This window comes from Tinamus guttatus, unplaced genomic scaffold (genome assembly GCF_059628265.1).
Source record: "Tinamus guttatus ecotype Peru unplaced genomic scaffold, ASM5962826v1 Tinamus_guttatus_pri_ptg000372l, whole genome shotgun sequence".
Classification (NCBI taxonomy): Eukaryota; Metazoa; Chordata; class Aves; order Tinamiformes; family Tinamidae; genus Tinamus; species Tinamus guttatus.
In genome coordinates this window covers 810684-954862 of record NW_028288906.1, presented here as the reverse complement: position 1 = coordinate 954862, position 144179 = coordinate 810684, and the positions used below count along the sequence as shown (strand labels likewise).

Sequence of the window (144179 nt, the reverse complement as noted above, 5' to 3'; positions counted from 1 at the left end):
CTCTTTTTCAGGCGGAGATCTGCAGCATTGAAGGACTAAAGAATTTAATGTGGCACGCAGACAGGTGTAGCAAGGAGCTCATTGGGGTGATGGGCTCGCATGTAACATCCTAAGAAACACCCTTGCTGGAGCGCGAAGGCAGCTTGGCCTGCAGCAGGACGAGGTGCATGCACCATCATGCTTCAAGCGAGCGGCTGCTCGCGCTCTCTGCTATGACAGCGTCTTCCTGCAACACTCCTTTCAGCAGGACTTGGGCAACGGCAAATCCGCCCATGCCGAGTGGGGTCATAGCTGGATCTCATCTGGCACAGCAGCCAGTGCTGAAACAGGGAAAGTGTGTGGTTCTCTAGAGGCTCTTGTTTCAGCCTGCCCGGTTGTAGGCCCAGAAGTTCCACACTTTCAATTTAGACAGTCCTGTTGTCTTCTTTGCAATGAGAAAAGGACAGCAACTTCCCTCCTAACTTTTTCCTCATTGGAGAATAAGTATATAAATCCATATAGTTCAACCCTACTCTAATATTTTCCAATCTCTTTCCTTTTTTCTTTTATGTCCTTCCCGTGGAACTTAATATCAGACTTACCATTGTTGCTGATGTCCTCTCCCAGGCACTGCTCTGGTGACAGAGCCTGCAGTAGTCAACAGCACATCCAGTTCAACTCCAACAAATGCCATGATACATACAGTAATATGCTTGTGTCCTCTCTGAGCTCTATCTCCTTTTTCTGCCCACTTTTCATGACTCAAATGGCACCATGAAGTGGAAAAAGGCCATGCAGCCCACCATGCATCCATCCAGCAGTGCCAGGGAATGGCAGGAACGGGGCCATGCTTACAGGGAGGATCTGCTAAACACCGTCTAATGGGGCCTCTCACTTAATGAGAGTTTTGGATGGGAGATGCTCTCCTAATAGCACTTCTTCCTTCTCTTGGGTTTCGTTAAGCATCTCTATCATGAGTTTTAGCTCCACTGCTTAACCTAGCCCAGCTCTTTTTAAGTCTGGATACTTGAGCTTTGTCATTGGCCTCCTCCAGTTTTGCTTTCCCATGCAAACTATTGCCACTGCACAGGTCTCCCTCCTCTCTTATATTGCAATCATTTGATTACCTGCTACTGAGTTACTAAAAGGGAAATAATGGTATATTCAGGCTTAAGTATAGATAAAGTTCATTCTTTGACCTCAAGGGAGACATATTACATGCGTCACTGTGTTAGTCGAAGAACTGCTGCACTCTGAAGGCCACGGTTCTTCATTTTATTTCTGACCGCATCACTATTGATTAATCAATAAAGTAACATAGCCTGGATGGTCCTTAAACCAAGAACAGAGCCTCGTTATGCTAGGTCCTGTACGAAATGCTCCCCTTAGGAAGTTCTTCCCTTTGAAACAGAGAGGTGGATGAGAGCAATTCACAGTCACATGGAAGATCAGGTCTATATCCTTGGATGCATATGTCCTGGTGCAGAGCTTATGGCTTCAAGCCTCTGTTTGGAAGACAGAGAAAATATATTAGTCTAGATGAAATAGAAAATTGAGAACAAGATTTTTCCAACATCTTTCTATAAGTTTCTCCATGAACAAGCCTCTTAACAGAATAAATCTGCCAAGGGCGAACCCTCACCTCTCTCACCCTGATGCAGGTTGGGAATGCTACAACGCTGTTGGGCACCATGGATTAATACTGGGTGATTAAAGGTTTCTTGCACATGAAGGGTTTTGAGACATCAGTTCATACACCTAGGAGGATGCTAAGTGACATGAAATTGCTGTCCTCATCCAGACTTGGCAAAGACATCAAAGAGCAGGGGCGGAGTGAAGAATTCCTCTTGATTCTGCAGAAGTTCCTTGCTCTAGTGGGGTGAGAAATGGCTATGGAGAGGTCTGTGGATTCTTACATGGCAATGGTGCTCACATTTCAAGGCGAGGGACGTTGTGCAGACTGAATGCTCGTATTTTGCTTTTGCATGATTTTGCTTAGTCAATCTGTTCAAGCTGGGAGAGCTCCTCTGACCCAACCCATCCCTGAAAATGCAGGACCCATTCAATCAAAACTGTTAAGAAACTCATACCTATAGTTTATCTATATAGTTATATCAGTTTAGCTAAAAAGTAGCTTAAGATATAAAGGGATAAATGAACATTTCAATTTCTCGCTTCAAAAGGTGTCTGTCATCATAACTCTTTCTGCTCATTTATTTGTTTTCAAAAGTCAAGTCCCAGCCAAAGTGGGGGAAAAAGGCTTTGTCTCAGCTAAACCTATATTTTTGCTTGACTCTGAATGAACTTTTTTTAACCACTTTTTGGTTTATAATGGAATACTCAGGAAAAAAAAAATAAAAAAGGACTGTTGTTAGTAAAATCAGGTAAGTAGGAAGATCTATTTGCACGAAGTTCCAGGCCTTCCAAACTCAATCTCTAATATAAGGAAGATACTACATGTCTGCTTGGCTCCTCTCAACCATGCTTATCAGCTCATGCTAAAATGCACATACAAGACCTGGGAATTTAAACAGTCTGACTTCAGTCAACCTGATTGACTTAGGAGGAAAGCTTTTTTTAAAACTTCACTTAAATTTGCATCTAGCTGACTAAATGTTATTTGTAAACTTTATATGGCCCTCTACATTTCAAAAGTTTCTTTATAATAAACTCCTCCCCCCAAAACCCTTTACTTGGTATCTGTCTTGCAGTATATCTCTTATATACGCTGATAGCGTGTGTCAAATAATATCATTGTGAGGTTGATGGGATCAGAAATATCTCCATCTGTATCTCCAATATTCAGATCAGGCTCCTGAGAATCATTCAGTTTTCCAAGTTCTTCAGAAATGTTATAAAGAAATAAGCAAAGGGATTACCAAAATCCTCTCAGGAAACACTCCTTTTGAAGTCTGTTGGCTGATAAAAGTTTACGAAACCCTCTAGTGTTAATAAGCTATTGAATTCCACATTGGTGCCGCAACAATAATTAAAATAACACCAGTGGGAATCTGGCGCTGTGTGAATGAATGCTTATATGACAATTAATACAGTAGTGAGGTTTCCTCATAGAAACAATTAAGATATAATTGGATGAGTTGATCCAGAAAGCATATGATTTATTTATAAGGAGGCGGAGGGGGAAGAAGGCAGCTACTTTCAACATGGCACAAATTAGAGCATAGGAACAGACTACATTATTACACTCTAATTAATTGAACAGTTTAACATCTATTTTTAATTTACTTGTTATCACAGGGAGAAAAATCACCTAATCATATGATTTCACAGCTTCATTTTCACCTCCAGCTCCTGGTGTAACCAGATGATGCCACTCAATCCAGCAACAAAGCTGCCTCCCTTTGTTACACAAAATGCTGCCACCACCACCACTACCTTCCTTCTCCGTGTAGTTTTGTCCATTCTAGGTTGACCTCTCCTCCCACTGAAATGAACTACTGGGTTACTCACCGAATCTTTAACTCTGTTAGGAGTTGTACCCAGAAAAACTGAAATGAAGAGTAGCCTGGGGCTTAACTTGCTTTCCTGGAAGAAACCCAGGAAAACCCACTATGCTACCCACATGACAAGGATGAGTCTTCCTGGCTCCCTAAGGCACTGTGGAGAATTCATCTGCCTGCTGATGGAGTGTATGAGGAGGTGACCGTGTTAGGCTGTTAGATGTCTAAAGTTAGGTTAGGATATGTTTTATCTAAGTTCACCATGTGTTTTTCTTAAACACAAAATATAAAGAAGCATACTTTCCGCCTTTCCAACAATTTATGAGATTTAAAAAGGAAAAAATGCAGGAAAGCTCATAGCATACACAGTCCCTGCAACAGCAGGGGCTATAAAAAGACAAGCAACTAGACAAGTGACATCTCCGAGTAAAATATCTTAATCAATTTGCTGGAAAACAGACTATATGCTGAAAGGATGAGCAGGTGCCTTTCGAAACCTTTTTCAGTTTCAGTGTTAGTAGGTGGAGCTGTGCAGAGACAGGCCTAAAACTCATCCATAACACGCCAGGTGCTGGACGACACAACCTGCCAAACTTCCACCCACTCTGTTTCCTTTGCTTCTACTGTGCCCTATTTAAGGGATCTGTAACATTCTTGCTAGGTTTTTTTGCATGGAAGCATTAAGTATGCTCAGCAAAGGTCTTAGCTTTGTCCTTTTGAAGTCAAGGATACTCTTTTCCTTTAGGATTGGTGGGTGAAGAAGATTAAGCAAGCGCCATTAGCATGGTAAGAACATTTCTACTCCAGAAAGAAAACAAAAAATTAAAATAAAATAAACAAGACTCCCAAACACTCCCACAATAAATAAGGGTCTGAGATATAAGGATAACATTCACAAGGAAGGACAAGATGAACTTCTAATACCTGGACAAATATTTAAGATCATGCTATGCAGAAAATAACATTCAAAGAAGTCTTCTTTCCTGCTTGCTCTCCTCTTTCAAGGCGGAGAAGTTCTTAGAAAATGAATTAGATAGGTCTGGACCACTGCTATGGAATAGGTCAGCTGAAGACCGATGGCCTCCACTTCGGGGAATATGGTTTGTGTCAACAGTGCACAAAGTTGGAAACTACTGGCAGGACAAGCCACATTTATACTGCAGAGGTCCTGGCTTGAGTCTCTTCTGAACTCCTGTTTCAAGGAGCAGCATTATCTTGAGACAAGAATAATCTTTTTCATGCTTTTACAGTTCAGAATGCACCAAGTAATTATATACCGCTTATCAAGGTGGCATTTTTATAGTGTGACATCAGGAGTATTCATTACCTTATGCAATGAAAGACCTGGAGACACTGTGGGTACAGTTCATTCCCAAAGTGCTTGTCTGGAGTGGGCAGTCCTCCAAGAGGACCCAGAAACAGTTACTGTGCATGCATGTGCAAGGGCCAGGAAGGGGCAGTAACTGACAGTCAAATACCAAATCTGCCAAGGAAACATGGACATATTCCTAAGGCTGAGGAAAATAACTGAAGATGAGGGTTGATGCTAAGGTAGAAGCTGGCTTTTTCACCCATAAGCTCAGTCTGAATTGTACAACCAGCTTATTTTTGCTGAAGAGGGGTGAAAAGTGGAGAGGGAAGAAGCTTTTCGCTGCTTTCTTCAGCCCAGTATCAGCAGAGCAACCAGAGGCTTGAACAGAAGTGCATTTTGCCATCAGGCACTTGGTCCACTGCCCTTTGAATCTACAGCAACTTTCCTATTGAATGTAGCACTTACTGACTCAGCCTATAAAGCAGCCTAAAGAAAACTCTGGGTTATCGTAAACAAAAGACTACATAGAGCCCTATTTGTCCTGCATGTATTTTTAACTGCTTCTTCCTGCTGCACTGGCTAGGATGGAAAGAGGTTATAAAGAGTTAGCTATGCTGGCACCAGGAGTCTTACCCAAGGGACAGACCCGGCTCCAGCTTCCGTGCAGTTTTCCAGCCTCGGTTGTTTTGAAGGATGGAAAAATTGTGTGCATGCTTTCAAAGGCTTAGAGGAGCATGGACAAGACAAATTCCAGCCTGCAATGAAAATGGGATTCTTCAAGCTGACATTCAGCTGAACAATTGAATGTCTGCAAGTTGTACTTCATTGAGACAGTATCCCATAGGAAAACAGTGTTTAAATACTGCCATCTTCTTGTATATTAAAATACATACGTCACAGGCAAACTGACAACACAAACAATTTCACATTGTCAGGACAACCTAGATCATACTCTACGAATTTTGGCACATTCTGCTGTAAGAGTGAGGTAAAATATAGACAGCACTTCATAAGAAGTTTCAAACTTCAACAAACTAGTTTAAGTCCTAAAAAAGTTAAAGGCTTCTTATATAATAGAGCATCAGCTAAATGAATCAGTAATATAATAAATAGGTGTCTCCATCCGTATCTTTGGCTGGTAGAACATGCAGACACATCCATTATCACCTTTTCTCTTTTTATATGCACCCTTCCACCTCTGACTGTTGCAGTAAGAATTGATTCAAGAATCAAAGGAATTCATAAGAGCAGTGGGGAGCAGAAAGCCCTGTATTATGCAGATGAAATACTCATGCTAAGGGATAATCTTGGGCACTCTGTGTTATTATTGGTGAATATTAGAAGAAATTTTGGACCACTATCTGGTAGAAAAAGAAAATGAAGGGCTGATGCTTTTATAGTTTTGTCCCTTTAGAGTGCTGAGTGAGTCACCATACTTTGGCTGTCAGTGAGAGTTACATTCTTGGTTATATTGCTCAGTGAGGAAGAGATTCCTAAATGTCTTTAGTGAGTTTGGTGAGACCCAAACCAGCTTGAAACACCAGCTATAAACCTGGTCTAAGGCTAAACTCTGCCTTCTTTCCTTGCATAAATCTCTGTTCCTATGAACCATGTCAGAAATTGGCACTACACTGCATGAGGCAAAACTGAGGCATCTTTGCTTGCTTCCTTTTAGGGAGAAGTTATTCAGTGGAACAGATGTTATCTTTCATAATAAAATATCTATTTGCAACAATATTCCGATAAGGATTTTGTTCAATATTTTACTATTTTTTTATTAATAGCTCAAAAGAGGGACTGGAAAGTACATTAATCTATATGTAGATGGTAATGGATCTCCAAAATGGAAAAATATTCTGAAAGAAGAATAACAAAAAGTAACTTGATTGTCTTAAAGTTAATAAAGAAAATGAGGCAAGAATGAGGTAGAAGTACAAGACAAAAATTTCTGAGAATTATGCTGGTCATAAACTAAATGCAATGCAGAAACAACATACTTTTTAAGAAGTGGGCAATATATGCTGTGATGCAGGAAGACAACTGTTAGGTTTAAGACACCTGAACCCTTCCTTCCACTTCTTCACCCTGGCAAGGCTTTATCTGGATTTACTCTGAGAAATTTCAGGGCACCAAAGTTCAATAAGAAGTGCAGAGCAGAGCGGCAACGTGATTGGGAGCCTATAAATCATTGCCTACAAAGAAAGACTGAAAGTATTAGAGGTTTTTCAGGTCAGAGGAGAGAGAAGGGGGTATGAGAACAGTCTTCAGCTAGGTCCAAGGCTGCTGTCAAGAGGAATGGAATGATTTACTTTCCATTTCCATTTTGGATGGGACACAAAATCTTGCTGCAAATTGAAGCAAAGTGCCCGCAGATCAGACATCAGGAAATAAACATTAAACTGGCAGGAATAACTAAGCTCTAGAGGCTGAGCTGTCAGGGCAGGCACAGCACGTCCATCTCTGGAGAGGCCTGAGGAGAGGTCATGGATAACTTGGGCAACGTTGAACCATCCTGGAAGCTGTCAGGAAGCAGCTATGTCTTCCAGACCGAGTCTATGGTTTTGTTTTTACAAGTTAACTTTTTAAACAAACCACCTACCTTGGAAGACGATTTTATTCCTCACGGTAGGAATGGGTTACTGACTCTCGGAGTCACTTCCTGCACTTTTTTTAGGTGCATTGGTCAATTTCATGTTGTGGACAACTTAAAGGCAAAGCTTCATAGAAAGCTAGCCATTGCAGAAGTGTTCCGCACTCCTTCTGCTCCAAGCCTGTCACACCACACACGACTGGTCTGAAAAAAGGGGAATCCTCACGGTCCCCGAGATGGAATTGCCCTAGCACCTCTTGGGTCAGTCACTCACTTATGTCATTTCTGCTTAATGAATTACTGAGGGACACTTAACCCAAGGCAAAACTGAAAGTAAAATGTGTGAGAGCGCGCGCCTGTCCTGAGGAGTCTGAGCTGACCATGGCACCCTTTGCACAAGCACAAGATAGGAGCTCTCAGCCATATGTGACCACTGCTCTGAGGACAGTGGTAGCTCCTAAAGCTATGGCTCATCCCTGATGTTACCCCCTCCCAACTCTGCTTGCCCACAGACAGCATGGAAAGCCTGGGCCAGCTAGCTTCAGTAAAGTAGCATCTCTCTCAGACCTTCCCTGCTGGAGGTCTAGGTGGGGCCAGAGCTCAATATTTCCCTTATCTTTGGTGTTGCTGAGGTTTTAATTGATGAACCTTTATTCCACTTCCTAGATATCCCCAAACACTTCACCTCCTACACTCAGGCCTTGTGCAGCTGGTAATTTGGAGTGGCCAACCCACCGATTGTGGGTTTGTCTGCTAGCTGTGGGGCAGTATCTATGTGGGGGAGTGGCAACCAGTGTGAAATTAGTAGTTTGAAGCCCAGTAGATTATATTCCTGCAGTGGATCATTTCTTCTGTGCATCGAGTTCAAAAACATGATCACATGAGCTAATTTAGATAAGAAGAAACTTTACAGCTGGGCAGTGTGATAAGAGTGATCCAGAAACCAGTGCCGAAGGAAGAAGACTGAGTCAGAAGAAGGAAGGGGTAGGATGAATTTAAGTCATCTTGAATGTGGACCCTTGATCACTGTGAAAAGAAAATCAAAACAGCAGCCAGAAAAGCACAAAAGATATGGTTCCCACCAAAGCTGATACTCATTTTTATAATTCCTTAAGAGACAGGAAAGAGGGATGAATACTTTGTGTGGAAGGATGGAAAAGCACCACCTGAACCAAAGCCGTTGCTAACGGAAGGACACCTACCAATATCAATAGTCTTAGTGTTTTTTAAGAGTTCTATCTGATCTGCAGCAGTTTTATGTTTGGAAAACTTCTGTTCCATCCATCAGTCTAAGTGAATAAGAGCCCACATCCTTCTAGTGCTGTCCAAAAACGGTGTAGTTCATGATTGTCTGTGCAGATACGCTTTCTCCAGCACAAAGCTTAGCTGCCTGCCAACAAAGTTCCCTCACTCTAATCTTGGCCTAGAGATAGGAGAAACATTCCCAGTGGTGTTGCTATGGCACTTGGATCAAAACGAGGTTTATCAGGGAAGGTGGCAGGGGGGAGGGAGAATCAAATAGCTTTGCAAAATAGTTTGTAGGAAAATACATTTTTCACTATAGACAACAACCCGCTTCATTACACCAAAATATATCACTTCTCATAGTAAATAATTGTCACACCTCCGTCAACTTACTCAGTGTTGCAATTAGCAAGAACTCCCCCAAAAGCCATATTTCCTATTAGGAGTTTCAAAGCTTTAATTTCCTACACTGCATAAAATATTATCAATAGTTCTTTATTTCTTTGGCACCTAGTAACCTCACTCATTTTGGCAGATATCGTGCAAACATACGGATTCATTCACACTTTTCTGCAGGTTCAAATGATAAGATCTTTAATTGCTGGAACTTATTTGCATAGTTGGCTGGTGTCACCATTACCTACCTTTCAGACAGAAAGGTCTCAGCCAGATCTTTCAGCAAGCCTGTTGAAGTACACACAAGCCAAGACTTGGTTAAATCCTTCTTCAAACTGTCTTACTCCCAAAACACCCCAAGGTGATTTTTACTTGCCTTTGGGATGCTCCCTTTTCAAAACTGGAAATACCAAAGCGGCTCAGAAGATCCCAAGGCTTTCTAAGCCCTTTCCAGACAGTATGTCATTTATATTCTCCTCACTTTTAGAAATCCTTCTCAGGGCTTTGTTTGCTTTTCCACTGCTGCCAAACATTGTCCAGATGGTCTTAATGTCACATCACTGTGGGTCTTTTATTTTCTAGTCCTGTGCTCTGTGCTCTGTTTTGTCCTTCCTTCTAAGTTAATGTCTTTAGGATTATTTCTGGCCCCTTACTTCATTTCCTCTCCCTTCTGTATACCAAGCAGGGTGAGTCACACTCATCCGTCCAGGAAACCTCCTCTATTACCCAAATCCTTCTGAAATGAAAGGAGGAGAAGATCATTCATCTTCAGGTGACACCTTATGCATCACCCCAAAGTGGCTCATGAGGGGTTTAGATACTTAACACCATTACTCCACAAACACAGCAGTCTGCCGTAGGGTGTTTAAGAGCACGGACTGCACCTGTGTGAATATGGTTTGGAGAGGAAGCATCTTGCCAGGACCCTGCTGTTATCACCTGGTGCTGTGGTTTCTAGCAGGACCAGGAGAGCCAATTCTCACCTACGCACTCGTGCAAGTGGTCCTCAGGTATGTCAACGAGAGATAAAATACAAATGGGCAAGTGCAGAAAATTCAGCTGAGGTTGCTTCATGAGCAGAGTAGGTGAAGAGAAATGAACAAAATCTTTGGATCTTGTTGAGACAAGTAGACACTTTTCTGTAGCATGTTTCTTATCTGTGCGAACTTTTAAAAACACCCTTTATTTCCCTCCTTCCTAATGTCTCTCTTGTATTACAAAGAGACATTCTCTATGAATATATCTCCTTTACAGTTCTGCCTCTTCCAAACTTCTGTACCAAACTCCATTTTCAAGTACCTCCTTCAGGAAAGAAAACATTCAAGTATTTTATTACTTCCTTCCAAATTCTGAGATATCATTTTTCCAAGTCTAGTGCTTTCATCGTTGTCTGTAACTTTGATGCTGCTTTATCTGCTCAGATTAAAAAGCAAACCCATCTCAGTCTCACATACATCCCCAAAAAGACATACATCCCCCAAAAATTATCTAGAACGCTACCATCAATATCTGCAAACATGAAAGCGAAGAAACAACTTAATTCTCAAAGAACAGCCACCTTTCCATTCTCATTCTTCATAGGAAGAAACTCAAAGTCTGGTGGATTTTAAAAACAAGGATATCTGTAGTGGCAACCTAAGTTTTCACATTAATTTTCTGTCCTTAGTGAAACCACCCTGAGCTGTGAATGAAAAGATTCCTGATTAAGACCAAAAAAATAAAACTCTCATACTGCCGAGCTGTTAGTGAAGTAGATCTCTTAACAATTTGCTAACAGATTTTGAGTAACCTCCAATCTCTTGTAACCAGTAGGTTTGCCCTGGCATCATAACAGCCACCTAAGTGTCATATCCAGCCTAACAGAATTTGGGAAACCGAAAAAATGTGGTATATAGAACAGCTGAATGGCATTTGCCCAGGAATCTCTGCTGTCAAACTCAATTGCCATCAGATATTGTAAATCACTGAGCCAAACACTTACTTTGCTTACCCTGCAATATAGATAAAATCTCATCTAATTCCAGAGAAATTACTTAGGCTGTTCCCAAGAAGAAAACCTGTTTTTTGCCCCCTCGGCCTGTTTCAGAGTCAGAAAACTAATCTGCATCTCTGCAAAACTTCTAGTGAAGGAACAGGTTGTGTGCTTGCTGGCTGGAAGCATAGAGCCAAGAGTTTTGCAGCCAGCATGTTGACACGATACCTAGGTGCTAAAGATCTCAAGTCCTGAATATAGATTACTTCTTGTAGAAAGGAAATGTTTTTCCCTTCAATCAATCAATCGATCAATCAAAAAAAACAAAACAAAACAAAAAACTTCCCAGAAGCCACAGCCTGACCTGATTTTTTTTTGAAAGCACCCAATTCCCCGAACTCAAAGGTATCTGCAATAATTCAGCAGCCCTGAAAATCAGGACAATTTCAAGCTTTTCTTATTTCTCAGTATAATGTAACACAGCAAATGCAAACCATAAGACCCCTCTCGGCTTGCCTAGTAATCTCCTGAGAGTCATCCCATATGTTTAACACAATACTGTCAATCAGGTGACGGGATTAAATACTATCCAGGTTAAAAAACAAACAATGGGAAAAACAATGATTTCAGGTTTGCCATTCTGGGAAGCAGAAAGTCAGGTTGTACCTTGTTTTCATAGATACACAATGTTGTTCATGTGTTAGCTGTGTTGTTCATGCTGCACTTCGCCCATGTGAATCACCCAGGGAAATTGCCATAAGGGCCTATCAGATCTGTACTAAAATGGAGATTTATTATTAGGAAATTTAAATTAAAAGTAGCATACAAAAATATTGAAAGACATTTGGAATGTCTTTCCAATCTCACCTTGAACATATTTTGAGTTGTGTAGAAGCACAATATCGTAGACTTGGGATTCTGGAAACCAAAATCTTGAGTTTATCTGGATGCAACCAATGTACTTGGACTACTCACACCCTGTCTCCATAACACAGTTTTTCCTTCTAGAAAACGGAGACAGGGAATATGACATCCTTGGTAAAACCCTCGTTATCCAGAAATTGCACTATGTTGTAATTGGTACCTGGGAGGCTGGCCTGGACCTCATTATTGCAGATGCTGTGCTAAACTGAAAAATGGCCCCAGCTGCAGAAAGCAACACTTATAACACAAGTGCTTAAGAATACAAAGGTACAGATAGATGGGAAAGAGCACAGAAACAGCCAATCACTGGTCTTCAGAGGAATCAAAGGTCTCAGCAAACCCAACTACTGTTGACCTGAATGCATGTTTGATGAGTATCCCAAACCAGACACACTTATGAACACTCCCACATCCTTCTTTATTTTATTTTATTTTATTTTATTTTATTTTATTTTATTTTATTTTATTTTATTTTATTTTATTTTATTTTATTTTATTAAATCTCTAATTCTCACCTGTCAGGAAGTTGTAGCAGAACAAGGTTCCTCTGTGTGTATTTTGGTGACCCAAGGAACTACAAAAGTATTTCACTGCTCCTTTCCCCCCTGGGCACCACAGAGGTGGCATCCCTGAGACCTCGTGAACTGGGTGTCGTCAGTGCCTGTGGATCATCACACAGTTGTTTCCTGAGCTTCCATGACTGCCTTGTAAAGCCATCACTTCTGTAGCTTGCGGAGGAGGATGAGCACATCCCATGCAGCCTCCATGCTTGAGGTAGAGCGTGCAAGCCTGACAGATGAGATCGGAGGGGCATTTGTTGCCCATTCAGACACAGAGGATGGGAAGGTCACCTGTGAACTGAGCACTTAGCTCAATGGTGCTCTTCTGCAGGCTCTTCACAGTACAGAGCCCTGTACTTCACAACGGCAGGGTTGAGCCTCAGTCAGGCACATCTCTTTGTCAAAAAGTGTGTGTTTCTTGTTTCCACATGAGCTACAAGGCAGAACACAATGCAAGTGCTACCTCTATCCTACCACGTGTTGAACACTGTGTCAAGTAACACTCAACCTCAGAAGGCAACACTCAGACACAGTCAAGGCCATGCTACTATATCCCTTGTACTTCACATACAAATGTTCATCTCTGTTACCTGAGACCCAATGGTTTAGTGCAAATCCAGTGATACTTTTTGCTTTTGAGATGATGTGTGCAGCTAGGTCTTAAAACAGCCTTGATTTTTACATTCCAAACACTGGGAGCAACAATTCATAGAACATCACAGATTTGTGGGCCACAATTCACGTCACTGCCATCACTGCTAGAAACATTAGAGAGCAGGATCTAACCAGTATTTATAGAGCAACATCTGAGCACCTTCCAAGTCACTGCAAAAGCTCAGGGATGACTCGTTTTGTCACTGGAACCAAAGGATGGAATTTCAAAGTACCTGACCATGCAAATCTGCACCGCTGCATACTCCGCAGAGCAACAAAGGGGAGCTTGTGCCTCTGGCCTGAGTCTAGCGGGGGCACAAAGCAAAGTAAATCCATCAGACTCAATGGAGATATGCTGATTTATGCCAACACAAGAGCCAATCCCTTGGGGAACTTCACAAAAGATTTAGTCACACATTCCAGTTCCTCAGGAAGTTTCTTTTACGGAGACACTACAAAGTGTGTGCATACGCAAAGGTCTTGTCAGCATTTTACAGAAAAATCTTTTTCTTTTTCTTTTTTTTTTTCCCTTCCTCTGCCATTGGGTGAGAGTCAGTAACCTCTTCCAGGCTTCTTACAGTCTTTAATAGGGCTGTCTCACAGGTGTGTAAAAGCTAACTCTCCCTGTACCCCTCTAATTCCATGCTCCAGTGTTCCTGACTTTCTCCCCTCATGCCTCCTGCTAAACTGACTCTTTTCTGCTTCAAGACACCATTTGGAAAAGTGAGTCCATTCAGAGTGGAATACTCTGTTTAACGCCCTCTCTTCAATGCTGCATTGAGTTTGCTGGAGCTCTGCGGGTAATAGCAGGGCACAGAGAGAAGAAACATTTCAGTTTCCTGGCAAGAGCTGGTAGAGGGAGACCTAGAGAAAGGACACAACTGCTGGGGGATGTTTGCATTTTCTAAGTCATGCTCCAGCATGCCTTAATTCCAATGCATGCTGGTCTTTCCAGCAGGACAGTGTAAAGTGCATGCGTTTCATCAGTATCCACTGTTCATGCGACTTCCTTGCATCCCTAATGGGCTTCAGGAGGGAAGAAAGCGAGTCTAGTGAGGTCATGGAAAAACACCAAGGAAACGTTGCCTGACATGCTCTGCCTTTCCTCAGTCTGTGCTGTTTCTGTAATCCTGATCTCATCTTTTTCTCTGGTGTCCAACCTGGATCCAGAGGTGGTAACAGAAGCTTGTCATCTCAGTTGCCTGCCGCTTTGCCAAGCCTCAGAGAAGCTGTCAGCATGAAGGCAATGACTCTCAGCCTCCCCTGCAATTGTAACAGAGCTGCAAACTACCTTTAAAGTCCCCTCCTCCCTGCCCTCCACTCCATTTCCACAGAAGTGAAAGAATATAATTTTAATCCATCCCATTCTCTCTGCTTCCACCAATCACCCCCACCCCCTGCTTTAGCTTTGGCAGAAATTGGAGAACATGGGTTCCTACCACAACATATCCATTTCGCTTTAATTACGTCTCCAACTCTGGAAGGGTGTCGGGTATCCCCTGCAAAGAGACAAGCAGATTTGTAGGACGTGGTGGAATAGGAATGTGCCGAAACAAGAAGGGTGGCTCCATCTGGAGTGGGAGAAAACATTGTCCCCACCACACGGGCTGGGAGAGGAGCTGCTGGTGCTCTTGGTGCCCAGGCAGGCTGACTTCAAAGTGCAAACAATAGCACCAGGAGGGAGGATTTCTGGTCGTGTTTCCAACAACGTTGGCACAGGGATGCAGGAGGCACAGAGATGCAAGAGGACTCATTGCCTTGTGCCTCAGGATGGACCTGTGGCCCCTGACTCACCCCGGTACACAGGTCAGGAGAGCCAAGCCCCTGGAAGTAACCCATGTCATTCCCAAGAAGGAGAGAGGAAACACCGTGTTTCAATCAAAATTAAAATCTTCCCTTTCAGGATTGAACTTTTAGCAGTACATTATCTCTAAGCAGCAATAAAAGCCCATCCCCTTCAGGACTTCAAAGGATTGTTTTGATTCACAAGGAGATTCCAGCCGGAGCAATGCGCTTGCATGGCAGGTTTTGCATTTGTTGAATCAGCACCTCCCCGATAGGAAATCTTGCCTTTGGAAAGTTTCCAACCATCTCGGCTTTGGAGATAGTGCTCAGGGCAAATCACGCTGCCACATCAACACTGAATCATAGCTCAGACGGAGATGGAAACCCAGATGATTTCCAAACAAGTTGCCTCACCACACCCTTAATGCAAGATCTTTTTTCCACTTCCAGTTCTTGCGAAGGGCAATGAGCTTTGTTATGGCTGTTTACATTGCTGTCTCCTGCCAAATTAACCTGAGTATGTTCTTCACTGCCACTCAGACTTCTGGGTAATGTGAATTACTTGGAGGAAGCAATTTTAGATACATTAACAGCAACCAGGATAAATGATTGCATTTAACCATAGAGATAACTCCAGTGAAAACTTCCTCCTCCTCTAAATGATCTCATATTGTAAACTTTGCTCAGACACCAGAATTTCAAATACTTCTAATTTTTGTAGAGGTGACTAGTTCTGAGTGCATATCTCGTTTTCCTTGGATGATTCTTTTCAACATGATTTTACTGTAGCTGCTGTATCAGAAGGTGTCCCACAAAATGAGATTCCAGCAAAAGACTACTGAAAAATACCAGACCACATTAATGCCCATATTTACACCGGTCCCTTGTTAATCACCTCCTGGCCTTCCTTGAGCTGGCTAAGGAATATAAGTATATTCTTATAGGAGCAAGACCTTACACTAGATTACAAGACTTTTTTTTTATTGGTTATTATTATTACTATTTTGTGGTAAAGGTCTTAAAAGTTGCATTTTACCTAGTCTGTCATCATCAATGACTTCTTCTAGGAAGGCAAGAAAAGCTGAGGAGTCACTCCTAAAACCTCTGAAGGCTGTTTTATGAAAATACTCTTTCAAAAACAATAAGTCTGTGATGGTGATAGAGGGAATAACACGAGCACAGCCCCTTAACCTGCCATAACCTCTTAAAGATTAACTTTAGAAAACTTTCTACTAGTTTTCAATAGTAACAACAACTGAACATTGTAAGCAAAATATTTTTAAGGGAGGAAGGAAGACGAAGGAGAGGGAAGAAGGAAGGAAAAGAAGGAAGGAAGGAAGGAAGGAAGGAAGGAAGGAAGGAAGGAAGGAAGGAAGGAAGGAAGGAAGGAAGGAAGGAAGGAAGGAAGGAAGGAAGGAAGGAAGGAAGGAAGGAAGGAAGGAAGGAAGGAAGGAAGGAGGGAAGGGAAGGAAGGAGGGAAGGGAAGGGAAGGGAAGGGAAGGGAAGGGAAGGGAAGGGAAGGGAAGGGAAGGGAAGGGAAGGGAAGGGAAGGGAAGGGAAGGGAAGGGAAGAGAAGGGAAGGGAAGGGAAGGGAAGGGAAGGGAAGGGAAGGGAAGGGAAGGGAAGGGAAGGGAAGGGAAGGGAAGGGAAGGGAAGGGAAGGGAAGGGAAGGGAAGGGAAGGGAAGGGAAAGGAGGCAGAGTGAGGAAAGCATGGAAGGGCTTTTGGATCTGCCAGGGGAGCTCCTAACACTTGTCCAAATGTCTCATGGCTCCAAGAAAACTTCAGCTCAAGCCCTGAACTTCATGGAACAGATTCCTAGCTGGTGTCAGCCACTGCTGGTTCATTAATTCTTCAGGATCCCATAAGCAGAAAGCACTTTCCCTGTTACTTTGATTGCACCGAGTGACTTCCTGCGGATTCATGCAAGCTGGACTAGCATAGCCCCAAGCTTCTGCTGAAATATACAGTGCTGCCTTAGGGATAGAGATTACCAAGTCTTGTTAAAATCAATGCCTCAATATCCCCTAGGTTGCCTGGAAAGTTTTGGCCATGCTTCACGAGGCTTTTTTAGGATGCAATATACCATCTTGCAGTGGGAAGATTAATTAGTTACTCCTTCTAAACTGTCTTGAACATGAAAATTGTACTTCTATCTTCCCTTTTTGCCAGTAAGAGATTTCCAGCCACCTCAGCTTCCCTGGCTAATATTTTATGTAACCCTGGAGTGCAAATGCAATGCTGACATCTTAGAGGATGTGTCAGGTGACTGTGATTCAAATATTTATTTAGTATGAAATTTTATAGAACATTTTGCACTTTTTTCCACAACTCTCTGAAAAGTGGTTAATTTCTTCTTGCTGGAATAGAGCCCATCGTTCATCTGAGGCTAAAGATAGGGCTTTACTCTTTTAAGTTGGCAACTGGAGGGTGGGGAGCAGAGAGGGAGTTAAGCTTTATTATTCTGCCTTGTCAGAAGGATACAACATTATGCAAAAGGGCGTGATGTTAAACAAAAATTGCTTTTTCTTTGATGCACTTTCCCTCACTGGCAAGCAGATTTGAAGCCGTACCCTTCCTCCACTTTCCCTGGCAGACGGGGTTTCGGATAGCTGTGTCGGTTAAGTGGCAGGCACATGGTTTTACCTTGCTGCTCCAGTCACTGAGGAAGCAGCAATCGGCTTTCCGCTGCTCCCAAAACATCCAGATTAATGGCACAGAGGGGTGGTACTGTTTGTCTGTTTTTAAGTCTATCTTAGGCATACTTTTCATCTCTTTGCTCCTGGAGGAGTCTGTAGCCTGGAATAAACAGTATTCCCTGGGAGCAAAGTCAGGCAGAGTGTTATATCCACAGATGGGGAAGCAAGGCGCAGAGGCACTAAGTGATTTGCCTGGGGTCACGCCGAGACGGGGAGGCTCAGACTTACAACTCCCATGTCTTAAACGAGAGACAAACACAGAGGGAGTGCGTGATCCACCAGGAGGAAAGAGGACAGCCGGTTGCTTTTCTCCATGGCTTCACAGAGCAAAACAGAAAACACAGAATTATCCCCCTCCTGACTTGTTTTTCTAGCAGCACGTCCCTACCTCCCAGCTGCTCGCCTCGCTACAGCAATCTACACAGCGGCGTGTTTTCATAGCCAATAAAGTGTATCTGCTTGTGTGTTTATCAGCTCCGAATGGGGAGTCCCCAACGGCCACATGTTCCTTGCACGGCCCGCGGTGGGAAGCGCGCGGCAGACTCCGGGAGAATTCCAGTGTTGAACATGATTAGCTTCCCTACACCTCTGAGGAATACTACCAGGAAATTGCTAACACTGTAAATTGTCTCAAATATGCACTCGCTAAAGCCTTTAAAGAGCAATTACTGTATGTTAACTGAACACCAATCAACTGTAAAAACAGCAGTTATGTGGGTTTAATAGGTATATAAAGGAGGAAATCTCACCACCCTGCAATTAATTCTAAATCACATAAAAAGTGTAACTTGTACACTTATTGCTTATTAATACATAAAACATGTACAGCATGTTAAAACATTTAATTAGCACTTATATAACAGGCTAAAAGTTAAGTATCAAATTATTGCTAAAATACTGTTGAGCTCTTCATTAACTATATGAACCAGCCCCCTCAACAGGCAGTACTCAAGCCATCCTAGCAATTAGGAACTTTCAACTAACATTCCGAGCTTTTATGTGATCCTGGTCCCATCCTCTGTCAGAAACAACAGTGTATTGCCCGACTTGACTATCTCCAAAATCACAGCAATGCTCCAAGTTCTCAAGAGGCCCAGGAGACCAAGAAGGGACATCGTGAAGAGGTGCTCCTGAGAAAGACCTTCAGCACTGAACCCTCTGAAGCTCATGCTGACTGCTAAATCTGGCCAATAAAAGATGTGGTAATGGCAAATCCTAGTGTGGAGAAATTCATTAACAGCTCTAAGTGCACTAGAAGAGAGTGGAATAAATCTGTGGGGAAAGTCAGCGGAAGATGGGAAAGTTGGTGGTAAACAGCATTTCCAGTGGAAGCAGGAGATGAGTGTGTGGCAGAGGCCAAGGAAGAGGGGAGCTGAAATGTGGGAGTTGGAGGCCTCCAGCATTGTCACCCTCTGGAGCAAAAGCAGACTCACAACAGGACTTTGAAAAGGTAGGACCAGGTGGGGGCTTAGACTTGCCTTAGAGTCAGGGCTGTTACTTGCTGGAGACCCCAGAGGTTAGGAAAATAATAGCAGATATGTGCTGCTGGGAACTTTTCAACCAATCACACAGCCTGATGACAGAAGGAAACCACAATGTAGAATTACCCTTTGTTTAGTCTAAATCAGCTGCCAGTGTGCACATACACCACATGAAAGATGAAACCTGAACACGTTCCCAGAATGTCTTCCTGAAAAAGCCATCTGCTGCCCAAGCTAATGTTACCATCCTCCCCATCGCAGTCAGTTACGAAAAGATAAATCCCATTTTCCAGTCAAGATAACACGCTCACCTCAGCAGCACGGCCCAAAGGCTGGCAGGCACAGTCAGGAGATGAGTTCCTTCATGGAAGCTCACAGCTCTTTTGGGGGAAGTCTTGGGAAAGGCAGAGGAGCAGAAGGAGTCTGTGACCAGACAGCCTCTCTCCTCACCCTGCATCCACCAACTTTGTCTACCTCCTTGGAGTGTGTCAGGGAGCTTTCTTCTCATCTCAGTAGGGAAACTGAATTCAAGCCACCTCACCAATTTTTTAGAAATATCATATGAAAAAAGAATACTAGAGCTACAAAGATTTAACTTAAAGTATTTCTGTTCTTGTTACGTATGTACACTGACCAAGCTGAGGGATTTAAATACAGGCAGCTGTGAGACCAAGAGATGGATAGCCCATATTTCTTGGCAAACTGACTCAGATTTTCAATAACCATCAGCAAAAGTAGTAGGAGTCCTGGCATCATCTCATCTGTAACATAACCGAGTTGGGTCCTCAGCAACAATTTGGACAGTAAAACATTATGCAAAGAAAAAAAAATCACCATACAAGAGAAACATATTTCTCCTCTCCCTTGTATATGAATAGGTTTTCTAAGTCTTCAGAAAGAAAGAAGGACAGAAAAAAATCTCTCTATTATGACATAGCTTCTTCAGGGCCTTGGTTTTCTTATTTTTTGCAAGGTTCTGTAATGCCCTTTAGATCCTTCCAAGCATGGGAGCAGATGCTCAGAGCATTTTTTCTAAACTAAATGTGACCCAAGAAGTCCATTCTGATCTTATTTTCTTATTCTGGCAGAAGAGGTAGGTCTTCAGACTAAAATCCTAGAGAAGAAGCCAACTTACCAGAATACATCTCCCAGTTATAACAGACTTCCCCAAGACAGCAGCATTTCGTCATAAATGGAAACAGTGAATTTTCTGTCTTCTTCAGTAATAAGTCACGACTTTTTTGTCCCTTAGATTGTAAGAATTTTTAGTGGAGGGGTTTTGCTTTGTTCATACTCCATCAAGCACAATAAAAACACTTCTGTGGCATAATTTCTTTATCTTGTTGTCACGCACAAAAATATTACTCTCTGGTTCCTGTAACTGTGAATTATTTTTTCTGAACGAGCACTACTGACAAAAGATACCAACATGAAATACTTACTAGATTTGCTGAAATTATAACTGCCACTGATGAAAAGAAAAGTGAGAATCCAGTACTATATATCTTTCACAAACAGGACCTTGAAATGGTGACTGGAGACATTTATAAATAGTTGTAAGTCCTTGTCTGTCGCTGGAGTATAAACAGGAATTCAAGTTTAGGAATTCTGAATGCAAGTTTGCACAGCTCTTCCTGCTCAAATTTTTGAGAGGACTCAAAGTCTAAATATTATACATCTAATGAATTTTGTTCACAGAAAACAATATCTCTACCTTTTAAAAAAATGGAAACCTGCTGTTGAAGAAGCAAACAAGATTCCTCGCTGTTCACAGACAGCTAAAGATGTCTGGAAAACTTTGTGGAGGACAAAGCAGTTAACAACAGAACAGCTGCACAAAGAGGATATTTAGGAACGATGAGTTTAGATGTTCGGATTAGGGATGGAGTCAAGCCACAGAGTTTTGATCAGAGTTCAGATATGCTGTAAGTCAGTTTTCATTTTGACCTACCACAGGGACTGGGCAGTGTTCAGCTTGCGGCTTCTCCAAGGCTTACAGAGAATTTAGATGTGAGAAGAGAGCTGAGATCCAGCTCCAATCCAGAGAGACGGGGCTGCCTATGGGAACTGTGGAGGAGACCCATTTGATGGTCACACAGGGATTGCCAGGCAGAGTTGGAGCCCATGGCCCCCTCAAATGACTGCAGGACTTTCCTGTCATGTAAGGTGCAACATAAATAGCTTATTTACTGCCTGTTCTTATCAAGTAGCTCTTGAAGAAGCACTGCGGTCATAAGCGCAGGAGCTGGAACAGATGGGGAGAGGAGAAATTGATTTATTACGTCTCGGTGCTGAAAAGAAGTATTTGTGTCTCAACTCCCTTTATCCACTGCTTTGAGGCCTGCAAGGAAAAGCGATATCTAAACCTGGCTGCTAGTTACAGGTAACCACATGGTCAGGAATTAAAAAGCAAGCTTGCTCCATGGCTGTCCAAGTTTGTATTTTTTTCTCTTCCATCATTAGTTTTCAGAAGTAACCAAATGTACATACACTAGCGATGACCTCAGACATCTGGAAGATGTAAACATAATGGCCAGGTCCCAGATACTTAGGTTATCATGCTAAAAAGACAAACAACTTACATATGAAGTTCTCATTATTTGCAGACAGCACTACTAAAATACAAAATCAATCAGCCAGCTCTTGTAAAGCAGAAACTCACCTATGTGTGGGAGAACAGCCTGTTGGTATTGCACCCTTGCCAGCTCACTCGCAATCTTTGGTGGTGTTTGTTTGTATCAGGTTGGAGTGCCCTGAAATCAAGTTAGATCACTTTAACTGAGATATTTTTGCAGCTAATTTCATTCAGGATTCCCCTTTTGTATTAAAATTAAAGCGATCACCGTTTCCCTGAAAAGATTAACCACTTGTAAGCCAAGTATTTTCCATTGCTGACTGACAGCTGTGTCTAATCATGCTTTTGCCTGAGCACAGAGCACATAATCATGCAGTTCATGCTCCAGAGTGACACTGAGGAGTAAGTGTCCTTCTTTTCCCAGGCAAAGACAAGCAGATCTGGCCGGAATGCCCTCCACCAGAATAACAGAGATGGCATGTGGGAAGCACCCCCTTCTCTGCCTCAAAGAAGTGCCAAATGCATCTATGCAGTGTGTCCCCTTCTTCAGGGAAAAGGAGATTTTCAAAAGTTCAAAAGTGTTCAAGTGCCAAAGGATTGTCGATAGCCCACCCCAAACTTCTAAAAGACCCATTCTACTATTTCAGCCCTTTACAAGTAAGGAGGCTAACAAAAAGTAATGCATTCACTTCTTTTACCACCATGTGTGTAACCAGCATATTGGTTTGGTGACCTTTATCTACCATTCCTCCTTTCTGCCTTGCTCCAAAGCTCTCCTGGACTGCACAGCATCTCAGTGCACAGCCCACTTACTCAGAGACAGCACCCATTTGATATAAACTAATGGGAAAAGAGCTTTTCCTTGTCAGCTTTCCAATTAAATTACATGGAAAGAAATCTAAGTTACAGCATGAATCCCTGCAGAATGAGGTCCTAATTGCTAAACACGTATGTTAAATGGATTAAATAACAATGTACGTTTAATCCATTGGTAAGAATATAATTATTCTTTTGTTGCGGCTGTCAGTTGAGTTAATTACATAGGACATGATATCTACATCAGATCACCTCATGCTTTTGGTGGAGACGACAGAAGATGAGCCAGTTTCTCAGAGCAGGATCAGACATGTTTAAATTGATTCACCTCCTAAAGTTATTTTCTGTGGTGGAGCCAAAACAGCACACATCCTCTTTGTGCTTCCCCTCCAGAAGATCCTGGAAGGGCTGATGAGGGCAGACACAAAGACACTCTTTCAGGTCCCAATCAGAGCCTAGTGGACAGCTCTGTTTTGTTGTCCTGCTGTTTGTCTTCCCTTCCATAGGGATGCTAGTTGTGCAGTCTCAATCTTGCAAATGTGTCACACTGGTGTCCATAGCACCAGGAACTGATGGGATTTCTTGCTGTCCTCAAAGCAAACCACAACTCCTGCCAGCTTCACAGTGGACAGAACTTGTTCTCTGGTTATGGAAGCAATCTGTCAAAAGAGATGGGAAAGGTGATTCCAGGAGTAGCTGGGGCATGTAGGGAATGAACCTCCTTTCTTGTCTGTCCTCCAGGAGATGCCTACAGCAACAGATAGATAGAAATACTTCACAGCTATAGCAAATAGCTCAAAGGCTTTACTTCCTAGTGCAGGCAATGTCTTTTTCATGCTGTATATTTATTTACCTAGGGAAGCCAAATCCCCTCTAGCTTTGCGTTATTGCTATTTCATAAATCACGTGGTTACAGTAATAACATAGCTGAGATGCTGAAGGTCTAAGCAGAAGGAAACATTCTCTGGAGATAATATTTAATGTACATATTGCTTCATGGACCTTGTCTTCTAATAATCTACTGTTTTATATAGACCAAAACTACCAACTTTCTTACTCCCACATCTCTGGCAGAAGTCTACAATGATTTCAGTTAAGTGACTCCACAAAGATTCAAAGTATCCTTTGACCTAGTAGCTTAATGGGATTTCCTTTAGTTGCAGAGAAAAGTTAAAATTTCTGTCCAATAATTTCAACACAAGCTAAATTAATTTGAGACATAGCTGGTAAATACATTTCTCTCCTTAAACACTGGTGAGGGCATAACAGAACAGCTGCAGAGAGACAATTTTCTCTTAGATTTGGAAGTCATGCATGTGCAGTTGGCTAGACTAGGCTAAGCTCTTCATTAATAGAAGTGTAAATTCAATAGAGAATTCATGAATCAAGCTGAGGCATATTTGCTTTTACACAACTGTTCAAAGAAGAAAATTATTTGCAAAGTGGAGGAGAAGCATGTCATTTCTCATTCCAACAGCTGACTTACTTTATTCTTTTCCAAAGCATCCTAGCTGAAATGAATCAAGCGGAGTTCTTGACAGGTTATTTATATGCATTTAAAACTTATTTTATGAACAACATAAAGATAACAGAGACCACATAATCAACTTCGGAGAAGCAGTTCTTTTTAGGATAATAAAATAGCCAAAGTATTTTTAACACCAGAAGTGTTGTACCTGTCATTTCTCATGGCAGAACTCAAAAGTTTTTAAAATATTTAAAATAGTATTGGCAGTAATAATGCTGTAACTGGAGTATTATAACTGGAGTTTACTGGTATATAGCAAAATGAGTGTGAAAGAGATAGGATTCTTTATGCTCCTGAATTTAAGGCAGTAGCCAAAAGAGATTAAGATGAGATTTTTCTAAGGCACAGATTATTCCCTTCCTGCTTATCATCGGATGTTTTGACTCCTTCTTTAGGACATTGAACGATGCAGAGACCTGATCTTATCGGCTTCCACATTCTGCCAGAACAACTAGAACAAAATACATCTCAGATGCAGTAGAAGAAATGTAAATAGTACTGCTCATGAAGTATATTGCGCAAAGAGATTTTTCTTCTTTTTTTCTCTCTCTCTCTCTCTCTCTTTTTTTTTTTTCCCAAATTGGCAGAACTTTGGATTCAATTCCCCCAATAGTAGCAAGTGAGAGTGTTGGCTCAATTGCAAAAGCAAAGCAAAAACAAAGCCCCATGATGCTGGCACTATGTTGTTGAAGATTACACTTGATTTGTAGCATATTGTGGGAGTGCTGGAGAATGGGAATTATAGAATTCAAATCAGAATTATTTTGTCCAAGATGAAACCCAGTGATGCAGACAGATATCTACTCCAGCATGACAGCCATTTTCTAGAGCTAAGATACTAATGTATCTGATGTACTAGTGATGCATATAAACTTCCTGAGAAATTCTATTTAAAAAAACCTCAATTCTACTGTCCAGTCAAAAACGACTGGATGTAGGACAGGGAGAATGTTGCTGTCTGAGAAGCATCTGTGAATGAGCCAGAATATTCTTGGAATAGGTCACTTCTACAAAACCCAGGGATTTTCAACATCAGTAATAATTTTAAAAATGTTAAGAAAACATTGAGGAAGTTTATTTTGCCATAGGAAAGACGCCTTCCACCTTCTTGCTGCAAGTGTGAATATGGATGGCATTTCATGAGGTTATTCATGGCTTTGGATGAATCTGAAAAACAGCCAAAGATGAAGATACCACCAGATCATTGAGTGACCTGCTCTGGCACTGCACCTCTTTCCCATTAGAAAAACTTTTATTTTGTTCTGATTTTTTGTTCTGTTCTGTTCATGTGCACATTTATCTCATGTCTGATGAATCAGCCTTCTTTCTCTCCCCTCCACCCTTGCAAAGTATGTACCATATTTCCACACAAGGGTTAAGTAACTGCAAACACAGCAGGAATGACAATGTCTTCAGCTAAGCTCTCCAAACATCAGCTGATTCAAACAGACATCAGCCTTTCTTGCCAAGACTTTGGCCAGGACTTTGCTATTTTACTTATGCCACCAGCCTCACATTTGGTTTACAGGCTGTTGGCCACCAGCTGTTCTATCTGAGGGCAGAAGAGTAGACATCAAAAGTTTTACAAGATAGAGCAGCTTTCAAGGCAGAAGTTTGTATTCCAAACTGCTCAAACCGAACACCCTGGTTCTGGGGGGTGGGTGGTGTGGTGGGAGGGACATTAAGCCTGCAGCAAAACAAGAGAGGTTTCTGCAACATCATAAGCCTATCTTTACGTCACAAACATTGTTACTCAAGTCCTTTCCTACTATGCATTATTGCTGCTATTGTTAGTCCTGTGCTGTCAGAGAAGGATCAAATAAGAAAACCTTCAGGATAAGGAGGTGGAGAGAGACATGAGCACCTTTCACTAAACTATACTCTACATACATAAACTATAAATGCAAATTTATCTAGGTGTTTTCTTAAAGCCAGGAGACAAAATTTTGCTCTTTCAGTCCACAAAGAGTAGTCAAGTATTGGAACAGGCTGCCCAGGGAAGTGGTGGAGTCACCATCTCTGACAGTGTTCAAGAAACGAGTAGATGAGGCGCTTAGGAACATGGTTTAGGGACATAACAGATATGGTGTTGAAGGGGTCTGTGTTTGGACTCGATGATCTTGAAGGTCTGTTCCAACTGTAATGATTCTCTATAAGGAGCATTAAGGCTCCTCCTCCAAGTTATCTGGGCCTCAAATATTAACGTTTCAGATAGACCCTCGCGCTTTGCAAACCACAGACATTTAATGGGACACCCTACAACTCTCTGATTCTGTAGCCCTTTACCCAGGGCTGGCCAGCTCTCATTCAAGTTTTGACCCATGACTCTCTGGGCAATCAATGGTCTAGGCTGTCCAAACCCTTCTCTGTGGAGAAACAGGGTACGTATGGGAAGGCAAGGGAGATTTCAGTCACCCTTCCCATAGCAACTCCAGCAGTTATTGCACCAGCATCCATATGAAGATGACTGTATGGAGGGAATTCAGACACTGAGCCTCGAAACTAAAGGAAAATCTCAGTAGTCAACTAGTAATAAGGCAGCAAACATTTACCCAGACTTCTTAAGAAAAGGAAGGACAATAAGCCTGGGAATACAGTGTGCGCAGAGCAGCAAACGTCCCACGGCACGGCTGCTCTCTGTGAAGATGAGGGCCATGAAGGCGAGCGCTGGCAGTCCTCAGAAGAGGAACTGACCAGCAAGGCAGGTAAAAAATGTGAGTAAAGGGCTCATTAAAACAAAACGAAACACTTTTCTCTTTTGTTCTTCCTTCTCTGCTTCCTTTAAATCATGTTTCATTTCATCACAGGACTTTCAAGACAGGCGAACTAACCACGTGTATCCACTCATGGCAGTAGATCAAGGATTTCGCTTTGGTTACACATATATAATTTTGCCACTGACAACTAAACAACAACTAAAACTCTAGAATTCACCAGTGGCCTTTTAGTTCATTATATAACCTTTGTTAGTGGCCTGCCACTGAACAGCCCTCTCCCTGTTTCTGAATCTGTGGAAATGCAGGCTAGCTCTGGGGTAGAAAATACAGCGTACAAATTATTTGCAGATCTCCCCCCAAAATCATTTTTTCCAGAGACTATAGAGAAAAAAAATTAAAATAAAAGACACTAAGAGCCTGACATAAGTTTTGTTTTTCTACGTACAGTAAGGGAATAAGTACGCTAGTAAGAAATACTTTTACTATTGGAGAGAGAAATGAAGAAAAAAGAAAATGAAAGCATATAAAGATATCAGATGAGAAAACTTTTCACTTGTGTATCATCCTGTACATTCACTTGTTGGAACTTGGAACTTGTTCTAGTTCCAGTAAAACCAAAAATTTAAACTGGAAACACACTTTGATTAAAAACCCTCAGAAACAAACCTCAGACATCTTTCTGATGTACTTTAAGAAACTGGATTCATCAAGTAGGATGCAGGAAAGACCCAAAAGCATGATTTTAGATTTTCCATGAAGAAAGGGAAAACAGCATCCTCTCCTTCATCTTACTTCTATTTGACTGTGATTATGCAGAGCCTCTATGTAAGTTCCAAAAAGTCATCAGATACTGAAGCACAGACTGTCCCAAATCATGAAGAGATTGGGTTGGTATGCCAAATATTTTCACCTTTTAGGATAGCCTGAAAAATTTCCTCTTTTCTACACTTGGGTGCAGAAGGAGGCGGTAGACCATGGCACCATGCCCATGGTCTGTGATGGATGTTGGGCTGAGGGATGCTCAAGGCATTTTAAGGATGCACCAGAGCAGTATGAGAAATGGAGAACCACTCCACCCTGGTTATATATGTCCAAAATTACCTGTATGAAATCGGGGAGGAAAGACAGAAGAGGTGGGAAAAGGTGCTTTGCTCACTCACAGAGCTGCTGGTTGAGAAGACCGAGTTCCACAGACGTTTCTCCAGAACTAAAAAAAAAGAAGCCAACAAAAGACTCCACACACAGGCACACTCTTAAAAAGTTTTTATTAATTTTCATTGCTTTTTTTTTTAAAAAAAACAAACCCGTCAGTGCAACAGTTCAGTATCCCCTTCCTATCCCCAATCAGTAAGCAGTAATTTAAAAATCAGGAAATACCGAGTGCTGAAGCCAATGGGTTAGCATTTTGCTATTTAGTTCCTTCTGACAAACTCTGAAAAAGTCCTCTGTATAAATTAAACAATGAAAAAAATGTTATTTTCAATTCTATGTCATTACAGTCAACAGAATCATAATAATGCATCTAAAATGTGTGTCCACAATATACCAGGTTTACATTTTTGGGAAAAGAAAAAAAAAAGAAAAAAAAATGACATTCTAGATTTGTTAAAAGGATAATGGTCCCATATTTTTATTAACAGGTTAGCAAAACAAAATCCAATGGATTACAATATTTACATGTTATTTGAAAAATAAAGTAGTGATAAAAGCATGTCACAATCATTTCTTTTTTTTTTTTTTTTTGTTTTTGGTAACCATTACAAACACCCAATCCAGGTATGGAACTGTTTAAATACATTTGAAATGAGGCCAATTAAAAAACAAATACAGACACAAAATGTGTATTTATATTTGTCCCTCCAATATGTTTTTCACATGACGCTCCCTCCCTACTTCAAAAAAATCAAAAACCAAAAAAAAAAAAGAGCAAAATATAATCCCCAAACCCACAACTGATGAATCCTTAAAAACAAAACACCATGCTTCTCAAATAGCACTTATTCCACAAATGCAACATTTTTGCCATCAATTTTACGTGAAGCTCCCTGGGATACCATTTCCTCAGCAGCTTCCTATTTTCCCCCCTCCCCCCTTAGTTCCCCCAAAACAAACAAAAAAAACAAAGACACATGCATTTCTAAAACTAGGTTTCAGTCAAGTACTTTCTACTTTTTGGAAATAAACCTTTTTTTGTTGTTGTTTTATTTTTTCCTTTTTTTTTTCTTTTTTTCTTTCCTTTTTTTTCTTTTTTTTTTTTTTTTTTTTTTTGTCTTTTGTTCACAATCAGGATATTCCGCGGGCACTAGATCCTGCATTCTTTGCTCGAGCAAAAGTCCCATTGAGTTTGGTAGGCTTTCCACCCAAGAAAAAGTGCAGGATCGGCCACTAGGTACGCAGGTTCCCATTCACTCTACGCTGCTCCCCTCATGCTAAAAGCTAAGAAGGAGGGGAAAAAAAATTAGCAACTCCCGTCCTTAATCGAGTTAAGAGTAGTTCTCCAGGCTCAATGTCATATGTAACTATTTCACCTCCACTTGCAAAAAGATGCGTTAACGGACACCCCTCCCTCCCACCATACCAAAACAGAAAGAAAACACACGCACCACAGACAGGAGAAAAAAAGGCAGCCAATCTTAACGAAAAAATTACTAGTGTGAGACTGATAGATGTTAATATGACAAGCAACAGAATAGTTATGAGGACCTACATGTTTGGCCCGCAAGCTGCATAGCTGTGCCATAAGTTTGGTTCTTTAGTTTTTTTTTTTTTAAAAAAGAAAGTTAAAACTTCTTTGTTATATCCGTATGTTTAAAATTAACAACAACAACAACAAAAATCTATTCACAAGGTCTAGTCTCCTCTCCCTGTCCCCCCTTGAAAAGAAACATTTGTTTTACATGAGAAACTTAATTGTGCTGTATTTGTAACACCTCAGGCTGACAGAAAAGAAACATGTGGCAAACAAAACTGCACAATCAGTCACATGAAATCTACCAAATTCTAAAAATTATAGTTGAATACTAACAAACAGCTTACCTGGAATAAAGGATGACAATTCACAAACAGTTATCTAGGAATTAAAGTCTCTCTGTTTTTTTTTCTTTTTTTACTAAAATAATTAAAAAAATCACAGTATTTTAAGAAATAAAACCCACACTGGGATTTTAAGCACAATTTGTTTTCCTTTAAAACTCTTCTTCTTCCTCCTTTCACCACCTTGCCCAGCAGTCTCTCTACATTTAACCACAATGACAACAGGTAGTACTGACAAATGCAGAGATCTCCCTTGGTTAATTTTGAGGTACTAGGAAACAGGTGACTGTTTTAAGCAAAGCAGTTTCTGGTTTTTGTTTTTTTTGTGTGTGTTTTTTTTTCAGTTTTTTTTTTGTTGTTTTTTTTTCTTTTCTAAAGCAGTTGCATTCAATCTGGAAAAGCGTTATGTATTAAAACTAGAAAAACGCACCCAAATTTGTGCGTTGCAAAGTTGTCCCCGCCCCTTCCCGCCCCCCGCTTCCATGCTCACGACGCTTCCATTCACCAACAATCTGAGTCTCCACTGCAAAGCACGTTGTGTAATGTAGGAACACGGGGAGTTGTTTCATTAGTCCAAGATGAACATAACTTCCCATTGTCAAGATCCAGAAGAGAAGATGCAGTGATGTAATGGAGCCACTTATACCATCATTTAAATAACTTTAATACACACACACTCACACAGGTACCAGTGCTTTGAAAATAGATCATTCAGTCCTAAAAGCAGCTTTGTTTCTTCCTTCTGCCCACCCCGCCCACCCACCCTATCCCCTTCATCACTGTTCAAGTAAGTTGATTAAAATCACACCAAATGCTTATTCGTTTTTGGCCTCTGAGTTCTCTTGGAGAGGGTTGTCAGCAGCTGCCACGCTGGCTGCTGCTTCGCTGTTGTGGGAAAAGTCCACCACCATCTTCTCAATGCTCTCCTTGTCCTCCACTGGCAGCGCGTTAACCACCTCCTCCTCCACGTCCTCCTTGGGCTGGATGTCCTCGCTGCTCCTGCGCTTGCATTCGTTCAGCGCCCTGCCAAGGAACATCGCAAAAATCAGAAAATATTATAGTCCAGGCAAAGCTAAAGACACACGTATGTGACACGAGGCAATGGGAGACAGCTCACTTCCTCAGAAACCAAAGACCCACACTGACAACATCTCAAGAGGACAGGCGGTGGAATGAAGCTGATAGTGGGACCTGTGACATTTTAGCTTTGAAACCAGATCTTTATTCATTCGAGGCTGGAGCAGTAAGAGATGGGAGAGGAAAACCCCAAACCCCTTTCCCCTTGTGAACAAAACTCATTAGGTACCCAACAAAGGCACAGGAAAAGCAAGTACTTTTCCCAAAGACTTAATGATCCAATAAAGTGTTTTACAGCATGCTACTTTTCAAGTACTCTTATTTAGACAAGATAAAGGGTAAGAGAAGTAGTATTTCTCACCCTTCCACAGTCAAGCTGCAATATTGTATTCAAATGTTTTCCACACGTCCGTAATCTTGAATGAGATCTACTCTCTGAAGAAATTATGGTCAGCAAAGACTTCTCTTCTACTGACCAGATCATCATCCAGCGAGGGAAGATGAATGTTCCAGAGATGTCTATCTGTGTCATCGCACACTATCCAAACTGTTATTTATACACAGCAAAGGCAAAGATCTTTGCTATTAACTTCACTGTGGACATTTTAGGGAGACATCATTCAGATTGATTGTACTTCCCTTGAAGGTCTTGACATTTCTCCACACATAACTCTTTACACTATCCTGCAAGTTTAGCTGTAAGCATGATAAGATATCATAAAAATAAAGACAAAAAAAACCTAACATGTTCCTTTTTGGAATATTCCTTATAGCTGCCCACCGTTTTTCATACTGCTCCACTGGCAAACAAAATCAACAGTAGACTTGACTAGTCGAAGTGGTATTCATCCTGAAACAAGGCTAAAGTTTCAGGATCACAGCTAAGCCCTGTTTTGTCCATTGCAAAATGTTTCTTTCTCTTTGAGATCTGATTCAGAATTGAAACTGGAAATGTATACGGACACATGGAGAGAAACACCAGAACTTTGAACTCTAGAGTTGCCAGAGTTGCCGGGTTAAACAGAATGGATAAGAACCTCTCTCTTTACTCAAGGACACCTGATCACTGGCATCCCTACTTGTCATATACCTGTATTTGCATTCACCACAGGATTTTCTCAGGGAGGAGAGAAACAGCTGAGGCAATCACAGAATGGTTGAAGTTGGAAGGAAAGATCACCTCGTCCACGTCCCTGCTCAAGCAGGGAACACAGAGGAAAATCTGTTGTTACTTTTGGCAGATCAGTCAAGGAGTCTAAACCAACTTACATGCCGTGCCTCAGCACGTGTCGCTCCCACTCGGAGCCCTCTGTGAACGACCGGCCGCAGAACTCGCACGGGAAGCGCTTCTCCAGAGGGCCGCTGCCAGGAAACATCATGGGATCTGCGGAAGGACACACACCCTCTGTGAACACACCAGCACCAGCACGGGGAAGGAGCTCTTTCCTGCCCCTCAAGGAGAAAAAATATCCCTGAGGATCAAAATGAGGTCCTCATCAAATACTAGAGGCGTTAATGAAGACGCAGTCCCTCCTCCACAAAGCCAAACGGCACTGCTGGTCACAACTCCCATCCTGACTCCTAAAACATCTCTACAAAAAAGGTGTTCAGAGTTACTGCTTCCTGTCCTTGTATTTGAACAAAGGAAGAGAGTGTGGAGCTTTAATTCAAAACTAACATTGAAAGAAGTTTACTGCTGAAATAGCCTCAAAGCAACCCCTCAAATCCCACTTGAGTCTGTGTCTAACTTTTGAATTGGTAGAGCAAATTTTAGGAAAGAGAGACACTTGTTATATTGAACACGTAATCCTCATATGAAACAGACATCCCCTCATCATGAATTCTCATGAGCTGGAGAATCTGGAAGTCCTGCATCTTAACTGCATAGGTGTTTCAGCCCATCCTCATCTTTTATACAGAATGCTTGAGGCCTCATTTGCAGAAGTGTCAAGCACCTAAGTAATAGAAGTGCAGTCCCTGGCAGCTGAGGGAACAGTATTTCTGAAAGTCAAGCCCCATGTGAACAGAGTCAGCTTTAACAAAAGATGAAACATTTTCTTACAAATTAAGAAGATCACCGCACAAGCCATTAAAAATAATTGCATGGACTATCTCACTTGATTCTTTTTGCTGGAAATGAGACAGCACCATCTGCTCAGAGCATTAATTCCTTAGCAGGGATTATCTTAAGCAAGAAATCAACAGAATGTCCTTCTGACTCCTCCCAAACTACATAATAAAAGAGAAGAGATTTTGCTTCATTTCAGTTCTGTTCTCTGCTCACTTGGTTTCTTCACTCTTAAATTTATTTTGTTCAGGATCAGCCTATGAAATTAAAACCATGCACATACTCATCATTATCCCTGTGTAAGCTTCACAAAGGTATTTTTGCAACACATTTGTTACTAATTTTAATAAAGTTCAAATGCTTTACACCGTTTTTTCTCTCTTCCTTTTGGGGAAAAAAACCCTTTACTTTCTTGGTGGTAGTGAACTAGTATGGGGTTAAACATCACAAAGCAAGGTGCTGCACCTACAGGAACAGCAGAAAATAAGTCAATGATCCTACTTTAGCTTACACCCAGAGTTTAACACCACATGCGTAGTCCAAATTTCAAAACACCACCGCAACACTAGTCATGGTAGAGGGACAAACACAGAGGATAAAAGTTGTGGAGACAACATTTGCTCATCTGTGTAGAAACACACCTACCACACAGCACACAAGAGGAAATTTATTCTGGGCCTGCACAGGGAAGAGATGTGCACAATGGAAGCTGCTTTGCTCAAGTGAATAGGGCAGCTTTATTCCTGCAGTTCCCATTAATGCATGCAAGGCTGGTAAATCCACCATCGCTTCACAACACATGACATTGCTCACTGTCTCCTGACCAGCTTTGTTTCTAGATCTGTGAATACGGACTGCTCTCCTGGAAGAGCATCAGGACCTGCTCCTCTCTGCACAGACACCTGATCTCTCTCTGTTTTTTTTTTTTTCCTGCATCATACGCACAAACATTTATTTTTGTCCACTGCAGAAAAATAACCCTCAATTCAGGTTTCTGGTAAGAACAAGATATAAAGGTCAGCAGAGACAGCCCCTCTGGAACACATTCCTTAGCAAGGGAAGCTGTTCTTTCCATGGAGCATGCCAGGCACCCTCTTTTTTATCCCCCCATATCATCCTCCTCCCGTGTCCGTATTTTTTCTGCTCTCCTTTAGCAGGCGACTCCTCTGCCCTCCCACCAGCTCAGCTCCGCTCAGAGGACTTGCCCAGAGGATGGACTTTGGTGTCCTGAGCGCCCCTTTGGAGAAGCAACACGGTCTTCTTCGTGCCCTCGGTGCCTGGAGTCACACGTGGTGAACCTAGTGGTGCGTCCCCGGGAGGAAAACCAGGCCAAAGTCACAGACCCGAGAGGGCTCCGCCGGTGCTCGCATCCAGATGTGCGGCGCTCCGAGCAAATCCGGCTTCCTGCTAACACCAGGAAGGCTCAAATTGTCAGGAGCGCCCAAGTGGTGCTGGAGATTAGGTGGTTTGACGTGGTCTGAAAGTGGTGACAGCATTAGCCGCTGTGACGGGCAATATTTAAGAGCAGGGGTGCAGGGCTCCGCTAACAGGGCGAGCGGTTCCTGCATGAAAAGGGGCTTTTGAACATCCACCAGGAGAAGACGATGTCAACACAGGACTCTGCACGTAGCCATGCATTCAGCTCCCCGAATCACTGGGATGTTTTTACATTTTCACAATCAAGGTCAGGAAATCAAGCATTAAAATGTAAATTGTTTCCCAAACAACTCACTGTCTGTCTCATTTAAAGAAAAGTTGTCACCAGGCACACTTGAAGTGCTAGTAACAAGCACTGGCAGCATTTATGCTGTAGGGACACTAAGCAAACACTGAGGCACTGGACGCTGTGGAAGGTAAAGGCACCACCTAATCCCCTCCTGTTTTGTTAGCTACCTCTGAATCTAGAAATCTAAATTTCCCAAAGTCTGAAAAGCTTTAGGAAGACACATTTTCTTTTGTAAACATCTCCTGATTGAAATTGAAATGGTTCTTCCACTGAAAATGGAAGGTTTAAGAGGAAAAATGTAAGTGTGCCTTTAGTCAAGTCCACAGAAATTTGGAGAACTGCAGTTTTCAGCACCAGGAGGGTGGGTGACCACTCCAGGCTCGAGATGGGGCCTCACAAGGCTCAAGGGCAGTGAGCGCATTGTGCTGGACTGATGTGCCAAGGTATGTTATGACAATATGCACTTGAGACCAGATACTTGCAATGAGTTGTTTTTAATATGGGAACACGGGATGGGGGCATACAGGACAAAGCCTTGGTCTGATTTAGAGGACTTTTTATTTTGTCTTCCTACTCAGCCAGCTTTGACTGAGCCCTACTAGCAAGGTTGTGGCCTAGTCTTGCTGCAGTCAGGGGAATTAGTCATAGTCATAAACTTAGGCATACTTAAGAACACAACTGAGGAGTGATCTGAAGGTGGGGCATGGATCTGCTGCAGCTCCAGAGCTGCCAACTGCAGCGACTGCAACAGGACTGACTCCCTCCGAGAAGGAAGGAATGCTGAGCACATAGTTAAGAGTAACAGTCCAAAAATAAGTTTGGCCACGACCCTTCATCCTTGCTTGAACAGTGCCAAGTTGAGAAGCTGAAAGTGGGTTACCAACACAGAAAATCTGACAGACCATTGAAATACTCCACTTACGTAGTTTCCAAGCCCTGATAGATATTATCAGTATGGCCAGATAGGTCACAGATGCTATCTACATTTTCTCAAAGTAGGTATTTTCTTAACAGACAGAAAACTTGGTAGTAAGGATTAGAAACACGAGATTCCCCCAGGAACAGTGTCCTGACAAAAGCCCCGTTCTGCTCCTGCTGGCATGCTGCATGACTCTACAGGAATGTGCTGCAGAGCCAACAGCTGACCTTGCTTGGTGAGACTGGTGGGGCATGTTGCAATCCATTAAAGACAAATAAACAAATAAATAAATAAAGTAAAAGGACTGACCTCTCTCTTCAGCCTTGGGGCTTAACTCCTCTTCTTTTTCTTCGTCATCACTGCTGGAGCTTTCTGTTTTCCCCTTCATTTGCTCCAGCTGATCCAAGTTCACCCGTCCAACCAGCTCAAAATTACGGCTCACCTGTGAAAGGAACACACCAGTCAGCAATCAGCACCATCAAGAACTACTCAGAAAAACTGCCTTATACACAAAATGAAACCCAGTATATCCCCAAAACTTCTTCTACAGCTACAGGTGACATGCAGGCACTCAGTCAAATTAATACTTATTCTTTTCAGTGATAATGATCTTTCTTTCTCTTTTTATCCTGCATTTATCAATCTTGCTTTTCAAAACTGAAAGCCATTTAATAACCACCCTAATTTCTTCCTCTTTCTGAGGTATTAAAACAGTCCAAGAAAACCACCCCACGTAGCATTAAGTCCCCGTGATCAAACATTGCTATTGCACACAACCACTTCAAGAAAATCCCTGTGGCTGTTTCGTGCATGAAAGGACAGGTCCTCTACTAAGCACATGTCTGCTGCGTGCTGCACACCCTTTCACTCATTAATAACAGATTAATTTTCATTATGAAGGACTGCAAAGTGCTGTGCAAACTGATGTACAGACTATAATGGGAACACTTCACCCAGCAGTTAAGATTCAGCTAACCCGTGGGTGAAATGCACCAGCTTTTTACAGCCCACAGCAACGGTATGAAAACTGGGTAGGTCAGGAGCATCACTCTACCCATCAGAAAGAGCAGAGCAGCAGCCCAGATTTACAGTGGAGGTGGAGGGTCTAGAGCATGACCAGGACATTAGGGCTGATGCTCGTTGGATGACAAGCACTATCTAAGCTCACTGATCACTGCTGGGCAGGATTTTGGATTTATCTTTCACGAGAAAACAAGGTCAGCCCTCCAGCAACACAGGCACTGAGCCACACAAGCCGAGAGGATGGAGAGGGAGGAACGAGCGCAGCACAACAGCTCCTGCAAGATGCTGAATGAAATGTCAGTGCCACCAATTAGGTTTTATCCCTTTGCAGGAGAGGGAATGGGAACATCTCTCAGGAGCATGTGGCTCTTCCCAGCCTAATGCATGAAGCCAAAGAATGAGAAACTGCATCCTTGATATCCCAGGGCCCTTGCTGGGGTGACTGGGAGATGTGGAACATCTCGGGTACTATGAAGAATTCTCAAGGAGTAATGAAGAGGGCAGATAAGCACAAGAGGCCAGTGTAAATTTACAGAGCTCATTTTTCACATGCAGTGAAATAGTTTTTAAGTGTGAAAAGTTTTGTTGGGTTTTTTTGCTGCTAATTTTATCAACGTACATTTTTTGTAGGAAACTGTCATTCAATCAAGGAATTTGATTTTTTAGGAAGGACTGAGGCACTTCAGCTCCAGTATCTGAAGACAAATAGCTGCCTCCCCAGGAACCGCAGCCAGCAAGTATTCTGATAAATACTACAAAAATCTATTTCGGTTCTAGAATTTATGTCTCTCTCACAGCAACACAGCTACAAAAATTCAGAGTTAACAGCAGTCTGTGCAAAGCCTTTAAATGAGTTCCCCAAGACTGGTTCAGGTCTGTACTCAGGGACTCCACGCAAACACCAAGGCAGCCTTAACTTAGGATCTGGCTATACTTGCTGTTTATCTTTCCCTCGTTAATGTAAGCGGGGATGTATTGCCCTCTTTGTTATTAAAATATGCATGGCATGTCACGTTGCTGAAGTTGCCAGAGCAATCTTAAGTTTGGAATCTTCTGGCTTTTAGAGAGGCTAAAATCACACAGCCTTAATATTGTCCCACAACTCCTTTTTTTTTTTTTTTTTATTTAAATAAACTTAGCACACGCAAGTGCCTTTTCCAGATAATCATACTCTGCAGCCAACTCTGGCCACTCTGAACAGCTTTAGAAACATTCAATCTTTTTGGAAGAAGAAGAAAATAAAAAAAGGAATACATGCTTTACAGAAAGTGAAGCCCTGCATAGGAGCAAGTAGATTTCCAGTTTTATGAGGGGGAAAAAAAAAAAAAAACATTCTGAATTGACAGGGATGTAAAGTAAGTATGGCAACTGCAAGGAGCAGACTGTTACAGATTAAAGCTATTAGGATGTTACCTTGTGCTCATCTCGCAGGTGAGCATCCAGCTCTTCGGTGTGTTTGGTCTCATAGTAGCAGAGTTGGCATTTGTAAGGTTTGAGTTCATTGTGCTTCTCTATGTGCTGCTGCAAGCTCTCATCGCTGGAGCAGGTAAAGGTACACTTATCACAGCGGAAAACGACTCCCTGCAAGTACTTGGACAGCTTGGAACGACAGACTTCGATGGGAACAACCCGTTCTTCTGTGGGGAGAGGACAACATTTGCTTAACAAATTTTACAAAATGTCAGGTAATGTGTCAACCACCAGCCTGGAGAGCACCGCCCACACAAGAAACAGGACCTGCCATATGGTTATTCTCAACTGGGCTGAAATGAACTCCTTCTCGCCCTGCAAGGATAGTGTTAATCCTTCAAGGCTACCAGTGCAGGTGTCCTCACTAACGCAAGTGCTCTCTGGGCAGAGGGAATGGAGGTTTGGGGGCAAACGAGACTAGATTCCATCTGTGAGTCAGAGTAGCAGGGCCGGGGAACACAAGAACAGCTGTAAGTCAGCCGGATCAGCAGCCCGCTCTGGTTCAGCACTCGACGGCATCTAGTAACGGCTGCGAGAAACGTAACAAACGTGGAATCCGTAGGGTGACTCCCAACGCGTGGCCTTCCCAGCTTTCTGAAAGCCGTGGCTGGCATCCCCACCACCCCCTCGGAAGCTCCTCGCTGGCGACGGAGCGGGCAGGAACTCTGCTTTGGAACAGCTCTGGGTCAGTATCAACAGGCCTGAGTCTTGGGTTGCAGGCATGAAGTTAAGGGGCTCTGTGAGACACAGCAGGTAGGGACCTGAGCCAGCGATTCCCCTTCCTCACCAAGGAGAGCAACGTCACATCCAAAGAGAGCTACAGAAATGCAGACTCCCCTATGGATTCTGTAAGGTGTGAAAGCTTTAACAAATCATTCACCTCTGGCCTGTCCCTGTCTCGCCACTGCCCAAGAGATGTTTTCACAGCCCATCTAAATATTCCATCCTCTTCAGCTTCTCCATGAACGCAAAAGTTACCTTATCACATTAACTTCTTCTCTGTCAGCTTCAAAAACTCAAGTTTTCCCCCAAAACTCCGACCAAAAAAAAAAACCTCTGAGAACTTGAGATTCTTTTCCACACTAGCAAAAGCTTCTCTAGCTTTAGAAACACCAAGTTGTGGCCATTTGGGGCGGGGGTGGGTGGGTGGAAAGATAGGGTCAAGGTGATAACAGAATTTAAAGCTGTGATTCTAGGGTCAGAAGAAGACTTTTAGAAGCTTTTTATGGCTGTGTGCCTTTGGACTCACTGATGTAAGGCAACTTGTTTTCAAAAAGTGAAAAAAAAAAAAGAGGAAGTTTTCCAAAAGAGAATTAATTTAAATAATTGAAAATTCATTTTTTTCTTCCTTGGCACATGGCACAAATTAAAAAAAATAAAAATCCTCTAAACATGGGACAAGGTGAGAGGTTTTGTCTACCACTCTAGAGCAAAACAGCATTTTCTAATTCAGATCAACAAAACCTATTATCTCACAGATAACCAACCAATGAACCACCTCCCCCCGCCAAAACAGAAGCAGCACAACAACATGAAAAAGGCACGGTAAACCTGAACAGGATTTCACTTTTATGAGATAATGTTTTAAAACAACTTTTACATGTGTGTATGTATCTAAGCGAGCTTCCCTGGGGCGACGCATCGGAACCTGCTGGTTCCGATCTGGATCAGATCTGGATCCAGAAAAGCACATTTTGCAAGGTGATGCTCTAGCCTCTGGCCATTCTGCCAGCCACCACCAGCACCCACAAAGCTCTCTATATTTAGCTGCTCTTTTAGAACTCACTCACCATATCTGGGCAACTGACAAAATTTCAGTGAACTCCTAAGTTCTCTGCACTAACTAGAAGCTTTAGCTTCCTTCTCCATGTGCAAGCTTCCAAGTTCAGCAGTATCTAAACAAAAGACTACTGTATGTGCCTCATAAAAAGGATGGATTTTATCGTGCGGCAGTGTAGCAAGAGGTGTTAAGACAAAGGAAAAAAAAAACCTCGAATAAACAAAAAAGCTTACCTAAAAGGCATCACCTCTGTTTAAGATACCCAATCCTTATTTTGGATTGAAATTTTCAAGCTAATTCTAACACAGATCAGAGCAATGGAAAGGCTACTAATACACCAAGTATTTGCAGTACAGTAACTTAAAGACGACAAATATGTTTTCCTTGAGGCATAAAAAAGCTCATGACTCTATCAGTCCTTCATCATAAAGAAAAATCTTTATGCAGCAAGACAGCATAGCATACACAAGTAATTTCCTTACCTTAAATGCAAACTAAAAACAAACTTAACTATCCTGTTATTCAACTAACAACCAATTATTCAATACTTGTTGTTTGCATGCGTGTATTTTTGCCTGTAATCAATGTGCATCCAAGCTACAGTCACAGTTCTGGAGGGTTTGTGCTCCAGTAGCTAAAAGCAAGCACAGCACAGGAGTTCATGTATCAAGCTGTGTGTACATGGGATAATGCCAGAAACATCCACCTGCAGGGAATCAGATATGTGACAATACAGATTTGGAAGATTGCAGGATGTGGACTATGTAGAAAATGCGACCCTTCTACATGAAAGTTACTATACCAAAAAATGTTTGCTACCTCTATTAACTGGAAGATTAGAATTGCCTTTTGTACCAAGAAGGGAGTAAAACAGAACAAGAAAAAAAGAAAAACCTCCCAAGGTATTTTAAAATAGACTTAATATTGATCTTGGAAGTTGCACTCAGCACTGGCAAAATACTGGCTTCGAAACGTGGGATGGGAAAACATAATTGGAATGGATATGAAAACCTAATTGCATTGTCCAGACTAAATGAAAGGCCATGATCTCTGCCAGGCAAGGAGCAGGAGTTCACTGAAGAGCCCCGTGTGAAAGGTTCAAAAGCAACTCGAGCACGTCTGGTGCCAAGGTCAGGAGGAACCTGAGAGCAAAACCTTCTCTCTCCACCTGCCCCTATAGCAACTTCCAAATGCTCCAGCAAGGGCAGAGGCTGTCCTCCCTCTGTGTGCATGGAAGGCAACTTAAATGGCCTTTATATCATGCTGGTTGAGCAGAATAGGTGACACACTGAGGAAAGATCTTGGAGCCATCCTGCCGGTCTTCATCCTGAAACGGGAAGCACGTTCCTGGCTTAGTATTTTCCCCACAGCTATTCAGTCTTTTACCTTACAATGCTTTAGACCAGTGAATGTCAACTTCGGTAGCTACTCCCTAAGAGGCAAATGCACTCTTCACTCTGACCACATGGACCACAGCTTGGGACTATTCCCTGTTTTATGGCTATAATGGCTATAAAAAAGGAAGGCTTCCTCAGACTATGTTCAGCAGCCTTTCAGCACACATTAACTTGTTAAAACTATCCGCCTCAGCTTCCACACAAAAGACAGAATAGTAAGGTTTTTAACCTGGATACATAGACTAGGAAGAACTTTATGGAAAGACTCCTCTTTCCTTAATCCCTGCGTGCTCTGCTCCAGGGAGAACATTTGTCCTTCTCTTAGGGGCCTCTGAGAACCTCTAGCAGCTCAGTTCCCATTTGCACTGAGCCTTTTCTGCTCTGTTTTACTTCCCCCAACACTCTAATGAGTGTATAACCATATCCCTTGCTATCAGCTTTTTTTTTTTCCTTTTTTTTTTTTTTTTCCAACAGCACAAGGCTTAGGTTGTTTTGTGCCTCTGAAGCAAGCGCTACACAGAAGAACAGACCCACGGAGCCACTTGCCCAGGAGGTAATGGGTATAAACTAGAACACAGGAAGTTTAATCTCCACGTGAGAAATGTCTTCTTTATTGAGAGTTACAGAGACCCAGACCCTGGAACAGGCTGCCCAGAGAGGCTGTGGAGTCTCCTTCTCAGGAGATCTTCCAAACCCGTCTGGATGCCGCCCTGTGCCACGTGCTCTGGGTGTCCCTGCTGGAGCAGGGGTTGGACTAGATGGTCTCTAGAGGTCCCTGCCAACCTCAGCCACTCTGTGATTCTGCAATGACGTCTTTGCAGATGGTCAGAAACAGCTCTGCAAAGGCAGCACAGCTGCATGAGCTCACAAAATGCTCCACCACTGCAGCAACTGGACATTCTCAGTATAAGGTCAACCTTTGCTGGAAATTTTCCTAAGCACAGCAAGTTCTCCCTTGTTCTAACTACATTTTATATGTTTGGCCATGGCCACAAACCAGAGCACACCCGATCAGCACCTGAAACCACAGGGTCCCTGGGGCACAGCTACCAAAACCTTCTCTCCTCCAAAGTGAGCTAATTCTGGAGCATGCGCTCAAGCTGGGCAAAACCCAACACTGTGACACCTTCAAAGACAAGCACTCACCAAAGTAAAAGCATCTGATGAGCACTTATAGCCAAATAAGGCAGCTTTGCTATGTGCTCTCTGAATTGCTGACGGGGTCAATTGCTCCCACAGATGTTTCTTCAGAACAGGCCTTCCAGGAGGCAGACACTTGTATGAACTCTGCCTATCTCACTTGCTTGGGTACAAGACAGACTTTAAGCAACTCACACTGAAAAGTGGTATGTTACAAGAAATTATGATAACGCTTGTCACACCAGGAGCTTCTCCAGGAAAAAGATGGCATGCAAGACTTGTGTTTGCTCACCATCAATACCCTACTGTGAAACTCTGTCCAACCTGCAAGCAGGCAAAGTGCCATCCCAACACATGGGTTTGGATTTCGGCAGCCAACAGACCATCTACAAGCATCAAGTGTGATAGCTATGGGCAGGAATCCCAGCCCAGTGAGCCCAAACAGCTGTTTCCTCTGAGCTTGCAAGCCTGCAGTTAATAGAATATAAAAATCCTTAATCCCACTCTTAGCTGGGTTAAAAAAAGAAAGGACGGGTAGAGAAAGAAAAGGAGTCTTAGAGAAAAAAAAACAAAAACATGATAATTCTTGTTTTGATCTTAAGAACAGCAAGACAGATAATGAAGACAAAAATTTCAAGCACGTAATCAAGGGATATGTTGCAGCTTCTAGGATTAGTTGTTACACCCTGCCACAGTGTTTATAATAGAAAGGACTTTATCATAGCAAGGACACACACAGGAAACAACCCTGGCCTCGGTCACAGTTGTAAATTAGTGTAACTCTTGTTAAACAGGTGCTTGTTGACTGTTAACCTCTTTAGAGGAAAAGCCTAAGAACAATTTGAAACCTGGCTCCGTTCAGCACTGGCTGACTCCACAGTTCACAATAAAGATGTAAGATCCATCACTTAGAAACAGAATAAAGGGAATTAAGGGGTTGGTGACCTATTCAACATACATTGTGCTCAGAAAACAGAACACTTAATGGAGCCACTCTGAAGTACGAGGGCACTGCTCAGCTTCCCCGTTCATATACAGACAAATAACGGGCATCGTTACCTCTGTGCAGTACTATATGGTCAATCATGTTGCGTTTGTATTTGGTGTGATATAGGCAAAGAGGACAGCGAAGGTCTTTGGGTCCTTCCTCAGGAACTGCTGAGTGCCCAGCTTCCACGTGCATAGTAAAAGCAGATCTGTGAAACAGGATGGAGACATGGAAGGAGTCAGAAGAGGTGTGCAGGGAACGCTGAAGTGTCACAGCTCTATAAGGGAAGTGTCGTGTAAAATCGTACAGATACCACTCAGCCTTGTCTTCACCGTGCCACATGGCATTTCAGCAGGACTATTCACATGAGTAACACATGAGCAGAGGTATTTGCAGGCTTGTATCCTCAAGTAACTGACACGCATTCTGACAAGATACTCTTTTGCAGGGGCTGCTGTATAGTCACATTGCTATAGTCAAGATAGCACAAGAATTCCCATCTTTCATGTCCGTTAACTGTCTTCAGGCTGAACTATTCAGTGTACTCTCTGTCCGACAAGGACTTAATTTTTATCAAGTTGAGAAGAATCCTAGCAGCTCTTCTGGACTTGCAAAGGCAGAAGACAGACTTATTTCCAAGCACAAAACCCACCCTCAACCACCACTGTCTTTGCAGGATGAGCCCCAAATAAGCTGAAATACTCAGATTCAGGATATAAAATAGAATTGTGAATTTGGCAACCAGTAGATAAGTTTTAAAACACAGGACTCAGAAAACTCCAGGTATCAATGCAGAGGAAAGAATGAATACTCCATGGCACTTTTGAACAACAAATGTCATGGTGGCATTACATGGGCTGCATGCTTCTTGTAAGTTGCAAGAGACATGAGTACAGAGGAAACAAACTATACACCTTTCTAACCGCAACCTCAACTACTGAAATGAGAGGCGTTGTAAACTTAGGAGGACTTGGTCATTTTTTCCTCAAGTAGTGGTAAAGCCTGCAAAAGTTAAGCAGCTTGCTGTACTGAATTAAGAGTTCAAAGTTCCTTTGAAGTTCTTCAAGTCTGTTAGCTTGAATACAAAGCAATTTAGTAATAGTAACTGGCTTTGGCCCCAGTCCAGTGACTGCTGAAGTCTACAGGTGTATTTTTATTGGTGAATGCTTTCATTGGTGAATGCTTTCGTGTTTTTAATTTTCTGTGGTAAGTGGAAGAGGGAATTTGCTTTTTTGGCCTTATTTTTGAGAGAGACACAGACTGTACTTCTAAAGAGGAACAACTTAATCTCCAAATGTCTGAGACACCACATTAGAGAACATAACTCCTTTATATAACTGTGAACTTATTTAATTACAGCTTGATTTAAGATGATTTCTCTTTATCCTGGCAGGAAAAAGGATACTACCAAGATGTGGAAAAGATTCATTGGACCTGGCAATGGCTAGTAATCTTTAAGACAGCAATTAGGATGTAAAGCATTAAAAACCAGTAAGCAAATGAAGCAAAAAAATCTACAGATCTGTAACTGGAGGTTGCTCTTGTGCAGATTCTATCATGTGTAACAGGTTTCTGTTCAACATTTTCTTCAACAGTACATCTCTCCTTCACCCAAACATACTGCTTATTTTCACAAATCTCTTAAGAATTTATCAACTTTGAGATCTCAAATGATAGCTAAGGGCGTTATGCTCAAGGGTTCAGCATGTTAGAGCACAAGTGCATGTGCGTTTTTTCTTGGAAGAACAGCTAAAACATGCACATACACACTTGAAATTTTAAATTCTGCAATACCTAATTGGATTTGCGGAAAAGCTTCTATATGTTATCAGGTGCTTTGGGGAATGCTTTGTATTTTGACTAGATAAATGGTGGGGCAAATGTCAGAGACTGAATATCAAATCTCCTGTCTCCCTATAACACTTAATTGTTCTATACATCATGCTGTCTGTACCAAGAAATAACCTCAATTTTGGAGAGCAAAGCTTTGAGCATAAGGACAAGTTTCTAATCATTGATACTAAGGAAGAGAGCACTACCTGTACCCTATCCTCCAGCAAGTACAACCTACTGCAAGGGTTTCTTGTGCTTTTGTCTGCAGCAGATGGTGCCGGCTGTTGTAGGAGAGAGGAAAATGGATTACATGGATGCTGCTGTGATCTGGCATGCCATTTCCTATGTTCCTCTCTCTGGTCAGCAGTGGCCACGTTTCTCTTAGCTACAGCCAGCTCTCAACGATCTCAGAAGTCTTTTCAAGTGCTCAAATACCCTCATGAGTTCAGTTTATCTGTTTTGCACAGTACTTACTTAAAGCCTGTATAAAAGGAACAATCTTTGCACTTGAAGAGTTTCTTCCCTCCATGCTTGTCACGGTAATGACGCCGAATGCTCTGGATGTAACCCGAGGAAAATTCACAAAATTCACAGTTAAGAATGGCTTCTGTTTTTTCCATTCCTGCAGCATTCCCAGAAAGTGGGATTGGGCTGATGTTGTTGTTGTTTCTGGCCAAAGCTGCTGACTGGTAGTGGTTCAACTGCTGCTGAACATCAGGAGGCTCCGAGTATGAAGAGTCTGTAGAGAAACAGAAAGAGGTGGTTACTGCAGGTAGGTCTCCAACTCCAAGAACGGGCAAGGCCTGCTCCAGTGGCTATCAAAACTTACACGGGTTTGATCAAGCCTGTGGTTACAAAATCCACAGGCAGCTTTCTGAAGGCATAAAGAGCAAAAGGTGAAGCATTTCTTTATCTAACCATAATCTACATTCTACAATTTAAAAGATGATCATCTGAAATTAGGCTTTTTTGATATGATTTGGAGATGGAAGAAGTAGTGACAGATTTGAAAAGAAGTCTGGTTCTAAGATACTTGTAATTTGTGAAGGTAAAGCATATTAATCATTCTGCCAAGTGCTCCTGCAGAATTTTTGGTGCATAAAGCAAACTAGTCCCTCTCAAATGTTTTATGCCAATTTATGCCAGATGAAGATTCTCCACAGGACACACCTGAATAACCTATCCAAAAAATAAAAAGAGAGAGAGAGAAAGAATGATTACACTCCCCTGCGCTGAAACTGATGAATTATGAAATTACTAAAGAAACCTACATCAAAAGTTAAGTCTAAGAAAATGATGCAATTTTATTGTGTCATATTTGAAGCCATCTTCATAAAAGTTGAATTCAAACCTTTCCAGTGGGTGTGTTTTAAAATCAAATTATCATTAAAAAGAGATAGTTAATCATAAATTCCTGTAAAGAAGTTTTCAAACTACATCTCCTTAGAAGTTTTTAATTACTATACAAAGAAAAAGACCTCTTCATATAAATATATCTTACTGTATTTAAGCTACCCTCACAGAACCCAGAAATCTGCCACGCCATCTTTTTGGTGTGTGGAGAAATGTAGTCTACAGATGCCTCAGCAGTGAAACTGAAAACTAGACCACTTTCGTTGGTCCAGAAAGAAGCAGGGGGAGTGAGGGGCCTTGAACCTTTCCCAATGCATGGTTTTGAATGTGGATGTTAGGAATTCATCTGCTTTGTCCCATGTAACCCACAGCTGCCTGTGAATGGCACAAATGGAAGCAGATGAATAAAGCACGGATGAATTTCAGTGTAACTTTCTTGAAAAGAAGACAAAAGGCTCTTTTCTTAAGCTTTTTGGAAGAAGGAGAAAGAAAAAAAAAAGGAGAAAAGAAAAGAAAAGAAAAGAAGTAGGGATACGAACTGTACCAGGCACCTCCTGCTTTGATGAGTACTTCATTTTCCAAAGAATAATTCCCTGAGGCTGGATATGTAGGAATTCTCTAATGCACATACTTGCAGGAACTTAATACCATCCATTCTTACCAATTAGTAAAGAGAAACAAAAGGCAAACAGGCCTATACAGCACTCAGTTTGGGGACTTCTCCACCTGTCTTCAAAAGAGTAAAATGCTTGCTTTATTTTCCCACTGCCACAAAGGGGGTTATACATGCCTGAGAAACAAAAAAACAAACCAACTACCAAAAAAAAAAAAAAAGAAGAGAAACACACAAACAAACTACAAAGTGGGAGGGAGAAAGATGTCTCCAGGCTCCCCAGGCTTCACCACCAGGTGTACAGCTAAGACAAATGCAGAGACATGGAATATTCCGGTAAGAGGAACTGAGTTATTTTTGTTTCTCCTGTCCAAGTCTCATGAATGGGGACTGGATCGCAGCACAGTGTTTATCTTCTCTGTTTTCATCACTTCTACTGCAGGTCTGCTCACTGCTGAAGGCCCACAGAGAGCCCCACACATTCACTGCCCGGGACTTGCTTTCCCCTTTTAACAGGCTCCCCAGTGCAGGGCTGGCCTGAGGAGCAGCAGATACCAGCATGAGTTTGCACTTTCTCAAAGGCATCAAGCACGTGCTCTCCCTGCTTTTGGATCAGGCCCTCAAGGCCCAAAGCAATGAGCAGATCTGCTCACTTGCCAGCCCGCAGCTCAGTCTGGGCAACCAACCGGTCTCTACGCTTGTAAAAGCCCAGAAGAGTTGGGCACACATTTCCCAGACAGGATGTGACATCCTGAAAAACTCCACAGCACCGGAGATATTTGAATGGTGCTTGTGGAGGAAGAACTATTTCTAAGGCAGGGTTTGTAGCCCACTGATCAATAGTTGTAACCTGCTGGTCTCTCTTTAGAGAGAAGGGATCAAAAACTACCTTCATAGCATCAAGGTTCCCAGACAAAACCTCAGTGATGTGCATTGCTAAGAAAGTTACAGGGTTAAAAAGGATTATTTTCAGAACGATGAGGTTTTGTTGTTGCTCGGAAGACCTGTTATGGTTCACATGTTTTTATTTTCCCTATCATCTGGTGTCTATTATTCCAGCTTTCAAACTCTGAATTGGGTATTTACATACTCCTGTGGAATCTGGTATGCAAAAACTGCAGAATTAGATAGCCTCTTCCCACAGGAAGAAGAATGCATGAAGTAGCTTTCCTTGACATTAGAAACAGGCAAAAGCAAATTCTACCTTTAACATCTGAATACGTATTTATTTTCAACCTGTCTTTTTGTGTTGGTCACTTTAAAATTCTTAGTATATTTCTCTTTTATAACTATACAGTTTGATACTTACAGAAAAAATGGCATCCCAAGAGCTTATGTGGAGAGTCTCACACTTAAAAACAACGGTAATGTGAAGTTCTTTAGATGTGCTTGTGCATTCTTCCTCTCTTGCTTTGCCAAAGGCTTTCATTATTTTGCAGTCCTACTAGAGTGCAACATTTAGCACTTTGTGAGGAAAAACACGCAGGATTAATTTGTGTAAAGGGCTTCTGTTGGTTTCTGAGAATCGTGTTGTCAGAGGGCTATCCTAGCACACAGGTGCAACCCTGGCCCACCATAAACACTTCGGACAGAGTCCAAAGCCAACTGAAGGCATGGGAGGTTTTTCACTGACCTCAGTGAACACTGAACTACACTTTGTGCCCACTCCAAAGCCCGTGGAGGTAGTGGAAAGATACCAACTGACTTATCTTTGCCTCTGACCATGCCTTTTTAGCACACAGCATAGAAAAGATGGTGAGCAAACAAAAAACAGATTATGGGTTCTAGAAGCCCCTTCCAACCTCAACCATCCTGTGATTCTGTGATCCTATGGGTTTGGGATATTTTTTCCTCTTAAAGCAGCAGCTGAAGAAAGGATTAGGGAGGTACATCGGAAAACCAGAGACAAGGAGCATCATATAGTGTTTTGTAAGGAACAATGTTACCTTAAACTGGCAAATTGCTTCTACCTGGGCTCCTCTACTACTCGTGCTGAAGGGGCAGGCTGATGTCCCAGGCAGCTCAGACCATCCCTGAGCACTGCGCTGACTTGACATACTAACCAGTGGTATAAAAGCCACATAATTTACACAGGCCTTGAACAAGGGTGCCCCAAACTGATGGAAACCTCTTGATGGTTCTACTGCAAGACCAGGATGCCTACATGCAAAGCTGGAAAATGAAGGTGGAAGACAGCTTTTCCCTCAGAGCCGCCTAACAGCTGAGTCACAGCTGCATGTTTCACCTCAGCCTTTGTCCTATATCCCAAACACAAAGGTTTAGGAGAAATTCAGGAAAGCACTGACAGTGTTGGCCCAGAGTCGGAAGAGAATCCAGCCAACCATGTCTGAAAAAATGAAATGATCATGGAATTCTCCATCAAAGTTAGAGAGCAGAAGAAAGACATGAAAATAAGCGAAGAGAAGAGTTAGAAAAATTATTTTAAATAATGTAAAACATGGAGCCCCAGGGAAAACATGCAAGAGAGAAAAAGGAATTAAAATGAAACACCACTCAATGGGTTGAGTACATGTTAAAAAAAAAAAAGCTTCCAAAGCAAGCTAACAACATGAGGTGTTCTGAACTAAAAGGCCAAGAACCTGCAGTCATGGGCAGCAAGTGACTCGCCAAACATGGAAGAACAATAGGTAGCTGCAGTTCCTCAGGAGCAGCATTTTGAACCACCAGATCTACCTACAGATTACATCCACAGAAAGAGTAACAAGATTAGCAAGTAGTTAATCCCTGCCAGCACTGCAGATGTAAATGACGTCAATACCCAGCCTCTGCTGGGGTTCTCTTACCCAAAAGGTTAAATGACTATTTGAAAGGAAAGCAGTAGAAATTATTGTCCATATGGTGCCCTATCAACAGAGCCATATATATGTATAACTACTGTGTGCAGTTTGCAACACGTGAGAATGTCTCCACAAGGGATGAAGAGAGAAAGCATTTCCAGAAGTGCTTAAAGCACTTGATAAGTGGTTTTGCCATTGTGAAAACTTTGGGCAGAGTACAGCCACTGGCACAAACTATGCGTCAGCTCTGCTGAAAGCTACTAGCTCACCACGTGAGCCTAAACATGTGAATAGAATCCACAGCCTCCACTGTGAGGCAAAATTATGCTCAAACTACAGTCCTGACACACACCTCCACACCTTTGGATCATACATGATGGAAAAATACACAGTGGGAATCCACTCTAGAAGCACAGTGAAAATCCAAGTTTTCATGGATGGTCTATAGCATATAAAATGAGTCAGATGACTAAAAGAAGGAAAACTCAAATCCTCTCAGAAGGAGACCATAAACAGTTGAGATTCCGATCCAATTACATAGCTTTACTGAGAAATAGTCACATTTTTGTTATTTGTACATATTTGTATATGTTTTTCAGAAGTATTAAAATGAGCATGAACACAATAGTGTGCACAAACATCAAGACATGTAAAACAAAAATAATAGATTAGAACACCCTAAAATGCTTAAGTAAAGAAAACTGAGTGAGAAGTAAAAGTATCCATGAAAGAAAAAATAAGTGCTTCAGGAAGAAGTATTGTTCAAGAGAAGCCATATTTTCAGTATATTGTATCTGCAAAGTACTCATGACCAGAAGGAGAAACATACATCTCTGATGGCATCACACTTTCCCAGTTAACCCTCCCTGGAATATCAGCCACAGGTTCACAGTGATTGCCATATGCATGACAGTTAAAACCAGGAAAGAGGGCATTTGACACCTCAGTTTAGAACAAACACGGAGAGAATGTACAAATCACAAAAAGCTCTTGGAAGGTCTTTGAGAAGGAAAAAAGAAAGAAAAAGGGAAAAAAAAAAAAGATTGCAATAACAAGTTCAGGACACTATAGATCTGCGAGAGACAGTCCTAAAGAGACCAAAAGGAAAACATATGGAATGTTTTTTAATTCAGTGTGAATGTGTTCACAGAAAGAGAAGATTCGTATGAAGAATGTCAGTGAAATTCCAAGGAATTAAGAAAAGCATTAGACACACGGTTTCCTCTGGATAGGAATATGCTTGCAAAGCCAAATTATACCAAAAATGTATGCAATACTATACCAACCACCAAATACATGTCTGAAAGCAAAGAGGACTGAACTATCAATAATAGTTATTTACACAGGAATACACTGCTGTTAGAAGTGGAGCCTATGAGAGTTAGGAACAGAACCCCATCTGAAATTCAATGGGACTCAAAATTACCAGCTCACAGAGTGGTAGGAAATGATATAGTCATGAGTAGCAACAGCTTGAAAAGTGGGAAGGTGGCAAAGCAGGGTGTCATACAAAGATTGCTGAGACTATACACATTTGTTCACTTTATGCCATGCATCACTGACCTGGAAGGAAGAATATGTGGGAGGGTGAAATGTTCTGGCAATAAATTAAGCTGAGGGAGGGGAGGATAGAGAACAGAACAAGATTCAGAGGGATGCAACACAATATTGATGAACAAGCTTAGGGAACCGTACCGCATAAAGATGTTCTACCCAACACATGTTTTAAAACAAGATTTGAACCCAGTCCTAGAAATAATTCTGATTTCTACTGGAGAACGTTTACATTGCTAGCATGTTGTGAAGGAGCTGTAATGGAAACAAGCTTTGTGTCCTCATTCTTAAACTCTAAGAGGTGCAAGAATAGTCTGGGAAAAAAATAAACTCCTTCAGTAGAATTGCCATTTAAAGGATTAAACACCAAAATAAAACAATCCCGTTGGAGCATTTTTTTTTCAGTATTATCTATCAAGGTCACTTTGGGATCATTTTGGACCCACCTTTGCATCCAGAAAAAAGTTAACTACTTACGTTTCTAAGGTAATAACAGAGGACAACCAGAAAGATACACAGACCATGGGATCTTGGTCATTCATACGAGCTAAGAGACCCTACCTACTCCTCTTTAACACTTTGAATTTCCTTTTGAGTTATGTGCACACATACTTCTGATTCGAATAAAATAAACGCTACACAGCTCCTTTTGTTAATGTCAGAATCACTTAAAAGTGACATGAAGTTAATCTAACAAGAAGAAAATAATGAAGAACTTTATCTTTGGAACTCATTTGCACAGAGAGATTCATACCTCTGCGTACAGAAGTTTCTCCAAGTTTCACAGGTGAGAAGAAGGTGAAAGCTATCATAGCACCTCTGTGTAATAAGATGGAAAGAAAAACACAAAGCCCTGTGGAAGTCTTAGGAAGCAGAAGAAGTAACTGATGAACGAAGTGATGCTGTATTACTTCTGTCTGATGGGAAGGACTAGTCCAAGAGCTTCCCATGGCCTCCCTGTTTTTGAGTTTCCAACATTACTAGAAATTCCAGTTCACATTAGCTTTCAAAACCTATATTTATCCACAGAAGAGGTATACTACAGCCAAGAGCACTAATCGAATCCTTATCCTCTTCTACTGATGCTGCTAGCTGGAAGGGCTGGAGAAACACTCCATCGCAAAGCCATTTCGTTTCTGGTCTTTATCTCTTTACCTCTCTTCTCCCCACAACAACATTATTTTCCTGGCTTCAGCACAGCTTAATTTTCCTGTGGTTCTTTGAGTCATTTGGCCATACAATCCTCCTTTTCAAAGCTGGAGTGCTTCAGAAGTTGTTTCACTCCTTGCATCCTTTGCAATGTCAGCAGCAAGCCAGTATAGTATAGTAGCCTACATGTTGCCTTGTCCATTGCAATTTTTCCTTAAAATACAGAGATGTTCCATGTGGAGTGCATCATGTTTTCCTTCTGCTGGCATTTCTACCATCTCTGTTTATCCACTGCCTTCTGTTTAAAGTAAGAGCATTGCAGGCTGACAGTCTGCTCCCACCAGCTTACACTGGATGAACAGTTTAGCCTATTGGTCATGCTTCAACCCATCATTTCATCACTGGTTAATGACAAAGCAAATAAATACCAGGAAACATTTAAATACAAGCTTTCTGTTTGCATTTTAAACATGGTGATCTCTATGCACTTGCATATTTCCTTAAAATGCAAAAAATAATAAGTTGCCCGGCTATTCCTTATCTAGTGAGATAAACTCAATTTCATAGAGGGAAGTGTGTTTACAGAACAGATGAACACAGACAAATAGATGTGGAAATTGCTATGGCAAGATGCTGATTAAATCGATCTGCCAATAGGGCTCACTGGTAACAAGTTCCCTTCTGAGTTTACAAAAAATCTCCCCGTCTATTTTTTGGCATTGGTAAACCAAACTCAGACTCATACTGTGCTCTATGAATTCCTTCACTTCTTTTAAGAGCAATTCATCAGATATTTTTCAGGAACATTCCAAATTTCCTGCTCTCTTCCTCTGGCTCTTCAAGTGTATAAATGTAAATAGACACATCAACATGCTTCTCTTGCTTCTAAGCTTGAAAGGGAGAAGGAAAAGAAATCCATGGTCTATTACGTGCCACTTTTTTTTTTTTGGTATTCTGCTTTTAAACTGACCCTATTGTTGGAAGGAATGATAATTTAGGGGTGCCAAAGATCTGATTCACCCTAGTGATAACAGTTCACAACTTGTTTAATTTGTTCTGAAGACCTGCAAGAGGGACAGTGTGTATCTTGACATTTTTATTATCACCAAAAAAGAGACACTCAGATTTATCCCTAGATCTGGATAATCACAGATGACTTTCAAAAGTATTGGCAAATGTCGATACCAAAGTGTGGTCTCTTAAAGGAGAAATTAAATAGCCTGCCTAAATGCCAACCTCCAGGCTGCCAACTATGTTGATACTAAGACACAAACATAAATGAACATTAACATCTACAGCTAAAATGAACAAAGGTGTTTCCTTACCTTTAATAGGTATTAGATCAATAGAAAAAAAATCACTCCAGTCTCAGGGGACAGAAAGTGACATGACTTAACATACATATGAGGGCTACTAAAATGTGGGAACTGATAGCATGCAGAAACACTCTCTTCAGTTGGTTAAGTCATAGCACATACTGCTTTACAGCAACAGCTCCCTTTGTATTCTGTATGGAGTTATCACAGGTTAAAGTAAGAGCAAAAGTAATGTGAGAGCTGACAGATCGTCACGTGCCATTTCACCTCTTCTCCTTAGCATAGAGCAAAAATCAGAGCAAACAAAGAAAAATCTCAAGGATTTTTTTTTTAAAAAAGTATGGGTAAGTTTCTTCAGTCTGTAGATGTAATAATGTCATCAGGTCAATTTCTAGTTAATGGACAGCAACTTGAGCTGTTTCTTTCTTCATTTATTGCTTGATCTGCCCCCCAAAATTATTCCATCTTCTCTCTACCTGAAGCAATTCTTTCAGTATCACATCAATCCCACCACAGCAGCTTATGCAAATCCACACAAAGCCTGGCAGCAAAGTCCTTCTCCCCGCTGCCTGAGCTCCTGTCTCCATCCTGATGGATCTCAGTTTTGCCCTTTCGGCTCAGAACCAGAAGGGAGCACAAGAGACACCTTGTTGATATACCCAAAAGCACAGCCAACAACAAAATAAACATCTCCCGTTGTTCCACCGGCCACAAAACTGTTCTCAACACACTGCAGGAGAAAGCAAAAAGCCAAAGGAAGGAATCTCAGGGGTGAAGGGTATCTCCAGTGCTTCAGGTCCTTGAAACAACGAGGAGTGTGCTCAGTAAACCTGTTATGAGAGAAACAAGCCCTGCACTTGTTCCACCACTGCCTGCCAATCTGACTCTGGAAAAAGTTCCCATCTGATCCCACATCTGATAATTAGTGTAATTCTGACCACAAGAAGAAAGACATACCAACAAGTACCTGGGAGTTTTAATAAGCATTGGCAAGCTGCTCGGCCACTGGCAGCACCTCTGGGAAGGAAAGATAGGGAAATTCTGTGGGGAGAGTGGAAACTTGCCCTGGGTTAGAGAAGGAGGGAATTAGGCAGGGGAAAGGACTAGAGTGAAAGGAAGAGGAGTTCCTCTGAAATTTGAGAGGGAGAAGACGGGCACACAGCTTCCTACAGGGCACAAAACCAAGGAAACAGGCAAAACACCCTTCTGAACAATGCCTTCTGATCAGCAAAGTGCTGATCATCATCTTGCATGCTTAATGTGGAAGCTGTCTTTCCAACTCACCTTGCAATTAAAGCAATTAGGCATTAAAGCTTTCCCTGAATTTGCCCTGTAGTCATTACTGGCTCTCAGCCTCCCTGATCAAACAACAGACAAGTAAAAAGACTTCAAAAGAGTGGTGTCCAAAGAGGAGGAAAAAGAAAAAAAAAGAAAAAAGAAAAGGAAAAAAAAAAAAACCTTTGGGGTCCTAAATACGAAAAAAAGCAATTATGTTCCAATATCAGGGCTTCTAGGCTGCGAGGATTCCAAGCTACCATGAACTCACTGTAGCAGTGGCAGCCATAAAACCTTACAACCCAAAAGCCACAATGAGATAGAAACAAAAAACAGGTGAAATTTCAAGGAACAGCCTCACATGCAACAAGCTTGGAGACTTTCTTAGAAAGTTGGAAAAACATCTCTAATCAAGAGAAACAGTGGCAATGGACAAATAGGAAAAATGAATAGGAAATATGGAAAGAAATGGGTCAGCTGCAGAAAAAAAAAGTAGCATATCTGAGCATATAGAAGGCTTGCCTTTCTCTTGGAAGGAGGAAGAAGAGGGAGTTGAGTGCCTTTAGCAGTGAGAGCAACAAAAATCCTGTCTCATTGGCACTAGCAGAGAGACATTTGTTAAAAAGCCTCCCCTCTTCCCCATAGCTCTCCTCTGGTTCTGATAGTGCATGAAATTGTTCTAGCAAACCTGCTAAAGGGCCTCTGCGCCCCTCAGGATTTCAACTGTCAAGCAGCATAGAGGAGACACATCCTGATTATGCATTATCTGCTCTGAAAAGGAAGCGCACAGCAACGGGAAGGGATTTACAGTTCTTAAACAACAATCCCAGAGACAGGACTTAGTCAAGCAGTTTTGTACCAGCCAGGCTCCAGTAAACCAAGGCAGATGTATTTATTTATATTCCAGTCTCTAGATGAGACGAAGTTCTTTTCGGCGAAGGCTAAAGTTCAGGAGAAACTGGAATAGGGCATCGGGTGTTTCACTCAGTAGTTCTCAATGCATTTGCTGCTGCAAGTAATTAAATTTAATGAAAGTGCTGATATGCTGACTGAAAAAGTCAAAAAATCTTCTAGTTCTGACCCTGCATGTGTTTTGTGATGTGTGCTGGTATTAATGGTGGATACTATTTGGTGTGCATAACAGTGCATGATTATTGAGCTCCAAGGGCATGCACAGAGTGTTCTGCTTTCTACATTTCAAGAGCTGGCTACCACTAAAAGGTAAAAAGATCTTGTGCAATGGCAGCGTGAATGAGAAGACACCAGAAGCCACATCCACAAGATGTGTCTGGTTTATCACTTGGACTTCACTGTCCCCCTAAAGAAATTACATATTCTTAACTACTAAAAATTAAAAAAGAAACCTGTTATTTTGCATTACTTTACACAGTCATGACACAGTAAATTTATGAGACTCCAAATCTGCCAGCCACATCAATACAGAGCACCAGTTTGCTCTACGAAGCAGTTAAGCCAAAGGAGCTATTCACAAATAAGGCGCTACTCAAAAGAAGCAATAGTTCTAGCAAGGGCAACTTATGACAAATATTTTACATACTCCCAAGAAGCTTTTACTGACGACAGAGTAATAATACCAGACTGCTGATCTGTCTGTGGAGCCATTTTGTTTTACGGTCTTCTTGGCAACAGGCTCCAGTCATGGATTTCTCTGTAAGAGGAAGTCTATGAGAGGAAGGCCTTCTCTGTAAGTCTGTGAGAGGAAGGCCTTCTCTGTAAGTCTGTAAGGCCTTCCCTCCACCCCTATAGCCCTTGAATTGAGCAAACATACGTGACCACCCGGCATGCTCTCACACATGCGCTCTCCTTGGCTAGCAGGCACTTCACAGGTAACATCTGATCCTCTGCTTTACAGCGTTCAGTCAAACAAATTTTGTGTCCCTGCCTGTCTTGCAGTCCAAGCCTTCCTTGCTGACAGAGATGATGATGTTCTTTCGATATTGTAATGACTTGACAATGCAAACTGTGAGGTTTTGTTGCCTTGCGCTCAGATCAATGGGAACAGAGCTGATTCCACACAGTGTGAGACTGCAAACCCTTATCTATGACACATATTGCCCAACACGGATGACAATATTACCAGTAAATCCGTACAACCCTTCTGGGCAGAGATTAACACAAATATTAGTTCCGGTTCTCAAGAAAATGTGAAAAGCTCAAAACAAAACATATCCTTTTAGGGGATTCAGCCAGTCCTCCTCAGAGGTGAGTTGGGGGGCTTAATTTATTTCAGTTTATTCTGAATTTTCACTAAAAAATCAAAAGTACTGGGAGAAAAACCACTGGGAGAAGAAAAAGCACATTTTACCAGAATGACCACCCCGTTGTTTCAACAGGAGTTGAACATCACAAAACAGTCAGTGCCCCTGTGCTAAGCAAATAAAAAAAGTCACATTGGTGATCACCATTTGCTGGTCTTTTGTGTCTGTTTGTAGAAACAGCAGAGTGATTTACTTCTAGAGAGGTTAGGGTACAACATGAGCATGCTTCTGATATCACACAACACATGGAAATATCCAAGCTCTCCAAAAATCCAATATTGCACAACACACGGAAAAGTAGATAGGATATGAAAAGCAACATCTCACTAACAAAGCCTTCTCTATTGACTCACTTTGTGGACTGCCACAAACACCCTGGTACACCACTGCCCAGCCAAAGGCATATGGGTGTTAAAGGTTGTTAACGCTTTTTAATGACACTGTAGTTGCCTTGAATGGGCCTACCTAAGCCGCCAAACTGCTCCAACGTTGCCTTCATGCAAATCATATCAAATCCCAAAACATCTCCAGGACATAAAGTTGAGGATTTCACATATGTTGGCTGCTAACCATACTGAACTGAAAGAGATGAGTCACTCAAATTTAAATATATTTTCATCTTTTAACAAATGGATCAACCTAAAAGAACAAAAGAAATGGTCTAAGGAAGGCCCCTCAGGAAACAATTTCTGCAGGAAAGAAAGCAGCAGAAGTTCCACTGGGCTCCTGTCCCAGAACAGCTCTATTCAAACAGGCGCTCTGCCACTACAATTGAGTACCCTTTTCCCTTTTCTGCATCTTTGCAGGGCTCAAAAACTGGCAAGAAGAGTTCTGCTAGCTCCTCAGATCTCCTCAAGCCATCCTGCTCTACTTCCTATTCCAAATACAATGTTCCTCCACAGACAAGAACGGACCTTTCCTGCAGCCATTTCAATTACGCTGTCATGCTGCACACTTACCAACCTGTAAAATGAGTCCATGACAACATGAAGCAACCTTCTTGCCTGCGTTCACCCCAGCACTAGTCCAGATTTGTATGCCCATTAATTTGACCACCGTCCAAGAACAGGTTATTTATACACACTAATGCAGGTGAATCCAACAGGTATGCTGTGTGAGCTCCACTTAACATTGCCTCCAGCTGGACATAATAATGCTTCTCACATACCATATTTCCTATTACTAGGGCCAGTCTTTTATCCAGTCCTACATATCATCTGCAGCTTTCAGGCCAAGGTAACACAGAGTTTGATTCAATGCCTCATATAAACCAAAAATAAATGATGTCACAAGAGCAGAGATCATTAGCTTGATCTGCAGCCAACTTCGTAATGTCAAAAAGTTACTTAAAACAGGTTATTCCTTCCCCAAGCAATGCTGAAAATGTTATCATGATTATTATTACACCTGTACTCGTCTGACTAGCTCCCTAGTGGGTGGCTTCTATTATTGTCAAAGTGACTTAACTATTAACCCTATTTAAAGATGATCAGGCTAATTGGGACAAATTGCACGTTGGTCTCAGGCTGTGGTATAAATCTAGGTAACAGAGCTATCCGCAAAAGTGTTTCCGTTAAGATACATTATTTTATTTATTTTAGGAAGAGTTCACATTAAAGGCTATACAATTAGAGAAACCTGCACTTGATTTGTAAGTTCAGCTACAAATCAAAAAAAAAAAAGTAAATGCACCATCCTTCCCAAGCTCAAAAACTGTCTTTTACTGTATCTCTGAAGACCACCCTGACTAGCAGAACTCTGCTAACAGACTGGAAAGACCTGAAGAACCACTGAAAATTACTTTCCACTTTGTAACGGTTGGTAATGGAACATTCTTTATAGAAAGTAATAGAAAAGTAATAGATACTACACAAGATGTTCTCTGTGTGTTGGATTAGTTTAAGCTAGCATTAGCAAAAATAAATGCTCAGTTAGTAAGTCTTCACTGCACTGTTCCAGACACCCTTTTACAAAAGGCAATCTGAGAGCAGCTGGTCAAAATCTTTTCAAAAGACTCTGATGCCAAAAAGTGATTTGTTGAACCAGACAATATTCACTTTTTTTTCTTCAAAAATATTTCTATCGTCATTTTCTTCTTTAATTTTTTTAAACCATTTTCTGGACTTATTTCTTGTCTTTCATTCTTTCTTATTTCACTTTTTTTTTTTTTTTTCCAATGAGAAGGAAAAGAAGGGATGATGGAAGACTAAAAAAGCTACTAAACGATTAGATATGAAAAAAAAAAAAAACAGAAAGATTTGAATATATTCTGCTCTCTCTTAAATCCCACACGCCCTAATTCCTTTGAATTCCTGCAAACACCTGAACCTTTTATGTATATTGAGCTACACTCTCCTCCCTTGTCAGGGCAACTCATACGAAAATAAAGATTTTTTTTTGCTCCAAGGCTCATTCTTTTCTTAATCTGCAGGAAGCAACATAAAACGACTCTCATATGCAACCACTCCGAATGTCTGACTTAGGCTTGCTCTAATGACGCACTACATCTATCCTGAAGTCTACTTTTTCCCTGTTAACTTCCTCTGCTGCTTCCTAGGTATATCACGGGTGCTTTTTTTTGCACAAAGTCATTAGAAGTTTCCATGAAAAGCAGAGAAAAGAGAACAGTTCTCAGAGCCTCTCTCCAGTAGATGCACCTAATGCATCTCTTGTGGTCTTTGTAGTACAAACAAGAGAATAATCACTTGTACTACCATTACAGGTACACATTTTAAGTTTAATCATCTAAATTTTCACTGAATTTCACTAAAGCACTCTTCTAGCAAAGTAAATGGGTGTTTTTTCAGCAGACAAATGGAATTGGATGTTCTTTCTCCTTGGCTGCCAGTAGAAGATTTGCCTCTGAAAATTTTCCACAATTTAAATCTCTGCTAAAAAGTAAAGCCTCCATGACATGTTCCAAAGTCAAGTGGTGACAGGACGAGTGGGTGAGGTATGAATTGGTGAGGTTCTAAAGCAGGTCATGTCCTAAAACACCACATTTAGTCTTGTTTTGCTGCAATTTCTGAGTCCTCTCAATGACCAAAGGAAGCTGCTTCTTGGGCAAGCTGTCTGCCTCTCTATTTTTTTTTATAAAAATATTAAGTGCCACCTTAAAATATTAAACTCTTGCTCTGAGGCACCTCTTACCATTAGAGTCCTCCACTTCTTCAGCAGCAGAGTGGTTCTTGGAGGTGTGGTGGGCGTGTGAGGCTGCAAAGTTGACAATGCGGGGTCTTGGTAGTGTCAGTGCTTTCCCATGCACTTTCAAGGAGTGCTCTTTCAGCTGGCTGATTGTCATGGTGGAAAATGAGCAGGAGGAACATTTGTAGGCATGTTCACCTGGGTGAGCGAAATACAGGCAAGTCATCAGCTCACAAAAGAAATGAAATGGGGCCCCCATACTTCTCCTACTTGGCAGTAAAATTCCCATGGACTCCTTCAGCGTGAGACTGATCCCATAGAGAACAAGCTATAGGGGTCTCTGATGGAGCAGCGTGGACTCTGCAGGCACAGAAATCTGCTCTGGATGAAATCAACACTTTCCGCCAACTGTAGATGCTTGTCTAGTGACCGATGTCAAAAAACAGAGGCCAGACTCTTATTGTGTCTGTGTTGCATGATATGGGAAGAAAACAGACTCTGGGATGAAAATGGAGTTGACTACAGCATTTCCAAACTTCTTTGGAGCACAGCAAGTAAAGAGAGCAAAGTCATCCACTTTTGCATGCAGCACATCCATTACTGCTATACATGAAGCAAGAAGGAGACCGCAAAATGCTACAAAGTCCTCCAAAAAAAATCTATTTGAGGAAGGTTGTGTTTTGCTTATGTGAAGCCTGTCCTCAGGCAGAAATAATATCCACAGAACTAGTAACCAACTCAAGGTTGGTTCACTACAAGAACTGGACATGGCAATACTAGCAACACTGCACGTTTGTAGGACTATGTGACAATGTTTTATGGAAAAGTCTCAAAAGAAGTGAAAGAATGGAAGTAATGAACAGTAGTGAATTTAATTCCAATACATTCCAAGTCGCAAAGACAGAATACAAATCCATGAGACAAGATTTGTTCTGCATTAAGCATCATGGAGGCAACTGGAACACAACGTGACACTGTTGAAAATAAACAATGTGATATACAGATGACAAGCTACCATTCTGGAACTGCCACTTCCATGAATAAGGATAATACATGAGTTGTACATAAAGTGCCAAAACCAATACAGGAGTGAAAATTTACAAACAGTAACAGCAGAACAAGAACTCTGCATAATGAGCAAGCAGGAAACGTCTTCCATTTCTAAGAAAAGGAAAAGGAAAAAGAAAAGGAAAAGGAATCAAGTTTCTCAAACATATGTTTTCAACAGCAGAGATAAGCAAATGAAAAGAACATGAAAACACACAAGCAGCAAGTATTGCAGCAAGTACTGCAGCAAGTATTCCAGCAGGTCAGAGTAAGCACACATGAAAAGAGCAGCCTCCCTACATGAAGAAACATAAATGCCAGAAAACAGAAAAACTATTCTTATCATATGAAGAAAATGCCAACTTCTAGAAAGCTTCTTTGATTCATCTGAAACAGAACAGAGCATTTAAGATGTGAAATAATGAAATAAAAATTGTTCCACCTGTGTTTTCAAATGGCATTCTTCAGCTGAGTACTATGCTAGAGGTAGATTCTACCTTTTTACAAAGAGAAGGAAAATGTTTTTCACACAGTATGTATGACAGGCTGCTTAACCAAACAGGAAAATGCAAGGATAAAAAGTCTCCACTCTTGCAGATTTCAAAACCCAGTGGCCATGGTTCTGGGGCAATCTAGGTGATCTTACTGGAGAAAGGCGTTGGACCAGATGGTCTCCAGAGGTCACTTCCAACCCCAACAATTCTGTGAGGCTGCGAGAAAGAAGCTTCATATTCCTAGATACAGGTAGGAACCAACCATTACCTTAACTCATCACAAGAAAATAAAGCAAATAGAGGATGAATACAAATAAAGAACTCAATATGGAATTAGTGAATATACCCACTGTCTAGCAATAACAGTTCACGTGGGCATCACGATGACAGAATGTGTTTGATTTCAGAGGCAGGTGAATGGTTTTACTCAGGAGAAGGGTTTTATACATTTTCAGTTGCTAGTTTCACATTTCATAAAGTGATAGCATTAATATATAAATCAATACATCTGAATAATTTTCATGTGGGATTGTCTCAACACCTGAGAGATCCCCAAAGCGTTATGTTCCAGATCAAACAGAACTTGAGCAGGGCAAACAGTCCGGCTTACAATCTAATTTGAGGTGAAAACAATTGACAGCACGTTTAGAGATACTGCAAACTATTCTGCTCCATGCCAAAGGAGATGGCATATACTGGATTAGAACAAATGCCAAAAACACTCACTGCTACTAACTGTTAGAAAAGAATACATTTCATAGTGAATGAAATTTGACCAGTCCACAAAAGGAGATGGAAGCAGGCAGACTGAGTGGAAGACTCCATGATTTTATTGAACTTTAAAGATCTCTCACAGACTTTACAAAAATTAAAGGGTATGTTGCAGGTTTCTGCCTCTTAAAGTAAATAAATAAATAAAATAAATAAATAAATAAAGAGATGATTGATGAGATAAAAGAATGTGGTAACAAAAGAAAGACTCAGATAAACACTCTATTAATAAAAGACTGAGGAGTCGGAGGAAGAGCGTCCACAAGGTAATTATTCAATAGGAGGTATTTCTGAAGGACTGCCTAAACAGACAATGAAATTCTTTTTGAAAAATATGCCAGACATTTTAGGTGATGAAAGTGTTTCTTTTATAGAAGTGGACTGAGGCAGAACAGAGCTTAAGACTTTGGAAACCCTACTACACAAGTCATTGTGCAAAGCACTCTTTGTGCTGCCAAAGACAACCATGAAACTGTGTTCTTGTATGATGCAAAACACGGGTCCACTAATAAATTCAAGGGCATGACTTTGTAATATATAAGTCAATGACCTACATGAAAAGGATGTTAAGTAAATATTATCTATATGCTAATCATGACGCTAAAATCTAACAGTTTCAAGCAAGCTAACACGAAGTAACCCAACTGCACAATGACATAAAAGAAAAAAAAATTATGGTTGGCCAAGACAGAGAATATTGGCACCTCCACACAGCATCTTCATAATCTGAAACTGCTGAATATAGGTAAATTTCCTAGAAAAGACAGAATGTCATAGTCCCATAGAGGAGGCAGCAAAACTTCAAATTAATCCACAAAACCCATGCAAGTACAATAAAGTGTCCTGGTATACCCTCTATTATCAGAAAACAAAGCATCCAACTGTGAATTTTGAAAGCAATAGAAAAAATTGAGTACAGCAGAGACCACCCATCCCTCCTGTATTTTTAAAGAGGAGAAGTGTGTTTGGATCAAGGACCACAGTTACCCATCAGCCAACAGTTACAAATTCCTCTTGCTTCCCACTTCCCATTTTCTTCATCTTTGCCCTCCATTCTCACACTGCGTACACAATGTGGTGGAAACAAGCAGTGAAGAAGGGGATATATCTATAGCACCTTGTCATTTGTTCCACGAGTTTCTATGTGAATGTTGTAACAATTGGGCTAGTTTGCAATGGGGTTTTAGGTTGCCTTAGAATATGTGTTTGGATGGAGATAGGGGAGTTCACTGGTTTTTACGTGGAAAATGCAACAGAAGTCGCTGGAGCCATTGGTTCTTGACTCCAGTTTTCACATAACCTTTCAGCGCATGACGGTGCCAGGAGTCTGTGGCCAAGGAATAAAGATCAGTCACCTACCAGGACATTTTGTGTCTCACACCTTTGAACAGCCAAAGGTGCAACACTTTATCATGACCTATTCTGTATGATGCATCACTTTCCCAATTCTTGTTCCTCAGAAGCATGTTTGTTTGCTTGTATTCTGCACTGCAAAACAGAAGTTTGCAAGATGGATTTCCATGTATAATAATGGAATTGTATCATTCTCAGTCTGCTACACACAGACCCGACTCCCAAAGTTTTCAGTATTTTAACATGAAAGCCACCACAAGATTCTATGAAACCAAGATGCAATCCTCAGTCCTTTTCCCAGAATCACCTAAAGCACAAACATAAAAAAAATACAGTGGGACAAAGCTCAGTACCAAACAATTGAGACACCAATGGCATATGTGGACTGACTGAACACTCTTGGAAGCAAGCAAAAAAAGAAATTCATTCAAATAAAGGCAATAATAGAAAGATGTTCCTGAAATACTTAACATTGGTTTAAAATCTCACCTTCACAAAAGCAACATCCCACTGATTACAAGAGCTGCAGAACCTGCCCAAGGCTGACTTGCCTTTGAAAATCTTACCCAAATTTGGTGACAAAACAGACGACTGAAATCAGCATCTCTGATCAGCAACAAGCTTACAAGGGCCTTTTCAGCTGGTCAGCTGTAAAACTGAGAAAGAGAAACTTACCAGCATGAGCTTTGAGTATATGGGTTTTCAGGCGGCTGTTATAAGAGGACTTGAATGGGCAGAGTTTGCAACGAAACGGCTTATGGTGTCCATGATGGGTCTGCATATGGCGATCCAGACTTCAGAAAAAGCAAAGGCAGAAAAAGGAAACACATAATAGGAAATTATTTCAACTACTCCTTCAGATGCAAAACAACATGCAGCAATAATAAATCAAGAGGCAGACTAGACTCATACATCCTTTCACACACTTTTTCTTAAAATCCAGCAGGTCTGTTTACAGAACAAAGTAGAATCTAATCTGAGGAAAAGGAGTAGAACTGAAACCAATTTCATTACACAGAAAGCAAGCCACTCTAATAAACTCATAACGAAAATTTACTTTAAATTAAATTACACCTGATTACACCTGAAAAGACTAGTTGAAAGAAACAAGAGACAGGCCAGAACAACAAAATCATCATTACACTTCTTTTTTTCCTGGCAAATGTTTTTGTGAAAATATGCCCTCTTTTGTCTTTTTGAGGAGAAAAAAAAAAAAAAAAAGAGAGAGAGAGAATGAGATATTTTTGACCAGCTTTACTGAGGAAGCCTTCTTTTGGTTACAGCAGTAAAAGCAGATTAGAGATCCTGCTCTGGGGAGGGTGCCAGCAGGCTGCAGTTGATGAGTTCCAGGATTAAAAGGCAGCAGAGTTTCAGACACAGCAGACTGGGAGATCCTGCACGAACCTCAGCAAGAGACAAAGGGGTCGCAAAGACCAGCTTCTACTTTCCACGGAGAACTGAAAGCTACCTGGATTCCAGAGGGCTGTTCAGAACCTGCTGGCTCCACAGCTTCTCCTAACAGCTCGATAAAATTTTGAAGGAAAGAAAGCTCATTTTTCATAGTTTGTAAAACAATGTCAGATTTACGCCGTCTGAGCAAGTCCTCTTCAGTTCCTACACTGTGGCTGGTAATCCCAAATTCACTAGTTCTCCAGGAAACAGGTGGTTAGCATCAGTCTGGGCTATGTGCATTTCCAATACAGTGTGTTCTTTGGGAACTTTAATGCCCTGTGGTCAGTCTAGTCCTAGCCTCAGCCTCTTTGCTCATGGTGACAACAGTAAGGGTAGATGCAGCAGTTTGAAGCAGGGATAGTTTATCAGAATTTAGTAATTCTAGGCATTCTTCAGCCTTATTTCCTTTTACTTCACCCAAATTGCCCTGTTCTTTTTAAATGAATATCAACATCTCAATCAAGAGCTGTCTGTTCCAGCCCTCTCAAACTATACAGATCATCACGGGATCCTTAGTCCCACACTAAAAGAGCTTTAGCCAGGAAATTCCTGTTTACCAGTGCTAACACTGAACTCTGTGTATTCAAACATCTGATGACAGCAAAAAAAAAACCAACAACAACAAAAAAATATATTTATGCTTCATCTCAGGATCACTTCCTAGAAATATAATTTAAGTACAGAACAGATTTTATTTATGATAAAATGTATAGCTTTTTCAGAGAAATGGGGGAAAGAAAATCTTAAATTAATGTTAAGGCAGTACTTTATAAAATACAACATGTTTTAAATAGGGATGAGTTTATTTACCAATTCAACCATGTGGCCAAACATGTATACAATAACATGCCTTAAGCTGTTGTATACAATAATAGTTGTAACTCTATTCAAAACCAGATACTTTGCCAATAAGATTTTTCCAAAGGCAGGTTTTTAGGTTTTGGTCAATTTTCAGGAATAGGCTGTTTAAACATTGGTTTGGCTTCTCTCATGGACTTCATCTCCCCAGAGGGTGATTACATCAGCTTCAAAAACACCAACTGAGGCTGTGTTTTCCATTCCAACACTGATACAACCTATTACCAAGTTAGATGATGCTTGTACCGTTCCTTGCTGCCATCTACCACCTTTTGACTCACCAATCCTTCCTCCTGTAGGATACCACCTTTTTCCAATTCCTGTGAAACAGAATGACTGGAAACCAAACTCAACAACAAACAGGTTTGGAAGCAACCTAATCTACTTGGGCAAGTAGCAGATCTTGTGAGCCTTCTGAACTAGGGCATCTCCAATGCCAGTCTTGCCAAAGGCGGCTGGGATATGCCCAGAGGTACCCATCCTAGATATCCATTATGATACCAAACTGGGAGGAGTAGCTGATACCCCAGAGGGCTGCACTGCCATCCAGAGGGACCTGGACACACTGGACAACTGGGCGGTGAGAAACCTCATGAAATTCAACAAGACCAAGTGCAAGGTTCTGCACCTGGGGAGGAATAACCCCAGATACCAGTACAGGCTGGGGACCGACCTTCTGGAGAGCAGCTCTGCAGAGAGGGACTTGGGTGTCATGGTGGACGACGAGTTGATCATGAAGCAGCAATCACAGAATCATAGAATCATTAAGGTTGAAAAGGACCTCTAGAGATGATCTAGTCCAAGCCCCCTGCACACACAGCGTCACCCTGTGCCCTTGTGGCCAAGAAGGCCAATGGGATCCTGGGGTGCATTAAGAAGAGCGTCTCCAGCAGGTCGAGGGAGGTGATCCTGCCCCTCTACTCAGCCCTGGTGAGGCTGCATCTGGAGTATTGTGTCCAGTTCTGGGCTCCACAGTACAAGAGGGATGTGGAGCTGCCAGAGAGAGTCCAGCGCAGGGCCACAAGGATGATCAGGGGCCTGGAACATCTGCCCTATGAGGAGAGGCTGAGGGAGCTGGGCCTGTTCAGCCTGGAGAAGAGAAGGCTGAGAGGGGACCTGATCAGTGTCTATAAGTACCTCAAGGGAGGCAGTGAGGAGGATGGTGCTGGCCTCTTTTCAGTGGTGGCCACTGACAGAACTAGAGGAAACAGCCAGAAACTGAAGCATTGAAAGTTCCATAGGAACTTAAGGAAAATTTTCTTAACAGTGAGGGTGACAAAACACTGGAACAGGCTGCCAAGGAAGGTTGTGGAATTTCCCTCTCTGGAGATCTTCAAAACCCACTTGGACGCAGTCCTGTGCCACGTGCTCTAGGTGACCCTGTGTGTGCAGCGGGGTTGGACTAGATGATCTCTAGAGGTCCCTTCCAACCTTAATGATTTCTATGTTCTATGATCCTGTCCCCCATGCCCCTCCTTACTGTGGCTGCTGAAGCCCAGGAGCCTTTAGAACCTGGCAGACCAAACCATGGCATTGATTTGACATGCTGTGACACTCACAAAAACCCTGCTTTTCAATCCAAGGGGTTTAAAAAATGTTTTTTATCGTGCTTTCTCACATGCATTTGTTTGCAAAACAATGACACTTCCTTGGAATTGGAGAGTGCTAGTGACAGTGTTATGAATGCCTATACCAAGTAAGCACTTGGATTTCTCTCCTATTTTTGCAATCGTAAGTAAGCAGCTCCCTCCCCAGAAACTAGGGAAATCATACACATTTGTGTCAGTTTGAGTTACTAGTGGAAAATACCTCATAAATGTCTTTTTTGTTTTTTTGTGATAAGATACATACATAATAATGAATAAAAGATTTTTTGAAAAAATATCCAAATAAAGACAAAGCCAATCTTAGGGAAATCATAAGGAACTCGACTCTTTCTGATGCCTAACTATGTATTTTTTCCTGTGCTTCCTCAGACAGTGAAGTAGGCTGAGGATATTAGTAGTACACAAGGCTGATGTGAAAATTACATTCACAGACTGAAACTTAATACCATAATTAAAAAGTGAAAAAAATATAATTTTAAGATATGTTTACAATAGCTGTTTAACATTAGAAATGAAAAGGTCTAACATCAAAGAGTTGTAGTTATTAGAAACCAGGTAGCTATGTGTAGCATAGGTTCATTATGTATGAAAGATTAACAAAAATACTTTTCTCCTTCACCTGTAGAAATTTCATGCTTTTGACAAGGCTACAGAAGTGCTGGGCTTCACTGTTTGCCAACTGAGAGAAGTCTTCTTTTGTTTGCGTGCATTTCCCCTACACGCAACAAAAAAAGGACTCTACATTCAAGAAGATACAAAGATGTGACCTTTTACAAGCAGCCACAGACAACAGTCAAAGATTTTGGTGCATGGAAAATACCTAAACATTGAGAAAAATGTTGCTCAAAATCAAGTTGTGTGCACTCTGTTTCAGCGCCAACCTATGAACAGCAGTGCTAGTCTGTCCTTTTGAAAACAAACAAACAAACAAACAGAAATGACTTACTTGTGCCTGAAGGCTGAAACAAAGGAGCAATACTGGCAGCTGTACTTGTCTTCTCGGGCGAACATGGCGAGAGCCAGGTGACTCCTCTCGTGAGATCGCAGACCCTGCATAGACATCAAAACCCTGTCACACTGGCTGCAGTGGAAGCCCCCAGGCCTGGTTTCATCTTTGAAGGATGCTCCAGATTCAACTTCTGTGAATTCCATAATGCCAGGGTCTTTGGCTCCCTCACAACCCTCCATCAAAGTTGTGTTTGGAGAATCTTCAGCTTCCTGCTAAAAAACACATACCCCCCCAAAGCCATCAATTCTCTCTCCCTTCTGTCCCTCAGTCTTTCCCATGTGTTCATTTTGCCTAGGCTTCCCTTTGCCTCATTTTTCTAAATATATCCCTACACGATCTTCATGCGAATGGCTTTCTGAAAAAAAAAAGAGACCTTATTTTTAAGGGAGGAAAGAAAATGTAATTATATACACATACATAAAGGTAGACAAAAATCTCAAAGTTGAATAAATCTGTGTTAGACAAGACAAAAAGAATAAAATTGAATCATCAATCTTTCAAGAGTCCTGACATGAAACTTCTAAATTTAAATTTGATTTGATAAAATCAGTCAGGTATGGAGCAAGGTGATTTCTGTTCATTTGCTCTAGCACACCATGTAGCTAGTACAGCACTATGTTTTACTATGTGGACTTTGTTCAGTAGGGTCAAATTCACAAGAAAGAAACTGCTACTGTGAACCTCTTAAAAATCAAAACCAGAAAGTTTCTCTCTTGTTCCCTTTCCTAACTTAATTAGATGATAATGTATTTTGCAGTAACTTTAAAACTCATAAGAATATTTACATCATGTTCTTCTACTCTTGGATTTTAGCTCTTTTTGCTTGATGTTTAATATCTATTTGTTCAAATAATGGCACTGATCCTACAAGAACTTCATTTGAGAAGCAGGGAGGAGGGGAATAGTTTGATAGGAGGAAAGCACTCTAATATGTCAGTAGTATCAGGTAATGTAAAAGAAAGTCCGTGGCAGGACAAAGCTCACTCGAGTAGCAAGGACTCTGCTTCCTTAAAGCACACAGCTGATGGCTTGAAAGAGGCACTCGAAGTTATGCTCTAAGAGCAGCAGGAGTCTCTGCTGAATGTTTGCTGCCATAGGAGGATAAGAAATGCACAACCAGTTTCTGCAAGCTTATTGCACGTAGAACTCCCCCTGCCAATATACTGGAAACAAGCAGACCACAGAGCACGATCCTTGGAGATGTGCTAGATGATGTTCGCTTGCGGAAGGATGAAGCAACAACTTGTTTATACCTAACCACCTGAATGGGACCAGTGGCTGAGCTGGCAAGCTTGAATTATTTTGTTTGGAGCCAGCAAGGCAATTGCAAAGGTGCACCACAAGCAACTTCACACATTTGCAGAAGCACACTTCCTCTTCTTCAACACAAAACACAAACAAGTTCTCTAAGAGTTCAACTGAAGAGAAAAGTAGTCTGCTGCTCATAAACCAACCCTTTTGGTCATCAACGACATCAACTCCTTCATGGCAGAGAAGAAATGAGAATTAAAGTCTTCATGTTCCTGGATTAAGAGCGGAAAAAAGTTAAAACATCTCAAACATCTCATGCACTGCAGGAAGCTGAAATGTTAGATTAGAATGCCATGCCAAACGGAACCACGAACCCAGTCCAAAACTCATTTAACATCATGAGAGCCTTCCATGGGCTTTCATTAAGGTGTGAATCTCAAACACAACAAAACAAAAAAAAAACACAGTCATCTTTATTCACCTTTTTTTTTTTTTTTTTTTTTTTTAACTCTCACCTTCACTGCAGCTGACACAGAAGAGACATTTCCATACTGGACATGCTTGCGGAGATGATTACAGATGGCTCGGAGTGTTGGATGGACTTCTACACAAAATTTACATTTGTAGCCAACCACTTTCCTCTCCTTCAGTTTTGAAACATCTTCCAAGTGTCCAAAAGCCTATTGGAATACGCAAGCATACAACAATTAACACATTGAAATACACACTTATATCTTATTTTTAGGAATACAGACCAGATTTTGCATCTGAAGCAAAGTTACATAACAACTGTCCTGTTTCACAGAACCACAATTTCTACTGATATCTATTAAAGGCTCCAGAATAAGTGGACAAGATGTCTGCACAGGAGGAACATTGAGTTTCTCCATAATAGTCATCCTCTAGAAGATGGTTCAGTTTGCACCAGCAAGGGCAAATCACTACTCCTTCAACAGCTGTGAGGAGCTTTCTGTGGCAAGTACAATTACTCCAAACTGGAAGAGAAATAAGTGGGAATTGGCAGAAAAAGAGGAAAAATTGTTTTCCTGCTCATTTTTGGGTGCTTGTCCCAAGCTTCAGTCATTAGATACAGTCATGTTAATACTGAGCTCTACCAGAGCTTGAGACAAGCTTGACAAAGAAGCTGGTGGGGTGGGATTTTTTTTCCTCTCTCTCTTTTGTTTTCTTTCTTTTATTGAAGACATGGACAGGACTTTTTTTTAAAGAATCTATAAAAAAGTACATGGCAGCCTTGAAACAAAAGAAGAAGTAATTGTCAGATACAGATGGCCTTCCAGAAGGGTGAGGAGGAAGGAAAGAAGATAAAGAAAATACTGGAGGAAGCAGTAGGAAGGAGCTGGGCTTCCTGCGGAACCTAGGAAGGGGTGGAGAATGAAGGAAAGGATGAGGAATGTAAAGCAGAATGTGTAATTGACTTATGGAGCTCACTGGCACTCTGAGTCATTCATTAGCCTGTGGTCATTTGGCTGTCAAAGAGAACATGCAAATGGGCATTAGTACTTAGGAGCAGCTTCTTGGGGTGCAGAAGGGTTGTGTTTTGTTTTCTTCTTTCCCCTCGAAGGGAGGACAGAGCAGGGAGGGAGACACAAAGAACCTTACCCTCTCTTGCTTGAAATCTGCAAAAGCGCCCTCTGCGTATTTCTGCTTGCTCAGAAGCTGTTTCCTCCTCTCCTGACGTTTGGCACGCTTCTGGAATTCCTCGTTGTGACTGTTCAAGTGCGCGGTCAGCTCCGCCGTGCTATGCAATTTAGTATCACAGTGCTTGCACTGGTAGACGGCGTTCTGTGAGCGGGTGCCACTTCCCAGTATGGTAAAGTCTCTCTTCAAATCCTTGCTGTGATGGTCAGTGTAATGCATGCACAGCAGCTCTGCTGTGCTGAAGGAGAGCTTGAAACATTTTATGCACCTGAAAGGAAGCCACTCAATTTCCTGAGCTTCGCTCTCCACCTCAGGCTTCTCAAACTCATTCCTCTCCTCAGCTGGAGCTGGCTTTTCATGTTCGTCAGCATACACAGCAGTGAAGTAGCCTCCCAGCTTGCTCGCATGCTGCTTCTTAGGGAAAACACCAGGGTGACGCTTCATGTAGTGGGAGACAATACCCTTTTTGCTAAAGGACTGGAAGGAACAAAGGGAGCATTTCTTCTTCTCCACAGCTCTCCTCAGCTCCTCACTTAGCTGAGGAGTGTCATCTTTGGGAGGAGATGGAATGATCACTTTATTGGGCTTGTCGCTTACGGTCCTGGAGGCTGCCAGGCAGTGCGTGTAGTAAGCATCAATGTCATGTCTTTTCTGGTAGTGTGCCGCAAGCCCTTTGCGGATAGGGTTGGTGTAGGAACACAGAGCACACTTGAAGAGGTTGTTCTTGCCCTCAGGCTGTGCCCGGACATTGTTATGTTTGATGCGGTAGTGCCTGGCTATACCCTTCCGGGTGGAACAGAAATACTTGCAGAGCTGGCATCGGAAAACTGTGTGAGACACTAAGTGAGAGCTGGAGAAATGAGGTGCTGGGACAGCAATTTCTCCAATATCCTCAACAGAAATCTCTGGGGAGGCCTTGATTTCAGTCACTATGTCTGGCTCCACTGAGGCGGTCACCTTTGGCGGTGACTGGGCAAAAACATCAAATTCAGGCTGATTGTGGTATTTCTCGTAGTGAATTTTGAGCTTCTCGAGTGTACCATGGGTATAAGGACACAGTTTGCACCGATAAGCACCATAGCCTTGCTTGAAAATCCTACTCGTCTCTTCCACATCGTTCTGAGTGATGTCAGTTGACTGTTCCACATCATGGACAAAGTCTTCAGCAGTGACCTTTATTGATGGGTGCCGTTTCTGGTAGTGTGTGAGGACACCATGAATGCGTGTATTAATGTATGGGCAATGTCTGCACTTATATACAGCCCCTGGGTTAATATCTATGTCCTGAGCAAAGTCTGCAGCTTTTACTTTCATGCCAGGATGCTTTTTGCCATAATGTGTCAGGAGACCATGCAAGTTGTTGTACTCCGACTGACAAACTGTACACTGATACGGAGTGGAGGAAATGGCAGGGTTTGCAGATGCCAGCTGGACAGTTTTTTCCTGGGGAAGGCTGGGGTCCTCTGCACACTCTGCATCCTGATCCATCTGTGATGGTGTAATCTGGTCTTCAGAACTGATCCTGGCCCCAGCTTCATCAGGTTGCAGGCCAGATTTGTCAGCAGCATCTTTCTCCTTAATGATGTCTAACAACACAGATTCATCCCCATTCATGGCCCAAGGGTGAAAAGCTTGGTAGTGATTAGTAATATCCCAAATGGAAGATGCTTCAAAAATGCAATCTCTGCATTTATAAGTCTTTGTCTCTGTTGGCATCACGAGAGCAGGAGGGGAAGGGTCGGGACCTGCCCAGAGCTTAGTTGCCATGTATGTGTAGTCAACATAATGCTCAGGATGTCTCCTTTGGTAATGTACCAGCAAACCACTTGGCTCTGTGTGTGAATAAATGCACCATTCACAGTGATAACCAGCATCTATTAAGCCATCCAAAAATGCCCATCTCAGAATGGATGTTACTGTTGCCTTTAGAGCTGGGTGGTCTTTCTTGATATGCTTCCTCAATGCATAGAAGTAAGGGGAGGTGTAGCTACACTGCCTACACTTGAGGGCTCTCAACTTTGACTTGTCCCTCTCGGTGCTGGAGGTGTGAGCAGGCATGCTGCCAGATGACTTCTTCTGGCTGCGATCACAAAGGCTTCTAATGGTGGCTGTATGCTGCCTAATCACATCTGCGTTAGCTTTGAAGTCACGATGCTTCTTTTGGTAATGAATGAGCACGCCTTTCACGGTTCGGTTTCCATAATCACAGTGCTGGCAGAAGAACATTTCATTCTCGGGAGGATTCACAGAGCTCTCAGAATTGCCCCGGCTCAACTGCATTGATACTGGTGGCCTCTGAATACCAGGTGGCAACTCACCAGCCCTCATCATCGCTGCAGTGGGGGGTGCCTGCCTAATATATTTGGCAGTGACCTTTATTTCAGGGTGTCTTTTCTGGTAGTGGACAAGCACTCCCACAACTGAGCGGTTGCTGTACGAACAATGTTTGCAATAGTAGAGTTCAGTAGCAAGCTCTGGAGGTGGAGGTGGTGGAGGTGGAGGCTGCGAAGCCAAATTAGACAGTTTGGGGGAGACAGGTGTCCCCATTTCAAAGGACATCTGAGCCAGGGCAGAGCCCCTGTCAACAGAGACTACACGCATAGTCTTCTGAATTCTGAAATAAGATGCTTTTTCTTCAGGGTGCTTTTTCTGGTAATGCACTAGAACTGAATGCATGTTGGGGCTTGCAAACGAACACACATCACAGTCATAAACAACCACAGTATTGACTGAAGGCTCCTTCTGATTTTCACATTCAGGACTAAAACTCTTGGTGGCACTTTTGGTAAAACCAGCTGGCATACCAGCCCCACGAGCCACAGGGGTGGAGGTTGCCATAGTTTTTGGAGCAGAATTCAAGATTTCTCTCAGTGTCTGAGACTCTGTGGTCAGCCCTTCTTGCTGTTCAACAACATAGCTTGAAAATATCATTGCATTATTAATTTTCACTGTAGGATGCATTCTTTGGTAATGTGGCATCAGGCTTCTAACATTCGGGCTTGTATAAGAGCAGAAGCGACAACGATAGATCAGATCAGAATGATCAAAGTTCAATACATTCATAGCTTCAGGGTGATGCTCTCCATAATGCTGCTGCAGGTCTTCAAAGTTTGTGTAGTCAATATAGCACTCAAGACATCGGTATACCGCACTGTGATCATTGGGATCCAAGATATATCTAAAGCTGAATTTAATATAGGGGTGCATCCGTTGGTAGTGGGTGCTTACACTCCTGGCAGATTTGTTGCTGAAATCACAGTGTTTGCAATAATAAAGCCTACCAGAGTCAGTAAACTCTGTGGTCTCATTATTCTGATCGGCACCATATATGTTTGACTGGCTCCCCAGAACAGAGGCATTAGGGCTCTGATGGTCTTTCATGCTGACGGAAGAGTAATAATCTTCTTCATCTTCAGATAAAGTGAGCTCAATCTCTGCTCCATTGGTGGAATTATAATCATGCTGCATGCTTCTGAAGTTTGCCTCCTTCTGGGAATCATTAGCCTCTCTTCCCCACATCTGCTGGGTTGCATAAGAACTGGAAACTTCTATCATTGGTTCTGTTTGCTCTTCTTCTCTGTCCAGCTCCACTTCTATCTCTACTTCATTGTCTTCCTCCTCTTCTTCATCATCCTCTACATTAATCACAGCATCTTCTTGCTGTTTGTTTTGGTTGATTTTGCTCTGCAGGTTGCTCGCAATTTCATCAATTCTAGTTCTCTTTTTCACAGGTGAAAGATCCAAAGGAAAGTCATTTGACACCTTTCGAGGGGCCTTTGCAACAAAGTTATTTTTAGATGAAAGACCAAGAATGGAAGTCTGGCTTTTCTTCACTGTGCTGGCAGAGGTATGTGCATCTGCCTCGCTATCTTGTGGTGTGTTGGACGGTGGTCCATCATACTTTGGCAGGTTGTCACAAAAGGAGTGCTTGTGCTGCTGATGAACTCTGAGGCCTTTCAAAGTCGTGGTAGAATAGTTGCACATTGTGCACTTGTATGGATGCTGAGAATGAGGTTGGGGTGATTGCTGCTGTTGCTGCGGCACTGGTTCTATCATCCCAGCTGACTTCCTTCCATTTATACTTCCAGTATCATAAGACATTGTGCTGTCATTCAAAGAAGAGGCAATGCTCTCACTTTGAGAGTTCACAGTGTCCCAATCTGCTGTTGCACCTGTATGACACTGCTTATGGGCTCCAAGCTTTAATGAACTCTTGCAAGTGAATGGGCATTCATCACACTTGTACACAGCTGTCTTCCCAGAGAGATGGATGTTCTCAATGTGACGGGAGATGCTTCGGCGATGCATTGTCAGGAAAGGGCAAAAAGGACACTGGAACCTGTTCATATATCTTCTAAAGGGAATTCCCTTTGTCTCCAATAGTTTGTTGCCATCAGAACCCATCAGTTGTTCTGCAGACATTCCTGAGGTCTGGTGATCCATGGAGTTCAAGCCATTCTCGCTGTCCATTTCATTTAGCTCTTCATCTGAGCTGGAGTCATTTAGCATACTGTTTGTTTCCAGGTCAGCAGAAGAATTTGTCATATCAGCAATTCCATAGCGGGATCTGTCGGACAAATTAACCATGCCCGAGTTGTGAGGTGACTTGGGCTTCATCTGAGGATAAGACACGGAAGAAAACTTGGAGGATGTAGAAGAGTTCGGCCTAATAAGGGAATTGCCCATAGAACTTCTGAAGTTTGAGACATTAGCATTCGGCATCTCACGCCCTGCTGTATTCATGGAGATATAATTAGAGTTTGGGGAGGCATTCTGGGCACTCTTACCCTGCACATCAGCTGCACCAGTTCCTTCTTGCTGCTGCCTCAGACTTGAAAGTATTTTTACCATGCTGCGGTGCTTCTTCATCATGTGGTCACACCAGCGTTCCCTTCGAGGTGTCTGGTAGCTGCACCATTCACAGCAAAAATTGCCCCGGGATTTTGTCAGGGGCTTGACCATGGATTCCAAAATGCTCCTCTCAACCACCTCAGCAGGCAGCTCTTTGCAGGGCTCCTGCATGGCCACAGAGGCAGATGGCGACTCAGATATAGCAGCAGCAGGTGGAGTTGAACTCTCTTTCAGGTTGTTCTTGTGGTACATTTTCTGGTGCTTAATAATCCTTGCACGTCTGGGTGATTTGTAGGTACAGAACTGGCAAGAGAAAACTTTGCCAAAGCCCTCATGCATCATGATGTTGTAGTTTAAGGAACCAGCCGTTGGTGGCCCAACTGAGCTTCCCCCAGCCTGTGCTCCGTGAACCTTGCGTGTGTGCTCTATAAGAAGGTTTTTGGAACGGAAGTAACGCACACAGAACTTGCATTGGAAAAACTTGTTGGTTGGCTTAGGATTTGGAGCCATATGCTGACCATAGAAACTCTGGCTCTGGCTATAGTAACTTCCAGTCCCCATCTGAGTTGCTGCATTTTGCCCTAAAATAAGAGTTAAAGTGAATATGTAAATAAATAAAACCAACTGTTTTTATTATTTTTTCCTCCACCCACCCTGTATGCATAAGAATACCACCACATTCTGAATGGATAAAATCACATCAGAGGTTTTATTTATGGTGAGACCTATCATACAATAGTAGCCAGAAAACTAACCATTATGCATAACATGCATATATACATGACTATGGTATAAAACCTAGGATTGACTTCCAAAATAATCTGCATAGGTAGATGTGGGGGAGCTAGTATGCTAATAAAGTTCACAAATTTGGGGTCATTCTTGGTGATGAAGAACAACCATAAAGATCTGAAAACCAAAAAATCAGTATGATGCACATGAAAAGCAGTTGGGAAACAAATCCACCCTCCATGTTTGCATTTATAGGAAAAAAAAAAGATCAGAACTAATATGGCTAGAACTAGACAATATATTCTTTGCTGCCATAGCAGTATAGATGGAATTTTTAAAATCTCATTAGAAATACAAATTAAAATAAGCCACATGTGAAATAGAAGGTTAGAGTTGAGATTTACCTGCTATTTCATCTGCAATTGTAAATTCATCCTTTACAGAAGAAAATTCAACCTCGGTCTGGTTGCTAGCATTCATGGAGCCAGACCTAGGCTGGGTAGGGCTTTCTTCAGAGACATCTGTTGGCTGCAGAAAAGCAGTGTGAACATCCTGAATGTGAGCTTTTAGGTCTTCATAGGATGGAGCTCGAAAATCGCAGCCATCACACTGCAGCACCTCCATGGTTCGGGGGTAATCTTTTACATTAGAAAATTCTGCAATAAAAAAGAGGGGAAGCAGAGAATAAGAGATTCTAATGAATTTTGAAATTATGTAATATCAAGTTTATGATGACTTAGCCATTTACAGAAATTCCCTAAGTACCGTAGCATAAAACTCAACCTTTGCTAGGTATCTTAGGAGGCATCAATTCACAGAAAGTCCTATCTAGGTAGCTCACAAGTTGCTGACTCAACACCACAAACATTCAGCCTTCTGACAAATGACTATTGATTCAATGGACTTTGTCCTCTTGACTTTCCCATTCCACAGGACAGGACTGTTGTTCTGAGCTCTGTCTTGTTCAAAGACCAGATAAGAGTATGCAAGAGAAACAGCACGTTACTCCCAGTCATGTACTGAAATTTACCAGTAACAGTGTCTGTTGCCTCTTTCAGCGGCCTCTGTCGCTTCAGCTTTCCTGTGAGTTGCAAGGTTCTGTCTGCTTTACTGCTAGAGGTTAAAAACTCCCACAGATACATACTTGAATTCTACTCCACATCTGATTGTGCCTGACCTTGTTGGAAAACCTAGATATTATTTCAAGATAAGCTAAATGTATCCAAGGTATCCAAATCAGAAGGGTTCACTCTGCATTACTTCCTCCAAGATTTGTGAGGGCATCTCCATTCTTAATTGAAATTTGGGGCTTATATCCTTGGTGGGTTAGGAATCTGGGGAAAGGGTATGTCTGAAGGAACAGATCAACAGCAATGGGAACAGGAAATCTGCATAAGTGCAATGGAAACATGAATAATAAAATAATCACAAATTCATCTGAAAGCCCTGCATATTTTGAAGTACCAAGTAACGTAAGGTTTGGCAGTATCATTGTATGGTGGTTCAGTATGTGAACAAGGAATTGTGATGGCATTTGTTACAAAACGCAAAGTTTTATATCCCATCATGAAGGACAGCACACTCAAAATGCAAGCAAGACGAAAGGCTGAGATCCTCCTACCTTGGACTGCACTTGGGCACAAGAGCAACTTCCTAAATTAATAAATGAATCACTTAAGTTTCCTTAAAGCTCCATGCTGCCCTGGACAGATAAGCTAGCCATTCCTGAGGTTCATGATGCAAGCTCAGCCCAAAAACATTGAACATTCCATGTATTTATTGTAGAGTCTGAAGTTACCTCACCAGAAAGGAGAAAACACAGAAACAAAAGAGGACACAGCACCAGGATTTTAGTAAGAGAATGCTTCTCCTGGTAGCCTGCTAAAATAAACTTCCAGCAAGTCAAATTCTGGACAGTCTGAGCACACAAGCACATATTTACCTACATTACTTTGCAGGCTGAAATGTCTCCTTTCTCTCTCCCCCTCCTTTTCTCCCACCACCAATAAAGAAAATGAACGCTGTACCAGCTTCTTTTCAGCTAACAAAGTTACAATAATCGAGATACTCAAGCTTTTATGTGCAAGCACCAGACCAAATTGTGTGGAAGAGGTTGCTATCTGCTCTGGATCAAATTACAGCAGAGAGTGAAGCCCCACCCCACGTCTCCTTTAGCACAGTCCATTAGACCTGAAAACAAATTTTTCCATGGAGCAGACGACTCCTGCATTTAGAGCACTTCACAGAAAAGCAGATCATCCAGTTTTCACTACCCATCCCCCAAGCTTAGTCCTTTCATCTCAGCCAAACAAGCCACAGCTCTGCTGAATGTGTTTATCACACTTTCAAGAGATATGAGCCCCTGCGTCACTGAAGCTTTAAGACTCACTAAGCTGCCCTAGTCCTCTGAGCTTTGGGAGCAGCCATTTTAGCTCAGACAACTCCTGCACTCAGAGGCTCATATCTTCTCGCCTGTGCACAACATGGCCTCACTTATCTCAGCTTCATCTCAAGCACACCAGGGTTTTCCTTTCTCCCCCCGCTTTTTTCCTCCTCCTCCTTGGGTGATGCTTGAAAAATCAGCCTCTCCAGAGCACAGCTTCCCTTGTCCTGTGTTGCTTGCTCCCAAAACCATGTAGCTGCTGTCCCCCCACGCTGCCCAAGCAGCACCTTCCCTCCCCTTCAGCAGGTCACCCAAAAGCATCTCCCAGGCTTGGTTCCCCTGTCCCATGGATGACACACACCACGCTTTGTGCCAGCATTACAGCATCAAGACACTGGTCCAAGCTGTCCTACAGGCAGAGACAACACACAGCCGAACCTCCCAGGACGAGGAGGAGGAGAAGGAGGAGGAGGCGGTGGGGGAGGCAGGCGGGGGGCCTCCAGCCTGCCCTGTCCCTGGGGAGCCCTCCTGCTCGGCGCAGAAGACACACCACCCCACTCCCCTGCCAGATTCCAAAGTCTAATGACCTTTGTTAATCACCAGCCAGCCTGTCTGCATCAGCAAGCCCTGCCAGCAGACACACCCTTCAACACAAAGGCTGTAGCTATGCCTTTTAAGAGAGGTTCTCTGAAAGCTCCATTGTGTAGAAGAGAGGAAAAACAACACACACACAGACGCACACACACAAATCTCCCTCTCTGTCTCTCTCCCCCCTGAAAACTTCAGCCCCTTCAGAAATACCACCACAAAAAAAGCTTTCTGCTCTGTGTCTCCTTTGGAAACTTCAGGCCAGCTTTACAAAACGGAAAATCAGAAGGGAGGGCAAACCTGAAGTTCTGAAAAGCGTAAGCCTGACCGCTTCAAGAGGTAAAAAGCACCATCATCCTCATCCCTGGCAGTTGCAATTCTTTAAAATGCTGATGCTTTCAGAAGTTGTCCTCAAGGATGCAGCTTGTTGTCTAGACAGTCTCAAACCAACAGTACCCTTCTTCTGCTACAAAGCAAAATGTTGAGAGAGTTGAAGATCGGTAATAGCTGCTGACTTTAAAAAATGCTAAAGAAGCCATTCTAGCAGGTTCTAGCTTTAATGTCAGTATGGTCTCTATCACAAAGGCAGCTCCAAGTCATGGAAGAGGTTAATCTTACAGCAGCTGAGAAGAGCAAACACCAGGTACAGCTGAATGGCCTTCAAATTGATGCTTTCACCAAGAATCATACTGAAAGTAGGATGAAGTGTTTTGTTAGGAATTCTGCTCTACTCTTTGCACATTTTTTTCCTTTAAAATACAGACATCACACAAAGGGGGGAGAAAAACACAGAAACTGCTAGTTTGAGCTCATTTATCAAAAGAAACTAAAACACAATGCATGTCATTCTCTCTTTTTTTTTTTTTTGTCTGTATGGGATATGGAACTCTGAGAGACCCACCTACCTAACAGCAAAGAGCAATTCTAGTGCAGATGTTGAGGCAGTGTCAAGACGGCACCCCAAGCAACGGAGACAAAGAACAAGATTTGCACATTCATCCACCATGATCAGCTACAGCAGCATCTTCCATACCTACAAACAACAGCTACTTCTGCATTTCGTTTGCTCCATAAAATGTGCATTCCATAATGCCTTTAATTTTCAAACAGCACCACGGCAAGACTTAAGTGGGGGGATGGAGGTGGAGTGGGGGTAGGGGGAGGAGGGAAGGTTACTAAATCTGCTAAATCAAAAGCAGAACAGGAAGTCTGGGGAGAAGAAAAAAAAAAAACTCAACCACCATAAAATGAATCCATAAATCCCACAAGTCCTCTAAAATATTCACAGCCAATCTCTTGAGATCACATTGCCCACACCTAATGTGACTTATAAAATACCCCTGCTCATGTGAGGGTAGCCTCACCAAGCAGATGATAAAATACCTTTATCAAACTACTTACAGTCTTTTCTTAAGGTCTGTACTGTTTAGATGGAGAAGAGGTGTTCTGACTTCTATCATGAAGGGAAAACTTCCCAAATATTGAGCAAAACCAATTCACAAAGCTGCATAAAGACCCAAGGTGGAGTCTCAAATCATCCTCAACCTCATGCACTACCCTTAGGAACATGTGAGGAGCACATCAGAGACACAGTTGCATTAGATTTCTAGGTTTTTAAGAATCCAAAACAAAAGATAATTGTGCTTGTTGAACAACAGTCATTACGGAACTTGGCAGCAGCTGGAATAGTACAAATCATTATGTTTAAGTTTGGTCTTAATGCTTCAAAATACAAAATTAATTGCGAAGCCCAAGGCACTGACCTCAAAAATTGAGCTTCTGTGGTTGACTACCCATCCGTTACGTTCAGGGATGGGAAGTCGGCAGCACTGCTCGAAGTCAAGAACAAGACGCACGTGGCACAAACCACAGCGGGAAGGGCCAGGCAGACCACACGCACAGACACGCACACCCCACAACACCACACTCAAAAGGAAGAGGTTTTCCCCAATCTCAGAAGCTCCCTGTGACACCCAGGGGGATCAGACATTCCCCAGCCCCAGGCCGCAGACACAGGTCACACACATGCACCTAAACCACCATCCTCAGGGGGTGCCAGGCACCGATGGCCTCCTCGGGGCCACCCTCTCAGATCCCCACTTTAGAGCCCAAGTTTTGGCCCGATGACAACAACAAGCTGCCCTGAGGCTTCCACCGCTCCCAGCTCCTCCACACCACGTGGCGTGATGTGACACGTCACCACACAGCGTAGTCCACGTGCCACGGCTCAGTGCTGACAACACCGTCTGGCAGCGGGGGCCCACGTCACCCTCCTGACTTACAGCCACCAACAACCAAAAAAATAAGGGAAAGCTGCTCTGCCTTATAGGAATTACACAATTTTCCACAAAAACTGAACCTGGCAGCAGTGCCACAGGGCAGGGGCCAACCCCGTCACAGCCATGGTGATGTGAGGAAGCACCAGCAGGTGCAACTGGGAGCTCCTCACCATGGTGGCTCTTCTCCAGTCAGGCCCATTAATTAGCTAACGCACTGCTAACTGGTTCACTTAGGCTTGGAGGCTTTAAAAATATGGCTAGAGGATAACAATGTGGGAAAACAAAAGGGACTAAAAACCATGTATACATTCAAGAAACTGGAAACCTATCCTAATCGGAAAATACTGCGGTCTTACTTTTCTTTTCTGATTGATTGCAATTAATGAGGAATTGCAAGAACAAAGTCAGTCCTTGCTTAAAGTCTTGTAAGCTTATTCAACTTGTGTCTATTTTTCAATGATCAATCTCTAGTTCAAACTTCTGGGATTCTTGGGCCTTTGAGGACTGATTTTGAAATTACTCCTCCAAGCTGATAACAAAAATAAACTAAAATTAAATGCTAGTTTCCTTCTCTGCTTTTTAAGCTGGGTTTTTACTTCAATTGGTTGGGTTGCAACTTTTAACTCCCATAGAGTTATTTGCTGATTCCTATTGGCATACAAAGAGCCAAAAGAAAAATTTTATCACCCATTAAAAATGTTATTGAAGTCCACTTTGGGGTTTTCTGTATTACTATTCTGAATCTCAACAGTTATACCCATTAGACAAATACCTTAGTGATTCCTGCTTCTACCACTCATTACTACCAGGAGATACTTCACTTAGTTTCTTCTCATTTCTGTTGATCTACACAGAAATTCATAGCATGTTGCAATGTTCAATTTCAATTACAAATCCACTACAACTCAACAATAAAAACAATCTGAAACAGAGCAGGTATAGACCCCCCAAATTTTCCATAAATGTGTTTATCCAACCATCTGGAAGACAGAATCTGAAGCAAACTCCAGGTCAAATTCCACAGGAGAAAGCAATCCTACTACACATTCTTAGTACTTCCTATTCAAAACTTTTCTGAAATCTTCCTGTCACAAAAAGCAGCGCAACCAACTTTGTTAAGATCCATACAGTTGCCATTCACTTCTGTTGCTTTTCAGTATCTAAAAACAGTCATTCATTAGACATATCCAATACCATTTAACAAGCATTATGGGTCTCTGTAAAGCCACTGCATAACTCACAAAATCTTCTGCACTGTAAAGGAAACAAAAATTGCCTTACTCTTAAAGTTTGTGGAAGAGAGACTATACAGTGTTGGGATCTGCCGAGAAGCATAATTTTTTTTTTCTTTTCCTTTTTTTTTAAAAAAAGTTAATGGAGGGAACAAGGATTCACAGAACCTCTGTTTATTTTTCTTCTTGGCACCTTCATATATAAACACATAAATGAGTCAAAAGAGATCCAAATGATGGATTAATTGCTATCAGCTGAACCAGTTCTCCAAGCATTCTTTTTGAAAAATAAATAAGAAATTAAAAAACTGCTGCTTTATTACACATCATACCCATCATACGCATTTTATTACCCATTATTTACTCATCATAGATTTTACAAGTAGGTAGGAAAGAAAGGTGAATCAGAGATAGGGGCACAATGTGAACTTCACCTACATATCTTGTGGAACAGGCTACAGTACCGAGATAAGCAAAAGGTAATTATCTCACTGCAAAATAAAACAAGAAAACAACAATGAAAAAAAATCTTCTTCAGTAAGAAGGGAAAACTGCAACATGAAACACCTGAACTTAATCCGTAAGTGTTACTTGCAAGCAAATCAGATCAAAAAGGAGCATGTAGATTTAAATAACCTAATCATAAATGCCATCAAGTTGGGACTTTATTTTTTTCAAACTTGCAAAATGAAGACTGTTGTTTTTCCAGTTTTCACAAATAATATTTCCTTGCTCTTTTCTGGGGGGGATCTGCTATTTGAATTCTACAAGTATACCTTCAAACTTCGGACTTCAAATTTCAAATAAAAGCATATCATTACTTAATTAACAGACAAATTAAATCAGCATTGTGCCAAAGAGTGAATTTCAAAATTTTGTTGTCTTCCCTTCCTAATGGTTAGTCATTAGCCATCAGGCATGGACAACTGGGTTTCAGGATAAAGAATCTCAGGCCTACGAGAAGGCCTTCAAAAATCAAATGATTTTGCTCCAAACAAGACCATTTTTTTTTTCTTAAGTCCTGAATTACCTTCATGGTAATTCCTATAGAAATAATAATAAAAAAATCTATATTTTTTCTCAGAAACAGTTAAAAGACCAAAGTAGACTTTTCCCTTAATATGTCAGCTACATCATTTATTGCACAAAATAAGTTTTGAAAGTTGAAATACATGGAGACACACGGGCACTTTTTTGGAAGTTTACCTGTAGTTCATAAGACTTAATAAACAGAATGTGCTTTGGCCACATAATATGGGGAGATATAACAACCACTTTATTAGGGCAGAGGTAAATTTTCATCAGATAGGTGAACTTGGTAAACTTCCTTTCCCACCAGAAGATAAAGGAAAGAAGAGGGAAGAAAAACAAGCAAAATAATAATAATAAAAAAAAACCTCAACCAAACAAAAAGCCACACACACAAAAGCATTAAACCATTTTCCCTGTCAAAATTCTCAAAGGAAATGAGTGTTCAAATCCTGAAATTAGTCTAATAAATGACTCTGTTAGGCCTTTCACCTTTCATACAGATATTAACCTAATAAATAATAATAATAAAAAAGTGGAATTGCATAGAGATAAAACTGTAGAGTAGAAATTAAGTCCACCACTTGGCTACCATACTAAACGATCATGGGAAACAAGCATGTTCAAAAGGCAAGTGGGCAGGCCCATCTGGGAACCAAGATATAAAAGGCACAATACAACCAAAAGCAGTAGATCTGGGCTTTCCAATTTTCAGATGGGAGTTCATAGTTAGCTACCTCAAGAATTCCAGTTCCTGGATTGCAGATTTAAGGTAGATGCACTCCCTATTAAATGCACTCACGGATGAAGGTGTCAGTAGGTGGTGCTGAAGAACACAGCAGAACCGTTCCTGGGTACTCAGGAACTCCTTAAAAAAACCTCATTCCTTCATATATATTGCAAATTATGTCTTCTAGACACTCTTTACAGAAGGCATGCATGACCACTGTCACCCTAAAAGGAGCAAGGGGAGGAGCAGACTCCTCAGCTTGGCATAACCCCAGCAAAGATCTCTTTGTTTGCCAAGAAAAGTCGAAGCCGTTACAAGGTGCTTAACCAGTAACAAACCAGGCATGACAAACTCACCTGCGTACCCTGCTACACCATAAACTGAAGTGGGAAACAGAACTGTGAGGGGAGCGTCAGGGGTCCCCTGATAGTCATCAAGACCTTAAATATACCCCAAAACACAAACAGCTTTTCATGTCTTTAAAAGTAATCTGGCCATTTGCACCAAAGCATGTGCACCAATGCGTGGTTTATGGTTGGTGGTCTGCAAGAAGCATGATATTTTTACAATTCCTAACTACAGCACATAAACTACTTGACAGAACTAAATTATGAGAACATATGAAATGATGTATTATTAAAGGTAACAGAGAATTTTAATTTTAGTGACCGGAGACTAGACTAGCCAACATGGTTGGCCTGAAACTCAGGCAAGTCTTTTCTATGAAGTTGGGAATCAAATTCATGTGCATTCAGAAACCACCACCAACACCCAGGAGAAAGTTCTGCTTTGAGAGTGCTACTGAAAAATGTGTTCAAGAAGACAAAATGAAGAGAGATGACCAAAACCTTGGAAGACAGATGTGAAAAGCTGTTTTACTGGGAGGTGTTTTGCCTGAAACCATGGAGTCTGGTTAGCCACCAGAAGTCATGGTTAGCAATAAAGAACAAAGCTGAGCAGAATGGTTCACTGTATCATGTACTTCCCAAAGCACCTCAAGTATCAGTGGCTGGACAGTGGCTGAAATTCCACTGGTACACTGGCACACATTAATTAGTAAAGCCTAAGGATTGTTTATCTGTCCCACTATATTCTTGAAAAGTACCGATTTCCTTGTTTGAACACCAGCTTTGTCTTATGCATTGCCTCACTCCTCCCCAAGCTTCCAGTTTTATTTGACATTTGTTGGGCAGCAAGTTGAAGTCTCTGTCAGCCAGTTTATTTCCTCAGGTAATATAAATCCATCACTGACCCATTTATAATGCTAGACAGAATACATATTATTATTTGCCCACTGACTTACAGTACAGTAGACAACATCTTAGCCTTAGGTAGGCCAATACATGCAGCATTTGACAAAATGCCTTAAACAGTTACCTCATATCCTCACTAGACTGCAACCTCTTCTCCCCTCATCAAACACTCCCCAAAATTGTTTCCATTTCTGCAAATGAAGGTCCTCTGCCTGTTTGGGATGTTGACTGACTTGACTGAAGAGTGATGCCCTTGAAAGGATGGAGCAAGTTGCAGCTAACATTTACAGATTATCCAAATATTTTACTTTATCCAAAATTATAATTTTATACATGTTCCATCACAGTACACTTTGGATTGTAGTACATACACATTGGAACACAATATACTAGGTCAAAAGAAAATCTCACTTCTTTTACTTCTCCTTCAACTTTCATCTCCACCCACCTGGTCGTTCTAGGAAACAGTGTTTTCCTCATCTATGTAATAGAGCCAATGTTTTCAGGTATAAAATATTTTATATAAGGCAGTCATATTGGCTCAGTCATCATTTGTGTAAAATGTAGATATCAACAATCTCTAGAAGGAAATAAGTGGAATGTCTACAATGCAGTTCAAGAGGAAAAAAAAAAATAGATAGAGCCTAGTATTACAGTCACAGTATTTATGAATTGACTGAGGTTAATGGAAGCTCTCCAGCCAGAAAGTGTTCGGATCAAAGAGGCAATAGAAACACTTATGTTAAAAACAGGAAAAAGCTTCTGTGCCCTGTCTGTAGAAGAAATGTGACTTTGTTATGCAGGTAATAAGAGCAATCTCTCAAAAAAATGAAGAAAAAATCTCTGGATAATCTTAATTCTCATCTTTCCAAAAATAAACAATTCTTTCCACCAAATACTCTGGACATATTCAAATTAAGGAGAGAACTATTACTAAAACTCAGCTGTATCAAAAGTGGTAAGAAGTTGAAGCTTCTAATGGAGTTCTTCTGTCCTAGTTTATTCCTTTTTGCTTTAAATAAGCTCTTCGAGGGTCAGCCACCAAGATCCAATTTCTTTCAGTTCCTCCTAAGAAATACCCAAACAGGAAATGGACCATAAAAAAAAAAAAAAACTACTAAGACTTTCTTTGTAATGAGGCCCATAGCTAAGGGGAGAAAGATTACAACCAACTGTATCCTTCAAAAGTTACAAACCTTACAAATATATAGACAATACAAAACTATTGCAGCTTTTCTCTCTTCTACACTCCCTTTACACAACTCTGTTTTTTTTCCTATTGATGTAAATGCTTTACACTTAACTATTTTAAATGGCAAATTCCAAGCATTTTAGACAAGTAGTAAGAAAACAAAATTCAGATTTAGAACAAGAAATCAGTTCCTATTGCCTCATGATTACCTTTATTTTGAAGAGAACAAAAACAAGAAGAAAAAAATCAGACTGCTCTGGTTTTACCCTGAAGACATAAGGTGAAAGTTGATAAAAAGGGAACCTAGCTTCTAGAACTTTATTCCTGGTAATACTCACAAAAATGCCAAACTACATATAAATAAAATGATCTTCCTTGTCGCAAGGAGTGTTCAGTTTCAGACTAGTTTATCAAAAAAAAAAAAAAAAAAAAACTCCTTCCTCATGCCCCCCTGCAAAAAAAGAGAGAAACCCTGTACATCTTTTTGTTACATTTCCCCCTCCTCACTCTTTCTACTTAACCCAGTGAATTAAAGGTACAGCTTCTTATAATTTACAAATGCTTCATTAATGATTTTAGCTACCTCAGGCCATCCCCGAGTTGAAACCTAGCCCTCATGTTTATTCAAACACTCTGGAAAGGTGTACCTTCCAGAAGTGTACCTTCATTACAGAAAAAAAGAAACATAGGATAATGATAACTAACTTCTGGATAATTAGGTTCTTTAAACTTTGAAAATATAGGTAACCTGGAAAATGAAGCCAAATTCTTAAATATATACATATATATATAAATATATATAAATATATATATATATATACACATATGAGACAGGAAGTAGAAAACTAAGCACAGCTCCCCAGAGAGCATTTGGTCCAAGCAAGGTGAATACCGGAAAAGATTTTCAGTTGTGCTGACTTAAGAATGCATAGGCAAGTCCAAAGAGGAAAGACATTTTAGAAAGTTCTCATGCATGTACTTAGTCAATCTTTTCCATAGTGGACCTTCTCTGAAGTAGGAAAAAAAAAGTTCACAAAAAGACCTGTAAGATGTGTACCTCAGAGAAATTCAAGAAAAGGCAGAGTGCCCAGTGTAGGAGAACCCTAGATTTCACCAGGATTTTGGTTTTGTGTGTAAATATAAAGAAGCAGCAAATAGATGTCTGAATAAAAGCACTAAATGAAATGGCAAGAAAAGACGTTCTTACGTTCTTCGGCTTTGTACTGAGAAGTCTCTTTAATTTCATTGCAAATCCAAACATGCATTGAAAATACATGGGATATAGGCTCTTCGGGACAAACATTGTTTCTGGGCTATTGACACTTGGCTTCAGGAAAAGAAACTAGACAGCAATCTTCCTTTATCCTCACTAGCCATTGCTTTACCTGCAGAGAGTAACTGCTCCAGGGACATGCCTTCTCTGGCACAGTGGGACAAAACATCTTGGCTGCCAATGGCTCCATCACCAAAACAGAGAAATACAATGAGGTCTCTGTGCACCTGCTTATGGAGCAGACCCATTTCACTCTGAAAGACCAATTTTGTATTGCTCTTCTCACTAGAGGTCCTCTCATCCTCTCTGCCTTCCTACCTGACATGGGCTCCTGCAACTGACCACAGCAGGTCTTCCAACTTTCATCCTGGCTCCAGATCATTCTGCAGGACACACTAACTGCGTGTGAGAGGAGAACCAGCAGGAAGACTGCATCCACACTTGGACATGCTTTTGGCCCGAAGAAGGGTATTATTCAAAAGCACGGCAGCTCTTCAAGGGCAGACAAACCCTGACATGCATATAAAATAGTGGACAAGGTAGTAATCAAAATGTGTTTTAAGCTGACAAAAAAAAAAAAAAAAAAAAAAAAGTCTTATGAGCACTGAAAAGATCCAGTAGAGTTTTCAGGCCGGTGAGATATGTACAAATTTATACAATCCCTTTAATTAATCTGAAACCTTCAGAAGTAACATTCTGAAAGCAAAAAGAATTGTTATCCAGCTTACAACATTTTGCATAAAGGGAAGGAATAAGGCAATAACAAAAATGTGCTACAATATACTACCATTAAAAACAAAAGGTGTGTAACTGAAATTAGTTTTATCGATCATTATACAACCACTTGAAAAAAAAGGCAATAATGTTTGATTTAAAGGAAAAAAAAATCATAAATTTCCCAACTTCCTGCTCTTTGATGAGGTACACATGAATAATTTAGGTACCTCAAATGTCATAAGAATTCTCCACCTCAGTAGGTTTTAAAATGAAGTAGGATTACTCTGAAGCAGAATCATATGCAAAAAAAAGGAGTATATATTTTTTTTCCTGTTTTGAACAAAGGAACAAAGATGGGGAAAAAAAGGTTCTGAGCCACAAACAGCATAGCTTGAACTGCTGTGAATTGAATGTGCTTAAGGTTTATATCGATTGAAGGGAATAGATGAATCTTTCCAGCTACACATGGAAAGGAGAGAAAAAACATGCATGTCTTTCTGATAAGAGTCCAGCTAAGTGAACAACCATTTACACACAATATTCAGCAACATTACTTGCTGATCAGTTGAGTCTGCACCTGTTTTTTCACACAGTAGATGCACATATGGACTTTATGACACCAAAATACAATTAATATTTTGAGGCACTTCACTTACTTCATTATGATCCAGCATCCACTACATTTTTTGCTTTTCTGCTCTTCCATACTGTTAATGTGCTTTCCAATCCATTCGAGACTTTTTAAAAAAAAATTATTTAAAACTTATTTGAATAAAGGCATTTATACTCTTTCATTTGTTTCTTGCAACAAGCATTTATTCAAGCGTGGGTTCTTGTTTGCAAGAATGTGTGCACAGAGTTTCACATTCATTTAGGACTTCATTGACAGAAGAGTCTGTGTCAAAATTATACAATCAGTCCTACAAAAATCTGATTTTCTCTCCTCTTTATGGAACACCAAAGGGAGACAAGACAGCACCATACTTGGGTTTCCATTGACCTATATCAAAAAATTTAAGACAACCAAAGTAACTTGCACAGAGAGAAAAAAAAAAAGAAAAAGGACTGAAATATCTCCCTTGTTTTCAAAGAGCTTTGAATTATTGAGCATAATCTGAAGATTCACAATCTGCTCATAGTATGTAAGGAACAAAAAGGCAGAATTAAATATATCAAGTAGCTACACCTGATACTCTGTTCCTTGCAGTTGCTACCTGCTTATGTGAATCACGCAATCTAAGCCCACACTGTGGTAGACCCTCTCTGTGTGAAAAGCAAGCTGAGTCTCACCATGAAGAGCCTTCCTCCTTTAGCTTGCAAGGGAGAAGCACAAGGCGGTGAAGTGGCTTCGGTCCAGGTCACAGAGCTGGTCTGTGGTACTGCCAGCAGCAGAGGGTAGGTTTCCATCTTCCAGACCTTTCCTGTTATACCACATTCTCCCTCTGTGCCAATATCTCTGAAATCCCAGTGCTAACTTACCACAACATCTACAAACACAAGTTTCTCCGGTGTAGTGGAAGTTGAAAGTTTGGCAGCAGGGGTAAATCATACACCACACACAAAGGAAAAACTAATGCTCTTTATTAATCAAGTTTGTTTGTTTGTTTAACTGGCATTGCCATTTCCAGCTTGCTGCACAGAATCCAGGTTTTTGCAGAATTTAGGTCAACTCAGCAAAATATCTGCAGAGCCAGGGAGAACAACATGGAGGATAGAGGTTAAGGCTAGTGAACCTAACTGCTTATATTAGATAAAATCGGAGGAGTTCATGAGGGAAGAGATAGATGGGAGGAGAGAGAGAGGAGAAAAAAAAAAAAAAAAAAAGCGGTATATGATGGTGGGGGAGAAAATTTGTTCCAAAGAGCAAAAACTAGAAAACCCCATATTGTTATACACCAAGGGGCTTTTTGCTTAAGACTGACCTGCCCAAACTGATCAACCATTCTACTCTGTTCTCAAACTATTCTAAAGTTTAGGCAAGGTATTTATCACTCTGGTGCTCCAGAAAACAATCCCCCCCCCCAAAAAAAAAAAAAATCAAAGTATATTAGAAGTCATCAAAGCATATCTTCTTCATAGCATCTTTGCAAAAATATCCATAAGAGGAACAACATAGATCTTCCCCAGTGTCTTCTGTAAGGAGATATTCATGACCAAAGAAGAGGAAGTTTGATTTAATCAGACCTCTCTTTCACACATGCTAGCTGGAGCCACAAGCTTATGCACACTTCCACTCCACCCTGGCTAACAAAATTTATGAGAACAAACCAGGCAATCCATTTTCACATGCTGACAATTACATCTGCCCTTCATTGTTAGGGCATTACCACAAAATAGATCCACATATTTTATGTATTTAAAAAAAAAAAAAAAGAAGTTTGAGTTGTAAGAGACTCAAGTCCTTCAAAGATTCAGGCTAAACACCACCTTCACTACTAACATGCCATCTCTAAAGCACTTCAGGCACTTCAGTAAAATAAGTCTTCCTTCTGTGATTCCATTTTAAGAGTTTGGATGTTTAAGAACGCACCTCTTTCCAAAAATCATAATTAGCTTGTGTTGAGAGACATGTGCAACATACCAAGGACTCCTGATCCTGTTTAGTGTGAACCCAAGCTTTACAAAAGAAGCTCAAGGAAACAGAGCAGTCTCTGTAGCAATCTCAGATACTGCTGGCATTCCTGCTGAAGGAAGCATACTGAGCATGCTTGATCTTAAGTCCACCGAGCAAAACCAGCCTGAGCTTCTGCCAAAAAAAAACATGTGTCATGGGCAGCTGTGACTGTTTTTTTGCTGGGATAGAGATACAAAGCGGTAACACCTTTTCTTTTTCTTTCTCTGTAGGTGTCAACAGAAATACACCAGCATGCTCACCACAGTTGGAAGGAACTAAAGATCCAGTTGGTGCTTACTGGTACCAGGGGATCAGAAGGTTTTTTGGAGAGCATCTGCCCTCTCCATGCAAAAAGAGAAGACTCAAAGAGTAGACTTCTCTTCCTTAGTTCTCTAGCTCAAGGCAGCATGTGGGCAGATGGACTGTGCATGAGTGCCACCTGTGCACAGTTTCTGCCCTATCACCTGGGAGGTGCAGACCCACCTGCTGCCTCACACTGAGTTGGCTCACTCAGATTAGCAAGCAGAGTTCACTGGAGAAACTACCTTCCCACCCCCTGTCAACCCAGCTCAAAATATCGAACAAAGTCTGGAAGTAGATATAATATAGGCATTTTGGAGAAGCAGGCAAAAAAAAAAAAAAAAAAAAAAAAAAAAAGGATGATGCCAGTAATAAATGGGCAGTTTTGCAGGATCACAAAATTGAGATTAAATCTTTCATCCTTTTTATCCCTGTCTACATTTCTTGTGATCAAGAAATTCATGCTGGAATTTTCTTTATTTCTGTGATATTCTCTACCATAAGTTATCTCACTTTGCAAGGGAACTCCTGGCATTAAATCTTAGATTTCTGCTCTTCTGCCCTGAAAGAGCCACTCTGTCTTCTGCAGGCATCTCGTTCTCCATGGCTTCTTGGAAGATGTAGATAAGTCATGTTTCCACACCCTAGCAGAAAACTAGCAGATGTCCCTACCATAGATCCTTAAGGTAACTCCGAAGCCAAAAGAATTGGTCTTTGAGTTTTTATGAATGTATTTAGTGTGATGATCCCTCATGACAGAGAATGAAATAGCAGGCAAGACCTTACTACTGCATCTCCCTCCTGAGCAAGAGGAGCACACTGCCTTGCACACAGCAAGACAGAGAAAAGGAGAGAGAGAAGGGTTGAGAAGGGGCTATGCAGACAAGACCAAGAATGACTGACAGTCAACTGACTTTACTGTCTCTTAATTTCATTTGCTACTGAGAGGCCTCCCGTGCACTCCACAAACTGATGTCTGGGGTTGCAGAAACATAACTTTTCTTCCTCTTTCTTTTTGAGGAAGACTCCTTTTCTGGTTCTCAATGCCTCTTGCTCTGAACTCAGTAACTGATACAATTGTGGTCAGTCAAGATATTGCGTGTGTGTGTGTGTGTACACTATGTCTGGATCCTCAGGAAGGCAGCCTGGTATTTTATTTTTAAACTTTGGCTCCTGTTGCGCAGCCCCACATATAATGGTTCCACTCCTGAAGGTTGGATACTCTTCTGCTATCAGCTTTCAAAGAAAAACAAAGCCATGCAAGCCAACACCACCAAGCAGAACAAGAGAAAAGTTCTCTCCTAAAGATTATTTTTCCCTTCATAGAACAAGAGATCAGAGAAGGATTAAGCCTTCAGTGTCATTCCAACTTCCTCTCCTGCACTAGCTGCTGTGCAAGTCCCGGTACCTGCTCTGCTTTTAGATATTTCTCCATTTTTTATTCCTAGAAATGCTATGGAGTTCTGCCGATCTTTCCCAACTGAGAATTAGATCTTTACATGGCTTAGTAATTACTAGAGCCATTTCTTATAGCAGAGGATCAAATTAGGAAATAGTCACTTCTTACCTGAAAGTAGAACTTGCAAAGGATCTTCAAGGTCTTAGAAGCTGAAGGCAGAACCAGACTTGCTAAACATAGGATTGGTGTTACTGTTTACCCTTCCTGAAGAGCCTGCCCTTCTAATGTGTTCCAAAGCTGACAAACTTAACTTGTATCATGTACCTCTAGCCACCTGCAGTACAAGATCATTTTGGCAGTGAGGCTTCACTGTCAAAAGAGAGAGAGAGAAAAAAAAAAGTGGTTTCCTTTTCAGCTGAGCACACAGGGACTATATCTGTAGACTTGATTATTAGAAGAAAGGAAATGTTCAAGTTAAAGACAAGACTGCTCCTTTGCAAACAAAGTTGAGAGAAAAAATTTTACTCTGATCATGGGAAAGAAGCGCAGAGGAACAGCTTGAAGAGAGGAAGTTACCTTCTTAACTTTACTCAGTTAACTTTACTCATGATGGAAGTCAGCCACTAATCTCAGCATTAGTCACAGGTTAGAATAATCACTCATTCAAAAACCAAAAAACACAGAGGATGCAGCTCAGACCACTTTCCCCTTTTTCATTCGTGAACTCCTTTGTTCTCCTGCTGTCTTCTAACTCCTTCAATTAGATTAGTGCAGTACCACGTTCTGAGGCTTGAAAACAGTCTTCCAAAACTGAAACTACAAATTAAGAACGGAAAATATTTTGTCAATTATGGAATCAGAACTCCTCTTCATCTTGTTGAAGTAATTGGTTTATAAAAGTTGAAAAGAACGGTGTTTGCAGTCAGGGCTTTACTGCAGCATGACCTTCAGAACCAAGCTAATGTATCATTTTTCCCGAAACGGACTTGTTTGTGAATTGGTTATCGAAAACCAAGAGGATCTGAAGACAGAGCTCAGTGTTAAAAGTCTTTGATTAGCATGGGAGTCAGAAAGACTTATTCTTTAAGTTTCTTAGATATATCATCCTTAATAGACTAAAGAGATGCCTGACAGAAAATTGAAGCAGATTACTACTGCAAGGATCAAGTCCCTTGAATCTACAAAAATACATTCAGAATGTAATTGGTAGTAGTAATAGAATTTAGGTGTTCTAAGAGACTGATCTGTTATTAAATTCTCATTGGGTTTTAATCACCTCTGTGGTTTCAGAGGTAGACCAAGGTCTCTAGTTCTGATCTCTAAAACCAAGATTTAACTTCTAGGTTCCAGAAAGTACTAGACCAAAGTTCTGGATTGTAGCATCCAGGAGAAACCAGAGGTCTTTCACCTAGCAGACCTGTTGTCGCTTTAGAGACTACAATGTGACTTGGTCAGATTGTTCAATCTCTTCCTCTGTGAAAACTGGAAAACAGAAAAGCATATCCAATTCACTCCCATCAGCCTCATGTAAATATGGCTCCTTCAAGAACAAAACACAAATCACTATTCCATAGTTTTAAGCCTGTAGAAGACAGGGAAATGGAGGAAACCTTGGCCTCAAGATAATCAAGCAAACCTTGCACTTAGCCTTATCATTCACTTGACTTGGAAACCTGCTTCCATTTGCTATGCCAGGAAAAAAATGTTTCTGTCTGATGTTTTTGGTAAAAGTTCGTCATCTGCTTAAGGCATCCTATGTTTTCACCAGCTATTCTTTAGGATAACATATCCCTAACCTGAAGTGGGAATGCGGGCAAGAATCATCTTGCTTAAAAGTTCACCTTCACCTTAGGCAGCTGTCCACATCTAACCCAATGGTAACAGTCAAAAGCAGTAGGAAACTAGAGCAGGGTGGATTGAGTCACCTTCCAGAAGTGCCTGTCTCCCAGCACTGTGTCCAGAGAAAGACTACGCTTAGATTTGATACCACAATGCTTTCTTGTGAATCTATTAATTATCCCAATGCTTCACAATCTTTTTTTTTTCCCATTATTAAATTAGGAGAAAGAAATATTTATACAGCAAACATTTTATAATCTTAGATTCTAACCACTGCATCATGTTACAGATTGGTACAGATTCCAGATTCCTGTAATATCAGGCATATCCTGGCAAATTCACTACTTTTAGCCCTCCAAATGTCACTTCTGAAAACTTCTGCAAGGTGAAAAATGAACTTCCTGAAAGCTCTTACACTAAAACATTTTCCAAACTTCAAATCATTGTTATCCAATGCATTTCCACTCTTTTCTTAAAGAAATGCTAAATTCTGGAGCAGATTTAGTATTCCAAGAGCAGCTCTAGTACAGACCAGTGGAGAACCTCTGCAGTAACTCCTGAGCAGCACTGGGGCAGTGTCTCCTCTGTTTATACATCTAAATGTCAGTCCACTAAGCTATTTTAATCATTTTGATATCTGGTATTTTGAGGGAAAAAAAATAAAGAGAGAGAGAGAAAGACGAGACTCTTGAAGTCAATGTTGCCTAAGAAGAAAAGACATTTCCTGAGCCTGTTCTATCCTTTATAAGGTGAATGAGGAAGTTTTAAGTGTCTTTCATTTTTAAATATAAATTTCTGGTGTAGAAAAGAAGGAAAAGGGAAAAGGAAAAGGTTTTTTTTTAAAAAAAAAAAAAATCTTGTCCAATACCCTTCTTGTCTGATCTGTAGAATGTTTTTGTTTGCAGTGGAATATGTCCAAAAGTAAAAGGAAGATCCTTGCTTTTCTCTCTGGTACTACAGAGGCACCACATTGGTGTTATCTGTTTGATCTATTAAAAGAAGGTAAGCATTTATACTTTGGTCATACAAAACACCCAGAGCTGCCTTTTTTTTTTTTTTTTTTTAAATATACGCCAGAAAAGCAAATGGTCAATGAGACCTTGGATTCCTCTGTGTTCTCCATATGAGGTTTTCTGTACCCAAAGTCACCTTCTTCTGGAACTGCAAAAGCAAATGCCTCCATCTGGATGATCCCCAAGGAGCTGACCCAATTCTCAATCCCTTTTACTTGGGAAAAAGAAAAGAAAAAAAAAAAAAAAAAAAGCACAAAAGATGTTAAGGCTGCCACTTAAAGGTTTTGCAAATATGTGATTTGATGATTTCCCCTCTCCAGTTCGAGTCCTTTCTGAACACTTGATCAAAGCCCCAGAAATTGGTGTGGTCTTTAAGGACACAGGATAAATGACAAAATGCATCATTGGCCACAGGAACTTCAAAGAGTCTTCCTTCACCTGATGGATGACTAAGAAACCAATCTCATTGTTCTTGTTCAAAGATTCAGACCAGTCCTTCATGGTCCCTCAGTTGTCTAGTCCATGATACAGTCTTTCTTTTTCATAAAAGCATTATCAGAGCTATGATTGCTACAGTGTTCTGACTTCCTAGGAAAATGTGACATATCCAAGAATGCTGTCCTGAAGATCACCAAAACTAATCAAGATCCTCTGATGCGCCTCCTGCTTCCTGAAGAGGTGAGTAAACAGAAAATAAGAAATTATTTTGAAGGCTTTGTCAATACAAAATTGACTTTTTAGCTTTGCACAGTGCAAGGCCTATTTCTTTTTAAAAAGTTTTTTTTTAAGAAAATGCCAAAATCTTTATCATTTGGAAGAATCCTCCTCTGTTAGATTTATGTCCACTCAAGAGATTTTTCCTGTTGTCCTCACACATAGACGTCATCTAAAAACTCATTCAACATTTTTTTCCAGAAGACTATACATAATTTTGATCACCCTGATTAAATAACCCTGATTTAGTTTAGATATTATGTTAACAAAGTTGTTTAAAGGTGAAAAAATAGTCATGTGAGTCCAGCTGCTGAGCAACTAATGTCATCCTTTCCTCTCTCTGGAAGTTCAGAGAGTTTCTCCAGTTCAGGGCAATTGAAAATATCCAGTATGGCACACCCTCTGAGATTAGTTTTAACCTTCTCCTAAGAATAGATGGGAAATCTTCATAGTTGCTTTTGGATATAAAATACGGCAGTCATGACAGCTCAATAATCACATATTTAAAAGCTTCAACACAGACTTCCACTCAGTGTAATCTGATGACTTTCTGATGTTGTTTCATAAATGGACTCCCAAGGCAACATCTTAATCCCCAAGCACAGTAGCGATTGACTATGATAGTATCTTCTAGAGAAGATTCTCTGTAGAATCAACATAACTTTCCAGACAGTATGCTGAAGAACAAAGGATGGAAGGGTTTGCATTGATCACCAAGATAGTTCTATGTTATCACAGACACCAATTCTCACTGAGCCTGGAAGCCAAGTTTTACAGCTCTGGAAGATGAGGTGACCCTCAATTCTGCTAAATTTACCCCATATCCTCAGCCTCATTGTTCCTTTAAAATAGAGGAATTTGTACTGAAATCCCACTGGGACTATTTTGGCTAGGACAACTGGAACAAGACAACCAAGAAGAATACTCCCAAACAGAAGAAGATTCTCATGATTCCTATAATTTGACCAACTCAGCTCTCCAAATTTTTAAATCAATTTCTTCTACAATTTAGAAGTATCTCAGAATGTGGAGATGAGTTATTCAGGGAGAGAGGGACAGAGAAAAGAGGTGGTGGTGGTGGGGAAATCTGCATTTCCTCATTCATAGAAGAAGTTTTAAATCACTAATAAGTCAGAATTAATTTGCCTTCTATACCCAATGAGCTTCCTCAACACCAGTTTGATCCCATATTGCAGTCTGGAACATTTTGTCAGCTTCTTAGTAATAGTTAAGATTTTCTAGGCAAGCTACAGAAGATAAAGTACTTGTTCAATACCAGTAGTCCATTGCTACACTTTCCCATTACAAGCCTGTCAGCATGCCAACCCAGAGAACTTCCAGAATTCCTGCTTGCTGTCTTCCCACAGAACACAAAGCGGCATATTCCTTCAGAAGCACCATTCAACCACCCTTCCTTGCATATGAGTCTGCATCTTTGAGACAATGGATAAGAGGAGGCGGACCACTTCCTCCATTCATTTGCTCAGCCTGCTGAAGCGTCAGATCTGTCAGATCTTGCAGCAGTAGCATTATCCTTTGTTCTGATCAGGTTGCACAAATAGATGTGCTTGTGTCAGTCCCCAGAGCAGAGAATTTTTTTTTTCATGACCAATATGACTACAGCTCACACAACATATTGCACCCTACTGAAAACCGGTTCTTTGGTTCTTTCCCTCTGCTCCCCAATCCAAGAGTTCTCCTACAAATATACAGCTCAGCGTTATGCACTGAGGAAGGAAAAAGGGGAAACTCTGTAAAACTCAGTTACAATTTGCATTCTAACCAAATCAAATATAAGAGGCACTTGAAGGGCCTTAAGTCAAGAACCTCTAGGTTCAAACTGATCATGACTCCCAAGACCTTTTACCATTTCTCTGCAGGATATGTCCCCCCCCAATGGTGAGGAGCATTAGTTCACTTCACTACATTTTCTTCTGGCCCAGCAGCTCCCAATGCTGTCTGTGACCTACCTTTGCCCAGAACTCACACCTGGATTGCTTGAAAGCCATCTGCAACTGAAGAGACACAGGTTAGCCACTGCCAGTTTATAGAAATATTCAAAGCAGTAAGTTCAGTTTCCCACACTGACAACAGAAAAATAAATGATATGGTCATGAGCCCGCAAAGGGTTACAAACGATGGCTTTAATTTTCCCTTCTTTTTTTCTTACCATAATACACATTACGTATGAAACAATTGTTATCACACATCCTCCTTCTTTCTAGGCAGAAAATGATATTAACAGGAAAACACAGCCTACAGGTTCTTCAGAACTTCAATCTGTCACAAAGAACTCACTCATGTTGGGTGTTGAAATTTATCTATTACCTCCAAATTTCTTGTATTTTTGCCTAAGTGTAAATATGCATCCTGTATCATGTCTGATACCCAGTAAAAAATTGAATCCCCACTTCTGGCTTCTAGCCAGGCTTTAAGCAGAAAAAGATTTGCTAATCCATGGTTTGCAATGGAAAAAGCCCTACCACAGGGAGGGAAAAAATGTCCTGCCTTTAACCAAATCTAATCTAATCTTTACTCACAGCTACTGTATGAGTACTGCACTCTCTAACGTTAGCTTCACACATAGAGGACAAAGAATTACCGATACAAACCCTTTGTACAAGGCCAAGCTGAGAAAATAGAGAAATGGATTCATGCTCCCAAGTTTGCAATCAGAGTCAATAGAGCTCCGTGAAGATGTATCCATTTTTTGAAATGAAAATATCCTCCAAAATGCAACAGTATTACATGATTTCTTTTTCATAAAGGGTTTGACTTTTCAGCTATTATCCCAGTCTTGCTTTAGCACATATTTTATATTAGAACGCGTTCCAGGAAGCATATGGCAATAGAACTAGGTCAACCATTAACCAAATAACAGGAAGCTGCTCTGCAGAGCACACCCTTCAAAGCTAGCTTAATGAGCTAGCTCTTCAGAATGTGTCCTTCACTAAGGTTGAAACTAACCATTCCACAGGATTTTCTTTAAAGCCACAAGGTCATCTGAGTTAGACAGCTTCTGGACACGACAGATTGAGAACAGCCAACTTCATCCCTAAAGCAGCTAGGTCAGATGCTAAGGAGATGAAGAACACTCCACAAACATGCATGGGTCAGTGAACACCACAAACCAGTTCCAGTCATTTCTTCACCTTATCAGTGAAAACAACCCATCCCATTACTAATCCACTCCCACAATTTCACCAGAGAACATAGGAATCTGCCTTTGCACAGTTTGTGGGGTGGGATACCATCACTAGATAAAGTGATACCATCTGTCTGCTTCTTTCCATACTTCCCTTTCAGTCAAGGGCAAATTATTTTCCAGATAAAAGTCATCCCCAAACACTTGCTGTGTTTGCAAAAAAAAAAGATTGTTATTAAGTCTTTCAAGTCAGTGCCTGATTAAATTCTTCACATTCCCCTTTTTTTCCCCTTGTTTCCCGTTGATATGGTTGAGATATACACACTGGATTTAACATGATCTGTCAAATTAAGAAGACAAAGTATCAATACTAATGTTGGTATCTTCATTTGTTCTATCCTAGTCTTATCAGCTACTTCCACTAAATACTGCATTTCATATATTTAAAGCATCATGTTTGAAAAGTAAGACGTTTCTGAAAAACATCAGATGTCAAGAAACAGAATCCTTGAGTAACCAGCTTAAGGTTGTTTGGTTGGATGAAGCTCTGATTCTTCTTATACTCCTAAAAAGCAGCAGAGATGACCTTCCTAAATTGTACCTAAACAAACAAATAAAACAAAATTTGCCAAAACTGTACTTGAATTCTGTACACAACAGTCACTGATATCCATCAAAACTGTGGTAATTACATGATAATTCAAGAGCTGTGTACCAGAAAGCAGCATCAGTTTCTCAAACTCTAAGCCACCATGAGGCAATGTGACTGCAACCACATCTTGCAGTTGAACATATAAGGATCTTAACATCAATCTTCTAATGCTCTCAAAAAATCCATATGGACTTTGTCTCTTTATATGATAGTCTTTAAGTAATAATTCTATACAAACCAAGCATTCAGAGATTTTGAAGTCATTGTTTTAATTACTCAAAAATGCTTTAAAAAATCAAAAATTCTCTACACCACCATTTGCATTGTCAGTAGTAGATTTATACATCTCTACTTTTTCTAATAGGAAAGCATGCTGAGGGTATGCATAAAGGAAGAGTTTTCCAGAGAGTTCACATGGCCACCACTCACAAATATCCATTGCGAAATATTACTGATGCAAAAAAAATAAGCAAAGGAGAAAAACAGAAAGAACTGATGCCCAGCGGATATTCTCCTACCAGGATCTCCAAAACCAAGAACTCCCTATAACCTAATACTTAGGAGCTAGGATGGCCCTCCTTCTGGTGCTAATTCCTGCTGGTCTCTCAGATAATAATTCCAGTTTCTAATTATCAGACACAGGAAATGATGAGGTATCCATGATGACAGAGGAAACTGTGTGTATGTGTGATCATATGTCCTTGCAGATTGCTTTGTATCTCAAGCGACAGCTCCTTGCTGAAACAGGCTAACTCAGTGGAAGTCTGCCAAGCCTGCTGTGGTGAGATTATCATCTTAGTAGTTATTTATAATAAACTATCTTCAGCAAGTAGCACCTTTTTTGGTATGAAAAAGTCAAGGACAATATTTTTTTACTGATGTTTTTGGGTTTTTTTTTTTTTTTTTGCTATGTAGAGATGCTGTACTCTGAATGAGAAAGGGTATGGACAAAATCTAGAAGCATTATTCATTTGCATATGAAGAATCACTTCTGAGGCAAGTTCTCCAATGTCCTCTAGAGATTGTCCAACACCATCGTATATAAAAAACAGAGGTTGCCAGCTACTGAAAAAGAAAACCAGCAAGATAAATTCTATAGACACACACACGCACACACAAATCTTGATTTGACCTTTTCCTTGAACCTCTTGATGCTGAAACGTCTACCACAAAATGGACTTATCAACATAATTAAGTAAAAGTTCTGCCTTGTGAGATCATTTTCAACTTTAACATAATTGTTTGATGCCACTTTTTTGCATGTAACCTATACAGAAGTGCTGGACCTCCATGACTATGACCAAAAAATCTCTTGAATGGGGCCAATGGAACATGCAGGACTTCGCAGGGATGAAGCTACTGCAGAAGAGAACATGCAGTCTTCACAGAGCAGCCATTCTTCACATGCATCCCCTCCTCTCATCACAAAACTGCAACTGGGAAAACATACCTGTGGGTTGACTACTCCCACTCCAGCTCTTATGAAAATATGGAGAAAGTCTTACCTTTGCAAGGATACTACAGAACAGCATCTAGGACAAGGATCCATTCAAGGACAGCTGTAATATTATTCTTTGAAAATCCTGCTGAATGGGCAACAGAAATCCTGAGGGCTCTGGTTGTTATGAAGCATGGATCTGTATGCCCCTCCCTGAGCAAGCTATAGCATTCCAGAGTTTCCCTGACTGCAGCTAGAGAAGATGTCTCCAAATGCTACAAAAAATAAAAATAATAATAATAATAAAAAGCTACACAGAAAAAGACCTGTCTGTGACTGAAGACAAAAGCCAAATCACTGAATGGGACTTCTAAGATTCAAGGATCCACAGAATATCTGCTAAGATTATTTAGAAATTATTTTTCTGCAAATTTAGACAGTCATGTAACACTATTTGGAGCTTAAAAGAATGGTATCGGGATAAACTGTCTTTAGCTTTAAACAAATGGGAAAAAGAAATTATAAGTAACAGAACATTCCTACTAAGGAGAAAACAGAAACGATTGCAGTATTTTTCTGTAGCTTCTTAATAATTAAAGAATGGCAAAGTGTATGCAATATCACTTGCACTATTTCATACCTTTCCTCATTTTGCAGCTGCTGTACAAAGTTCTCAAATGGTTACAGCTTTTGAACAAACTGTCTCTGCACTAAAGCCAAAAGGATCTACAGTGAAACTTCATCTGAAGCTCAGGACTTTCACATGACTGAACTTTTCTCTTCTCCAGATCTGCTTAGCCCTTCAGCCTCCCCCCAGCCCCTTTTATAATCCATCAGACATGCTTTTGGAGTGCACTTCACTTGTTTAAAAAAACAAACAGGTTCAAAAAGAGAAAGAAATGAAACCCTGCTGGGCTGAAGTTTTCGGATGACAAAGCAGAAGGTAATCATTTAATACCAAGTATGAAAGCAACATAAAAGGACAAGATGCAGAGGGGAAAAATCTATTTAGGCTTCCTGCACTGGCATGAAATGGCTGCTTTCCTTCTACTGCCAGCTCCCATGCTTCATGTTGACATTACACATCCTGTACTGTAGATCCACCCCCATGCTGATGCTTGCCCAACAGAATTATCTCCTGCGTCACAGCAGTGGTAACAGAACTGCTGGCTCTGCAGATTTGAAAGCACCATTTCAATGCTTAATACACGCAGCAACTGGACACATTACCAGATATTCTGGGTTGGTTTGTGGCACTCTCAACACTACATCACTCGGCCTAACCTTCTGTTAACCAGATGGTCTGTTCTCCCCTTGGGACTAAATCATTAAACTTTATTTTATTAAATTCTATCAAAACGCAGGGACAGTTTACAGCACTTGTGCCTGGTTTATCTCCAACAGGGTTGCTAAGATGAAAATGACCTAAAAATAACTGGAAATGCTGCTTCACACCAACAGAGAACAAGATCTTTTGGAGTAAATATTTAAATGATCTGCCAGATGAAGTACCATAGCAGTATGAACCACATGGATAGCAACTTGTATTATGTACACACATGCAAATGTACACACTCCTCTCATTGTAAAAAGGCCTAGGTTGCATGTTTCTTGATCCAAAGCAGCTCTCTCTTGAACAGGCAATTACCACATTAGTATCTATTACCATTCAAGCCAACATCTCATGGAAAAAAATATATCAAAAGCTGTGTCTTCCAGGAACACCACAGTTAGCACAGGGGCTCCAATATTCATGAACATCATCTGCAGGCAGCCAAGCAACTTAAACTTGAACGTTCTCACCAGAACGCTCCTATGAAACTCATATTCCTCATATGGAATCATACATGAGGGACATGCCAGCACTAAGTGAAGTCTAGTTTAAGTATTTATCACATGCACTCTCCCCCTGTCACAACACAAAGAGTGAGAATTAAAAAAAAAAAAAAAAAAAAGAGAAAGATTGGAAATGAAAGAATTATCTAGTCCATTAGCACTCGTTGGCTCCTGCAAATGAACTACCACCATGCCCTCACATGCAACCACAAATGAACATCTCATTCATGTAGGTGGTAGGTGTTGAAAGCTGAAGACATCTTCTATTTAAGATGCCATTTCCAAACGCCTCCCTAAAAACTCCAGAAGAATCAGTCCATGTAGCTAAGGATCCGATCTTCAAATGTTTACTCACAGGAGTAGCTGCAGTGAAATTCGAAATCAGATCATAGGGACTACACACATGAATAAGCTTTTGCACGGTAAGGGCTTTAGCCCCCATCTTCTGTCATCTGCCAAATGTGCTACAGTAACAAGAGAATGCAATGGTAGCTGAGGTCTGACCTGTTAAAAAGCCTTTGTTAATGTTCTAACAGGGCAGTGAGGATTTATTAAATAAATAAATAAAGCATACACGCCTGCATACAAAACAAACTCCCAGGAATGTAAGAAGAATCCTGTAAAAGTTGCAGCTCTACTGCCTTCCAAAGAAAATAGGAAGGCAATCCATATAAAATCTAACCATAATAAATCACTAAAATCTGTTCTTCATGGCTACCACTATAGTACAGTGCTTCCAAAGCAAGACTGGGTTCACCGTTCAGATTCCTGAGAGCATGCATTTGTCAACTGCAATCTTCTCAAACTAAAGCTCCCAATCTCTGCAGGGTTCAGGTCTCAAATGTATTCAAATAGGGCAGAACTGCTGTTATCTAATGCCCTTCCAAGACTAAGTTCTGGTGTGGAAGGAGAGCACAAATCATCTTCTTCACACCACTTGGGCAACCAAAAAAAAAAAGGTATTTTGGTCATCCATTATTAAAATTGTTACTTAGCCATGAATAACCCTCCAGACTGGATGTCAACAGATCAGCAGGCACTGCCTTCAGCCCATAAGCAGGCTGCTCATTTCACCTGTAAAGAAGATTAGATGCCTTCAGCATATCAAGGAAACAAGTATAAGAATAGATCGTGTGGCATTTTAGCTCCATCTATCTTTAAAATTTCCCCAAAGAGTTGGATTTTTTTTTGTCCCATTTAAGTTACTACCTCATCATCATATGACTGGCCTCCACTGCCATGACATACAAAACTTCAGTATATGGTAACAGGCCCCCCAGAAAGTCATTCCACAATCTGAAACATCATCTACCCTTCAAACACACTAAAAATAGATTGCTCACCCCCTTGAGGTCTCAGCAGCCCATCTGATATTACAGTACAGTATTAGCAAACCTATGTGGACATGAATTCTTAAAATAAGTATCTTCAGAGATAAGACCACAACACCAGCAAGCAAATTATGCTCCTGCACATAACTGAAGTAACATGGTTGAACCTCTGGAAGCACTGAAGAACCATGGAGGCAATGAGCATTTTGGGGTGTTTTGCAAGACAACATCACGCGCAACGTTTGGTCAACCTGCCTGTCATCCTGCCAAGCAACTTCTGACTCAAGGCTTTTGGTCTGAAAGACATTTCCTGAGTGTGACCTCAGCAGTTTTAATGTGGTTCCTTGGGAAGCCAACATGCTGAAAATTTTGTATTTCCCTCTCAAACACACACATATTCCTAAAGTTGAAACACAGCAGAGCATTTGTGGAGAGGGCGTGGACTGGAAAATTCATTGTAGTACATTATCACCTCTGTAATCTGATCATTTAAAAATAATTCAGGTTTACTCATTTATTCATGCAGCTGGTAGACCCAAATAAATTGACTCACTCTTTCAACAGCTCCAGTGAGTAATACAGTTATGCCCTTGGAGCCAGAAATTTCAGAAGGTGCCCAGATAACCTGGCAGCAGAAACCTGCAAGCTCTTGAGAAACAGCAGCTTCTTCTCAAGCTGGGCGAGGCCCAGGAAACATACTGGAAGCCAGCACCTGAAGGGTTAAATACCCAACTCCACCAAACCCTGAGCTGAGAACCATCATATACGCTGATTCACACAATGGCCTTCGGTCATATTTACCTCCTGAAGACCTGATAAGGTCCTCCTCTCCCTCGGTCCTGGTGCTATCACAGGCAGTGCTGTTTTACACCATACACTTGATCGCTTGGTCACAGACAAGAGAACTTGACCTCCATATGACCTGACATAGCTGAAAGCCGATATGCTTTCTCCCCACTGCCCTCCCCCACCAAAGATAAAAGGTCAGTTAGACCAGGAGGAACTGGTCCACACAGACTTCAGGTTACACAAATCAACTTTGGGGATGCACTCCTGGCCAGGAACCCAAAGCCATTCTTGCAGGGCTGCAAGCTACAGCTATTTGAGAGGGCAGTAACAATTCAGCAGCCAGGAGCTAATTAACTGGACTGAGAGCTGTCTGGCTGCTCTCAATTTTCCATCAGCCATTTGCTAACATTTTTACACTTGTCAAGTTGTTTAGCTGTGCGTAATAGAAGCATGGTTTCAGAGCCCACCAGCACGGGAGGTTCCATATCCTGTAGTCAATGCCATCCAACTTGTAGACAAGGAAAGGAAAAACTGATTGGGCAAGACAGCAGACCAATCAAGTGAGGAGAAATTATTCCTAACTTGCATAATAAATGTTGTCATTTATTTATTTTTCTGCCAGTACCACTTGTCATACAACACAGAGGATGAACTGTCTCCTTGTAGCCATTTCCTTCCTAGATTTTACTGCATTACCAGATAAACTACATAGATACTTTGTATCTTTGCCATACCCACCACAGTCAATAGCAGATCTGAGAACAAATGATCATCTGAACAACCAAAGCAACATAGAAACCACCTATCACTATTCCTAGATCTCCCTGTATTTGCAAACAACAGATTAAATCTGCCGCCCTCTCACTGACCAGAACCACTCCACAAAGGAGCTTCTTTCTTTTTTTTTCTTTCATACATATTCTTTTGTTTCACCATAACCAGCAATAGCATGCAATACCCAGGTCTTAAGTTCTCATATCCCTCTTAAATCCTGTTTATGTCTATTCTACTGCATGGAGGGATGGATGGTTTAAGGAATTCAAAAAATTAAGACCAAGATTTTCAAAGCTGGCCACTAGCCATTTGGTCTCTTTGGTGGTTGGTCAGAGACCCCTAAAGCCCAGTTACGATGATCCACACGCCCACAAATTCATAGAAGTTTGACAGAACTGGAGCAATCTAAGTCTAATTTAGAATAAACAGGGACTCAGGGCCATCTTGAAGTTTTGGCCAGAAGTGAGTAGGAAATAAATAAATAAGGAGGGGAAGGGAAGGGAAGGGAAGGGAAGGGAAGGGAAGGGAAGGGAAGGGAAGGGAAGGGAAGGGAAGGGAAGGGAAGGGAAGGGAAGGGAAGGGAAGGGAAGGGAAGGGAAGGGAAGGGAAGGGAAGGGAAGGGAAGGGAAGGGAAGGGAAGGGAAGGGAAGGGAAGGGAAGGGAAGGGAAGGGAAGGGAAGGGAAGGGAAGGGAAGGGAAGGGAAGGGAAGGGAAGGGAAGGGAAGGGAAGGGAAGGGAAGGGAAGGGAAGGGAAGGGAAGGGAAGGGAAGGGAAGGGAAGGGAAGGGAAGGGAAGGGAAGGGAAGGGAAGGGAAGGGAAGGGAAGGGAAGGGAAGGGAAGGGAAGGGAAGGGAAGGGAAGGGAAGGGGAGTCAATCAAACAAATCCATCATTAACCATATTAACCAACTTCACTGATCACTCTAGAACTTCAGCCAAATGCAACATGGGAAATATAGAACTATTTGAGCTGCCAATTTAAAATCAAAATGAAGAATAAATCAGAAAGGAAAAAAATCATTATCAGGCAGCTGAACTCTGACTTTCAGACTGCAGCAAGTCCTTTATTAATGATCCCTTTCTTGGCTAGACATTATATTAAAGTCTTCAACCAGTCAACTAAATTTCAAGCCATTGGATGGTAAATACAGCATCCTGTATGTCATTCTTGACCCAATTCTTCCAGCACATACAGTCTTCACTTATCCACCCTATTTATTTGATAGTCAAGGAAAAATGTGAAAAAATGGAGTTCTAGATCACAAATTTTTGATGTCACCTTCTCCCACTCTCCCTTTTCTTTGCTAGCAATCAAAGATCTGGGGACAATGTGTGGGAAGGAGGTGATCATGGCACTACCCTATTTTGAAGCCATTTGCATGGCAACTGACCAGTCCAGTTTGCTTTGTATCAGCAGCATGACCCATCTTCTTCCCAGAAAGAATATCCTATGATGCCTTCTTCCCACAATCACTGTTACCACCCTGAAGCAGCACTATCTGAGTCTTAGGAACTACCAGAGAGAAGGAAGAGCTTGCTCATTCGGGCAGTGCAAAGAAGCCCCTATTGTCCCACAAGGCCACGGAAACAGTGACCACATGTACATCAGAAGATTCCATTTTTAGCATCTTTCAAAACAAAGTCTTCTCTTTCACATTATCACGAGCACACTGAATCCTCAGTCTTCCTATATCATTCTCTGTAATGTCTGCTTTGTTTTGTCTTGAAAAATCATTCTCCTGCCTCTCTACCCCACGCAATAGCTCTATTAGCAGCAAGTTTCCACTACACATAATTATGGCATGCCTTAGCCTACTTTTCTGTTTGCTGAATAGCTCTGCCTATTTTCTACTTGTGCTGATGCTACCATTTACTTTTCCTGACACACTAATCCTTGTATCCTTTGAAGGCCTGACTTCCATGACAGCAGCTGGGGTTCTCAGGCCCTTTTCCAGAGCTTTTTATTAGCAACAGTAATGCCGTCACTCAACATCCTACCTCTTAATCTTCAGGTCAGCATAGAGTCTGTACCTGTAACAAATGCTGCAGATAGATACAGTGCCCAGTGCTGCTGGTCACCCATTACCTAAATGACTAGCAAGTTATTAATTTTATATCCCTGGAATTGAAAGGAGAAGGCACATCATGAAGGTATCTATCTTCTCCTCTCACAAGAGCATGAAGTAACTCTCCATTTTTCTGCTTTCCACTCCTCACCGCCCCCCCCCCAAAAAAAACCCTTAACAACTGGATTATTGATTTAACTGGTTTAAAACTAACATCAGTAGACTAGTGAATCAAATGTTTTCCTTGAGTTATTTGTCCTCAGCACACTGTCCTTGCAATGATTGCTGCCCTGATAAGCTCTCAGTAAGTCCTCCCTAATCACTTATGACATTGATGCTGTGCCTACAGCTCTTTATGCTGACATTATTAAATATGTATTCTTAAAAAGACTGTATTTGACTCTTCACTCGAGAATGATGATTGCACATCCTGAAATGCTTCATTTCCATCTTTAAATTTGAAGCACCAAATAAAGTTATATTGAGTATTTTTCTTGAGGAACTTTGCTATATCCTTCTCAAAAAATTGTTTTCAGTCCTACTCAAAAAAGTACTGTAAACTGCAAAGACTACCCAGAGAGGCACAAGAAGGTTTTTAGATCATGGAGAAACAGTACACCATTATTGCTACATATGGGACTGATGGGTCTCAAAAATGACTGCAAAGTGATCTCAAGAACCAATGATGGAGAGAAAGTTATTTCCCAAACATTGCTTAAAAAAAAGTTTCTTCAAGCAGTGCTTGGGCAGCCGTATACAAGGCTGATGATTCAAGTATAATACACTAAAAATAAATATTCCCATCTCCTAAGACATTTTTCAAACCCCTTCAGAGCTATGTTTGCACCACAATATGTGGCATAGCTTCATTAAAAGTCAAGAGATGAGTGGCAGACTTCAGATCATCAGTATTGTTTCCAAAGTCAAAAAGATAAAATGGAATAAAACTCAAAATAATCTCATGTGACCCATTTACCCATGCATTGAACTTCCCAAACACATGGAGAAAGCAGAAGAATATTTCCAAAACTCAGGACATAAACAACAACTGAATTCTTTTAAATCTTGTCCCCTCATTTGGAAACCTCTATTAAAGACTTTTCACTACAACCAACAAGATAATTATCATAAGTTGAACTATCTCCTTTCCTCCCCCCTTTTCTTCTTTCAGCACTGGCATACAAACCATGCTATTTTAACTTCTTTCCTGTTCTCCCAGTTCTTCTGGAACATTTTATTTTCAACAGTCAACTCATTTGGAGAAGTGCCATGCTGAAGTTCAACCTTTTACAACGTTAACTATGTCTCTGCCAGCAGCTGAAGACTTGCATCAAACGACCTTCTCCAGCACCTCTTTGATTAAGGAATTTGAATTCCTCTCTCTAAGAGGTTAGAAGATATTTGAGCAGCCTTCTTTCTTATCATACTTCTTCAAAATTACTCTCACTCACTGAAGAGTGAGTGGGAATTCTCCTTATTCCCTCCTCAATTAACACTTTGTAGACTCTTGTCGAAGACCATATATTTTACTAAGCACCCGAAAGACTGCCATTAAAAAACACAAGGAGGCTGCTTGATTATTTAGTACTCTAGAAGACAGGAACTGTTTGAAAAGACAGCAAGCATTTAGATTGATGAACCTAAACCTTCTTACTGAAGACAGTAATTAGAAGTTCATACTTGATCATATCTTTTAAGTGTTAAACAAATCATACAATTCTGCCATTAGCAGTAGACAGTTTTCATCTGGAACAAGTTCACAAAATATGTTACTTCAGTTCAAAATAGAGAAACCTCCATGAAAAGAGTATTTGCACCATTTCCTATTATAATGCAAGGAAGAAGAACAGAAAGTCAAAAGGAACAAAATAAGAACAAAGACACAAAGACATAAAGGTCTTCATAGACCTTCCCTGATCTATCAAAAAAAGATCGACTTCTTCTACCAGTACCTCAGTCGCGCTTCAAGATTTTGGGGGGCAAGAGAGAGGGGGCAGGGGTTGTTTGTTTGTTTTTCCATTTTTTGTCTCAGGATGTGGTTAGCAATAACTTCATATCAGAGAAAAGTTAGTTAATGAATACTACATATTTAACAATTTCACAGATATGAGTCCTTTTCCTAAGTCTTGCACTACAAAGCTGTGTTCTTCTGCTCAATTTGAGAAATTATCCACAACAACAGGAAGAGAAAGTGTTACAGCCAACCAGAGCAATCTCAGTTTATACTGTAACTCTACACATTGTTTGTAAATAATCCAAAAACCATGATAGGAAAACCTCTTTTGCACTTGTTACTGGCAGTTCCAAATTTCAAGAGGCATCTTTAGACTTTTGTGAAGTAACCTTCCTCAAACTGGAACTTGTTCTATTATAAGATGCTAGTTCTTCCCATTTCCTTTCTAAAGCTAAAATTAAATTTGTCCATTCCTTAGGGCCCAGAGTAACATCTGCCAGATGTCCAAACATCTACACAGAGCACATTTCTCCTCCAACACTTACCAACTCACTTTTTAATCACTTGTGTCTTCAGAAAAGAATCCATCCTTCTTTAAGTCAAAATTTACAAGACTATGAAATTTGGTTTCAAGTTGACTAAATTAAAATGATCATATTTTTCCTACTTCTTCTTGCTTTTTGTTTCTCTGCTTTCCATACCTAGAATCCCATTTTGTACTTACATTCTTCTCAGTTTGAGTGTACACAACATGTTTTTTAGTTTTCCTCACATAACAAAATAATTTTGAAAATTGATGGAAATAAATTCTAAATGTGACTTTTTTAAAGCTATACTTCTCAACAATGCAATGCATTATGAACCTAATAAAAGCATATAAGTAAACCAATTTATGGGTTTAATATAATGTTTTAGGCAGTGGTGTGCAGAGTATTTTTTTTTGAGAAGAGTGAATATGTTTATATGCTGAAGAACAAGCTATGAATATGGAGCTTCTTGAAGAGCTTGCACCATCAAAAATTTCTAGATGCTCACAAATCAAAAAGAACTAAAATCCATTGTTTAAATACAGAAATTAGTAATTGTCAAGAACATGCTAGTCATCAATATCTCATGAATTAGGAGAACTGAATGAATTAAAGGAATTAAGATAATCTTTCTTTGGATTCTTTGGATTGTTTTGGAGTGGCTTTTGTTTTTTGTTTGTTTGTCTTTGTTTTAAAAATCAAAATAGTCCCTTTTTAAACCTTTAACAGCAAGGTGAACTTCATTTCAATCCATCCAGAAAGCAACTAACAGCATTAACTAGAATATTACTCTCTGAAGATATTTCAGTCTCATAGTGAAGAGCATCCCCCATAGAAGTAATACCACTCTCACTCCAACTCAAACTGTTCCAAGAATGTTTGGTTTTCTAGGGTTCCTATTAGTCCAGGGTAGATGTTCAAGCCCCCTTTATAAAGATCCTCATCTTAAATCTCAAACTCATTCTTAGATTGTCCATTCCATGTTCAAGAGCAGTATATTTGCAGGCCACATTGTAGTGCAAGCATCTGCCAGGATGACCTTTCATTAACTAAGAAGATATTCACAATTTGAAATACAGACAGATATCTAAGGAGGATATATACATGATGGAGGGAATGGATGGCTTAGAATGTGACCCAAATCATCGAAGTTCTATGGGGAGTGTTTCATTTTCTTTTGTGGGTTCTGACTGAGACCTGTATTGAAGTTGAAAATTGCACCCATGAATACCACCTCAGGGAAAAAAAAAAAAAAAAAAGTTAAATTTTCTCATTTTCTCTTTACTTCATCCAAATGTAACAATAAACATATCTGAAATAGCATCTCAGTTGTCCACTTTAGGACATGTTTCATTTCAGAGACATGGAAGGTATCACAGAAAGCTGAGTGACATATCACCAACCAGAATTTAAGAAATTAAATATATTTTCCAGGTATGCTACATGATATACAATTTCTATAGCAAAATACAAAAGAAAGGCATTGATTTTAACCTTGCATCATCTCAATACCAGGTTCATCACTAGTCATTACATCTTCAAATCCTTCTATTGTTGGTACACTTGGGGGAGTGTGTATAAACTCACTGGTCTCCCATCCTATCACTTATGCCTCTCGTATGTAAAGCATTCCTTCCTAAGCTTCTCTGAGTGGTTTTTGTTCAAAAAGTACCAATACCTTCCCATGGAGCAATGCCTTCAAGCTCAGTAGCACTGCACTCTGTACCCTCATGCATTTCAACATGGAGTTTGAATTTGAATTTTTTGAGGAACTGCATCTGCTACGCAACTGATGTGCAAATTGAGATTGGTGAAAAAAAGAATGAGGTCTCATTTGAGATTACTCAAAATGATTGCAGATGAAAAGGTGGGTTAAAAAAATAACCCACAGATTCCTTTTCAGCTTCTTTCTTACTTTAAAGATCTTAAGTTTCCATAATGACATTAAAATCCTAGCAAGAATGTTGCCAAAAGTTTTCAGAAAAAAAATGTTTTAGGACACCAAAAAAGATAACTGTGAAACCATTTAGCTTTTCCAGGAGAAATTGTGTATTTTATGGTGCTCTGAGGAACCTGCTAAAAGCTTCACAGTATCATTTTTATGCAACCTAGGGAGTGAAGAAAAATATTTCATCTTAATTTAAAATACATCCAAAAGAAGAAATACTCTTGAAAATGAGAAGTTAAAAATCCTCAAAATCAGGCATCACCATCATCACATAGAAAAAAAATACATTTCATGATGTTCTGTGGAAGAACCTGAGCAGTCTCAAGCTGTGGGCACTTACCTCCAAATGATTTCAAAAATCTATAAATATATACATATATGCACTATTTCTTTGGCCAACCGATCAACCTTCTAAATTCTGTGGTCTTTAACCAAAGAAAAATATCTAGAAAGGTGACCTCCACATGAAAGCATAAGAGCAAAAAAGCCTGAGGATGTGTTTCTCTGTGTGAAGGAGAATCTGAGCAATTTCCTCCAATCCTCATTTCCTGATAGCATGAAGTCAGAGAGAAGACCCATCACAATGTTGTACATTGAAAAAGCTGAAGAAACCCTAGGGGAAAAAATCATGATTAAGCCAGCTACTGCCAGCAAAGCTTCAAAACATGGAGAGACATCCACGATGTTAGGAGCACTTCCCATCTCAGCTTTGTCTACTCTCTCTCTCCTCCATTTTCTGGTGGAGCTAGAGAACATGACATGGCTTACCTGACTCAGATCACAGCTCTCTGCCAAACTAGTCACTTCCTCTTAGACATGCAAGCAGCTTCATGAGACAAACAGACCCCCACAGACACACACACACAAAAGCAGCAGCAGAAAGCACTCAAACTTGAAGGTCTTTCTCCTTCCAAACACCAGAAAAACGAATGAAACTTTTCCTTTTTTCTCCCCAAAGGAGGGAGGTGAGGGGGGGAGAAATCCTATCAGATCAGAACTACATGAAGCTCCAGGAGGATCTCTCTGTGTAGAAGATAGAAACTACAATGCTAAGAGGAGCAGAGGGGGGAAGGAGAAGGTTACTCCAGAAGACATAAAGAGCCTGTGGACTGTGTGTGTGCATGTGTGTGAGAGCGAGGAGAAGCTTTGTGTTGTGGAGCCTGGACTGGAACCAAAGCAGACAGCTTGCAAATGGAGGACAGGGAGATAAAGAAAGGGAAAGAGGGGGAGAGATAGGGAGAAAGCTGCTCCGGGTGGTGGAGAAAAGAACAGGGGAGGAAGCTCCTTCTCCCTTGCCTGGTTTAAAGGTAGGGACATCGGGGAACTGAGCAAGAAGAACTGGGCTCCTTCCCTTCCTTTCTTCCCTCCTCGCTCTCTTTCTCTCAGAGGAGAGCAGAAGCGTGTGTAATGGCTCCTGCTCTCCAGCTGAACGCTGTCCTCCTCCAAGCAACCTCCTGCGGGCACCACCAGCCCCCCAGCCCCAGAGCCGCCGGGGACCCCCGCATCCCAACTCCAGGAGAGCCACGGAGGGGGCACCACCGCCGGCTGAGGGACCAGCCTTGCCAGCGGCGAGGAGACGGCAGCCAGAGGGGACAGAGGAGCAGAGCAAGAGCGAGAGTGAAAGAAAGAAAAGAAAGAAGGAAAGGAAGGAAGAAAGAGGTCACCCGATTGCCTGGGTCGTGCCAGCACGGAGCTTTTCTCTCCTCCGTGTCTCTCCCGTCTCTGATCCAAGTCCACACGCACAGCACCATCCAGACCTCTCTCTCACACACACATCCACACGGGCACCCCCCACCCCGAAAGCTCGGCTGATATCTCACTTATCTCCCCATATCCCCCCCCCCCTTAATGCAACAACAAAAAAATAATTAACCGCCTTCCTCCTCCTCCCACTACCAACACCACCACCACCACCAGCACCTCCTCCTCTTCTCCTCCTCCATGCAAGAGACTTCTCTCTCAAACAAAACACCCCGCTCTCGCTCCCTCTTCTTTTTTTTTTTTTTTTTTTCTTCCTTTCTTTCTTCCTCCTTCCTCTCTTGGCTGAATGAATGGATTTCAGAGGAAGGTGGTGGAAAGAAAGAAAGACAGAAAAGACCAAAAAATTATAGAGATATAGATATATATGTATATATACACATGAGAGATGATCTCTCCAATGCCAAACCGGAGATGGGTTTTAATTGCGAGAACTTACAGGAGCGTCCCGGCACTGCTGCTCTGGCTGCTGCCTCCTCTCCTCTTCCTCTCTGCCTAGCTCTTCTTCTTGTTATTGTTGTGGAAGTTGTTTTGTGAGTCTCATGTGCTCCTTGCCAGGTCTCAGCAATGGAGGATCGCCATCTTTCCCTGCTTTTCCCCCCCTCTCTCTCTCCCTCTCTCTCTCTCCTTCACTGGTTTGCTGCAGCTGCAGATGACCTGAGATATCCGTCTCTCTCTCTCTCTCTCACTCACCCTCTGTGTCTCTCTCTGAATAATGAGCAACCAGAGGGAGAGAGAGAAAGAAGACAATCTCCTCTCCTACCACACAAAACGCAAGAGCACCAGGGGGTGCAAGAATCCTTTCTAACAACAACAACAACGTGTAGGGGAAGAGGAGGAAAAAGAGAAAGAGAAGAGAAGAAAAGAGAGGAGGAAAAGGCAAGAAGAAAGAGAGGGAGGGAGGTGGAAGAGGAGGGGGGAAAGCAAGCAAACAAGAGAGATCCAGGAGGCAGACAGATGGAGGAGAAGATGGTAGTGATAGAGGAGGAGGTGTTGGAGATGAAGGAGATTAAGAGGAGGAAGGTGGTAACAAAAAGTTAAGGTTTGGGACACTGAATCACTCACAGGCCAGGGAGGAGGAGAAGGAGGGGGAAAAGATCTGAAGAGCTTCCCCTTCCAAGCTGTTGCCTTCACAAAGCTTCTTGCACAGGAGCGCTCACCAGCCTCTGCGATGCTGGGGGAGCCGCTCAGATGGAGCTCTCTGCTGGGTCATAGCTCTCTTCCAGCCATGGCAAAAACCGGTTTCTGCAAGCAGATCTGCCCCTGAGGTGATCCCTCAGACACATCCATCTAGAGGCTAATCTTCCCTGAGCAGGGTAAAGAACATAAATGGAGCTGGAGGTTGCAAAGTATAAAACCAGATCTACCACGTGGTTGGTTTTTAATCCCCCTTCCAGCTTGCATTTGATGTGGAGAAAGGAGACTCGAATTGTCCATTTCTGGCACGTATTTTGAAGTCTTCTCCCGGAAATAAAGACACTGTCATCTCCAGGTTTTTTATTTCTCACAGGCATTTAGGAGAAAAGAGAGCTTGTACTACTGAGCACCAAAATTGCTTCCTAGCTTGGTGAAACGTTTTTTGGCTGCAAAATAAAATAAATAATCCTACCTAAAATAACTTTTATGCTTAACAACCCTAAGTTCCCTGCTCTTTTGTAGCTAATTATTTAAAACCGTGGAAAGAAATGATCAAGGCTCACAAAGAAAGGTGTCGGGGTGATGAAGGCAAGAAAGCAAAGACAAAGCTGCTCTAGCCTGCATTTTTATTTAGTCTCATTTCTATTAATCATTGTGCTAAGCTATCCCTCTTACTCCCCCTCTCCCCCCCCCCAAACCTCCCATTTCTTCCCCAAACACCAAGTCAGACACTTTCTAGTTTTTTTGTCTCACGTTGGAGAGTGGGCGGTGGGGGGGCTGGGGAGGGGGGCGGTAAGGGGTTGTGTGCAGACTCAGAAAATCAATGCATGGGAATGAGGCTGAATCAATTTGAGCACAAGGGCATGACTGGTATTGGAACATCATGGAATTTCTCGAGCTCTCAAGCTCTGCAGTCTGCATGGTTGGAAGAGAGACTAGAACCCCAAATCTGCGGTTCGGGTGAAGGGGAGACCCCTCCCCTGCTCGGAGAAGTTGTTTTTTTTTTTTTTTTTTCCCTCAGTGGTGGAGCTGAGAGGATCTTCTTAAGGCAGTCCAGATTTTACTGGCTATGGGAGAGGTCGGGCATGTTAGAACTTCATTGTCTGAACTCTCCCAGCTCAGCTGAAGACCAAATGCAGAAACACCAGTGACTGCAATAAAATAAATTAACAAAAATCGGTCGCCCAGGTACTAGTCAAATATTAAACCCATGCACTCTCCGATCTTCCCATCCCGAGGACTGCTGTGAGTACAAAGCACACAGGCAAGATCTCTCCCATTAAAGCTTTTCTTTCTTTGAGCCGTGCAAGTTAATCACTAAACAGAAGAAAGATCTTCTCCCTCCTCCTCTCTCCTCTTTCCGCTCCCCCCTCCTCCCAACAAGTGCTGTGAGAAATGGGAGAAAGAATAATTTCTGGGCAGAAGGAGAACTGTTGGATTTAGAGAATCCTTCTTAAGGAAAAGACGGAAAGCATCAGAACTGGAGATTCCTGCTAAGACTACTGGTTTCATGCAGACAAATGAAGCGGACACCTCCTAAGAAGCTGATAAAAGAACATTAAGGAAAAGGGAGGGACTGTCTTTACGGCTGCCAGAATGTGCATGTGTTCTGCCTGCAATTTTCTATAAATCATCCTCTTCTCAGGAAGAGAGCGCCTGGGCTTTGCAATCTTTGACATACCATCAACGCCGAAGCAGATAATTTACCTCTTTGTCTCTCAGAAATTACGTTTTTTTTTTTAATAAAAGAGAGAGAGAGAAAGTAAGAAAGAAAATAAAGAAAGAAAATAGAGCAACCCCACAACCACAAAACCCCCCAAACACCTGACTCCTGGCAAGCCACCCTCAAGGGAAACAACAATCCCGTTTCAAAATGAAGGTTCTCTGGAGGACCAGGCATCAGACCTGGAGACAATGTGCAGCCGCGTACGCGGGCGGAGCGCGGCGCGTCTGGCCGCGGAGGTGCCCGGCGGAGCTCCCCGTCCCCGCGAGGGGGGACCCCCTGCCCGCCGGACACCCGCGCCGGGGACACGGGCGGAGCGGAGGGCCCGGGGGGGCCCTGCCCGCCGGCGCGGAGCGGGGCGGAGCGGAGCGGAGGGCTCGGGGCAGCGCCGGATGGCAGTGCCCGGAGGGCGGCAGGTTGAGCGCCGCTGGGGAGGTCCCCGTGTCCGTCCCGTCGCCCCCCGCCTCCCCCAGCCTCCCGGGCAGGTTAATCCGTAACTTCCTCCCGGAGAGTTTGTTCCGTCCCCTCCGCGGCCGCCGGCGCCGGGGAAGCTGCTCGGGGGCAGCCGCGCGCAGCGCCCGCGCCGCGCGGGGGTCTCGGCACCCGCCGCGCCCGCAGAGCAGAGCTAAACGCCACCCCCCGGCCCGAGCCTCATTAGCCTCGCGAGTTAACAGTCCATTAAGGGCAATGCAGACACTTCGCACCTCAGCCGGTGCTGGCACCTGGCTCCCCCGGGGCGCCCGGGGCACCGGGCTGGGCACCAAGGTGCTGCTGCCTGCTCCCGAGGGCGGGAGCAGTGTCACATCTGGATGTCACATCTGGGGCGCCGAGGGGGCGGCCGCCCCGCAGGGACGGTGCTTGCCACGGGGTGGGCTGTGACCACCGGAGACGGGGTTAAAAATAATGAATAGATACATAGATACTACATATAAGTATATATATATATATGTATATATACACACACACATACATATATTTATATCTATATCTATAAAATCTGCCCCCTGCAGCCTGGAGCAGAAAGGTGAAGTCCCCCTTATGCTGGGGATTGGACTAGAGGGACAGGTTGCAGCCCCTGGCACAGGACAGAACCCTGCCCCGACCCAGGAAATCGGGAGCAGCCCCAGAGGGAAACCTGAGCGAGATCAGGCACTTCGTGCCCGGGCCAGATGTTGGCTACACACAGTGATTTACGTGTACGTTGCTCTGCATGCCCTGCGCCTGGAGCCCCTGGGAGCTGTGGTGAGCCCCATGCTGGAAGGCTAAAAGCGGAGAGAAGGGAGGGCAGCCAGCAGGAAGCTCAAGATGGTGCTATTCTGACTTTTTTTTTTTCCTTCTCCTCATCGGACCCCATTTCCCTATAGGATCTAATTAGCTCCTCAGGATTGAAAACTCAGGTATGTTTAACCAAGGCAATGAGCAGCAACAGGAGACTTTAGGAGAGCAACATGGGAAATAACACAATGAAAATACACTGCTCTGTACATAATCAACAGGGAAAAACTGTTGTTCATGTCACCTCACAGAACTGGAAGTGGCTTTTTTTTTTTTTTCCTTCTTTCTCCTCAGAAAGAAGAAGAGTTTCTTCCTTTTCCCACAATGAGCTTCAGTGATCTTCCTATTTATTCTTCACTTCATCACAGATATTTTATCCTACCAGAACGAGGCTTCTCTGCCTTGTTTATGAAAGAGACAAACCCTGTATCAGCTCACTGGAGAACTGAACATCACTATCTCCCTAGAATATTATGTTCTGCAGCTATTGAGAGAATTTCACTCTCCTATCTAAGAAGATTAGAAATGTGCTGTGCTGACCTTTACCCTGGCAACTCACTTATTTCTTTAACCTCCAAGAGTTTCCTCAGTGTGAAGGACTTTGAGAAGGAACGGGTTGGCTGGAAGCAGAGAAATCCTACTCAGATCTGTGAAAGACATCTACTCAGCAAATTTTCTTTTAGCAAACCATCTTTTTAGAGGACAGTACATTCAAGAAGGTTTATGTGTAAATAAGCAGTTAAGAACCTCTTGGAAGATTCTTCTTTCAAAACTTAAGACTTTACACCTAGTAACAAATTTTTTAATTTTTTTTTTTCTGGCAGAGCTCAGACAGAAATCTCTGGAGGCAATCTTTGCAAATATAAAATAATTTTATTATTTTCAGAGTCACCCCAGAATATAATCCACATATGGTAGACCCAGAGATAGACAAGATTTTATGCTGTAGGAATGATTAGAAGTATATCGGTACAGACCCCTTGGGCATTTGAAGTCACTTTGTTACCTGACAAACTTAAATGCTACAACTGTTAGAAACATAGTTTTTGCTTTGTTACCCAGCAAATTTATATGCTGCAACTGTTAGAAAAATATAGTTTGCTCCTTTGAGAAAACTGAATCTTCAGTTGTCAAATGTGTGGGTAAACTCATGGTTATTTTTTAGGTCTACCTTTAAGCATTCTCAGAAAGTCTATACAAGAACTGGAAGACAAGAAGTCACTTTACTGAGAGAAAAGTCCTGCCTTTTAATTTAGTCAGGAGTAACAGAAAAAGTAAACTTTAGAGTGGATTTGGTGAGTACTGCAGGTCCTCACTTCCCCAACCTCAGAACTTCTTTGAAACCTCACAGAAACCTTGTGTTCAGAGCTCACACTTCCAGTACAGTTAATGAAGAAATTCCTTCAGTGTTAAAATTAACTGGGTTGGAACCAAGCAGAGCACATCTATAGTAACTGAAAAATGAATCACAAATGGCCCCAAATCCTTAGTAAGTAATTCATCAGATTGTATCCCCTCTTAAATGATCATCTTGATTTAATAAAAAATAAAATGCAATCAGTTGAAAGGGTTTTAGCCATCATCAAAAGGCATCATCAGGAAACAAACTGATTTTTTTGGATATCCATAATTACCATTGCAAGGGTTTGCTAAGCAATGAAAGTCACATCTTGACTTCACTTCTTACTCTTTAAGAAAGAGTGACCATGAACCTTAATTAAACTCACTTTGCACTTTTGAAATCTTTAGATGTAAAATATTCTTTGAGTGCAAATTAAGTTTTATGAAATTCAGTCCTTCCCAGCACACAGCTGGATTTCATTTAACTTCTGCATGGTTTTAGATGGAGTCAAAAAGATTGAAACCATGGTCACTTTACATCTGACCTCCTGGATCATAACAACTGCTTGCTGATTAGTGTAGAGGCATTATGTCCCAACATTATGTCATACTTTCTAGAATGAAAACTTTAAGAGAGGAACAGTTTTCTTTTGTCCTTAGAAGAGATAGACACAGAGTGCCTTATGAAATCATTTTGAATTTGTTGGTCTTATCTAAATGGTCTCCTTTCTAGCCTGTATGTCTGCTATTTAATTTTTCTAGACCTACCACAAAATTCAGCAAGGTCATCTATAGCTTTATAGAGAGTGCCTGGTTCTACTGAATAATCTGTCTGGTATATGAAATTTTATGACATTTTTATTTATACATTTCAAATTTAGCACCAGTATAATTTTTTGAAGCAAACTCTAGTAGATATTTTCGTTTCTTGTGGAAGCATTTCAGGCATTGTTCATTTCCCATCCTGCTAGTCTGGGAAGGTATAAAAAGGAAACAATGCATTTTATTTCCTACTTTTGAGCTACTTCAGCTTGCAGTTGATTTCCTAACGAAGTTGTTTCTTCCTCAGCTTTTGCAGTAGTCCTCGGTTGTACATATAGGTCAACTCCAGTTCGTTTTTTTCTGTGAACACAAGGATGCACACTCCAGAAAGTTGCACACTCTCAAGGTGCATGTCAAAACTCTACCTGGTTTTTCTAATAATTTCATTTGCTTGAGGCACGCCTTTCCTGTCTGAGAGCTTGTTGCCGTTACTGTCAATCTGGAGACATTTCTATAAATACGGTGGAAGACAGTTCTCTCACATGATCTTAAGCTTGTGACCAACACAAAATGAAGGTCTTCCTCATCCACCTGCTGTCTATTTATCTCTATTTAACACTGAAATTGTTCTATTCCCATGTATTTATGGCACTTTCTTTTTTTTTTCTTTTTCTTTTCTTTTCTTTTCTTTTCTTTTCTTTTCTTTTCTTTTCTTTTCTTTTCTTTTCTTTTCTTTTCTTTTCTTTTCTTTTCTTTTCTTTTCTTTTCTTTTCTTTTCTTTTCTTTTCTTTTCTTTTCTTTTCTTTTCTTTTTTTTTTCCGTTCCACATCTTCACATGATCAGCCAAATCCTCAACTGATGTAATTTGGCTAGCTTCATTGACTTCAATGGATATACTGCTAATTTAAACCATCCGACTGGCTCCTTGCATCTAATTGGGTTAATAATCTTTACCAATTACTTTTAGTAGTTTAGATTTTTCTCCTTGTACTTGTAGGTGCTTATGTATTGAGATTGCGTGTCATTCTCTATTGGCATTTTCTATAGCCTATTTTTAAAATTCAGGTTTATTTTCTTCTACCTTCTCTGCTCTTTCTTGAACTTACCATGTTTCTTTATGCCCGCCTTGTCTTCTTGTCTTTTAAACTTTTAAAGTACATTATTGTTTCTCTCTGCGTTAATTTATTTCCATCTGCAAAATTTCAAAGGTGCTTTTCTTCTATAATATTCCATCCAGACGAGTACTTTGTCTTTTATGAAATAGAGAGTAGGTTTGCAGGTTTTGTCTTTAACTAACTGTCATGTCCTCTAGAAGCGAACTGAAGAGCTAAACTTCGTAATGTAAGACTCATGTTTGTACTGTTGCCCATGAAATATTGGTCAAGAGGTGGGTGGTTACATACGCACAAAAAATAAATTCATATGTAAAAGAAGGCATGTGCTGTAGTGCAGATTTCAAAATGTATTTCATAACCAGTGGCTTGAGACTGCCCATAGTGAAATCTCTAATAAAGTTTGGAAATAGTTTGGTGTATTTTGCTTTCTTTTTGGCAGCACTATTTCAGTATCACATTTTTCAGGCTCCTGAAACCCAGTCTACATCTCAGGTTTCAAAGTGACTGGGTGGATCTTGTTAATAGGGGGAAGGAAGGACAAAAGAAAGAAGCAAAGAAGAACACAAAAGGAAGTCCATAAATAGTACCACTTCACTTGGAAAAAAACCTCACCTATAATTACAAAAACATTTCAGCAACCCATTCTGCCTTCAGAAAGGTAACAATTATTTATACATATCAGTCTCTATGTAAATGCCACCTGTCCATTCAATATATTAATATTTGAATTAATTTCAAAAGATGATGGCAGAAAAAACATCATTTCCTCAGTAATGAACTAATTTATCTGAAAATCTGACAACTGCAAGTGGGTGGTACTCTTTTCCATGTAGTCTTACGAAAAAATACTGCTGCAATCAAGCTGGTGCTTACTATTCTAATAGTAAGGCATGCAGAGCATCAAAACTTGACAGGGAATGTAATGAGAAGTGATATGATTGAATAGAAATTTAGCAGATATGTTAGTTCTATGACATTTTGCTTAGGATCTTTAAATCTCTCTGTACACGCAGAGAGACACCTTTAATGAGAGAGACAATTTCTTGGAGAAAGTATGCTTTAAGGAAGGACTTAGAAGAGAAAATAAAGGAAATATAGCCAGAAAGCAAAAAAAGCTTTGATTTGAAATAGCCAAATGGAAGATGATGTTATGACATATATACAGTGCCTAGTTCAACAGGATCCTGTTCCACTTAATCTGGTCCTTCTAATAATATTCTTCAAGCAGTTAGGAAGAGGGAGTTCATCCCCAACTGGTCCTTAAAAATAAGTGGGGTAGCAGTGGGGAGGGAGGCAGGAAACAATCAAGTGCCAAAGAAAAGCAGCATACCACGTAAAATACTAAGAAAGAAATAAAGAGAAGTAAGCTTCAGAATTTAAGTACCAACCGTAGAAAGAGATTTCAGAGAGCAATGAGATGTAGCTGGAATGGTAGCCTGATACTTGGCAGTAGTATTTGGGACAGATTGAAGGGGACATAGCAGGTATCAGGAAATCCTACAGAAGAGTGATTATAGCAAAAGTAATCATGCTGAAGGTTTACAGAACAGGCACAGAGAAATTAACAGCTTTGGGGAAAACCATCAGGATTCATGCTCTCGATAAATATAAGGGAAAAATGTTGAGGTCAACAGCAAGGTTGCAGCTCTTCAGAAAGAAGAGTGGATGGATTATCTCTGGAGGGGTCATAATCAGATCAGTGCTGGAGACAGTTAGATCCAGTTTAGTGGTATTGTCATTAAAAAATGACAATGATTTCTTGGCCCTAAAGTGACTTAGCATTACTGTTGCTGCTTGTCTGCGCAGTTCTCAGATGTTTTTTCTTGCAGGTGCTGTTGCATATGCAGACTTCTCCCAGACACTCAGCTGTGCTCCAAGGTCCAAGTGAGCATGTTGTGTAATGTGTTTCTAGCCTTGCAGTGTGTTTCTAGCCTTTGTGATTGCAAAGAAAATTCAGATGAATGTAACTCTAACACCAGCAGATAAAGTCTGAGTCTGCCAAGTGCTTGGAGCAATATCTCCAAGAGTTTTGAACCTCTTGGCTCATCTCAAGAGGCTTTTAAATTGTAATTCTTCAGCTTCTAACTTAATCACCAGATTTAGAGGAGACTCCATATTTTCTTTTGATCATTTCAGCAGAAATTCTCTGAGGTTCTTGTTGTTTGTTTGTTTGTTTGTTTGCTTTCCCCTAATTCGAGTATGCTTCCTGTGCCATCCAGGTTAGAAAGACCAGAATTGCAATGATATCTACTTTTCTTCTTGACAACTTATAATCTAAGGGTAGGAACTGGCAGTTCAAAAACACATGACATGCCTCCTTCCCCTTTCCCTCCCCCCAAAAAAAAGGGAAAATAAAAATCAAGGCTACAGTATATAAATTGATTTGTCTATCTAATTAATTGTCCCAAAGATTTCTGGGCCAAATGATTAATTGCCCTTATATTTAGTTATTTGTAGGTATCAATATCTTAAATCTAAAAATTAAGGTAGCATGTAATTTTATGCTATCAAGAATCATTTGGCAGACCAGTTAAGGACTAGTTTGCTGGCATGGACCTCTGAACTTCTTTCTCACACTTCATCTTGCACTCCAGAGGTCAGAGTGCTGATGTTAACCAGTTTTGTTCCTTCAAAGACTACATAATTGCACTGATCAAATGTCAGTTCTCAGTATTTTAGTGGTCTGCAGCTTTATTCAAACCTCCTTAAATTAATAAATTGTTCTTTATCCCAATGGCATGAGAACATAAGAAAGCTAGTAGAAGTATGAGTCAAAGGAGACAACCACTGTGGTTTCCATGAAATTTACAGTGTTCACAGACATAAGAATTCTTGTCTCCTAACTAACATGTCCACCTGTCAGATGTTGTTTTCCTTGGTCGTCCCCAAGAAGTAGGACAGAAAATGATCCTCAGACTAACCAGCTCCAGGGTCACCACTGTGCAGTGTGATTGAAAAGCTCAGCCAACCTCACTTCTTTCCTTTCTCATGAAGATTTCTTTGTTCTGCTGAAGAACTGTTTATGCTGGGGAACTGATCAGCCAAGCCATAGTAGTATCATTACTTTAACATAACCAGTCAATTTCCTGTGTAGACATGTCCTTAGACTAATCTTGTCTGACCCACGGCCCCACTTGCAGACACCTTGGAACATGTGTATGAGTCTCATTCAGCTCCTAGATTACAAAGCATGCCAAGCATTTTCATTTTGTTCGAGGTTTCCAGCCATTTAATCCCTGGACCCCATCTGATTTCCACATCTTTTGCCAATCCGCAATGACTCTTCAGCCAAGTCACATACATCCAGCCACCGGGATGCTTCTGTTTTTGCCAAGCTCAAAATCCTTCTCTGTTCTTCTGTCCATGGTTAGCTAACTTTGTTCAGACTTGAACAAACCAAGCAATAGACTGCTTGAAGTCAGAATGCACATTTGAGGTTGAACAGATTTATTCCTATGCCTTATTGCTAACTTTCACACAAATGGATGTAGACGTCCCCATTCCTGCATGTTATGAAGAAACTGATACACTTCACTGTCTCTAATGTTACCTGATTAAATCAAGAAATTCCATCATGCCTGTTCAGTCCTTTTCGTTGTTTAAGCACCAGACACTGATTTCATCAACTCACCTTTGTGAAAACAGCAGGCAAAGATGACATTCTTCCTTCTGGACTCTTTATTTCATGGTTTTCTACCTCTCTATATTTTTGCTTTAGGTTATTTTACGCATGACATTATTAAATTATGGAATGAAAACACCAAAATACCTAAAAGATTTGTAGTGATATAGACAGATATGTTTTATGAAGAGACCTAAATGCAAGTTCACATCATAGGGTAAATTTTGTTATTGGCTTAGTGTAATTCAGTATTAATTAGCCTCACACAGTCTCAGCCTTCCCCTCTCCCTCCCCCTTCCCCCGCAATGGAGATTTTAGCATTTTGAGCATATACTGTAGAAAGAATACACATGCAAGCTTTACTGTATAACCATAATTCTTCTCCTTGCTGTATGAGTTTCACCAGTAGGTAAGAAAACTGTTGTTCAAACTCTCAAGTAGTGTGTGTGATAACTAACTCATGTAGCCTGATGGCTTGTCCCTTCACCGAAGAAAATAATAATCACAACATAACATCTGATATCACACTCATGGCCCCTTTCCTGATAGCGTCAGGAAATGTTAATGTGGTACTTCTACCACAAACAAAAATCTGAAGCACTGTTTGGGCACCGAAGTACTGAAGGTCCCAAGGTCCCAAAGTCTCCTAAACCTCCACTGATGTTCTCCTCACTGTCACCAGACTCAGTTGGCCACATGCACTTAGCCATTGAGAACGAAAAAAATTGACTTCACTTGACTTTCATTAGGTTCTGATTTCTCTGCTGTGAATGAATACACAAGATTGAGAGTTGGGTTTGGAAGCTTTAAAATTGCCGAAGTGATTTGTAACATAGTGTCGAAACCAAATGCTACAAAGCTGAGAAAATGTGTGCTTGGATTCCTATCTAACATTCTTCTGTCTAAGGAAGAGCAAATGAAAGGTAAGAAAAGCCCTAAAACTCACAAACATGAAAACTGTTGGTTTCTCTTTTTGAGCACAAGAAATATTCTTTTAGCTAATTGCATGTTGCTGGTAGAATGATTCTGTAGTCTGTGGTCTTGTGAACATAAGTCATTCTCTAGTCATTCCCTTCCCCAGAAATGAATACAAACAAACAAACAAAAACCTACAATACAATGACTTGCAATTGATCTTCTTGAGAACAATAGTAATATTGGATGACTTTTGCCATGCCATAAAACCCAACTGAGTCTATTTGAAAGATGAAAAAGTACACCCTAAGAAGCCACTGGTGATTTTTGGCACTCCTTATTTTAGGGCTGCTTTCATTAATGGGCATGTTATGTTTAATAAATGTTAAATAAAGTTGGCAGGAAAATGCAATTTTGATTTCATGAGAGTTTTGATATTTTGAAATTGGTTTTTGCTTTAATTCAATATGAGAAGACAAAAATTCCTATGAATATTTCAACACATTTCATTTCAATGATTCATTTTCCATTTTAAAATACTGAATTCATAACCGTCATAATTTAATGTGGCATTTTGGTAAAACTGCATCTCCCAATGAAAACTGTTAACTTAAAAGACTTTCAAGTAATTCTACATATATGCATCTATGTATCTGTCTAGCAGTAAGCCATAAACTGATTGCTGATGATCCAATTTTAATAATAACTCATTAGCAACATAGAAATGGAATACTGATAGCTTGCTGGCAACCACATAGCTTTTAAAAGAAATTAGATGTCTTCAACAATGTTTTAGAGCAGAAGAATACTTTCTCATTGTTTTATAAAACTCTGTGAATAGAAAGTTGGGATTTTGAAGAGCTTTTAAATATAGATCGAATATTTTCATGCCATTTTATTCACAATCCTTTAGAAGTTTTTAACATCACAGTTTATTAGACAGATTTGTCTACTAGTGTATGAATTTCAGAACTGCAGTCATAGTAACTGACATATAACTAAGTGGAATCTGTATTATTTCATTTATAAAGGTAAATTAGGTAGATATTTATATTATAGATAATTACAATATACTTCAGTATAAAATTGAAATAAGCATCTTAAAAGAGCAGGAAGGTGCAGTAGATACTGGAGACAAATGATCATTGAACAGAAGTTTCCCAAAGAAGTATTATCAAAACTGTTTTCCTTGCTAGTATATTCAAAATAAAGAGGGAAGAAAGGTAAAAACAGGAAGGTGAACAAACCCAGTTTCAGAAACTGCAGTTTAGTTGTGTTGTAATAAGGGTGAAACAACACAAAAGATAAAATGAACCTTTCAATTCCAGTGTTACCTGAGGAAATACGCAGTTAGCAGAAAAAGAAGATCTGTACTCAATTTAAGGCATTGGTGGATTTGGCTGGGTAAGGGAATAAAGAAAGAATAAATTACTAATTATTCTACTTCTGGTAACTGTAACCACTTTACTTTGGGTAGCTGATCTCCAGGGTAAAAATGTAGATTGTTTTCTGGTACAAGTCCATAAAGTGCCAATTCCTGTTACTGCCTTTGATACGCGAGTGGCCGTGATGAATCTTGTGGTCACAATACCCACAAGCTCTATCCTTAGGACTTTGCTGGGTGGGGAATGGAAAGGTTGCTGGAACCCAATATAAGAGGAACCTTCTGGGAAAATGAACCTGTCTTAGTCTGATCAATCAGGAAGACAGGAGAGCAGTTCTTCATAAAGGGAAGAACTGTGCTAACCTGTGCTCTTGTTCTCCACCCAGCATTTTCAGCTCTGTCAATTTTATCACTCACATTTGGGTTACACAAGTGAAAACAACATGAGACTATGCCTTACCGGGGACATACCAGCCAGATTGTGCATGAATCCCATATTATGGAGAAAGGATAAAGATTCTTCTCAAAGACCAAAGCCTTCCTGTAGTGTAATCAATATATAAAAAAGACTTTGTACACATTGTAAGCCTGCACCTTTGTAATACATTCCTGTCATAGGGAACTGCTTACTCACTATCATCTAAACAACATGTCATGAATCATTCATTTATTCCATTGAAATGAATGGAAAGCTTTCCATCAACCACAATGGGGTCTGACTCAGACCCTGAGGGCCTCATGCCTCTACACTTTCTTGCACTAAATGGTGCTCCACTTTGGAGACAGTCCCATTGTCCTTATTTCCAGCAGCTGCCACCACTTCCTCAATACAGTTGTGAATGTTCTTCTCTTCTTTCTTTAGCCACATAGACTGGAAAAATAACTTGCCTCAGAAGGGGATTAGGAAGAGAAGAACATCCTTGTTAGCTTCCAGCAGGGCCTACTCTGACCTTAACTTCATAAGCAGAGGCAGAATATCTCCACTCTCTCCTCATTCATGATCTTAGCCATGAGGAAGGTGGTCAGTCTCCTCATACACAAGACAGCAGGACAGGCGAACTAATGAGCTCTTTGGGTTTCATCTGCACTCACATCTGGTTAAATTAGCACCTTCATGCCACTCATCTACACCAACTGACGAAGAGCTACCTTGTCTTCTAGCAGCACTTCCTCTTTGTTCTTCATAAAATGTTCCTTTTTAGAAGAAGGTTTCATCTGAGGAATAATGTTCCATGGGATTCTAGCAAGCTTTTCCTCTCTTTTCCAAGGTGATGAAGTCCTTGAGCCCAATGGCAGGTGCTTCCTCACACCATAAAGGCAAAATCTGCTGAAAAGGAAATAGCACCTTCTCATGATCAGGTGGTCTGAGCACCTTCTCATGACCTCATGGTATGAGGTCAACATTAAGAAATGGCCTCATAAGGCCACTATACCACTGTTCAAAGAGAAAAGCTTGTTTCTTTGAAATTGCTCTGTCTCATGCAAATGTATAGTCGCAGACATACGAATATGTGAAGGCTATATGCATGCAAACACGTGCAATTGTATAAATGCATACTTGCCACCCCAAATAACCCATTGAAAGGTAAGAGAATGGCAGGCCACACACCTCAGCTGGCTTCCTTAATGCACTGCTGGAAATGCTCAGAGACCCTAGTGATGAGCATACTACATGAAATCAAAACAGAAAAGAACAGAAAGCACTTCAACCAGTCATAATAAGTTGATTTTGGCTGGGCTACTAAAGAACATTTGATAAAGTCAAAGTTTTGGCAAGCTCTAGGCTTCTCAATCCAAGCTCAATATAGTTATACAGATTGTTATACAGAAATGAAGGGATTGCCTGTTCTATTTTGGCCAAATAGTTTACAGAGTAGAGTATTAGCAACACTTGGGTTTAAGAGTGACTGTCATCCTCACAGTGTTAACTCCTCCAGAGGCCCTCAGATTCCTCTCTGTTTAGATCTTCCACTGCACAGTGAGTAGTTTGATCCCATGTTGGTTTTTCTTCTGTTGCTTGGTTGTGTGTTTTACCTCATTTCCAATTAAGTCATTTTTTTTCTAAGGGGTTCCTTCAAGCTTCCTGGGATGAATAAAATCAGTCTGGGCAGAGCTGAAAATTTGAGTTATGTTCAGTGAAAGGAGAATGGCCTGACAAGGTGCTATGCTCCGATTCCACATGCAGGGACTTCATTTCTAAAGCTCTGTTCCGGGGAGCAGCAGGTCAGGTTTTTTTTTCTTGAATTTACTGTTCTGTAAGACAGCCACTGTTGAAAGGGAGAGACTGGAAAAAAATGACTGGAAACCCCTTCCAGACAAACATGCGTGCTGCTGGATGTAGGAATGTATGCAACTTAATTTCCACAGCATGCAACAATATAATAAGGGTTTGTATAGGCTTATCTTCCCAAATCTGGAACTCTGTAGCATAAAAAGATGTCTCTGTAGCTGTCCTGGCCTCCTGTTCCTTCCTCAAGAATCTTCTATTGGTCATAGTCAGAGACAGGATGGGTTTGACCAAATGGGATAAATCTTATGTACCCTGGCTAAATTCATGTTTTCTTTTCTGGATTGAGATGTTACTGGTTAAACAAAGTGGAGCCCTAATCTTGCCATCTTGCCTGCTAAAATAAATAGTATAAGTGAAAAAAAAAAAAAAAAAAAGAAGTCAATAGATCAGTTTCTAGAATCTTTGCACTACAACATCTGTATAATATGAATTTCTGCATTAGGGATAAAATTGATGTAGAAAACTGATCTGTACATGAAGCAAAGCCAAAATAGACCTCAGCCTTTTCAGGGAAGTAATATAGACTTGCTGGGCCTTAGAATGTATTCAGCTGGAGGGGCTGCATGTTTCAGGTAAAATTCCTGTTTCTTAAAGTCTTTAACTTGAAAAATACATTCTCTTACATTCCAGGTAAGGCTATGATATGAGCTGTCAGAAAGAGCCTCCTCTTCCAGTTTATCAGGAATCTCACAAACCAAAAATATTTCTAGAACAGATATTTGAGGCATTCTCATGACGGCAACAAAACCACCCATATTTGTTGTGAGTGCACTGACAATAATGTAGGGAATAAAGGGTGCATCAATTACATTTACTTTTCAATATCCTCATGCAGTACCTGACAGTGTGGAATTTTGTTAATTGCATTTAGTAATGGAGTACCCATTTTACTACTGAATTCTAGAGTGATTCTGACATATAGGATAATTTGTATTCCAGAAACTTCTGGGTAACCTGATCTCTGTGTGCATGCCTGTGTTATTGATTAGACATGAAAGTCTAAACATAAAGGACTGGAAGGCTACCTACTTTGCTTCTCCCATAGAAGCCCTCTGACAAACTTCATTTTTCATAGGTCCTTCTTCAATTTTCGGTAAGTTTATTATGTCAAATATTAACTATTAGACCAGATCAGTTTTCCCTTATGACTTTTTAATTACAAATTTGGAATTTCTACAGGGTGCAATAGTTCATATGAAGTAAAAGTTAAATCTAAACTCGGCATTCTTTGTTAGAAAGCTAAATTCCAGACTTTCTATTTTTTTTTCTTTTTATAATGAAAACAAGCAGAATATATTATCTGTGATTGCATTTTTCATGAGTGAAAGAAAGAAAATTATGAACAGCTATATTATAAATATGTTTAAGTTTTGGAATGTAAACATTCAGGAAAAAAAATAGTTTTAGGCTTTTCATTAGCATGAACAGCAGAATACTCAACAGAAAGCTAAGTAGGACTATTCCTGTTTTTCCCACTCCATTATCTTCTGTTACCTAATTTGACAGCAGACAGTAAAAATATGAGGCATGTATTTTGTACACCATGTATAAATAGAGGCATCTCATGTATTGTAGAGCAGTTGTCTTTATTTTTAAAAGCATCTTTCCTGGAGAAAGGAGGGTTAGTGACAGGAAGAATGGAAAGACACAAAAAATGATTCACAATTGTTGTAAGTGGAGACACAGTTAGATGGCATCTTAACAGAAAGCAAGATCATAAGCCAGAACTGAAGTAAAAGGAATTTAAAACTCTCTTGTAGCCTTAGGACACTTGGCTTAATGAAGAAAAAAGCCCTCTATGAGTGGCAGAAATAATGAATTTTTGTTTTCAGTATCTCCTTTGTGTATGGATTTTCCCATCTCTAAGAAAAGGTGAGGTTGTTAGCCTCTCCCAGGGAGAGAAGACAGGAACATCATGCACACACACACAATTATATGGATGTCTTTTCTCTAGAAAAAAGGGATGAAACCATGGGAGAACCTGTGAAAGCAAAGTAGAGCCAAAGGCTAGAGCACCTGGAAATCAAATAAAACATCCCAGACAAAATTATGACCTATTGATGGCAGACCCTATGCATGGCATAGGTTTCATTACTTCAGTAATGCTGGGATTTCACCCCGTTTTTAAATTGTCTGTTTAAGGTAAGCAACTCTGTGTCCTTCTCTTAAGAAGAAGATAGAAAATGTTTAATAGTCTTTTCATTCTTGATTAGCCAAGATTCCCATGTGGGAATGAACTAAGATAATCTAAAATTAAAAAGTACCCTAGCTATGAGGCTAGCTAGCAGTATTTCAGGGTGAAAGATCAGAAGGCTGCAATGCTGGAGGAGAGGCTTAGCACATCGACTTTTCTGTTAAAAAAAAAAATAGTACTTTTGATGATGCAGTGATAAAGCTAACATGGTTATGAAGGCAAGTGACTACAGACTTTCCAAGCTTAAGGATTAAGGTTTTAGGTTAAGCAGTCCTTATGGCCAGAAGAGGGAAGGATTAAAAATCAGAAGGAAGATCAACTGTCTCTGTTCATAATATGGGTGATAGGTAAATTGGAAAGGCATTATTAAAATATATTGTAGTTGGAACATCAGTGTGAATGGATAGTCAAGGCCACACAGCAGAGGGTGAGTCCTTGTATGTTAAATCCTGGCTGTGTGATAAGGAATTTTCACATGACACGGAGCTAATCTGTTTACAGCAGCAATGCAGATGATCGCTTTTCTCTCTCTCTCTCTTTTTTTTTTTCCTTTTTTTTTTTTTCCCCAGGATAACAGATTGGTGTAACCCATAGATCTGAATCTGAAAAACAAAAATTAAAAATCTCCTTCTGCTTCTCAATCCTGCAAGCATAGTCTGAGTCCTCTCTGAGCTCTCAGCAAGAAAGGAATGTTCCTTTAGAAGAGAAAGCAAAGGAAATCTGTCTCATTATTTATGCCTCAGAATTTTTCAATGGCCAAAAAGTGGACAATGCAAGAATCCTTGTGGTGTGGGTGATTAACCATTCTTCTTTGTTCTGCTGCAGACATGGGCCCAACTTTCATCTTTTTGACTCTTAAGCTTGATTCACAGAACCTTGAAATTTTTACAGAAATTGATTTTATTTTTGCTTGAACTTTAAAAGTATCAAAAGTACTTTTATACGTCCAAAAGGTATTACAGAAACTGTTAGCAGGGAGAGGGGGGAGGGCAGGAAATGTGGGAACTCTTTCCTATCATCTTGAATATTTACAGGGCTGGAAAAAATCAATGTTCATTTGCATATTATTATGGAAAAGAAAAGTAGGACCATTTAAATTTCTACCACAAGACATATTGAATAAACTGTGACTTTTGGGAAAAATGGAATGTTACAAAGGCTGAGTTATAATCAGCTCAGCAGAGATGATAGCAGGTTGATCCAACAGCCATCTTCATTGAGGTCCCTTTTCCACACAGCATTTAAATGCATGCTTAATTTTAATCACATATATAAGTCCTGCATGACCTTAATGTGCTTAAGCGCACTGCTGAAGTGCGGATGAAGAAATGGTTTTGCTGGAAGCACGAAGAAGAAGAGTGCCCTTTGCTGTAGACCTTACTTATGGGACTCACTGCAGGATCAAAAGCTGCAGAATCCATTCCAAAGTAGAAAATATCCTTATAATACTGTGAAATGGAGAACAAGGGTAAATAATTTGTAAGGGAAGGTGTAGAACAGAACCGCGAAGCATGCCTCATCTATTGACAATGCATCCCTTCTATCTGTGAGTTGTGGTCCATCCTATGGCCCTCTTTCTGCAAAGACTTCGATAAATGCTTACTGTCCATGACAGATCACTTTGACTAGATAGTTAATGGCTGGTAAAAAATCAGCCCTTGCTCTCTGTTTGGAGAATAGGAGTTTACACACACTGTTCATTGGTATGGGATTGAATTTTAACATCTGCTTCCTGTCCTTCAAACTTTGCTGTTATCCTTTGAGGGATGAGTTTCTCTTCTAGGGAGAAGTTTTCTTTCTGATGCTAGTTTAAAAAAAAAAAATGTTCCTAGTTCAGAATAAAAGGTAGGACAGAGATCCCAAAGGTATTCAGGTTTCTCAGTCATCTTTGCTTGCCGATAGTGCTAAAACTCCTTGATATTTATACCCAGAACTTTTCTAGCTTTACTACTCTGAGCTGTCTTCCAGAATAGGAATGCTCATAATATTTATTTTCACCATTATAGCCATTATAGTTAACTGAAGGCAGATGATGGAGGCTTTCTAATAGAATTTTAACATTAGCATTGTATTCAGTGGACCTCTTCGCTTCTTTCTGCAGTGAAACTTCAGTAGAAGTTTTACTCACACCAGTTGGAATGGAAAAGCAACCAGATGAAATAGCCCTGAAAATGAAGATGCTGTGTGTAAGAACAATATTGGCAAAGGTGATGGTTCTTCTAGTTCAGAGCTTAGACAGACCATTTGGAGGCCTTTTTTTCATTCTGTTATGGACTTCATGAACCTCCTACACAAACTGCTCTGTTCCTTTTGTTACCATTCTTCCAAGCATCCTGGAGGAAAACAAGATCCTCCTTGCCTAACTAGTAAAAACAGGAATAGAAAGGAATACGTCAAGCCTCATAAAACTATGTATTTTCTAACTGCATGTTGAGGATGGAGGAGGAGTTAATGTTGACTGTTCACCTCCTATTTTTCAGAGACACTGGCCAATGGGCTGGCAGAAAACATGGACTTCTTCAGCAGTCCCACTACTTGGCCTCAGCCAGAAAGCTTATTCATGACTTGAGCAGATGTTTCTGCTTTTAGGAATCAGTTGTTTCCTCTTTTCCAGGAGCACATGCCAGCACAGTCAATATCTGGAAACCTGCTGCTTCACAGTAGGTCCAGAATCTAAACTGGTACTTTACTACAAAATGGTAATAAAGCAGTTTGAATTGCTTTTCATCCTTCGTGCTCTTAATGGCTTTCAGGTTCATATGAGACCAATCAATTAATCCTGCTTCAGACCTAGAGGAATGGGATGTTTCTTACCCTCTGAACAGGAGAGAAGCCCGTAACAGAGATTACCAATCTACTTATTAAGACTTATGTCAGTAGTGTAGTCTAACAGAGCCTCCAGCTGGGGTTGGGACTACAGATTTGCAATCTTGTATAAGCCTAATGTTCACTAGTCATATGCTAATTAATTGCCAAATCACAAAAGGCAAATCATAATTATTGTTTCAGGTTAGCAATTTTCCCTGACCTGATTGCATGCTTGCTGCTTTGAAGAATTAAGGAATGAAGCTCATTTAGGATCATTTACCTGTATAACCAATGTTCCTAATTCTGTTTGTTCTCATTTGCAGATGCTGAAAATTTCTTTTGAACAATACTTGGACATAGTCTGCTACACTTAAGCATCCAGGGAGATCAATCAAGAAGTAAGGTAGTACTCAGGAGAGTAAGACCGTATAGTATTGAAGAGATTATGGCTCTTGCCCTATAGAGATTTACAGTAGACTGAAATACCATGCCTGGCCAATCCCACTCAACTAACTGTGTGCAGAAGGGATTCCTAACAGTTCCACATTTCAGAGCTTCTTTTGATGGTAACTGGAACTTTTTGATAGAGCAAACTCATGCTTTCCTGTGTTCTGCCTTTATTTTGACTTACCTAATATGAGTACTTGGTAGAAGATTTTGCTATAGTTGTAATTTTTGGACGGGAGCATGGAAATGATTAAAGGTTTAAAACGATTTTAAAATGATCAAAAATTTGATCATTTTAAATGATCAAAAAAAAAAAAAAAAAAAAAGCCCAACGAGAGCAGAAGCAAAAGAACTCCTATTGACCTGAGCCATACAAAGTTAATCTTTTACTTGATAATTGGCAATGCATATTTGAAAACAACAAATCAAAGTGAGTTTCTCCATTTTTTTTGTCACCTAGACCCATGTTCCCAGAACCCCAGTGGAGCCCATGGGACATCAGGAAGCCTTCTGGCTTGCACTCGGATGTATTCACGCATGAGGGCTGGCTGACATGCAGCTGAAGTCACAAGGACACAGAGGATACTTCTTTGGCTCAGAAAGACCTTACTCAGCTTGCTATCTAAAACTGTCCCAAGCCATCAAGCCTAACGTGTTTAGATCTCTTCCAATCGTTATCTTTTAGTAGCGTGGTGAGAAGTTTGACTTGGCAGCTTTGAAATGACAGTCTAGAAATTGGAGTAATTTCCTTCTCAGGATTAAAGCAGTTCTGGCATTCCTGGGAATAGCTATGTGGTAGACACAAGACTGCTCTATAAATCCCTATTGTGAGGTTATCTCAGCAACAAACACACATTGATCTGCCCACTGTTCTTAGTCATAATCATATCTCAAAAATGTTGATAGCTGTACTGAGACAGTCAAAATTAAGGATTGTTCCTCACTATTGTCCTTCTTCCTGGTTTAAGCTGGAAATGCAAAGGGAAAAGGCCCCCTTTATGTCTTCTTGGAGAAACAGAGAACAACAGTTAAAAAAAAAAAAAAAAAAAGAGCTGCAGCTCCCGAAGAGTAGACGACTCAGGAACGCTGAGAGAATTTTCTAGCAAGTGAGAAGCTGCTGCAGATGAAGAAGCATTTGCGTTTGATTCCCTCCACCCTGCTGTAACTCTAGCCAGACAGCGAGTCAACACAGCAGACATTCAGTGGTACTGGCCCCAGCCCAAGTCTCCATGCCAGATTCCTAGCACACCTGTTAAACAGATTCCTTTCACCCAGCTTTCAGCTAACATTTCAGCTCTATCTGGTGATATGTTTGGCCTGCTGCAGTCCTATGGCTGCTAACTACTCTCATCATCCATTATGCTTCAGGGCTGATGATGGTGCTAGGACCTCAAAACCAGGCTGAAGGCATTGCCATGCTGAACTTTGCAGGATAAACTGTGTGAGTGGTATCATGTTGAATGTGCATTTGTGTTGGTCTCAAAAACCTGCCTTCTAGTTCAAGGAAGGATGATAGCTTTCCAATAGACAGAAATATAACCTCTCTTAAAGATCTTGCTTATAGTCTTTGGTGACCCATTGGTTCAGGTCATTCTGCTTGCAGAGGCCTTTCTGACAGCTTCCGTCAGGACACCACATAGGGCCAAGCCATCCTGCTTGGTGAGACAGCCCAGGTCATATGTTGCAGCGACCAGCACTAGTCAGATGGGCAGTGCTGCTCTTCCCATTAGGATGGCAGACATGGATTATTTGCTTTCCTGAAGTCCTATCAGCAGTGTTAGATGGGCCAGCAGAACATGCAGAGCTGCAAGAACATGGGGGTAAAGCACAACAAGACAAGGCTTCAAAGGGAAAGTACAGAGTACCCTCCTTGCTGCTGCTTGAAGTGGCTTTATATTTGTTGTTTAGAGGCTGGAGTAGGAGTTTATGGTTCTCATTAACTTCTCAAAAAGAGGGGAAAGGAGCTACAGGGAGAATAAAAGAGGCAGAAGATGTGAGAAAGGACAACAGAGATGCGAGAAAGGGCAGCAGCTGCCTTCTGAGTCAGCTGTTAAAGACATTTTAAAAGGCATTTCTCAGACTTTATGCATGGAGGTATTAAGAGCAGCAAACAAAGTCCTCTTCTCTTTTAAATGATCTGATTCACCTAGTTATAAACACAGAATGTTTACACCTTATTTTTTGAAGAGGAAGTTTTGGACCAATGTTGAGAGCCACCTGGTTATTCACAGCTTGAAAGTGTACTTGGAAGTTCCAGTAGAAACTTCTCATGGGTACAGCAATAAAAATTTTCATCTGAACTTCTGGTTTAGGATTAAGACTTTTGGAAATCCAAAGGCAAAGAGAAAAATAGAGGTGCAGAAAGGAGGACTCCATATATACAAGTAGGATGGTTCATTCCATCTCTATATGCAGCTGTAGATGCTAGTGCTTGAATATAAGTAATTTTTTTCAAGTACAGTTATAAAAGCCAAAGTTGTCTTGTTTTGATAAACCTGGAGATAAAGCCACAATATTTACAATATAAGAGAATTCACACATAGTAATGGATAAGATTCATAGCTACTTAGTTTCAAGCATCCCCAACTGACAACACACAGTAGGGAGTTTTATGGAGGTTCAGTCTGTCCCCAAAAGGCTACAGAGAAGTCATTCTCTAGAGTAATTACCACTGGGCTTAGACTTCTCTGCTGATCTTGATCCAGCTGAGTTCTTGATCCTGCTCCAAGTTAATGGGGTTGGAACTGGCTCTAAAATCTTTGGCTTGAATGCTCCCTTCTTGTATTAAGATCTTTTCTCTCTCTGTGGTTATTTAGCACAGTGGCTGTTCTCTCACATGGAGAATGCATTGCTTGTGTAGGCTTCTCTGTGGTGAAATGGAAGTCTGGTTCTTTTAGTCAGCACAGTCATGTGTGAGATGTTCACTCTTAGCAGTGCTCAAGGGCAGTGCTAATTTATTTTTGTATCAGTCTTTTTTAGATGGAGAAGTTGGTGACAGCCATAATTTATTCATGGTGCTATGCAGCATTGCATAGCATGTCATACTGGCCTGCAGCAACTGGAAGTAGTTATTTTCCTAGGAAAGAATAGATACCCAAACTGATAGCACACACTGACGCACAGGAATCTGCTTGTGTTTGGAGAAGATAATGCACATCAGCAATGGGAACTGCAGATGGTTAGGAATTCTTATTTTCTTCTTGACTTGTCTTCTTTCATAGCTTTCCTCATGTGGGTGTGTTTGACTTCACAATAAGATGTTCACAGCAAGTGGAAATTATTATTTGCATACATTCATATTGGTGTTTACAGTTAATAAAATCACAGAGAATTGTGTTAAGAGCTTTCTCCATGATTCCTAGGAAAAGACATTAAGATGTAACCAGGTCTGTTCTATAGGGATGAAAGCTCAAAGTCACATCTGCTCTCATTAGGTTCAGATTTGGCTATGCTGAACACATGCCATCATCACTGTCATTTCCATGGTAACACATTGCAATATTATACTATTCAAGTCATGTGACAGAAGGTCAGGCTGAAAAGAAACCTGGACTGGGAGAAATGAAGCACTTGTGTCTTCAGCGGTATTAATAAACAAAACAGCTACTGGCAAAGTAAATTGGCTTTTGTATAAATATTCCCTTCCTCAAGCCTGCCTGAATGGAAAAGCAATTCTCTAGGGATTAGTCCATCAGTTTAGTCTGACTGGGACTGTAGGCTGCTTGTTCTTCTTGTATGAACTCTCTACAGCTAGAGTGCTAGGTTCCCACAGAATTGTTTCAGAGATCTAGTTTCATTTTGCACAGTCTCTATCAAGTGAAGAAAAAGAGATATCTTGGACAACCAGAAGTCACTTCATGCAATTTATGAGAGTTAACCTCTCGGTTCAGCTGATGGAATGCCATAAATTATGTGCTTTATTTCGTTGATAGATAGGGTGTCTGTTCTGTTTGAAGAGAGGGGTAAAACCAAAGCATTGAGACTGAAGGTTCATATGAATAATTTGAATTCATACTAGCTTTTAAGAACATAAGAATTAAAAGCAAATCAAACAGAAAGATGAGAAATTCAAATTTAGGACTGTTGTTCTTATTCATGAAGCCCAGAGGTCAGTAAGTGTCTTCTATTTCAACAGGCTTTATCAAGACTTTCAACAACAATAGTGTTCTGCTTCTTCCCCATAATAGACAAGAAAAAAAAAAACATGTATTTTATAATTTGTTACACTGAAAAGAGTTCTCATTGTGTTCAAGAGCTGATTATGCCAGTTTACAAAAGGTTTTGGAAAGCTTACCTGACAGTGTTATCCTGTGAAGTTCCCTCATAAAAATCCCAAAACATCTAGTTACTGTTTTGTGACTGTAAATACAGGGGAACAATCATTTTCAAAGACAATTCTGCTCAGTTTCTATTTCAAGAATTAAAGCAAAAGCTAATTAATTAGCATATATCATGTCTTTGAAGCCCAGGTTAAACCAAATTTAATCAGGAGGACAAAATCTGCAAAGGCACAAAGGGGAAATTAAGATGTGAGACTAAGGTTTATAACTTTAAAATCCTGCCCCTCCCTATCATTTTCAAGGGCAGTTTTTCATTTATATAACCAGGTCCCACTGAAAGAAGGGCACATGGAAAAAAAAATGGCAAAGCGTTAACTTACTCTATATGCATTTAAAAAAAAAGCCAGAGAGAAAACCCCAAAGATGCCCAGCAGCCATCGAGAAACAACAACCAACAAGATTTGATTTGCAAACCACAGACGTCAAGAAAAAGGCTTCATTTGACTTTGGTGGTTGGACTGGTTTCACAGTGTCCCATCGTGAAACTTAATGCCAATTAAGATAAAACCATCTAACCCCTCCGCATTTCTAACTGGAAAATAAAATAGACCACTGAAGAGCATTCTCAAATATTTTTGTGAAAAAGCTTCCTCACCCTTACCAGCCTGCATTTATTTTATGAAATGGAACTTGCCTTAGTCAGCCTTAGAGAACATTATATTAATGCCAAGATAGCAAAAAAAGGCTCTTTATTTATTTATTCACACAGTCTGTTGTCAGATTTCTAATATCATTACATGCTATAAAATCCGAATAGCCTATATATGTAAGATAATAACTAATAAATTGGTAAAATTTTGTATTGGAAGGGATGTCTGGAGGTCATCTGATGGTCTGACACCCTACTTAGAACAGGGCCAACTCAAATTTGCTCCAGATGCTGTGCAGCTGATTTTTTGGGAACAAGAATAGAAGTCTCACCACAAATCTGGGCCCCTGTTACAATGTTTGATGACTCTCTTATTTGCATGAGAGAAGAGTCTAAAAGCACCAGTTATGAACAGAGAATTTGTGATGGACATCAGTAGGAACAATATCTGTCTGTTCTCAAAGGCATCAAAGGATGGATGAAATAAGGTAGCAGGAAGTGGAGTCAACACAATTCCCTGAGAGGAGCAACATGGTGCAGATGATCTCACAAGTCATGCTTGTTTTCTTCCTGAAATATTAAATCAAGCCACCAGAGCTATAAAAACCTGTAAGCCAAAGGAAGAATAGAGGTGTCCTGTACAAACAGAAATATGTTCCTCCTACCTATATGCAAATGGTATTATTCATATTATACATTGTAAATGTATCTTGCCTTGAGTGTGACTAAAGCATCTCTGGCAGCTCCTTACTCTAAGCACTTTGTAAGAGAGTCTGGATAGTGCCTATTCAAATCAGGATGTCCACAGCAAGGAGTCTTGTAATATACTATCAGTGTAACTGTAATTATTAAAACCATCAACTGGGGTTCTTTCAGCTCTCATATTAGACAGAATCAAAGAGAATTAATGACCTGGGTCAACAGTCAGGCACATCACCAATTAAGCCTACGTAGAAGGTGGAGGAGGTTGTCTGGAACTGAGACAAGGAGAGGAGAGCCCACGTCAGACCTTGGGTTTGGCAGTCTTTGCAGTAACTGTAGAAACACCTATAGTCAGCAGTATGCAGGGGGATAGCTGCTGTCAGTTTTGTACATTCAGTAGATATGTGCCTCACTGCTAGCTTCAGAAAGAACAGACTTCATTAGTGCCAAATCAGAGTTCTCTGCCTGAATTGCATTTTGTCCGTGTGTGCAAATTCTTTACTGGAGCTGACTCCAAACAGAAGATGAAAATATGCTTCTGAGGCTAACAACTAAAGCCCCACTGGATGAAGGATAGACAGGAGGTGAGAAGAAATTATTTTTTCCTCTGGATATGCCTTAACATGGCTATTTTTTGCAGCACTAAATGCCAAGAAGGGTTGCCTTGAAAAAGAATTGTTTAGACTAAAATATAGACAGTTTTAGTGAGTGTATTTCCCATCTTCATGGAATTAAGTAAAGGGAAAGTGCAAAATTAGAGCTTTCTCCTGCCTCCCTCACCCCCACTCAAAATGTTTTTCCTGTCTCTCTTCTCACGTTTCTTTTTTCAGCTCAACTGTTTCTGGAGAATCTTTTAGCAACTTATACGTGCTCCACATTTTGTTTCCTTAGAAAGACTGCAACACTGCATGTATGTCTGCTGAAGTGGACACAGCATTTCCCTGTGATTGCATTTGCTTCTAGCTATTTCGAACAAGAGAATTTTCTGCATGCACTGAAAGCAGACCTACTTTGGTCTTGTTTCCAAACAGGTAGCATCAGAAATCCAGTCT

At 41.0% G+C, this 144179-nt stretch overlaps 1 protein-coding gene across 3 annotated transcripts; it reads right to left on the bottom strand.

Moving 5' to 3' along the window:
- Positions 1-29639: 29639 nt before the first annotated feature.
- On the bottom strand, positions 29640-117382 carry ZNF462 (zinc finger protein 462). 3 transcript variants are annotated; one of them, XM_088530410.1, is made up of 13 exons: positions 116923-117382; positions 78117-78368; positions 72091-77561; positions 70986-71150; positions 69157-69260; positions 64969-65087; positions 60635-60826; positions 45622-45886; positions 43386-43522; positions 37953-38176; positions 35826-35958; positions 32073-32187; positions 29640-30749 (listed from the first exon to the last, which is right to left on the bottom strand). In XM_088530410.1, the coding sequence occupies exons 2-13, from the start codon at positions 78334-78336 to the stop codon at positions 30542-30544; spliced, it is 7353 nt and encodes a 2450-aa protein (XP_088386536.1). In that variant the 5' UTR covers positions 78337-78368; positions 116923-117382; the 3' UTR covers positions 29640-30541. The 3 variants fall into 3 exon arrangements, with proteins under 3 accessions (XP_088386536.1, XP_088386537.1, XP_088386538.1); XM_088530411.1 differs by lacking the exon at positions 116923-117382 and adding an exon at positions 116390-116466; XM_088530412.1 differs by lacking the exon at positions 60635-60826.
- Positions 117383-144179: the final 26797 nt, after the last annotated feature.

Excerpts from the sequence above, each read along its gene's own strand:
- ZNF462 (XM_088530410.1), bottom strand. The coding sequence starts at position 78,336 with ATGGAGGTGCTGCAGTGTGATGGCTGCGATTTTCGAGCTCCATCCTAT. Across the intron at positions 71,151-72,090 it reads CAGATTTCAAGCAAGAGAGG|GCTTTTGGACACTTGGAAGA; the intron begins GTAAGGTTCTTT and ends GTATTCCAATAG. Across the intron at positions 32,188-35,825 it reads CCCCAAGGCTGAAGAGAGAG|ATCCCATGATGTTTCCTGGC; the intron begins GTCAGTCCTTTT and ends GTCCTTCCGCAG.